The 121,896-nt window shown below is 33.8% G+C and overlaps 1 protein-coding gene across 1 annotated transcript; it reads right to left on the bottom strand.

Moving 5' to 3' along the window:
• Positions 1-343: 343 nt before the first annotated feature.
• Positions 344-86,653, bottom strand: LOC115887219 (protein spaetzle 3-like). Its single transcript, XM_030906585.1, has 5 exons — positions 86,401-86,653; positions 29,243-29,367; positions 12,225-12,503; positions 10,124-10,249; positions 344-718 (listed from the first exon to the last, which is right to left on the bottom strand). Exons 1-5 carry the CDS (start codon positions 86,446-86,448, stop codon positions 562-564), a joined length of 735 nt encoding a protein of 244 aa, XP_030762445.1. The 5' UTR covers positions 86,449-86,653; the 3' UTR covers positions 344-561.
• Positions 86,654-121,896: the final 35,243 nt, after the last annotated feature.

The following is a 121,896-nucleotide window of genomic DNA, read 5'->3' as shown; positions in this document are numbered from 1 at the left end:
ATGTCAAATATGCTCTTAGTCAGTCTAATATATCTTCCTAATATAAGTATTTTTGTTCATAAGGTGTCTAATATTAATTAATACTAATTATTCATTAGTAACACATCTAGACATTTAATTTTCAATTCTTGGTAACAATAGGTAACTTTTTTTATTCTACTTCTAGATAGTAAGTGCACAACTTCTAAATGATGTTCATGCTATACCTAACATAACAATTTTTGTTCTACTTGATAGAATTGACATGAATATTTTCATAATTTGATATTTTAATTTATCCTTTTCAACACAAAATATAAAATTATTAAAACAGTTTCAATAATTCAATTAATTCAAATTCAATTTTAAGTTAAATTTAAATTTAATATTTACACTTTATATTATTATGTATAGATACATATATTTAAATTCGTATACTGAACAGAAACTATAGGAATTGTTAACTCAAAAATATTATCATATACATAACAATTCATGAATTAAAATGTAGATGTTTGACATATACACGTCTAGAATATTATTTACATTTTTACAGATTGATTTAATTTCATGCCTAGAAAATCAAGGGTTACATCTACAAACGCAACATGAAGGAAACAGGAACCAGTCCATGAAAATGCCCCTACAATCATTATCTGGATCGTAAGCCAACAAGCGGTGCCACTTGTATTTTTGCTCGCAGCCGCAATCACCTGAACATCTTTTGGTTGAAGATTTCCTGAAAAAAAAGTAAAATCCAGTGCAGTTAACATATTAATGTAGAATGTAAAGGCGGGTACACACAAAAGGAAACATTGACAAACAGTAAACGTTAAACAACAGCAGTTTGCAAAAGCTTTGGGTTTAAATTCGAAATAGATGTTCGAGGTAAAAAATCTCTAAAAATACCTCTAAAAATACAGGGTGGTGCACCTCATTCGCCAAGGTTGATTATACGAAAACGGAAATATAGAAACAAATTTTTTTTTGGCTATTGGGGGGGAGGCGACAATATTACATTAAATTGTGCACACAATTTAAAATTATTTTTAAATATACAGGGTGTTTCAGAACTAAGATCGATACTAAAATTATATTTATTCTTATGGAACACCCAGCATTTTATTTAATTTTTGGATACTTGGGCCTAAAAAAGGTATTTATTATAAGAGTTAAATATGTTTATAAGCTTTGGTTTTTGAGATACCTAAGGCTATTTAAATATGCATGCTACAATAGAATAGACTATGAACATCGTGTACGTTACATTTTAGAATTAATTCTTCTTCTGAATTTAAAGGTAGATAAATGAACTTTACTGAAAAATTTTATTGCTTCCTTAAATTTATAGAGGGGTATCAAAAATTGCTGATCTATTTTAAATATTTATTTTACATAAAACTTCGTTTTTTCAAATGCTACACCTCTATTTTTTTTAAATAAATCGGAGCAGATTCAAATGCTCTTTCAAACTATATTAGGATTTCCTACACCTATCTAGCTCAGATTTTGAATAAAAAGCGATTTTTCAATAAAATGGCAATCAAGCTGGCTGATGTCGCCATGGCAAGTTTCTAGTGACAGTTAGTAACTATTTTCAAAATCGACATTAGTTTATGGCATGTTTATGGACTTTATTATTTAGATTTATAGCAGCTAACTTAAATTTACCCACAACAGTTTAATAAAATAAATATTCATTATTTTATCAAGAAAAATGAAGCAGTATCTGCTGACAGAACATATGGATGTGTTTCTAGTGATTTTATTTTATGAGGAAAATTGCCTCTTAGCCTCAAGGGTTTATGCTCACAGATATCCAAATAGAAATCTTCCTACAAGCGTTCATTGGAGAAACTAATATCCTATTTCGCACAGCAGATAGTGTGGATTATAAGAAACCTATTAGGCAGAAACCTGTCATTGGAAATGAAGAAATTGCCGTAATTGGCTCTTTTATAGAAAATTAATATATCTACAAGTCATCGTAAAATAAATTGTAGCGTTTTTATAAACATTACCACTGCGAACGGCAGCTTCATCGGAGAGAAGTCGTGGATAAGGTATTTCACTGGAAAGAAAACTAATTAATAACAATAAACAAAAAAATGGATATTGGGCGCCAGGCATGTACAGAGAAAGAAAACACAGTTGTATATTACTTAAAACTAATGGCTATATTTATTCATGATGAATTCTGATGGTAAATAGCATTGTACAATTTTAATAATTATTATAGTGGTTATATGTCAAAAAAATGGTGTTAAGAGTTGTACTAAATATCTATGAAAGTAATACCATTACAAGACGTAATGTAATGAAACCTAAGATCTAAATCATATTTTAAATATTAAATCGACATGAATGTTCTTAACAATCTAACCACTAAACATAGTCTGTACGATATTACTTAAGATGTACGTTATTGTTTAAGACTGAAAATGTTTTAGATGTTAAATGTAAAACTAGAACTTAAATCTACACTTAGCTGTTCTTTATGTAACCTTGCTTCAAACAGTAGCAGCGTGAGGTGGGCTCATATCTCTGTACTGTCTGTCGGCGATCCTGTTGGCCAAAACAACAAAAGGATGAGGACACCATAAATCAATACAGTCGTAGCTACTGACTAGGCTTAGAAATGGGAGCGAAGCAGCATGGGGCTTACGCTGTATCCATACTGTGGCAATATGGGGACACTACCCGTACCTTGGAACACTACTAGGACCTTGGATAATGTCCGTAACTTGGACCATAACCTTGGACTATAACCTTGGACACAGTCCGTCCATAAGATAACGGTACAGGGGAACACTACCCGTACCTTGGATACTACTAGGACCTTGGATAATGCCCGTACCTTGTAAATAGTCGCAACCCTAAAAATATGAAACTCTTGTTTAAAACCAAACAAGGTCTAATAAACAAAATAAACCTACCTCGAATTACTTCCGAGGGCTCAATAATAAACAAAGAAACTGTCCTTTCTTCCATGTAACATTCTGGAGGACAAAAGCAAAAGAACACCAATGTGCCAGCAAAATACAAATACGAGTTAAGGTGGGTCAATCCAAAACTCTACCCTAAAAATATTCAATAATAATATCGAATCTATAAAAGATAATATCTCATCTTTACCTGTTGGTTTGAAATAGCAGCTGATTTAAATTATACAGCAAGATTTAAATAATCACCATTTCTAAAAGCCGGGATACAACAGAGCGGCAAAACAAAGTGATGTTAAGCACGGAGATAGTTGACAGAAGCGATGTTGACAGCGCCTCCTCAGAGCGATAACAGTGTTGTGTCAAACGATAACAGGGTTGGCGACTAGGAAACGTAAAAATTACGCCAAGCGTGCCAAATAAATTATCAGGCCTGAACGATACGGAATCCGATGACGATACGCCAGACATCATATATATCATATATAAAAAAGACATGTAACGAACTAAAAACGTTACAAAATCAAAGAACTACTTCTTCGTTTTTCTTGATAAAATAATAAATTTATATTTAATAAATATTATTTATTAAACTATTGCAGGCAAATTAAATAAAAGTAAACTGCTATAAATTTATATAAAGTCCATAAACTAATTTCGATTTTGAAAATAGCTTGGTTGACATTCTATTGAAAAATTGTGTGTTCCATAAGAAAAAATATAACTTTGGTGTGGATCTTAGTTCTAACATATTCTGCACGTTTCAAAATAATTTTAAATTATGCACATTGCCTTCCCACACATACCCATGAAATATTTTGTTTCTACATCTTTCCGTTTTCGTATAATCAACCGAGGTGAATGAGGTGCGCCACCCTGTATAACACCTTTTAAAATAACTACGAAAACAATATGGCGACACTAAACACGAAAAAGGTTAAAACATTAACGATTATCTTACGTATTTCATATGTTTTAATCCGATAGCTATAAACCAATAAATTCATAAACAATATTTGAATGCACGAAAACATTAAATAAAGCGGTTTTAAAATCTATTATGTCATTTTTTTGTTTAACTTTTTTTAATTTTTGAATATCCGTTTGTTGGACGTAGATATTATATAAAAAATTTGAATTCTCTGGAACCGAAAAAACTTTTGAACTATTCAGTTTTCTAATTTGTAAAAAAGAAATAGTAAATATTTTAGACAGGAAACTAAATCCATCACACATTTCACAATATTATTTATCTTTAGAAAAATATCTTTTATATAATTTTAGTTATGTGTAAATATTTACTGAAATCTGATTACAACAAAGTAAATACAAATTAACTAGGAAATCACATTAAATATTGTATATTATGATTTTGAGTAAATCACTGCAATTACTTAAATTAGATACATACTTAATCGCAATAAAATCCACAGATATAGTAATAACTATTTATATAATTTTATTTTATCTGAAAATATGACTAGGCTCTATTATGGGATAAATAGTGTAATCCGAAATTATAAAAAATCATTTAAAATTAGAACTATACTCATTAATAGATATTTATAGAATATGGTAATCATAATATCTTAGATTATGCAGATATAGGGGGTGAGTCTAAAATAAGTGCAAATATTTTGAGGGCTGGTAGATCTCGATAAAAGAAACACATTTTTTTTACTGTTTGTCAAATAAGTCCAAAATAACCGAGTTATTTTACTTTGAAAATTAAAAAAAAATCATTTTTGCTTAAATTTTGAGAACCACGAGGTCCTTTCTGGGTTTTAATTCCTGTAAATTGAATCTACTACCCATGTTGTCATATTATCAAGATATTTAATATTATTAGTTTTTTAACTAAAGATTTAAAAAAAAGTTCCATTTTTTTTCTTCAAAATATTCTAAATTTTACATTTTTTTTCGCGTAAAAAAAACCCATAAAATTCTTTCAGAACCTCGTAATTAGTGGATTAAATTAGTGGTTTCAATTACCACTTTATACTTTTTAGTTTTATGATCATTCACAATATTTAAAAAATACAATTTAAAATCAATAGAGTATTATAACAAAAGCTTTTGCTTAGTCAGTTGTATCCCTACAGAAAGCCTGATTTCTAACCACAATTTTTCTTGACGGAAGATAGTCAAACGCCATTTCTCGCAAATTTTGAAGTATAATTAGAGGACAAGTGAAAAGTTTGATAACTTTTTCTACTAATTGAAAGTGTCTACCACTAATTTTGACGTTGAAATTAAAGAAACAAACTTGAACGCTAGTTGAAACTGTAACGTTTTTAGTTCGTTACATGTATTTTTTATATATGATTTATATGATGTCTGGCGTATCATCACCCGATTCCGTATCGTTCAGGCCTGATAATTTATTTGGCACGCTTGGCGTAATTTTTACGTTCCCTAGTCGTCAACCCTGCTATCGTTTCACTGTTCTGTGGAGGCGCGCGCTGTCAAGATCCTTGTTATATGTCAAGGCGCCTCTCTGCGTTTTTGGCCAGTTTGCGGCACGGTTGCAAATCCTGCTTTTAGAAATGGCAATTTAAATCTTGCTGCAAAATCTGAATCAGCTGCCATTTCGAAGCTACAGGTAAAGATGAGTTATTATCTTTTATAGATTCGATATTATTATTGAATATTTTTAGGGTAGAGTTTTGGATTGACCCACCTTAACTCGTATTTGTATTTTGCTGACACGTTGGTGTACTTTTGCTGTTGTCCTCCAGAATGTTAAATGGAAGAAAGGACAGTTCTTTTGTTTATTATTGAGCCCTCGGAAGTGTTTCGAGGTAGGTTTATTTTGTTTATTAGACCTTGTTTGGCTTTTTAAACAAGAGTTTCGTATTTTTAGCGTCTTATGACGGACTATTTACAAGGTACGGGCAATATCCAAGGTCCTAGTAGTATTCAAGGTACGGGTAGTGTTCCCCTGTACCGTTATCTTATGGACGGACTGTGTCCAAGGTTATGGTCCAAGCTTATGGCCCAGGTTACGGACATTATCCAAGGTCCTAGTAGTGTTCCAAGGTACGGGTAGTGTCCCCATATTGCCACAGTATGGATACAGCGTAAGCCCCATGCTGCTTCGCTCCCATTTCTAAGCCTAATCAGTAGCTACGGCTGTATCAATTCACGGTGTCCTCATTCTGGCCCCCTTTTGTTGTATTGGATGGCCGAGTACAGAGATGCAAGCCCACCTCACGCTGTTACTGTTTGAAGCAAGATTACATAAAGAACAGCTAAGTGTAGATTTAAGTTCTAGTTTTACATTTAACATTTAAAACATTTTCGGTCTTAAACTATAACGTACATCTTAAGTAATATCGTACAGACTATGTTTAGTGGTTAGATTGTTAAGAACATTCATGTCGATTTAATATTTAAAATATGATTTAGATCTTAGGTTTCATTACATTACGTCTTGTAATGGTTTTTATAGATATTTAGTACAACTCTTAACACCACTTTCTTTGACATATAACCACTATATATTCACTAGAACTCTACAATGTCATGTATCAGCAAAGAACATCATGAATAAATATAGTCATTAGTTTTAAGTAATATACAACTGTGTTTTCTTTCTCTGTACATGCCTGGCGCCCAATATCTATATTTTTTGTTTATTGTTATTGATTAGTTTTCTCTCTAGTGAAATACCTTGTCCACGACTGCTCTCCGATGAAAAGCTGCCGCTCGCAGTGGTAATGTTTTATAAAAAACGCTACATATTATTTGGCGCCCAACGTGGGGCGCCAAATAATGTGTAGCGTTTTTTATAAACATATTCACGACTGCTCTACCAACGAAAAGCTGCCGTTCGCAGTGGTAATATTTATAAAAAACGCTACAAAACTACTAATTTAGTCCACTAATTGTGAGGTTCTGAATGAAGCTACAAACTTGTTTCAAGGGTCGAAATATACTACTCCTAAAATATTTGTACTTTTTTAAAATTCATCCTGTATATTAAGATCTGGAAAAAGTACGAAATATGTCTCGTAACGAGAATATAAAGCAATTACAACCAATTAAATAGTATATTTGTCAGTATCCGTGGATAAATTTTAATGACTATAATTTGATAGATTGTTACGGTAAAAATGTGACTCCATGATAATACGGAGAGATATAGAATGATTAAAATTATAGGCAATATATTGTTAGAGAATCTTAGGATTAGTGATTGGTGCCGATGCTACAAATTATCGATCAACATTTTTAGCAAATGATGTCAATTCATTGACGTTATTGGGTGTTGTGTGACGAGTATGTGTTTCAATAGTTACTTTATTTACTTTTTGGTCACTTCTAGCTACTATAAAGACAGAAATCGGTAATCTAATTGAACAAAATAGAAATTTTCCAAAAATTGTATGAGAAGTGATTTTAGGGTTAAAATTTTTTAATAGTATCTACAATATTTTCTCCCTTTTTTCATTCAAATATGTAGTATTATTATGCCGAATTAAGGTTGTTTCTCACTATACCTTCCGTTTCCATTCCATATCCATTCTGTATTTTTTATTATATTTATGTTATACGTAAGCTTCCGTTCCGTATCAGTTCCACACTTTTTATTGTACAATTTATATCATTGCGAAAGTTTTATTTTAAAAATCTTTTGAAAAGGGTAATAAATGTAATTAAGAGGTGAAAGAATATATAAATATCAGCAAAATGTTAACAGAGCTGGTACAAATGTAAGAACTTGACAACGCTGTGTCCGATACGCTTCAGTCCGTCCGCCAAAAAAATGTATGGAAGGAAAGGATATGGAACGGAAGGGAAACGGAACGGATAGTGTGCATTGTCCTATTTATTTACATGATATAATATTTTATGTAAACGGAAGGGAAACGGTAGGTAGCTGATACGGAAGGTATAGTGAAAATCAACCTTAATACTATATGCCTTATTTTTACGATCTCGTCTAGATAAATTATCTGAAGATGAAGATTACCATCTTTAAAGAAGCAAAACACATGCACACGATTTTTGAAGATTAACTTCTTTTACAAAAACATCGGGTGTTGCATCGTCGAGTGGGACATAGGAAATCCCATGTAAATCTAAATGGGGTCAATTATTGACTTCCCTAATTATTTTAGAGAATAATTCTATTTACGTTTATTGAAGAGCACTAAAACCCACATTCAAAAGAATAACTTTAGATATTTTTGATTAGCCTGTTTACGAGTTATCGCCCGATTTCTCTTTAAATATTTCTCCTTTCTTATGGCTCTGTATTTACTTATGAGCACCAGTTAAGGTAAAAGATAACTGTCAAATGAAGTTGTCATTTCAGAAATTTACCTATTTAGTGGTTTATTATTATTGAAAACTCATACCTACATCGAAAACATTAGCCATGAATTACACTACCGAAGAAAAAGTATTGATGATTAAATGGTATTATCAAGGAAATAGTTATCAAAAGGTGTCATGTTGTGGACATGTTTGCTGCTCTGTATCCGAATAGACCGATACCTGGAAAATCTACAATCGCAAGGAATATCCAGAGGTTTGAGACCAAAGGTACCCTAATAAATAACTGCAGATGTGAAGCAAGGCAGGAACAAAGAGAAGATGCAAGAAATGATACCGACTTGGAAGTTTTATTGTGCGTGGAAGAGAACGATGGAAAGATCAGCACAAGGAAACTTGAGGATGAAATAGGAATAGATCACACTACAGCTTTTCGAATTTTGAAACGACATAAATACTTTCCTTCAAATATGGAAAGCACCAAGAGCTACGAGATGGGGACGAAATACGGCGGGAGGCGTTTTGTTTTGATATGATGGAAAGAGCAAACATGGATAGGGAATTTTTAAAAAACATATGTTTCTCTGACGAATGCACGTTTACCTTAAATAATGAACCCAATGTTCAAAATTATCGATATTGGACAAAGAAAACCAACACAGGTTTGTCGAAACAAGGACGCAATATCCACAGAAAGTAAATGTTAGAGCAGGGATATTCGGACACAATATTATCGGGCCATTATTTCTTACGCGAAATTTAAATGCGGAATATTATTTGGAACTACTCGAAAATCATATTTTACCTGCTTTACATGATGCCGCTAGGGAAAATCAGGAAGTTTGATACCAAATGGATGGCTGCTCGGCACATAGTACCCTGGCTGTTCGGGAATATTTAGACAATAGTTTTAACGGAAACGTGATTGGCCAGCAAGGTCTCCTGATATTTCGCCAAATGATTTCTTTCTCTGGGGCCATTTAAAAAACAGGATATACAAGGATAAAAAATACCCAAATCTAGACGAGTTAAAAAAATCTGTTTCTGCCGAATGCAATAGAATTTCAGTTTATCAAGTAGCGAATGTAAGAAGAGAATTTTATGATCGCCTGGGTTATTGTCTAGCAGTCGATGGAGGAATATTTGAACATCTTCTTAAATCCTAAAGTTCTGACAATGTAATAGTACCTAAATTAATAAGTTATTGAATATTGTAATAATACTATAATTAACCTTGTAATTGATTACTTTATTTTACTTTAATTCATATTAATTTGTATTTATAAATACATCTTTAAGAATTCCGATGTAGGAATGAGTTTTCAATAATAATAAAGCACTAAATAGGTAAATTTCTGAAATGACAACTTCATTTGACAGTTATACCGTGACTGGTGCCAGCTGGTGCTCATAAGTAAATACAGGGCCATAAGAAAGGAGAAATATTTAAAAAGAAATCGGCGATAACTCGTAAACGAGCTAATCAAAAATATCTAAAGTTATTCTTTTGAATGTGGGTTTTGGTGCTCTTCAATAAACCTAAATATAATTATTCTCTAAAATAATTAGGGAAGCCAATAATTGACCCCATTAAAATTTACATGGGATTTCCTATGTCCCGTCCGACGATGCAACACCTGTTATATTCGGCATAATGCTAAGCCTATTACATGTAATAGTATTAATAATTTTACTTTCAAGAAGGCCTACCAATATTCTAAATGGAAGTTTTTTTGTATCATACGCCTTTTCAATGATGACGGCATTAGAATTATACGTCAGAGCTGTTTGGCGTTTATCAAGTTGGTGTTTTAATAGACCTGAAGACTGAAGTTATATTTAGTATTACTGTCTTCCTCGATTACTGATTTAATTTTTATTATAATTTTTTTTATTTATAATTTTGTTTTCCAAATACTTACGCGCAAACTTCTTGATGAATGGCCTGCTCGAAATGCTGCGTGTTGACGATTGCACGTATTTTTCCTGCCGAATTTGAGGCCCAATACGGAGTCACAATTTCAAGTTTGCTTTCGCATGCATCTACCCTGAAACATTGAATTCATAAAGTACTAGATTATACAAAAGATAAAAGTCATTAAGTACTTTTACAAACGTGTAAAGCCTTTAAGTACATTTATATTATAATAACGTTATATAAAATCAATTCACGTAAATCTAATATAATTTTTTTTATCATACAAATAGAAGTAATTCCCTTATTTTAGATTACCAGATCTGAATTTTAAATGTGTTAAAGTTAAATTACTTAAGTAAAAAAGTCTATAAACTCGTTGGGGAGCCTCAAAAGTTGCTCACCCCCATAACTTTTTTATTTTTTCAGATAAAGAAACAAAATTTGGTATATTAGTATATGATATAAATTGGGATTGATTGAAGTATTAAATTTTTTGTTTTTTTTTGTTTTTGTGTTGTTATTCAATGTTTTTTGTCACTTGTTTGACCGGAAATGATTACAGCTTTTGATTTTTAAATGGCACCCTCTGTATATTTTTACTTTATTCTGAATAGAATGACATATCATATGTCAACTTTTGACATTTTCGCATATGGTTTATTTGAAATTGTAACATGCGGTACATAACGACAATATGACTCGAAATACCAAGTGTGTAGTACCAAAACAGGGTTGGAAAAAATTATGATTTAAAAAAAAAATAAAAAAAATCAGAGTTTTTTTTAATTTATATCAGATTTTTTTATTTTAATTCAAAACAATATTTAAATCGGATTTCTAAATGATTATGACTTATTTCTAATTAAAGTCCTATCTGAAATTTCTAAATCTTTATAACTCTGAGTGATACCGATAACATTAACAATTTTACGGCGCGTGTCATTTTTCCACATCGGTCACCAATATATTCCGCATAAAAAGTCGCTCGCTTCAGATCAAAACGATTTTTTTTCAAACGTCTCAAGAGTATTAATTTTTATAATTTTAACGCCTATGCATAAAAGTAAAGCACTGTTACGTCTAAGCACAAAAGTACAAAAATATATTATTAAACAAAAAAAACATTAAGTGTTAAATTCAACGAGTGTACAAATTGTTGCTCGATTACCGTTTATATTATTAGCAATGTTTCAAATTGATTAAAAAATGATTTGTAATGTTTTAAGAAAAGAGTATGTCTTGTTCGGAGTAAAAATGTACTTTTTGTGCCTCCCTGTAACGTCGGAATAGCTTTACGATGGTCCTTTAATTCGTCAAAAAAAGTATAATTTTTACTCCTAATAAAACAATACACTATTGTTCGGAAATAGTCTTAATTCGAGAATGAAATTAATATTATCTAATGTCAAAGTGTAAGGAACTTACAGCTGATCAAAATGTCGCATGTCGGTAGGAATTTGGAAACATAAAAAAAAATACACCGTTTGAAAAAAAATATATAAAACAACATATTTTCTGACAACGATTATAATTTCTCGGGAATGAAGATATAGTCTCTATATCAGAAGAACCGAGTTCTGCACTACACTGCGAGTGATATGTATTCGAACAGCGACTTTTTGTCACGTATACATAAATTTTAAAATTTTAGCTTAGCGATCTAATGGATTCATACGAAATTACTTCAAAAAACATTTAAATTGATGAACAGATATTTTTATATAGTTTTATAACATTTACAATTATTTTTCGATTTATTATCTGTTATATCTGTTATAGCAATCTTTTTTTTATAGTTTTCTAAGACACATTTTTATAACTTTTACAGTTATTTTTTTATTTATTATAAAGTTTCAATAACATTATTTTTTTTATTTAAATTACGATTTAAATCATCAAATCAAATCAAACCAACTCTGTACCAAAATATTCGTAAAAAAATGCCTTTTCTAAATATGCTAATAACCTTTGTTTCGTTTGAAAAAATTGAGTTTTGATTAAAAATACGATTTGGGCATCTTTATGATTGTATAATTTGTATACCAATAATAAACTTTTTAATTATTTCCATTAACTCTAAAAAAACTTTATAATTTAAATATTACCTTCCACTATCGTTGCTTTTATTATTATTGAAATTCATATTTTTGAAATTCTGTCTAATGGTCCTTTTTTTAGACGATTGCTCAGCATCAATATGGATATCGGGACCTGGATCTAGATGAATATCTGGCACACCCGGCTTGACGGATCTTTTTCTCTTGTTTCCAGGGGCATACCGTCCCCCTCCACCTGACTCTGGCTCGTACTCTGGCATATCAAATTCGCCATACATTCGTTTCATTAAGGCTTTATTTTCGTCTATGAACAGCTCTATCCTGTCCCTGAAATTTAAAATAATGGTTTAGTAAATTTGCTACAATAAATGCAAAAAGCTATTATAATATTAAGAAATTGCTTTATAAGGTATAATTAAAATACCATATTAATACTATATGCAGTGACCAAGAATCTCTGAATTCTGAAATAAATAATATTAAAACCGATTTGTTTTAGAATGGTTACTCTGCAAAATAATTAGATAAAATTATATCCAATTGCAGGTCCGACTCATTGGTACGCCAGCCTGAGGAAGATGCTCTCTCTCTCTCTTGACAATTTCATATGTGAAAGGAACATCGGAGAAGATCAGGCGAATGGCTAAGCAATATAAAATTAAAACTATTTTTAAGTCTGGGAGTACTCTACAAAGTGTCCTAACAAAAACAAAACCTGAATCATCAAACTAAGAGAAAGAGTGCATCTACCTGGTACCTTGCGAGTGCGGTGAGCCGTATATTGGAAAGACAAAACGTCCTCTAGATGCACGACTTGACGAAAATAAAAAACACGCAAAGAGGTAAAACAATGAAGTCGGGCATTGCAGATCATGTGTGGTCCAAGCGCACCACAACATAAAATGGTCGGAAGCCCGGGTTGTCCACAAAGAACCCCATTGGAAAAAGCACAAATTAAAGAATTATTCATTTCTAACAATAATAAAACCTTTAGCAATCCAAGTATGAAAATTTCAGCAATATGACAACCACTCATAAAACGCTTTAATGCAGGTGTTCTTAATGGAAAACCTCATGCGTGACTCGTCTCGTCTAAGTCCGTACGTCGCGTACGAACGTGCCGGTATCTGTTCCGAGTCAAAGGATTTTTTTTCATAAATCTCAGTGAAATAAGTAAACCTAGACGTTTCTAAAATAGCTGTTGTTACGATGATATTTCGTTAATTACATCTCGTTTTATGTTATATCGATATACATTTATTCCACAGAATTAATATTTGAATACACGTTTTTTATATTTATAGTAGATATTTACGAACAAAACTTTTCACTTAAACTGCAGGAATATCATTACAATATTTTTATGATTTAATTTCATTATAATGAATTACATAAAATTGTATATGATATGTTTGTTTACGGCCTTAATTGATTAACATAACAATAGTATTGCTTGATGAGTAATACTGGTAACTAGTGATGTGTCGGTATTTGAGTAACGCGATTTTGGAGCGGTATTTTTTTGTAACGTCGTGTTGCGCTCCACAACGAATCAGGAACCTGTTACTGAAGAACGATGATCATAATGACGACAAAATTATAAATTATTTATAATCGCACTTGAAGTTAGCTCGAACCGTAGTAACCGCATAGCGACGTGTTTAGCTCCAGCCGTCGCGATTTCGTCTATCGCCAACAGTAGTATCTGGAACTGGTATGTTCGTAGCGCCGCGCGATCTCGATCGAGACGTGTTCGCTCCAGCCGTCGCGCTCCTAGAGTTTTAGTTCCCTGTCGCGAACAGAAGTAACTGCTGTAACTGCTTATCGACGCTCGACCTCGGCGGCTACGTACTTCGTTCCAGCAGTCGCTGGAGCGCTTCTAGGGTTTCGGTCGCGATTTGGTCGGTTACTATTGGCGTTGGTGCTCCCATCGCTACGTTACTTTCGAAATAGAGATTTTTGGTATGTACCAGGCATGGTATAAAATAGTGCTGTTTGAAAGATGAAACGCAAAAGCAAATAAAATATAATAAAAATATTTTATTTGCTTTTATACATTTATATGAATAAGTTTTATTGTTTATATCTACTTTTAAGGTTAGGTTAGACCAATAAACATTTTTTTTTGACAGTGGTTTGGACATTGTTCTCGATTTTAACACTAAATATATTATATTGTAATACACATAAATATGAGCCGTTCATTTTATTTGAACGAAAATTGATAAAGAAAAAAAAAATAACAAGGAATGTCATCGTTTTTCTAAAAATGAGATAGATTGGCTATACACAATTATAAACTCGATATTTGGAAAATGAGTGGCGGATAAAAGTTATGTACCTTAATCTACAAATATAGATAAGTTAGATATATTTTTAGCGAGGACCGCAACACTTTGGAAGTCGGAACCTCGGTTACAAAATCGCGGTATTTTGTCGCGGTATTTTTCTGGAACGGTCGCTATTGTAACGCGACTCATGTGTAACCGGTATTCCTATCACTACTGGTAACATTATCAATATATCCGCTTGGGAAAATTATGAATTGACCCGATGTCAACAAAAGTATGGTCCACGGACATTATTTAAAAACAATGTTCTTTTATTGTTCTTAAGAGAAATCTGTAAACGATACTTTTATTAGCACCCAGCATGGTTTGTTATATATCCATTCAACTAGTATTTATTATGCAGGGATTTAGACAATTAAAACTGGAAAAACGAAACCAAATTCGTAAACTAAACTTTGCTACAGACTACAGTATAAAAGTTACTTTACCATAACCAGACATAATAAATAATTAGACGATGTTTTTAAATAATTTTGTGTATATTTTGTTCATGAGGCGCAATACCGTGGATTATAAGCCGATAAATGGTAGACCGCTAGTTAGTCACTGTTTTAAAGTTTTGTTACTATATTGTAATTAATAATATTAGACAATGATTAAAACTAAATATATTCTTGTGAAAACGGTTTTATTAAAAGGGCCTTTGCTAAAAACATTAAAATGGTAAGTAACATTCTCGAACTCGTTAGATTTAGACATTTTAAATATATTTTTTTCTTGATTGTTTTTTATTTCTGACTATGGGGATATACTGACTATAATACCCCCTGAAACCTCAAGCAATTTTGTTAATTATGCAAATTTTTTAACTAAAAATAGTACAAAGTAGCAATTTTATTTATTAGATTTCTGTCCAGTTTATTATAATCTACAATATTTTATAATATTAGATACGGATAGAATTAAAACCTAAATGTTTAAACGCTTGTAATCCACCTGGTGTTTATATTTTCAAATTTTGTGAAATACTACAACCGATACCACAATTCCGTTGATTTCCAAATGATTAGATAAATAAATCTTTTTAAAGTAACTCAACAGGTTTGTTACTGGAATTACTACGTTACAATTTTTTTACAATAATAAAATATTTATTTCTTTTATATTTTTCCACTGCAAACTTGTAAACATAACTGCAGTTCGATTTTCTAATTCTTGTTATCTTTGAATAGGATAGAAACTAAAATTTTGTATAGCGGGGTTTGTACAGAGTGTCCTATTTTGGTTGGGAAAGACCTTGTAGTGTAGTCAAGTGTAATACCGTTGATTGATGAAATAAGAAGATGCGCAACCTTATGGGCGATTTCGTGATACAAAACCTGTCCGAGATGTAGCTGGCGTTATTCTCAGCCTATCCCAGAATTCCGAGATTTAGTTTAGCTCCGCGCCGCTGTGCACTGATGTCGTTTACAGAGTAGCGGATAAAGAATACTGTACCGTAGTTCTGCTTTCAGTCGACAGAGTGAGTGGTTGCCGGAGACATTGTTGCCAGAACTACTGATTACTCCGTAGTAGTTTTACGCATTTTGGATACAGTACGTTAATAACACAAATTTTCCTTAACATTTTATCTAAACTTTCCGAAGTCAATTCCGCGCTTAATTTCAACGTTAACACCTTAAAAATTATTTAGAATCATAAAAAACGACCCCTAAAAAGACTCACGGGTTTTAATAACTCGAATGGACTATAGGTATAAAGAAGTCACCCCAATAAAGTCTGTTCAAGGAGTGAGAAAAGATTTCGTGAGATGACATATCAAAATGACGAAAATAAGATTTTCCTGTCAATTAAAATAACGGACACAACTTTAATAGTCATGTACCTATTAGTGATGGGCATTACGAATCACACGACTCAATTTCTCATATTGGAAACTTCTCACCTAAATGAACACAATTGCACATGCACATGTTACGTTTCATAAAAACAAGAATCGTAACTGGCACTACCGGCGATAATTTCATCGGAATATTACTTAAGGGGTCAGAAAAAGAAATATACAGTTCTTTAATTTGTTTTTCAAAACATTGCAAATATAATAGATAATGCATGTAACACAATGATGTTGCTTGTGATTTAATTGGGCTTCGAGTTTACAAATTTATTTAATAATATGATCAATCAGTAATATGATAATCACGATTCTTTGAACGACCGAGTCACATTATGATCCGATTCAATTCTCACGATTCTTTTTTAAGGCTCATCGTTCAAATCTTATGGATCCATGCTGCCGTACTGGCCACGATTCATTGGAACGAACCGTATTGTATGTAATGAATTAACTCTCACGATTCTTAAACGACCTAGTCGCATTATGATCGAATTCAGTTTTACTAAACTTTTTAACGGCTCATCGTTCAAAGTTTATGGATCAGTGCTGGCACGATTCAATTGAACGAACCGTATTGTATGTAATGAATTAACTCTCACGATTCTCTTTGAACGACCGAGTCGCATTATGATCCAATTCAATTTTACGAATCTTTTAACGGCTCATTGTTCACAGTTTATGGATCCGTGCTGTCATGATTGAACTAAACGAATCGTATCGTATTGGCAATGAATTAATTCTCACGACTCTTTGTGATCCGATTCAATAATTCTTATAGCTCTTTTTTACAACTCGTTCGTTCAAATGCAACAAAACAGTAATACAACACCGTCCTGGCCACGATTCAATTGAACGAACCGTATTCTATATACTGAATCGAATCTTACGATTCATTTTTAATACTTGTTCAAATGAACGACTCGTTCAATCTTTGCCGACCTCTAGTACCTATTCTCAATTCTTTTATTCTTAATTCTAAAAGATCTAAGTAAAATTCAACTAATCGTTTAACTATATTTTAAGCTTATATCATAATCCTTTCAAATTTTACACGATCGCCTATCTCGTTCTGTTGCACCCTGTACAGGGTGGTCGAAATTGGTCTGTTTTAACAGAGAAAACCTATTTCCTGACTAGATAGAGCAAAACCGACATAGATGTCATGAGCTCGATTTCTGAGACATGTTTAATGTCGTAAATCGTCTGTTGATATTTTCAATTCCAACTGAGATACGGGGTCTTTTTGAATTTTTTACCATTTTGAAAATTGCCCATAACTTTTTTATTTCGCGGTATATTAAAATTCTGTAAGAACGTTCTTAAAGCACTTTTTTAAGCCCAATACAGTGGCGTAGTCAGTTTTTTTCTATGCTTACTCTTTTTGTCAAAAATAATAAAAAATATAATTTTTTAAATGGAAATCATAGTTGGCTATAAACTTAAAAAAATGCTGGCGTTTAACCCTTTCGAACGATATAATGTTATGTGTATTTATTTGTAAGAATAAGAGAAATATTAAGTTTTTTATCTTTGTATCGAAGCGGGCCTTGATTCGGGGTTGACCTAGTTGCCTAATTATTTTTTTTACAATTTAATATTCTATATTATTATTTATCTGCAAAATTAAAGACTTTTGAAAAGATATATATAAGTTAAGAACCATTGGGACGAGAGAAGAATTGCAGATGGCTACTAGGCAAACTTTTGGACTTATTACACTAGTTCACCTAATAAATCGTTATAACTCAAAAGACGTTTATTATGTGTTCAACAACGAGGTGGTCAGTTTGAACATATTTGATGATTTTTTTTAGTAAACAATATTCGTCACTCAAAAAATACTTTTTTTTTAGTTTTTTTCTTTTTTTATTTTATCGATTTCAATTATAATTACTAATACTAATATAGAATGTTAATTTACCTCTTCAAAAGTCTTTAATTACGCAAGTAAATAATAATATAGAATATTAAATTGTGATAAAAAATAATTAGGCAAATAGGTCAACACAAAATCAAGGCCCTCTTCGATATAAAGATCAAAAACCTAATATTTCTCTCATTCTTAGAAATAGATGCCCATAACTTTAGATCGTTGGAAAAGGTAAAACGCTAACATTTTTTTAAGTTCATAGCCAACTATGATTTCCATTTAAAAAATTATACTTTTTATTATTTCTGACAAAAAGAGCAAGCATAGAAAAAAACTGACTCCGCCACTGCATTGTGCTTAAAAAAATGCCTTAAGAACGTTCTTACAGAATTTTTATATACCACGAAATAAAAAAGTTATGGGCAATTTTCAAAATGGTAAAAAAATCAAAAATACCCCGTATCTCAGTTGGCAGTGAAAATATCAACAGGCGATTTACGACATTAAACATGTCTCAGAAATCGAGCTCATGACATCTATGTCGGTTTTGCTCTATCTAGTCAGGAAATAGATTTTCTCTGTCAAAATAGACCAATTTAGACCACCCTGTACAATTAAAACTGGTAAAATATCACTGACGAATATGTCTCCGAGGTGCCGAAGTTCTGTCTAGTGACATACTTGTATATATTTTTTTTAAAAATTAATATAGTAAATTTTAAGTGTTTGTGTTATTAGCGTAATTCCCAGAAGAATAACTAGGATATCATTTCTTATTATTAACCACAAGTACTTTGGATTTATTACAAAACTTATTAAATTGTGATAAATCATGCCTAGAAAAATGTAGAATGAGTGAGAGGGGGGTTAATCACTGCGACCTTAAAGATCTATGGTGCCCCCCTTCCTTGAGTCATCACACTGTCTATATCCCATCATACCTCTGTTGTAGAGGGGACAGGGTATTTCCCATCCTCCTCTGACAACAGATGTTCTTCCTCCGAGGGTACACACCCTTCCACGGTTGGAGTTTGCTCCTCCGTGGCTTTCACAGTCGAGGAGCTTGCCTCCGGCTGTGGTACCCGTGAGGTGTAGGCTGGAGGATCTGTCTCCATTTTCTCCACCCCTTTAACTTGGTCTATTCTTAGACCTGATACTGGTGTTGTCCCGTATTTATAATAGAGGATATGTCCCTTTTTCTCTATTGCCTCCTTGGATTTGAGATCAATTCTTATTGTGAGGACCGACCATGACCCTCCTTCCTCAAGTTGATGACTCGGCAACTCGCTGTCCTTACATTGAACTTTTGACCCTGGATAAGGCTCAGCAGGTAGGTGATGTCTTTTTCCTTGTTCCTCGGCAAAAAGACCGTGATAGCCGCCTCTTTAGGGATGTTTTCTCCCTTCACTGCAACCAGTTCCGGCCCTTACCAATTTTTAAGCTTAGGTGCGAATTCCACCAACCAATTCGCCGATTTTTGAGATACACAACCTATGAGGATCATGCCCACCTGAAAGTGTATCCCCGCAAAACGTAGCTGACCCACATTTTGTAGATCGTTGTGTTGCGATCCGATCGCCACTACTTCGTCCAGTATAGCCTCTTCTAGAGAGGGATTCTGGTCGGTGGTCAGGGCAACCTCTGGGAAATCCTTTGGCAGCACCGCCATTTTCACTTTTCCAGCAATAGCGGTAAAGCTGGTGATAAATGACATCAAGTCTCTACTTGCCTCCCGGTGTTGGACGGCTTTCCATCCTGGCTTTTTTCTCTCCCTGCCGGAGAAGAGGTGAGAGGTTCTCGCTCCCTCTCTTGCTATTTGATGGAGATAAGTTAGGTTGTTTCTTGTTTACTTTACTCTCCCCTTTTCGGAGGAGTGTTTTCGCTTTTGTTTCCTCTGTAGCAGTCGGAGGTATCTCGGTGCTTCTGCTCCGCTAAGACCTACTCTCAGAGGATCGTCTAGCCCGCCTGGTTGACTCAGGCCAGGCTAGGCTCGTTCTGTTACACCCTGTACATATTAAACTAGTAAAATACCACTGACAAATATGTCTCCGAGGTGCCGAAGTTCTGTCTAGTGACGCACTTTTATATATTTTAGAAAATAAATCTAGTCATTTTTTAAGTGTTTATGATATTAGCGTAATTCCCAGAAGGATAACTACGATATCATTTCTTATTATTAACCATAAGTACTTTGAATTTATTACAAAACTTATTAAACCATGATTAATCATGCTTAACTAATATGAAAAGAAATAAATTATCAAGTGTTGGTAAGAAATGTTTTAAATATCTTGGAATAACCGTGATATCCCCAGATATATGTATATACATAGTGTGAGTCTTAAATAAGTGCAAATATTTTCAGGGCTGGTAGATCTCGTTAAAAAAACATATTGTCTCTTTACCGTTTTTTAAATAAGTCTAAAATAGCCGAGACTTTCAAAATATCCAAAAAAAATGATTTTTTGCTCAAATTTTGAGAACTACTAGATCTTTTCTAGATTTTCTTTCTTCTAAATTTAATATACTATTTGTGTTGCCATATTATGAATATATTATGTTTTTTAGTTAAAAATTTAAAAAAAAATCAAAAATTTTTATCAAATAAGTCGAAATTTTCAAATTTTCTTTTTTGCGAAAAATAATTCATAGGCGTGTTTCGGAAGTCGAAATATACTACCCCTAAAAATATTTGCCCTTATTTAAGGTTCATATATAGGGTATACATAATATATACTTCAGATTCTGTGATTAAAATTGAAACTTTTACCTATAAATAAGTTTATAGACCCACCGGACATCTCCAACTCAATGGACTGCAACAATACGCCACAAGTAACACCACTTTACAGAGAATATTTATATTATTTCATATTATTGAAATTATATAATTTCTAAACAATGTAAATTTCAAAGTTTAGTTTATTTTATATGTGAATGTAGCATCAATTTTTTTAATATTTTCACTAATCAATTACGTTTTTTGATATATTATTTACATTCTTACTGCTCTTATAATCATATAGTATGCAAAAACTCACCGTTTACACAAATGTCAAATTAAATGTTTAGATTTTTTTTTGCATCACCTTTGGCATCACAAAAAAGTTTTTGAGATATATTTTTAATGCAAATTGATTTAGATATCGATATGAAAAAAAAATCAATTTTAGATGCTCCCTCAAATCGCACCTGAACCATAAACAATAATCACATTCTAATTAATTACTTTTTTTATGTATAATAAGTGTGAAGAAGGAATCATATTTTTATTTAAATCTACCTCTGAAGGTTAAATAACAGTAATGGACATCAAGTTTAGTAACGAATTTTTTCTCGGACAGGAATGGCTTGATAAGCCTCAATTACTTACCAAAGAATCTTGGAGAATAAAACTAACATTTCCACTTGTTTCCAAAGCCCCAAGAATTATTTTTTTAGCGTGTTGACCGTTGCCATTTCAACGTTAGACAAGGAGGTACAACTAATAATTTAAGAAAAAAGTCATCTAAAAATTTGGCATGCAATCTCAATTCCCAATTATTTGTAACCATTAAAAGAACAATCGAAAAGAGCAACCTAACTAATTCGTGTTAGCTACAACTTTTTCCCTATAAGCGCCAAAATTAAACTGGCATATACAATATATGTTACAATGTTTCTGTATGTTGCACTCACTTTATCCAAGGAAGTGCTCTCCCGAGTAGGGAATGCAATCCCGCAAATGCTGGTTCCCGCAAATGCGGGATCCCTCCGAGATTCTGCGGGATCAAAGTTGCGGGATTTACCGTGCGGGATCTGCGGGATCGACACCAGGGGATTCTCCTTACGACTTGGCCATTAAAAATAAGTGAAACAAACAGGTTAGATGTTAGATTTCTTTCTGGTGTATGTTCGTAAGTGAAGAAAGGCGTTTAACTAGTACTTGTGGACAATTTTGTCAAATAAACTGCCGGACATAATTATCGGGACAAGCAAAATTTTAGAGTAAATGTAAAGTTGAAAAAGATTTTGGGATGCGGTTTGGACCAGGCATATGCCAAAAAATTATTCATATAGATTGTATCTAAAAGCCGATAACTAACACAAGTTAAAAAAACTTCAACATCAGAATAATATTTTCATTTATAAAATAAGTAGATAAATTATAATAAAATTTAAGTTTACTTAATATTAAATATATTTTTTGAACACCCTGTATACATCGGTCCAAATTTCTGTACAGCTAGTTTAAGATACACGCTATATCAATACGTACATATATTGTGGGCCTATGCAAAATGTACAATGCCCTTTGTAACATTTAGGACCAAATGTATGACTATAAATGCATATTTTTCAAAAAAAAACTGGTATTTTCCTTAAAACAAAAATTTAAAAAAAAATCCACCAAATTGTTTTTTCTATTTTCAATACAGATTAGTCGTACCTACATAGTTAAAATAAATTTTTCAAAAATTGTAAATTTTCGGTAATAAAGATTCTTGACCAAATTTGTACAGTATTATAAAACACCCTGTATATGAGAATTCGCTAACTATATTTTCGAAAACCACATAGCATCTTAATCACAATAGATGCGTCTAAAACCTGGTCCAAACCGCATCCCAAAATCGGAGAGAGAAAAGAGGAGCATTTATTATTTACAGTCCAGCAATTTTGCGGATCCGCGGGATTGATTGCTTTAATCCCGCGGGTTTGCGGGATTGCGATTTTGGTGCGGGATTGCATTCCCTACTCCCGAGTATAACTTACATACCTCCGAATCGCAGCAGACCCGACTAATTCCGAATGGACAATCTGTGTGCAACATACAAATATGCATCCCGTACAACGTATGCACCCCAAAACAATTATAAGTTTTGGCGGCAAACCGAGCATTCCAATCTAAACTTATTTTCCTTATCTATGATATTTATCAAAATTATACCCTGGTATAATTTTGTGTCAAATTAATGTGTAAATTGGTAAAAGTTTGTGCAATTTGGTAAAAGTTTGTGTAATTTGGTATAAGTTTGACAACTCTCAGAAATCTTAAGTCGAGGAAAGTATAAAAAATTTAAAAATTAAGTAGCTCTACACAATCGGTATATTTAATCTCATCCTCTCAAGCATTTACTGTCATAATATAATAATGTATTTATTCTAATAGGTCAGTGATATTAAGAAATGACTATTAAAAATACTTAAATTTTTGGTGTATCCCGATATACTGATATAAAAATCAATAAAAGTTAAGTAAATTAAGAGTATAAAAAATAAAAAAAAAATTATTTTCTTTAAACAATATATATTTTAAACTTTACAATTGAAAAATACTTCACTACATTTATTATCTATAAATCTATCCAGTAACAATACGACCACCTATATTTTTGGAAAAATCAATTCCAAAGATTGAACGAAATTTCACAAGATTTAGTCAAAATCCCTAAAACGTCTCATAAAACAGATTTTTATCAAAAATGATTAATTACTAAAAAACTTATCAATTGTATCTTGTTGAGACAAGCAATCAATTTTAATTGATAGTGTTATCCACAAATTTTGACTTCTAGAGTGTCACTTATAAATGCATAAAAAATATTTTTTGTAGGTTTAGTTATCCTTTTATAAACAATAGTTTCATCAAAATTCGTTGATGAACTTCTGAAAGCTACTTGAAATAACAAAAACATTGCCATCTTTGGACCACAAATCATGTCTTGGAGTTTAGAACAAAATGAGCTTATTTTGTTCTAAAAGCATTCTAAAAGAATTCTACACGACTATTTACAAACATTTAACTAGCCGTTAGTTTCCGATGTTGGACGCATTATCTGGAGGCACAATTTGGTTAACGTACCACGTACCAGCCAGAAACATTTAGCAAATAACATAGCAAATCAAAAAGTGGATCTTTGATAAAGATAGACTTTATCAAAGCTCCACAAAAAATAAATGAACTTTACTTATTTTTACATGTCTGATTTTTACATAATATGTTATTAAGACAGCTATTATAAAGTTATATTTAATCAGTCAGACAGATTGTAATTTTTTTTTATTATGATTTATTAGCAATCAGAATATTTGCAAGGAAATTCTATGGGCTAATTTAATGACTTGAGAGCAATGACGCCCCAGTTAACGTGATGAGGTCTTCTCCAGTGAAAAATCCTCCTTAATATTCTTTCAAATCGGATGGCCATTGTCTTTTAAGTCTTCTTGTAGGTACTGGTTCAAGTAGAGGCTGAAGTAAGGTATTGGTGTGATCATGTAGTCTAATGAAATGTTTTTTACTCCGAGTTTGGATGACTTCTTTGACGTACGGAATTTTTAGGTCTTCCTGTAGAGTATGATTGGAGACATACCATGGTGCGTCTGTTATCATCCGTAGAATTTTAGATTAGCTCCTTTGTATTATGGCTATATTTGATTTACTAGCGCATCCCCAGAGTTCTGCTCCATATATCCAAATAGGTATTATTATGGTTTTGTATAAAAGAAGTTTATTCTCTAGCGATAGTTTAGATCTTCTTCCCATTAGCCAATATAAGTCTTTTATTTTTAAATCTATTTGCTTACGTTTCTTTACTATGTGTTCTTTCCAGGTAAGCTTAGTATCCAAGTGCATGCCTAAGTACTTGGTAGAGGAAGACTGCAGAATTAGTGTCTTGTTTAAATATACTGGAGGGCACAGGTCTCTATTTAAAGTAAAAGTTAATTGGGCCGATTTTGATGGATTAATTTTAATTTTCCAATCACGTAACCATGCTTCTATTACATTTAGATGTCTTTGTAATATCAAGGAAGCTGTTTCCGCAAAAGTAGCCGTTGTTGTTTCATTGTGTGTGTGGGAAAGTCTGCGGTAAAAAGGACATAGAGTAGTGGTCCTAGGACACTACCTTGTGGGACACCTGCATTTATGCTATAATTATCAGATATATCCCAATCTATTCTGACTCTAAACAATCTACCATTTAGGTAGGATTTAAATATCGGAAAGTAGGACATGGGAAGATAATTTTTAATTTTGTAAAGTAGTCCTGTATGCCATACTTTGTGAAAAGCCTGACTAACATCAAGAAACACTGACGTGCAATACTTTTTGTCTTCAAGAGTTTGAGTTATATTGCTGGTAATCCGATGTATCTGCTGAATAGTGGAATGTCTTTCTCGAAACCCAAACTGGTGATGTGGTATCCAGTTTTCGGTTTTTGGATCTGAATTGATTCTACGAAGTATCAGTCTTTCAAGAATTTTGGAGACTAATGGTAGTAAGCTAATAGGGCGATATGAGGAGACTCTGTTTAAATCTTTACCGTGTTTTTGTGATAAGTACTAAGCCCTTCCTTGGTAGTTCTTTTAACATTTTTGACGTTATCTTATCCACTCCTGGTGCCTTACAAGGGTTTAGGTTGTTAACTTCGTGCTGAATTTCTTTAACTGTTAAAAACTTGATTGCTGATATGTTTAATGGGACAACTGACACACTTCTCTCTATTTCATGATTTAAGTCATTGTTATGCGGTGAGAATACTTTCGCGAGGTGTTCTGCAAAAATATGTGCTTTTTCTTTATCAATTCTGGCCCACGGCAGATTCATGTCTAGACAGATTGTGTGAGCCGCGCTCACATGCAATCAAATAATAGTCGGCCGATCTGCTCCAGTATGTATTGTGTTCACTTTTACAACTAAATAATCGGTCGACTAAAAATTGCATGTTACCCCCAGACATATTTTCGAACATTTCCCTTTACAGTATCCAAACTATTTAAAAACGCAAGTCAGAGAATTCAAGGTGTCTTGTTTTTCAAATTAATATTTTTTTAGAAAATATGCGATAATTGTTTTGAGTAGTTTTTATGCAATAAATTAATTTACTTTAATAATTATTAATTATTACTTTAATAAAAAAAAGCTCATCTTATTAAAATAGAGATGCAAAAATAATCGAAAGCAAGTATAAAGTAAGTATTTTTAAAATATTTAAGTACTTTACTCGGAAACGCATGCCCATAGTTCTCCCACGCTCATAGTCACGGCTGAATAATTTTTGTATTTAGAGGATGTTTGGTCATTACAATCTGCCTGACTGATTAAATATAATTTTATCATAGCTGTCTTAATAACATATGTAAAAATCAGAAAAATGATGTCGGGCAGTTTTTTGGCATTAGAAATTTGATTTTGAAGTCAATATGACTCTTACTTTTAGAGGGCGCCACCAGGGGTGGATGGGGAAGTGGAAACCGGCCCGGTAATAACAGGCAACCGGCCCGAATCCACAAAAACAAAATGACCATAACGAAAAAACATATTTTATCTATTAATATACAGGGTGTCCCAGAAATAAGTGCAAGTATTTTAACTGGAAGTATATTTCGGCCTCAGAAACACGCTTATGAGTTTTTTTTGCAGAAATTTGGAATTTTTGGAAAAAATGTTTGGAATTTTTTTTATTTTTAAGTTAAAAAACATAATTTCTCGATAATATGGCAACATAGGTAGTAGATTAAATTTACATGAAAGAAAATCCAGAAAACATCCAGAGGTTCTCAAAATTTAAGCAAAAAAGCATTTTTTGTTTAAATTTTCAAAGTAAAATAACTTGGTTATTTTGGTCTTACTTGAAAAACGGTAAAGAGAAAAGTAAAGTTCATTTATTTTTTGTGGATTTTTGATAAAGTCTATCTTTATCAAAGATCCATTGTTTGATTTGCTATCGTCTGATAAAAGTTCAGGTCCATGGAAAGTGTCTGACACTTTTGATACTACTTCAGAGTAATATTCTACAATATTTATACAAAAATCAGCCATACAAATTTAAGTTAAGTAACTCTTATTTTTAGTTATCTTTCTCACCCGGTCTCTCATCTGCCAAGGTGTCACAGGGCGAACTCCCCAAACACGCCGGTATTCAAAGCACATGAGAGCACTACTGAGAGCCTAAGGTTTCATCCTTGTGAAAATAAGTTATGTCAGACCGCTCTGGGATCTTGGATTATTATGTACGAATAGAGAAAATACTATATTATTAAACAATATTACCAGGTGTTGCATCGTCGAGCGGGACATAGGAAATCCCATGTAAATTTTAATGGGGTCAATTATTGGCTTCCCTAATTATTTTAGAGAATAATTCTGTTTACGTTTATTGAAGAGCACTAAAACCCACATTCAAAAGAATAACTTTAGATATTTTTGATTAGCCCGTTTACGAGTTATCGCCGATTTCTTTTTAAATATTTCACCTTTCTTATGGCCCTGTATTTATTTATGAGCACCAGTCAAGGTAAAAGATAACTGTCAAATGAAATTGTCATTTCAGAAATTTATCTATTTAGTGCTTTATTATTATTATTAAAAACTCATACCTACATAGAAAATATTAGCCATGAATTACACTACCGAAGAAAAAGTATTGATGATTAAATGGTATTATCAAGGAAATAGTTATCAAAAAGTGTCGGACATGTTTGCTGCTCTGTATCCGAATAGACCGATACCTGGAAAATCTACAATCGCAAGGAATATCCAGAGATTTGAGACCAAAGGTACCCTAATAAATAACTGCAGATGTGAAGCAAGGCAGGAACAAAGAGAAGATGCAAGAAATGATACCGACTTGGAAGTTTTATTGTGCGTGGAAGAGAACGATGGAAAGATCAGCACAAGGAAACTTGAGGATGAAATAGGAATAGATCACACTACAGCGTTTCGAATTTTGAAACGACATAAATACTATTCCTTCAAATATGAAAAGCACCAAGAGCTACGAGATGGGGACGAAATACGGCGGCAGGCGTTTTGTTTTGATATGATGGAAAGAGCAAACACGGATAGGGAATTTTTAAAAAACATATGTTTCACTGACGAATGCACGTTTACCTTAAATAATGAACCCAATGTTCAAAATTATCGATATTGGAACAAAGAAAACCAACACAGGTTTGTCGAAACAAGGACGCAATATCCACAGAAAGTAAATGTTTGGGCAGGGATATTCGGACACAATATTATCGGGCCATTATTTTTTACGCGAAATTTAAATGCGGAATATTATTTGGAACTACTCGAAAATCATATTTTACCTGCTTTACATGATGCCGCTAGGGAAAATCAGGAAGTTTGGTACCAAATGGATGGCTGCCCGGCACATAGTACCCTGGCTGTTCGGGAATATTTAGACAATAGTTTTAACGGAAACGTTATTGGCCTAAATCATACAGTAAATTGGCCAACAAGGTCTCCTGATATTTCGCCAAATGATTTCTTTCTCTGGGGACATTTAAAAAACAGGATATACAAGGATAAAAAATACCCAAATCTAGACGAGTTAAAAAATGATATTTCTGCCGAATGCAATAGAATTTCAGTTTACCAACTAGCGAATGTAAAAAGAGAATTTTATGATCGCCTGGGTTATTGTCTAGCAGTCGATGGAGGAATATCTTCTTAAATCCTAAACCTAATTAACATCTTCTTAAATCCTAAACCTAAATTAATAAGTTATTGAACATTGTAATAATACTAGTAATACCTTGTAATTGATTACTTTATTTTACTTTAATTCATATTAATTTGTATTTATAAATACATCTTTAAGATTTCCGATGTAGGAATGAGTTTTCAATAATAATAAAGCACTAAATAGGTGAATTTCTGAAATGACAACTTCATTTGACAGTTATCTTTTACCTTGACTGGTGCTCATAAATAAATACAGGGTCATAAGAAAGGAGAAATATTTAAAAAGAAATCGGCGATAACTCGTAAACGAGCTAATCAAAAATATCTAAAGTTGTTCTTTTGAATGTGGGTTTTAGTGCTCTTCAATAAACCTAAATAGAATTATTCTCTAAAATAATTAGGGAAGCCAATAATTGACCCCTTTAATATTAACATGGGATTTCCTATGTCCCGTCCGACGAGGCAACACCCGGTATATCTTGTAATGAATGACCGTAGAAAGTAAAAGGTTGTAAAAAGAACATTGAATAATTAAATATAAGATATACTTACAGTGGGTAAGAATTTCCAGCTGTCGGACAATACAACTGTTGATGTCTTTTTATACAAGGAACTCCACGGATATATTCACCTCTTAATTCTAAACCTAAAGCTACAGATAAGGCTGTCCATAATATCTGAAACAAAAGAAAAATATTGTATTAACAAAACATCGAATTTCTTGTTCTACTTTGACTTAACAAAATTTGTAGGAAAACATCATGGGAAAGAGAAAATTAGTCATGTTTAAACTAAATTAATCAACATTTAAACATCTAAGATGAGATGGGGTAAGAAGGAACGTTTTTTTTTTTGGAAACAGATTTGGAAACAGAAATTTGTTCAATAATTTTAAATTTCAAATTTGGGTTTTGTATTGATTTAGAGACATAATCCACAGCCCCATACCTTGAGTTGACTAACTTTTTTTGCAAAAATAAACATTTTTTTTTAATGGAATATGTTCCCAGTTTTCCGGGTAACCGGAGTGAGTGAGAATGATAAAACCGGTAAGGTGAGAATGATAGCATAGCATACCTATCTAAACGTGTATCAATCTTTCTGGGGAAAGTGAGAATAATTAAAGAATAAAACAAATCGACATCAATTTTGAAGAATTTTTTAACGTCTCAACTGAGGTAAAAGAACATATGCAAAACATTTTCAATGTTATCGTTTTCTCTTTCTAATACGTTTGGAAAATAATATTGGCGTCTGAGAGTTTTTTAACATGAGAAATTTGATTTCGATGTCAATATCCTACTTGTAGGGGGCGCTATACATGTGTTAACTGTTTTGAAGAATAATAACTTTTCTTCCGTACCTGTATAAAACTACTGAGAGAAAAAATATACATTTCCTTGACTTTCTTCGTAAAAAATGTCTCTTGGTAAAAATCGCTACGAGCAACCACTCTCAAGTTATTTAGAATGGAAGTACTCAATACATGTCATTAGTGACAAAAAATATACACGTTAAGTAGATAGTTATTTGACTGAAATAATAAATTTGGGAAAGTTTTATTTTTTTTAAATTAATCATAAATTTTTCTGCGAAAAAATGATGATACAACAGTTTCTGTTGAACTTTCCCAAATTTATTATAAACTCATCGGCAAAAGTCTTGCACCCCCTTACTATTTAAAAAAAATACATTCCAAATTAATTTTTCGTGGAAATCAATAGATGCTAAGGTTATGTTAAAAAAATAACAAAGGAAAAACTTTCACCAAGTTTAATAATATATTTTGCCAAAATACAAAAAAAAAAATGCAAATTCCATAAAGAAAAATGTTTGACAAAAAAAAGAAAATAAATAAATAAATAATAAATTCTGACAAAATTAAGGTTACTAATATAAAGTATTGCCTCCTCGATTTGTTATTAGTGCATCAAGTCGTCGGGGCATCCCCATTATAAGGTTGTTTATGGTTTCTTGAGGTAAGTTCTGCCATTCCTCTTGAGCGGCAATGATCAACTCCTGGCGATTCTTAGTGGGTTATTTCTGCGAAATACAGCTCTGGTGATGAATTCCCAGACATGCTCAATAGGATTCATGTCCGGGGAGAGTGGAGGCCAGTCCAGACGAGTTATTTCCCCTTCATTTAATGCTTCCTGCACCATCCTAGCTCTGTGAGGACGAGCGTTATCATCCATGAGAATAAAATTATTGCCGATTTCTTCTCGCAGTGGATAAATTATTGGTCTGATTACAGTTTCCATATACAAATGGGCGTTCATCACCTCAGGAATATGAATGAGCTCTGTTCGCCTATTGTATATAATTCTACCCCTGAACATCTCAGTTCCTCCTTGATAAGGAACAACAGTAAGGGCTGTATTCAAGCGATGCTGCCTCCCTGCCTCCCTCCACACTCGCTGACGATAGTCATCACTGATCAAACCTATCCTGGTTTCATCAATGAAAATTACGTTTCTCCACTGAAGTAATAACCAGTTCTGGTGTTCTCTAACCCACCGTAGCCTCCTTTGCCTATGGTGTAACGTTAATAGAGGGACTCGCAGTGGACGTCTACGCCGCAATCCAGAAAGTCGCCTGGAAATGGTTCGGCTTGATATCACTCGGTGGTAAGTTCGTTGAAACTGAGATCGTAGCTCTCGAATTGGAACTGACCGATTTCTTCTGGCAAATTGAGCCAAGTAGCGATCCTGTCGTTTAGTCGTTACCCTTGTACGGCCCAACCTAGGACGAGATCTTATATTTCCGGTGTCCACATACTGTTGTATAATTTGGCTTACAGTACTTCGCACTAAATTTAAACGATCAGCAATTTGATGCCTGCTGAAACCTTCTTCATGCAAAGCGATAATTCAGGCCCTAACGAAGGCAGAAATTTCGTGCCCTAGCATTTTTGTCGCCTTTCACAACACTTAAGCTGGATTTATAAACTCGGGAGTTGGCATTCAGTTGAGGTTCAGTTTCAGTTGGATGTTCGCGGCAGTTGAGGTTCAATATTTTTGCATTTATAAACTGTCAGTTTCGGTTGTAGGTTAGGTTTGGAATTGTGAAAATTTCGAACGTTTTTCTTTCGATTTAAAAATACTTTTCATATTTGTAAAAGTTCAAACACAGTAATCGAAGATTACGCAAAATTTAAACATTACATTAACAGAAATAATGAAACAACAATAAAGCCGGCGACGGACGATGAGCGATAATATAATATATATTATAGCTCACATATTTTAAAAATATCGCTTTGCATTAAAAAGTGCAGGTCGCAGCGCATTGATGCTATAATATATATCTATATCCCGGCGATATTGGGCGATATATTTCATAAATGAACGAATATGCTTTCCGAGCGATTTTTAGGATATATATTTCCCCTCTTTGCGTTGCGGTGCCCGCGAAGAAAGCAAATAGGTGCGTGGCGTGCGTTTTACGTGATTTGAAAAATAGATTTTGTAGGTTAGGTTTTAGTAGGTTGTAAAATTAGTTGCTATTTTTGTGAAGAATATGGAACATTTCATAGAAAGTGTGAGAAAATATCCATGTCTATGGAAAGTGGATACCAATGCCTACAAAAACAATGAACTTAAGGAAGCAGCTTGGAGAAATATCATAGCTGAATGCGATATACCAGACGGTATGTTTTGCTCCCATTTAGTTTTATTTAAATATGTCACGTATATTCTTCTAAATACCCCTACTTTTTAAATAAAGGCCTATATATATATATATATATATATATATATATATATATATATATATATATATATATATATATATATATATATATATATATATATATATATATATACTATAGCCAAAGTTTAGGCTGTTATTACTTACTTAATTTTATGACAAAAAGTTCTTATAAACATGTCCTAAATGGCTTTCTTTCTATTATACAGAGTGTTGAAATATTTTGAAAGACAATTTTTATTCTCCTAACATGCATAATATCTAATTATAATGGAAATAGTCTATTTTGTATACGCATCATTTGCCAAGGAACGGTTCCAATATGGTTAAAGTATCTACAGAATTCTTCCCTTACTAAAAAACTTTCGTCGGAGTATCTACATCCAGAATGAGCCAAGGGCGTCAGTTGACTGTCATCTAGATCTTCAATTTCGTCTTCATTCATTGAATACAAATTACATTTGATTAAATAGTTGTGTAAAACGCATGCGGCTTTAACCATTTTATCAACTAGTTCAAGGCGGCACTCAAAGGGTCTTCTAAATATTCTAAATCGAGCCGCCAATATACCGAAGGCATTTTCTACTACTCTGCGTGCTCTGCATAGCCGATAATTAAACACTCTTCTGGACTCCGATAACCTCGATTGCGGATATGCACGCAGTAAATTGTTCATCAACGGAAACGCTTCATCCCCTACAAAAACGTATGGCATTTCTACTCCGCCTGGATATAGAGGCTTATCATGTGGCAAGTTCAAGCTTCCATTTTTGAGTTTTTTTCCAAATACACTATCGTTTAAAATACCACTGTCACTAAATCTTCCCATAGATCCTACATCAACATAAACAAATTTTCGGCTTGAATCAGCAACTGCCAACAAAACAATAGAAAATGTTTTTTTGTAATTAAAAAAATTAGATCCAGACTTAGGAGGTGCTTTTATAGTAACATGTTTGCCGTCAATTGCACCGAGGCAATGATCAAACTGGCAGTTGTCCTTAAAATCTTTTGCAATTTTTTTCCAATCACTAGTGGTGGGCTCTGCAAGAACCCGGGGTCTAAGGTGAGTCCACAATGCATCACAGACCTCTTCTACGATTTCTGAAACTGTTCTCTCCCCCATCCTATAACTATAAGCCATTGATCTGAATGTGTCCCCCGTAGCTAGACACCTGCAAAAAAAATACATAATTGTTTATTTTATTTCAGTTAAAGAAGCCAAATGTATGTGGAAGAAACTGCGAGATGGTCATAGACAAGCTTTGAATAAAAAAAAAACTACAACAGGGCAAGCAGCAAGTAGTGACAGTAGAGTCTGGAAATATGAAAAACAAATGGAATTTATACTACCACACTTAACAAATCGAAGAAGGGACACCAACGCTTCATCCGCTACTCAAGATATAGAAACAGATACTAATGAAACTGTTGACACTCTTGGAAATACACAGACAGAAGAAAATTTTGAAGTGGCAACAAATAATGAATCGCAGGAAGCAACCCATTATAATACACCGCGACCTAAAAGAAAAATTGATAAAATCACTGAATATTTTGAACAAGAACAAAAAAGGAGAATTCAAAGATCGAATGAGAGAAACTTGTTTAGAAAAGAATTACTTAGTCAAGAAAAAAATGTGAAGCCAAAGGAAGACACAGCATTAAAGAAGTTTTTTGATAGTATGTACGCCTATACTAACGATTTGTCAGAATATTTGCAAATAAAAGTCCAACGAAAGATCTTTGACATTGTTATGGAGGTCCGAGAAGAGGCATCGAAAGAGATACATGGAACACCAGCACAAAATTATTTTCCAATGCAGTCCCAACATAACACATATTTAGTTTCCCTTCCACGTTCATCAAATTCAAGTGGTTCCGCTGTTCCACAGTCTGATGTACATACTTTTCTCCCGCCGACTTCACAGATACAGTTCGAGGACTCAACGACTTCGACTACAGTAAATACACAGTACGAAGACTCATGTCATGACTCAAACTTAATACAATGCAGTAATCCTGTCTCTCCTGGAACGAATGCCAGTCACCATGAAAGCATAAGAAGCTTCATAATTAACCAAAGACACTACACAGATATGTAAATTTTATTTTTGAATAAACACCTTTTTCTAAACTCTTTTGTTTTTCAGTAATTTTTACTTTCCTATAACTAAGTATAATCTATCTACATACCTTAAAGTAACTGCCAGTCGCTCTAACGAACTAATGCTTTCTCGCATATTTGTGTTTTGCTTTTCTATATCATTTTTTATTAGATCATGAAGTTCATAAAATTTAGTTCTGTCCATTCGAAAATAATTTGTAAATTTTTCGTCACTTAATTCGTTAAAAAGTGAAAATTCTCCTCGTTCTTTTCGGTATTTGATATGATTAGATAACCAGAATCTTGGTGCTTGTTTTTGGTTACTAACCATAATTGCTAATAAATTGTCGCTTTCAGCATCTGATTCATCTTCTGATGAGCTATCAATGGTATCAATTAATAAAAAGTCTTTCGCCCTCGCCATTTTCTACACCATATAGTTCACTAAATCAGCCTACTATATTGAAAAATAAAAATATATATATTTGAGTGCACTGCAGTAATAATATAATATAATATTATAGCTTACTGCCGAGCTATAATATATATTATATTATCGCTCATCGTCCGTCGCCGGCTTAAGGGTCATTTTCCAATGCATCGGCGTACTGTGCTTCACGTGATCGACAGGCGCTTATTCATTGGCTGTCGCCGAACGTCGCCAGCGGTCGCCAACTGCCGACAAAAACATTGACCATCTTTGAACTCCGCTGAACGTAAAACGAAACTGCCAACTTTTCGACCAACTGACTTTATAAATGCGCGCGTTCATTTCATAGCGTTGAACATTTTGAACGGCAACTGAACCTCAACTCTCCAGTTTATAAATCCAGCTTTACTACAAGATTGAACTCGAACTGAGAAACAAAATTTGACCGCAAATAGCAAAACCATACACATTCCATCGATAAGGTTTTCTTTCATTACTTTTATGACCTGTTTTTTTGTAGACACATCATATTAAGGTATTTGTACGCATAGCTACAACAATATGCTATGCAAAGAAATAAATATGTCTTGGGGGTGCAAGACTTTTGCCGATGAGTGTATTCGAAAACACGTACTACTCGTAGCGATATCTACAAAGAGACCTTTCTTACATAACAAACGTCGCGTCGAAAATGTATATTTTTTTACTCAGTAGTTTTATACAGGTACGGACGAAAAGATATTACTTTTCAAACCAGTTAAAAAATTTGTAGGTGGCGCTCTGTACAAGTAGAAGTCATATTGACATCAAAATCACATTTCTCATGTCAAAAAACTTCCAGACACCAATTTTTATCTAAATATTGACGCTGTTTCATAATTTATTTGGAAAAAATCGAAATAAAAATGAAACTTCTACACTCTGTATCTCCGAAACTAAGCATTTTAGGACACTTATTTTTATCTGCAGAATATACTGCCGAAGTTTCCGGAATACAGTTCGAACCACCCTGTATAATGTAATGTTAATTGTTTCAACTATAAATTATTTCATAGGAATACTCGAATGCCTTCTCTTAACTAATAAGAATTTCAATATACTTTTTATTATTGTTACATGACTCGTGTTTTTCTGGTAAAATAGAAAGTTTTGAAAGTAATTACTACTGGGATATAAAATAAAAACTGCCAGTCAGGTGCTCCTAAAAACTTGATTTGCATTCCAGTTTTTTATCGTGCAAGAAAAAGAATTTGTAATTCAAATTTTAGCAATAAATAAGAATAAGATACAATATAATATTAATGTTTAACTTTAATGTTGCGTTTAAAGAAGTACACTTTTCTTTTTCCTTTCCGCCAAGTTACAAAAGTAATAATTACAAAAATGTCCACAAAACAATTACTGGCGACCAATCCAAAATTTTGCAAAAAAATTCGGAGTACCCAACAAATTTCTTACAGTGTGTAAAAGCCTCAATAAGAACAACAAGTCTAGAGTGTCACATCATGGATCATTGGGCGATCCCTTCCTAACAAATACAGGAGATAGACAGGGATGTGTTAGCGCCTCTCCTATTCAACATATTCATGGCAGAGCTCTCTATTATAGTGGATAGCAAACTGCAGGAAAGAGAAATGGACATTAGATACAGATACGACCGTAGTCTGTTCAACATAAAAAGACGCAGGGCAAAAACACGTATAAAATAATTCATCACAGAATTTCAATACGCCGATGACTGCGCTCTAGTTGCAAAAACGTCACAGCAGTTACAAGAAATGCTGAACACATATTATGGGCACACGAGGCTTTGGGCCTTAAGCTGAACATCGATAAAACTAAAATCACATGCACTCCCCCAGAAAATCATAACAATGCTGTAAAAATCGAAGAAGAACTATTGGAATATGTAGCGGAATTCCATTGCCTCGGCAGTTTTTTTTCGGAAAAGGCCAATATCGACTCATACGATATAATTCAGCACAGAATTAACAGCACATCAAAAGTTTTTTCATTCTGGAAAATAAAAGACGAGTTAAAATAAGAGAAGAGTTTGCTACAATCATGACTTGAGTACAAAAATGAAACTTGCAGTGTACCAAGCTATAATAATCCCGACCATGTTATATGGAAGAGAAATTTGGGTGCCGTACCGTCGGCACATGAACGTATTAAACAATTTGCAACAGCGACACCTTAGACAACTATTAATAATCAAATGGTACCACCATATCACAAACGTATCGGTTCTTGAAAAAGCTAGCTGCAAAAGCGCTGAAGTCATGATTACTAAATCCCGCTTAAGATGGGCTGGTTACGTATGCAGGATGCGAGGGGTTAACATCTTCTGACAATACTGTTACAAATTGTCGGCAATTGCTGGCAATCAACGGCAATCTCTATACGCAATCTCACAATCACCTTCGCAATCTCACAATCACCTTCGCAATCCCACAATCGCTGAAGCAATCTGACAATCATATCGACAAAAAATCGACAACTTCGCACGAGTTGCACATACTATTTTTGATTACGTATGCGTGGATAATTAGAGTAGTAATTTTAGTAAAAAAAAATGAAAAAGTTAAAAGATATTAAATAAATATATTTTTAACAATGAAACACAACAAATTAATAAAAATTGTGAACGATTAAACACAAGGTAATCAATTTAAGTCGTGTTGCTGCCATTTAAATAAATTGTTAAGTTTAAACAACTTGAGAAAGTGATATTAAAATTTTTAGAGCTTGTTGGGGCCGTATCTGAAATTTCAAAATTTAAATGCTGTTGTTCTTTACCCCAATATCAATCGGTACTTTTCCTGCTGACTCATTAGCAAGATCAATTTGTGGCTCCTGATCTTTTGAAGTAGACGGTCTAGAAGTAATAGTACTGGCGATTTGTTGACCAATTCTTTTTTTGTTTCCCACTGAATTTTCAATGTAGCCTTCAGCAACGGCACTCGATTTCCATCCTGTGAGGCCTATTGTGTTTGTCCCTTTTCTATATCTGCACCCATTCTCCTATGCCTGTGCCCGGCACTAACTTATAGTCCTTGATAGGATGGGAGCATAGTTCTTCCGGTTCTGGCCTAGCTTTCCCAAATAAAAAAGTGTCACTTGCGATCCAGAGCCTCGCAGTAACATATTATGTGCTCCGCTGTTTCAGGATCTTTATCGCAGAGTCTGCAGCAAAGACTTCCTTGATACAGGTCGAGCTTGTTCAGGTAACACTTGACAGCCATGTGTCGTGTCAAGAGGCCTGTTGTAATCCGCAATTTATTCCTGCTAAGCATTAGCAGTTCTTTTGCGGTTTTAGAGCTAGGTCTTTGGATAAAAGCCTTGCTGTGCCTGTGCCCCTGTCTGTTTCTCCAGTGGACATTCTGCTTTTCCCTGATCCAGTGTTTTAATGCACTACGGGCCATACATTGGGTATTCCCAGTACTGGCTCTGGACCAAGTTAGGATGCCGATGATCCTTGCCTAGCTAGCTTATCGGCCTTTTCGTTGCCTTGGATGCCGCTGTGGTCCGGCACCCAGAATAATTTAATTCTGTTCCTTCGAGCCAGAGCTCCCAGTTCACCTAGGCATTCTCAGACGAGTCTCGACGATACCTTTGGGCTCATAAGCGCCCCAAGTGCCGCCTGACTGTCTGAGCATATATTGATGAGCTTATCTGAATAAGCTCTTCTATTGTTTTCTCTCGCACATTGTAGAATGGCGAAGATTTCTGTCTGGAATACGGTTGAGTGTTTACCCAAGGAAAAGGGTAAACTTACCCTTGGTTTTTCCCCAAATACTCCAGCTCCTGTTCCTTCAGCGGTCTTTAACCCGTCTGTATACCAGGTTAGTCCATCCTGAAGGAATGTTATATCTGTTCACATTCCTCGATCCATTTTGTTCACCTCGAATGGTTTGTGGTAGTGATAAAGAGGGGTCATTTGGCCCGATCTCATTTGGAGTAGAGGTCCCCCGATAGAATTTCCCACCTTTGAGTGTCCTGTTTCTGTCCTATTTCCCAGAGACAAGACACTTTGTTGTCGATAGAATCCCATTCTTGCCTCCGCCTGGATCACTATGTGAAGAGGCGGAAGGTCCAGAAGCGCCTCCATTGATGCAGTGGGCGTTGATTTCATCGCCCCTGTTGTGCTCAGACAAGCCAGTCTTTGCACCTTGCTGAGGCTGAGCATTGTTGTTTGTTGCATTACCTTAAGCCACCATACCAAGGATGCATATATTACTGACGGCCTCACCACTCCAGTGTCCAGCCAGTGCACCATCTGTGGTCTGAGGCCCCAGATTTTTCCATGAAGTCGTCTGACTACCGCTAGTGTAGTCACCGCCCTCCTTGTGACATTTTCCAAATATCGGTTCCAGGTCAGTTTAGTATCAAGCGTGATTCCTAGATACTTGACGTCCCCCGAGAGAGGAATCTCATCACCGCAGATTCTTTGACGGCCTAGTCCCTAAAGTATTCTGCGCTTGGTGAAGGGGATTATTACGGTCTTTGTAGGACTAATATTTAGTCCCTCCCTTGTCACCCATGATTCCACAATCTTCAAGGCCCTTTGCATTCGCTCCCTTACTGTTGTGTTAAACTTACCTCTGACTAACACGACCAAATCGTCTGCATATCCCAGAGTGTTGAAACCAATCCTGTTGAGACTATTAAGCAGTCCGTCCATAACGAGATTCCATAGCAGAGGGGAGAGAACTCCCCCCCGCGGGCAACCTCCCGCCACCCGGACTGCAACAGTCTTATTTAGTATATGCCACGATATGGTGGTATATACGCATGGAGAAAATCGTAGAATCGAAACTTATTCCTCAGCAAGCGGGCTTTAGGCCGGGAAAATCATGCACTGGGCAGGTCTTGGCTCTTACAGAGCATATCGAGAGGGGATACGAGGAGAAGCTGATCACTGGAGTCGCTCTTGTCGATTTAACCGCCGCATATGATACCATCATTCATAAACACCTCCTAACTAAAATATATGCTACAATTAAGGATTATAACCTGGTAAAAGTGATCGAGACATGATGCAGAACCGACGCTTTTATGTCACTCTGAACAATAGTAAGAGCAGATGGAGAACTCAAAGGAATGGGCTGCCCCAAGGAAGCGTCTTGGCGCCAATGCTATTTAATATATATACCAACGATCAACCTCTCCCTGCCTACTCAAAACATTTTCTTTATGCTGACGACCTGGCAATAGCTGTACAAGATACCAGCTTTCCCAGCGTCGAACAAAAACTGGAAGGTGGACTTAACACAATGGCTAGTTACTACGACCGGAACTCACTTAAACCCAACCCTTCCAAGACGCAGGTTTCCGCTTTCCAACTACGCAATAGAGACGCTGCAACAAAACTTAATATCTGGTGGAGAGATAGTTTACTGGAGCATACAGAAAAGCCGAAGTATCTCGGAGTGATACTACACAGGACCTTAACATATAGGTACCACTGTCAGAAAACTCGCAAGAAAGTCAGCGCTAGAAATAACATTTTGAGACGGCTAACTGGAAGCAAGTGGGGCGCAAATCCATCTGTCTTAAAAACAACTGCACGGGCTTTATGTTTTTCAACAGGAGAATATGCCTGTCCTGTATGGAATAGATCGAGCCATGCCAAACAAGTTGATGTTGCTTTAAATGAAACGTGCCGAATAACAACAGGGTGTATGAAAGCAACAAGCTTATTTCAACTTTACAGAGCCTCCGGATTTGCAGCTCCCTCACAGCGGCGCAAAGCGGCTGAACACACTGAAAAGTTTAAACAGATGTTCGACGAGCGCCATCCGCTTTTTGGCGAGTTCCAAGGATCAAGCAGACTCCGATCTCGGAAAAACTTTTTAAAAACTGTTCAAGAAGACCCACCGCTTGATTATCCTCTTAGAGAAGAAGATTCTGCAGGCCAACATCTTGATTGGGTCACGTGGAAGTCCCTAAACCGCATCAGAACAGGAGTAGCGCCTGTTAAAACCAACAAAGCGAAATGGGGACTTATCACGGATGAAGACACAAAATGTGAATGCGGCGAAATCCAAAATATGGAGCATCTGCTGTCATGCATAAGATGCCCTCATACATGTACCCTTGAAAATTTATGGAACGCCGATGAAAATGCTTTAGACGTCGCCCGGTACTGGGCTAAAGAATTTTAAATTATAATTGTACATTATGTACCTATATGGTCCGGATACGAAAAAGTAAAGTAAAGTAAAGTAAGGTGGTATATGCCACTCGACTTTTGAGCATCCAGTCTATCCACCTGCAGCAGGTCTCCTCTAATCCAATGTTCCTTGTAGCTCTTGTCAGTGACTGAAATGAGGTGTTATCAAACGCCCCTTCTATGTCGAGGAATGCCCCTAAAAGCACTTCTCTTGTTTCGAACGTCGACTCCACTTTGCTTACTAGCTGATGGAGTGCCGATTCGGTTGATCGTCCTGCTGTATAGGCATGCTGGTCTTGGTAAAATGGTCTTTTTCCCATTATTTCATCCCTAAAATACCTGTCCATTAGTTCCTCAAGAGCCTTTAGTACGAACGACATAAGACTGATGGGCCTAAAAGCATTTGCCGTAGAATAGTCCAGACGCCCATTCTTGGGTATAAAAGCTACCCTGGTCAGCCTCCAAATTCTCGGTATATATCCTAAGGCCAGACTAGCTCTAAGTAGTGTACAAAGTTTGGTCTGGTTAGGTTAGGTTGGTTATTTCCATCCTTACTTTCTTTTACTTTCATCAGTTTCCGGAATCCAGTCGTGATTATTACTCATGTTTTCTTTCTTTTAATTTTTATTTTAGCTTAGTAGCTTAGTAAACGCGAGTACAAAATAATTTATTTAAATGTCAACCTCACTTCTTTATATTGACACTTCGAGACTGTCTTTTTTGCTTGTCAATTTGCGTGTGCCAGTGAAAAGATACTACTTTCCCCGCATTAGTAATAAAAATGAGATTTTTGAATGCCCGGAGTGTGGAAGGGAGATAACATTACGTTTCAGCCAAAGAAAATAGAGAGATAATATTACTTTTCAGTCAAAGAAAAGCTCATGAATGGAAACGCCTTGCGTGACCATTTTCTGAGGCGTGTCAAATACTCGTCAGCGAGTAATGGCAGTAGTAGTATAAAGGGGATGTACGGGGATGTAATTAATGAAGGAAAGTAATTAATGTTGTACGGGGATATATTTAAGATGTATGAGGATATATTGAGGAAATATGTAGAAATATAGTATTAAGAGGGCAGAAGGAAAATGGACAAAATGGAAATATCAGGAACAAATGATGATTTTTTTGCACAAATAGGAAGTAGAGGTACAAAATTTAAGCGAAACGGTTTCTCCCTTTTTATAGGCGCTGTAGATCCCAGTTTTAAAATATTGATAACTATATTCTATTATCATAATTGAACTAAAAACTAGGGTAAAAGTATGTGAGTAATACAATAAATTATTCTTTTTTTTTCATGAAATCGATCTTGACTTATTATTCTCATTGATAATGCATATTTATTAGGACTTAGCAATGCTATCTAGTTTAACACGTTTAGTTTTTATACACAACGCTAAAGTGGTACTAGTACTATAATATGTAGAGCAATTTATCAAAAGGTCTAACAAATAGGTGTAGTTCGCGTAGGTGTCGCATGCTATTCGAGGAATGTCATTTTGTAATATTTGTGTTGACGTGAAACATGTGAGAATGACGACAAAAGATCTGCGATGGAATCTCCACTAGTTGCGTTGTAAGTCCTATTGTTTGGGTTGCATAAATTATGATGAAATGAAGATTAAACACGGAGATCGCGCTTTGCATATATTGTTTAGTATGTTATTTGCACTAAGAAATTTATGATCAGCACGTCTGTTACATTAGAATATACGCATTCAAGACGTATTATCCATCTTATGTTAAGTGCCTACAACAATAATAGAGAGTATCTTCAGATAATATACGGGGTGTTTCAGAAGAAAAGAAACTTAGGACGTTAAAAGGAGTATTCAATTACAAATTTTCAAGAATTGTAAGCAAAATTATAATTCATGAAAATTTTCCAATCGATGGCAATTATACTGCTAAAAATACACTTAAAGCTTCATTCAGAACCTCGCAATTAGTGGAATAAATTAGTGGTTTCAATTACACTTTAACTTTTTAGTTTGCGATCATTCACAATGTTTGAAAAACACAATTAAAATTAAGAGAACATCCTAGCAACAGCTTGCGTGAGTTAGTTGTATCCATAGACAAAGCCTAATATTTAGCTTGTAAAACAATCAGCTTTTGATTTCTAACCACAATTTCTCTTGACGGAAGATAATCAAAGGCCAAAATGACATTCATCAAAAATTTTAAAGTATAATTAGTGGAAAAGTTAAAAGTTGATAATTTCTGTTCTAATTGAAAATATCTACCACTAATTTTGACGTTCGGAATGCATACATTGAACTTAAAAGAACAAACTTCTACGCTAATTAATCATTAAAGCTTAAATCATCTGAATGAAGTTTAAAGCTTCATTGAGAACCTCGCAATTAGTGGAATAAATTAGTGGTTTCAATTAGCGTTGAGGTTTGTTCCTTTAATTTCAATGTAAGCATTCAGAACGTCAAAATTAGTGGTAGACATTTTCAATTGTAAAAAAAGTTATCAAACTTTTAACTTTTCCACTAATTATACTTAAAAATTTGCGAGAAATGTTATTTTGGCTTTTGATTATATTCCCTCAAAAGAAATTGTCGTTAGAAATCAAAAGTTCATTGATTTATACGCTAAATATTAGGCTTTCTCTATGGATACAACTCATTAACGCAAGCTGTTGCTAGGATGTTCTATTAATTTTAATTGTGTTTTTTAAACATTGTGAATGATCGTATACTAAAATTAATTAATTAAAAAATTAAAAAAAAATAATTGAAACCACTAATTTATTCCACTAATTGCGAGGTTCTGAATGTAGCTTAACAATTAAATTATAGACGAAAAAAGTCTAGTTTAAAACTTCTTCTTTAACTAATTTTAAATTGTGTTCTTTATCAACAATATGTCCAGCAAGGCAAGATTTATCCGGTCCACCATATCTTATCTGAGCTATATGTTCTTTAAATCAAGTTAATATTGATCTTCTAGTTTGCCCAACATATTTCTGATTACAATCTCTACATGAAATTTCATAAATACCCGACCTTTCCAGTGGCGGTGTTTTATCTTTAGGATTACCTCATAATTGTTGTAATTTATTATTAGCACTATACACACAAGTTTATAATTGACATTCTCAAAAATTAGAGTATGGTAATATAGTATGGTATAATTTTATTTCTAAATTAAATAATCCTTTTCCTAACCATTTCTAGATGTATTAGTTATTAGAAATACTACTAATTGTCTGGAGTTCGATAACTATCTAGAAAAATACCACTACATGCAGATATATTCCTAATAAGTCCAGTCATAGTGTTGAACATAAAATGGCTAGTTTAAATTTCTTAGTTTATAGATTACTTAGTTTTCCATTTACCAACGAAAGATATGAAATAGAAAGAGATTACATGAGAAATGTAACTGAGTGTAATGGATATGCTTCTTCATTAGTTGATAAGAAAATTAGAAAACGTAGGTATAAGTTTGCGATTGCTGAAAATGCGACTTTTCGAGTGGAGAAAGATACGTCAAATTATTATCCAATGGCCCAAATTTTATGGGGAATATTTTATTATAATGCAGGATATTGCACGCCTGCATGTAGCGAGAACCATTTTATAGCCAGAATCATTTCGACCGCTAGAAAGTAGTGCCAACTTGTATGATGACATCTGTCGGGGAACAAACCAAGTAGAAGAAAAGAGAATTTTGTAATTTCCAGCAGAATTTACTGTTAGGGGGAGAATGCTGCAGAAAATTACAGAAAGTTCTAGAAGCAGCCGTTACAGTATATAAGGCGCTTCCAGCGCTCGCCCAGGCAGTCAATTTTCGAATAGTGCTCTGTAAAAGCGAATAGTGGACTAATTGTCGAAGGTGCTAGAAAATAGTTGTTAATAGTCAGTGGTATTGTTAATTGCATAGTTGTGTGTAAATTGTTTATACAGTGAGAGTAATAAATTCGTTAAGTTCATTTTATCGTGAGTTTAAATAGGTGGGTCCACGGAGTCCGGACAGAACCGGGAATTCATTGCGTAACCCTGCTCTGTAAAGACCAAAAAGATCCGGGAATTTCCGGTACTTTCAAAACGGGGATTTCCTCGTCATGATCCCTAATTGGCTAGGTTACTAATTAATTAGGGTTTCCGTAACCGGAGCTGTTTTTCGGAACCGGGAATTTCGGTACCATGCCTCTAAGGAACCGGGATATCCCGGTTTTGTCGATACTTTCGGTACTAACAAATTTTTGTTCAATGATTGTGCAGTTTGTCAATCTGCAAGATGGTTTTCAAAAGTAAAACCGATAAAAAATTAAGGTTTAAATGAATATAATATAAAAGTACTAAGTAATTAGTCGTGGAAAAATTAACATGAACATAAATTAACATATGCGAAGAAAAAAAAAATTGGCGCCGGGAGGCACGTATAGCCCATACTAAAATATGTTAATAAAAAGTTGGCAGGCAGTTCTTTTAGTTTCAAAGTAAAGGAATTTTTCCATTTTTTTTATCTTAAAAACTGCGACTTTGACTGATTTTGATGTTATTACAAATTTTGTTGCAAATATTATTCCTAATGTTAAATTGAAAACCGCGTTTCGCTAGCTACTGTAATTTACGACTTTTTTAAAATTTTTAATCCCCTCCTATACCCCCTTACCAACCCCCACACCCACCAAAAACTAATGGCCAGATCCTCGGGTGCCACAGTATTTTTGTGCCAAATTTGGTTAAAATCGGTTTAGCCGTTTTTGAGTTATCGTGTTACAGACACACGGACAGACAGACAGACATCATGAAAATAATATTTTGTATTTAGGTCATTTATGCCCCAAATAACTCATTTTGAGTGAAATTAAAAAACTTTTTTTGCCGATCTTAATAGCCTACCATACCTGTTGGTATGGTCGGCTAAAAAACGAAAAAATAAACATGGTAACTTAAAATTTACATCAACCAACATAAACCAACTTAATGAAACTATGTTTTACTATATTTGAAAAAAAATTACATTCTCTATTAAAAATGCAAATGCCCATAAAACATTACATAAAATAATATAACTAATACATTTAGCAACATGTTACTAAAAAATAAAATAACATTATATTTAAACTTCAATAATTGCTAATTAACGTTATAGGAACTTCAAAAGAACTTCAGAAGTAAAAACACTAAGAGAGAGCATCACTAGTTGTTTAGAAGAGTTTGATTTCGACAGCTAGAAAGTATCAATGGACTTTCGCATATAACAAAAATATATTGTTAATTATTATTGTTATCAAGTACCGAAAGAACCGAGAATTAATAATTTCGAGTCCCGGTTGTTTTGACACATCAATGATTCAAATTTCAAACATTCTTTTGAAACATCAAAATTCCGGTACCGAAAGTACTGAACCCTAGTGTTATGAATCGTGCAGTAATGTACCAAATCAAAGCGGTACTGTCAAATTGTTTAAGAGAGGCGTAAGAAAACCATTTTCGACAGAAATTGTTCTGAATCTCAAATATTATTATTAATATAAGATTAAAAGGTATCTTTTAAATAGAAAATAAATCTTAACATATCCTTCAATAATAATAATAATAATAACCTTGCGTGTCATGTCTGAACTTCTTTCTCATTATAATTTTTTGATACATTACATTTCAATGTTTAAAATGAAACAAATCGATATATTTATTCCTACAAGATATTATTTATGCTGTCAACACATAAATAAACACTATACAAAGTACAATTTATTTTTCCGTTAATTTCCTTTGACATTGATATTATGTATTTAGGTGGAAATGAGTGATTTATCTCGTATGTTTCAAGTGAAATATCCAGTTTGTGTGAGAAAAATGAATGGAAGGTGTTATCGATTTTTGTATTGTATGTTTGAACAACTGGTTTTATTTTTAGATATTAAATGTTACAATATCTAGAAGAGAGATAAAAACGAATGATGCCTTAAGATTAAAATAAAGAAAATAATAGATTAGAGATTAATTATCGAGACCTACTTATTGGATTACTTATCAAAATGGGAACCCCCATATACAGGGTGTCTTAAAACACATGTGTCATCTCTCGTGGGGAGATTCCTCATGTAAAAATAGGATTTATTTTTCATATCAACATAGGTCCGATTCTGCTTTGTTTCGTAGTTACAGAGTGTTAAAGTCTTAATATTTTTTCGATTTATTATAATTTTCTTCTCTTCTAAGTACTTTTAGAACCTTTTGAGGGTAAAGATTACTATAAATGCGACATATTTTAAAGCTAAAAATGTGTCAACATATTCACCAGGGACGTGCAAATGGGTTATCATTAGAATATTTTTTTAAAAAAAGCATGTACGCCTCTGACTTTTTTCTCTTGTTAGCGAAATAGTGTAAGCAGTTTAATGCTGATTTAAAATTTTCTCTTGATATTTTGTCGATTTCGGACTCCTTTATGAGATAAACGCAATTTTATTAATTTGCCTTGAGTGAAGTCTAATAGCAACTTTAAAAAAAAAATTAATTTCATAACTTGCGAAAGTTTTAAATAAATACTAATTTTTCCTCATCAAAAATATGAAAAAAGTTCCTATAAAAATGGGTATGGAAATGCATAGTTTTAGAGTTACAGGATGTTAAAACTTTTTAAAATTAAAAAGATTTTTGTAATTATCTTAAATATCATAATTTTTTTATTTGAAAGTGCTGTAAGTTGCGACTAATAGTAATAAAAACTAATAGTAATAATATTTAATAATAAATTAGTTGAACTATATGATTGATTAATTTCATTTTTATTTTAATTTTATTAATAATTGTGATTAATAGAATTGCGTTTATCTCATCAAAGAGGCCGAATTCGACAGAATATCAAGAGATAACTTTTAATTCACATTAAACGGCTTATGCAATTTTGATATCAAAAGAAAGAATGTCAGTGGCGCACATGTTTTTATTGAAAAATATTCCAGTAATAACCCATACGTCCCTGATGAATTTATTGACACTTTTATAGCGTTAAAATATGTAGCACTTACAGTAACTTTTACCCTCAAAATTTTCACGCTGTAGGTACGAAACAAAGCAGAATCGGACCTACGTTGATATAAAAGATAAATCTTATTTTTACGTGATAAATCTCCCCACGAGAGATGGCACATGTTTTTTGCAACACCCTTTATAATAGAATGTGTGTGAAATTAAGAGGTTTTCACTTACTTTAGCATAAATATACTTTTACTGGTATTTTGTCTTCCATAAATGTCTATTAATATTAATTATTAAAAATAATATTTATTTAAAGGCCTTTTTTAGTAACATTTTCCGTAAATAAATAATAATATCTTGATAATGTAGCAACATAGGTAGTGGCAAGAGAAAACACTAATTCACCACAATACACCAAAGGCAGGGCCGCGCCAACCCCTCGCAGGGCCTGTGTGCGAAACCTATGAAGCGCCCTTTTTGTCGTCGTTATTCGACATGAATATTTTTTTTTATTTTTCAAATTTGGACTGAAATATGTTCTCCAGTTTTATATAATATTTCAATATAGTATTTTACGAGGTATTTTCCTGAATAGGTAAAAACCTTTGAATAAGAAGACTAAGGAAGGAGCATAATGCTATCCACTATGTATTCATGCGTGGTGGGCGGAAAAAGCATCATAAAAGCACTCTAGGGTGGGGATCCTTGACAGTTCTGTTTGACGATTCATTTGACACATTTCAATTTGATTTGAAATTTTGTGGATTTGTCAGTCTTTACGGAGCTTATTTTATGTTATTTATTATTTATTCTACTACTGATAGTTGTATAAAGGTAGTAAATCTAGATGGAAATTATTGCAGAACTTAAAACAGTGACACTATCGCGATTTATCGAAAAAAATTCTAAAATAGTTGGTTGTGTAGCGTGCGGTAGATCTCGGCAAAAATTGAGTGAAATAATGGAACAACTTTTCGCTAGTAAGTGACTATATAATATACATACGTGTAGTAAACCGATCATTTATGAAATTCACTTAAATTAACTAAATTATATATTTTTCTTGCATTTTAGCTTTTATTTATTACTTGTCAAAGATTAGATGTCAAAGAATTTAGATTCGTTAATTTGACTTACCTGCTTCAGTAGCGTATCGGATGTTTGTGTTAATAAATACTTATTATAACTTATCTATGCCCAATATATGGTTATGAATATCATATTTTTTAAATTTAATTGATTATTTCTAAATCTGTTTGGGTAATATTCAATTCCATTTTCAAAATTTCAAAAAATAAAGGTTGCTATCTCCAGAAACATAATTTTATTTCTTATTTCTGCAAGACGAATCCCCCTATCAAGTCTGAAAAAAATTAAGTAACACGAAATATTGAGTTTTATTGTTCCCCAGCAAATAAAATTCTTATTTCTTTATCATATTAACACATTAAAATACCGTATGATAGAAAAAAAATGGCGTCCAGTTGGCGGGGTAATGACGATCGATGACATTTCCCATATAAATTTACATATAAAATGACAGCGATCTTTATTTCATAGCCATCGCTGACGTCGTTTTTTCTCGATCATACAGTACTTCCTACATGCGTACATATTTTTTGTACCGTTTTCTCTCCTGTAAAATTAGGAATAATGGAGTTAGCAGTTTATCACATTTCACCGACGATATGCTGGGAATAACCAAGAAAGACCGTAAAAGAATCGAGTATATACGACAAAATGACCCAGGTAATAGATATCATCCACCCCCATCAAATCCCTCAAATGGCAATGGGCAGGACACCTGGCAAGAAGTACGGATAACAGACGGACCACAAACATTACAGCATGGTACCTACGAGGAATTAAGAGACCTAGAAGAAGACCAAACCTGAGATGGGACCATGATATTAGGAAATTAGCAAGGATAACTTGGGTATATAGCTATTAGCTATTAGCGCATAGCTAACAATGACCAACTAATAACAAATAGAGTATCTAAATATGTGAGAGAGGCTACACCATAATAGGAAATGGTTGAATATGCTGAAAATGATGATATAATTTTAGTCAGAGATGCTCTAAATTATCTAAATATCATTTTATATAATTTGCAATATAGATCTGTATTGCTTATAAAGATATTCGTATATATTTGCAATTATAAGCACGTACATATTAACAATCTAAACTAAAAAAAAACAAAACAAATTGCATAAGGAGAGAAAGAAAGTTACAATGATTAAGCTATTGAACCGATTAATCTCGTTGAATATGCAATTAGTATCGAAGAAAAAAAAACTCCAATTACACTTAATTAATTAGTATATTATACGATCCCATGAGAACCATACCGATCACTCCGGTACGACAAAGCGGTAGCGATGGCAAAATAGAACAAACAAAACAACGCGGAGCAAAAAAAAATAACGCGCCGAACAATTGAAAGAGCGAGAAAAAACCGTGAATGCTTGGACGAATGAAAGTCAATGTTCCAGTCGCCTTGACACACCCGGCGCGCCGCTGCCCGCCAGCCGCGGTACTCGCGATTGCTTTTTTCACTTTCCGGTACCGAATTCTCGAAAGGTATGTGGTTACGAGGAACATCCGAAAGGTAAATCTTGCAATGATGACCGTATTCTGTTCATTAGCTGAATACACACGTAACAACTTATTAGGAGCAATAAATTGTAACAAATATTTGTTAGATAAATCGTTAAGACAAATCTATCAGGTAAATCTGGTGATGACACTATTTTATAGCTTTATTGAAGAAAATTATCGTTCAAAGTTTATCTCACTCTTTATTCGTTCATAAAGATTTATCCTTAAATTTGTTCTGATTTATCTGTGATAGTTGATTTTCAAAAAATCTGAGCTATTTACTTGTTACTTGTAGTATGTATTTGTATTTTTATTTTTGTATTTTCCTTTCAGTCAGTACCCTACGATAATAAAATGACAGGGAATAAAAAGCGGACAAAGTAGGTTAAGATCTAGGGTTAAAACATGTCTATTGGGAAAAGAATTATACCATATATGTGGCTAATAAAGCGGGTGCAAGAGAATGATCCTGGTGATTTTAAAAACTACCAGCGCATAGATGAAGATACTTAAACATTTCTTATCGTTATGAGGTTGTTTCCCATTCCTTAACTTTCTACAAAATACGCTCCGATAATTCGTGACAGATTTGTCTGTCATTTTAGTCGCTGTGTTAGTGTACTAGGCCACTAGGCGAAATTATCGTCCCAAATTATTTGTCAGCAATTTATCTGCCAAAATTCAAATTTTCTTGATGACATAAACTAGCAGATGTTTCCTTACATTTCTGCAATTCAACGATAAATCGGTCAAATCGGCTTATAAAACTGTTCGTATGTATTAAGCTATTAGGTGGGGACACACGGCAGGTATTTTTAAATGATCTGTCCCGCTGCTCGATCTTCCTATATTCCAGTCTCGCCAATCTGGTCTGTGAGGGGATAGATCTTTCATTGTCCACTAAAGTAAATATCAAATCTCTGATTTTCTGAAAATAATTGATTTGTTAAGGGACAAATCGGTTAGTTAGTTATTGTCGGCGATGGATTGAACTGCGGGTTAGATATTTTATACTCGTATAAAATTTCGGCAGTTTTTCGGTAAAAAATTCAGGATGGAGAAGGAAAAAAGTGGCATTATTGAGTTTGTGGATGCTGGAAATTGTGAAAAAAATGATTAAAAATAAGTTCATCTAAATGGGTCCAAGCAAGACAAAAATATGAGCACAAGTCCTTATTTCGTGAACTTAGAAAAATTGAGAAACTTAAAAAATTAATGAATGAGGGCCGAAAAAAATATTTAGGGTCGCACCACTGAAAATGAAATGTCTTTGTATCGGTTTTTTAATTGCGGTGCGATCCCTTTAGACAGACATTATAATATGTATTAATCTGTAAATCTAATTGGGTCTAATAATAAAAATTGAATTTAAATTTGAAATACTTGTTAAAAATTTTATATCATATATGGGCATTTTCCCGTTGGATGGGGGGGGGGGACAGGGTATTGTCCATCCTCCGTTGACGACATATGATTTCTTTTACCGGGGGTATATTCCATGGTTGGGGTATGGCCCTCCGTGCTCTTCACTGTCGAGGAGCTTATCTCCGGCTGCGAGGTACTCGTGAGGTGGAGGCTGGATGATTCGTTCCGAATCTATAATAGAGGATATAGGTACCTCTTTCTCTATTGCCTCCTTGGGTTTGAGGTCAATTCCAATTGTAAGAACCTAACCATGACCTTCCTCCCTTGTGTTGATGACTCATCAACTTGATGCTTTCCCCTTGCTCTTTCGCAGAAAGACCATGATGGTCGCCCCTTTTGGGATGTCTTCCTTCACTGCAACCAGCCCCGGCCCCTGCCAATTCATAAGCTTAGGCGCCGTTTTCACCAACCAAATCGCCGATTCTTGAGATACACAACCTATGAGTAGCATACCCACCCGAAAGTGGGTACAATCCCCGCAAAATACAGCTGATCCACATTTTGTGGATAGTTGCGTTGTAATCCGCTCGCTACTACTTCGTCCAGTATCCCTGAGAGAGCTTCTAGAGCCGTGTGCTGGTCGGTGGTCAGTGCAACCTCTGGGTAATCCTTTGACAGTTTCGCGATTTTCACTTGTCTAGCAATAGCGGCAAAGCTGATGATAAGTCCCTACTTACTTCTCGGTGATGGACGACTTTCCATCTTGGTTTTTTTCTCTTCTTGTCGAAGCTGAGAGAGCTTAGATTGAGGGTGAGAGGTTCTCGTTTCCTCTCTTGTCCTTTGGTGGAGATGCGCCAGGCTGTTTCTTAGTTCCTTTACCCTCCCCTTTTTTGAGGAGTGTTTTTGCTTTTGCTTTCGCTGGAGCAAGTTCTCAGTCGGAGGTGTGTCTGTACTTCTGATTCGTGACTACTCTCAGTGGATCGTCTAGACCGCTTGGTTGACCCAGGCCGGGTAGAGGAAACGGTAGTTTGTGTCGCTTGCTGGGTCTAGAGGTAGGCTCCCCATCCTTACTAGAGGAGGTGGTATGCCAAAAGAAAAGCTTTTGTGCCACTTGTGGAGGGTGGTCTCGCGCAAGTGTCAGCCGCCTCTCCTGCAGTTCCCTGTGGGGTGTGTTCCATGGAACTTTCATGGATAATGCTCCCAGTATTGCTATGGGGTTTTCCCACAGCTTCACCGGTGGTGTTTTTTATACTTGATCTCATAATGTCCCCAGACGTCGCTTAGGGTTAGTTGGTCCACTTTTACAGAGCCCCGCATGTAGATGCAGGGTGTTAATAAAACGGGGTGCCCTCTGGTGCCCCAAGGTTGGAACCAGTAAAGGCTAGACTTCGATCTAGTCACGCATTCCTTTGACCTGGTCTCGCCATCGTAGGATTTAGGTTTTTGGTGAAGTTGTTTACTCTTGGTCCGCGCGGTTAACCCAAGACTCTCTCACTTCCTCTACCCGTGAGACATAATCACAGACAATAGAGGGTGCCTGGTATGACGGACAGGATAATCCCATCCGGCATTGTTATAGCCACGACACTACAGCTAGGGACAAGACAGTGAAATTTCCCACCAACGACAAGATCTCGCATCTTCTAGAGGAAGAGGGCAGCTTAAGAAAATCTACAAATACAATTTCCTACAAAAGAACTCTTTATCTGCCTTGCAGAAAACAAAATAAGCTTGAAAATATTTGTTTTGATGATGTACCTACTTACTATTTACTTTATTGTGTTAATTAAACTGTCACAATTGAAGTAAACATTAACTTTTATTACAATTTTTCCAAACTATTTTTAAGTTTAAGTACATTTATAATATCGAAAACTACTATTTACAAAATATAAATAGCTGTACTGCAATTGGGAATTTTCCTTTTATAATAAACAATTAATTTTAATTATTAGTTATTGGACCGCTCATACGTTTCGTTATAATCATGCTAATAAATTGTATTACTGATTGTAATAATATGAATTTGTATCGCTTTTGTTTTTATTGTTTCTGAACTTGTTTTGAAAAAAGTTATAGTTTAATCTGAAATACTATATTAAAATAAGATATTTTTGCGCTATAGATTTTTTACAACACTAAAAATCTTATATTTAAAATATAGTAGAAAAGCTAAGCATATAACATTGTTAACGAAAAAGTGAAGCTTAAAGTATACCAAAAATAGTTTTAGATCTAAATGTAGAAAGAAACATATACCGCCACAGATTTTTGCTGATAAAAGTATACATTAACATTCCTATAAATTATTGTATATAATATATTTTTTCGTAAAACTGGAAACAAATTAGATAATGTGACTCAGAAACTGTGCTCCATTGGTGACTCACCCCGCACAAGCAAATATGGTGGACAGAAATATCATGAAAATGCCAAACTTTACATGATTTTTAGTATATTTATACACGTTTCATATTAACTGCCTTTTAAAACTTATTAAATTAACATTATTTAGTTAATGATAAGCTAATGCTTAACTAAGACCAGTCTTGGTCTTGCAGTTAATATATTAAAAGGAGTCTTGGTCTTGCAGGACCCAGTCTCGATATTGGTTTTGCTGTAGGACTTTCGTCCAGCATTTTTTTAATAGAAATTTTTACTTTTCAATATATCGTATTGAATCAGCATTTCTTTCTTTAAAATATTATGCAACATTCGAGAAAACACTATTTGTAATGCAGGGCCGTATCTAGACCAACATTTCGGGGGGGGTTTGACTTGGAGGAGGGGGGGGGGGTTCAAAAGCTGCTAGGAAAAAAGCATAATAAAAAAATCGCTTAGGGCTACACTCAAATCTTTGAAATTATTGAATTAATTGAAAATAAAATTTTAAAAAAGTAACAGGTAAAAATTATTAATCTTAAAGGATAAACTGGTCTTTTCCCTGGAAAAACGATTGACTACCTCTTCGATATCGATATTTATTTCTTTATGTACGCTTAATAGAGCAAGTCCTGTCAATCGCTCCTGACCTGTAGAGTTACGTAGGAAGTCCTTCAATCGTCTTATGCCGCAACCGCACATGCGGCATTTAGCGAACTCCGAGCGCTCGTCAACTACCGAACGCTCGTGATCGGACTTCGCCTTTCCATCCACACATGCGGGCTCTGATAGCAACAAGATAGAGATGAGCGCTCGTTCTCGTCGCCGATCGAGTCGCCGAACTCCGACTTCTTCATCCACACACATAGGAAATCGGCGAAGCCCCGATCGGAGATCGCCGAATACCGCATGTGCGGTTGCGGCATTAGGGTTGAAAAAGACCTTTCTGGTGTAGCTGTTGACACTGGTAGAGTTGCTAGGATCATTAATAAAATGTATATATTTGGAAATATACACTGGTTACACTCCGATTATCGTTTCGATTGCGTTTTTAGGTCGGTCGACTGCAGGTAGCTGCTTCCATTTTTGCCGCCACAAGTCTAGTTCTGCCGCTAAAGTGTCATAGTCCCAGAACTCTTTGTCTAATAGCAGAACAATAACAAACGTTAATCACGTTAATGACCAGCAAAACACACAACATTCAAAATCTTGTCCTTGTCAAACTTTTGCTGTTTTAAACACTTGAATGTTGAAAGTCGAAAATCGAAAATGACATTTGCTTTCAAGTGGAAAAGTGAGATTAGGATGTATAATGTATATTCATCAATGATTAAAGAATACAAGGACAAATAGCACCCGAAACCAAACTGTGACCATTCTTCCAAACAGTGTCGTGGCACATATTTTACTTAACATTGCCGCTTGAAGGGATATTTATATTTTTGATATTATATGTTTTCACTACGCCTATGGTGTATCGGGTGGTATCATACTAATTAATTACGAAAAAAACGTATTAAAATGTTAACAAAAGGTACATAACTAGTATCGACGTATAGTACATATGAAGTGCATATAATATCAGAAAAATAATTATCGAATTCAATAAAAAAAAACGCTAAAAAGGTGTAGGGGACTGTTTATTTCCCTATAAAACGTAACTTCTGGCTCTTTCTTATCATTGCGCCTTTTACACTTGACAGCTGAACAAATTACCATTGTAATAAAGTTTATACAAAGTTCACTACACACAACCAACTATTAAAAATCGCTAAAATTGTCGCTGATGACCAGCTGATGATTCATTCGTTATGTCTAAAAAGTTAGCGTCTAAGGTCACAAATTCTGCTGCAGCCCGTATATGGGCGTTACATGTCCTTGTATTCTTTAGTCGTAGATATTCATCCATCTTGTTCTTTTTTTGTTTCGTTCTTACTTACTCAATGATCATTACTTTTTAAAAATTTTCGGCCATAATTTCGGGGGGGGTTTGAACCCCCAAAACACCCCCCCAGATACGGCCCTGTTGTAATGGGAATGGGAATCCTCCAACATCTCCAATGGTCCTCCAAGACACTCGAAGAAGTTCGTCAGAAATTATGACCGAGGAAAACCAAAGATTTTCCTTGATTTAAGTAAGATAATCTTCGGATTGTCACGGGGTTTCCAACAGGACACTGTCACCTCAGCGAACACCTCGGTAGATTCAAGCTGAGAAAGAGATTCTGTGGGGAAAATCGGGAAACACCAGAACACCTTATCGCTGAGTGCGCCGAGACGACAACCGTTCGTGCCATAAACTAGTCTCTGTAGAGCCTTCTCAGATACTGGCTTTTGCCAAAGCCCTGAGACTGTATGGTGAGTTATAACCTGTGATAACTCACGAAAGGGGAACACACAATATATCTGTAAGGTCGCAGTGATTAACCTCCCGCCTAAACATTCTGCATTCTAGTATTTGTAATATTAATCAATAATTTTGAACAAATAAGTAAATTCTTTTTTTTTCATGTATATGTCTGCGTGCTTCATAGACTTCGAAAAGGCCTTTGATAGAGTCCAGCATGACAAATTCATCTCGATTTTATAGGACTCAGGAATAGGTGACAGTGACGTGTCCAGCCCTTGAGAAATAGGGAAGCTGTTTGGTGGAGGACGAGGGGGGGGGGGAAGACAAGTCTTATATCAAGTTCCAATTTTTTTTAATATTTTTTTTACCTAACAGATTAATAATGAAAATAATATTGTTCTGTATAAATTTATAATATTTAAACACAAAAAAAACTTTAAAAAATATCAAAATTTATGATTTACTACTGAGACTAACCTTATTTGAAACGCAACTCCAATCTTCGGTTTTGCTTTGCAAATTCATCTATAACGTTGTTGTAAAAATTTGGTTCCTCAGAAAGTTCCTGAAGTAGTTCTTGCTCAATGAAAAGCATTGCTAAAGCAGACAGTCTTTCTTGTCCTGTAGAGTTTCTAATAAAAGTTTTAATCCTCTTGAGTGTAGAAAAACTACGTTCTGCTGATGTACTTGTCGCAGGTATGGTAAGTGACAGTTCAGAAAGCTTAACGGTTTCCGGACACGCACGATGTAGTCCAGATTCTTTAATAGATTTTAATAACTCACTAATACTATGTTTATTTAAACCCTCTGAAGTATTGTATAAAACAAACAGTTCGGAACGCAACGCGGGAAAGTCAAAAAAGTTCGGATAATTTTGTTGTAAAGAATTAAAGGCTTCTTCTGAAAGTGCATTATTTTCTTCGAAATTGACGAGTTCTAGAAATTTTAGGCTCTTAAAATTGTTAAATCTGTCGTCTATATGAGCCAAAATATTGTCAATGATTTCGTAGAACAGTTTACGAGCTTGGGTTTTTGGATCCATTTTCTTATCGTTCACAGTATCTTCCGTCCGTGTTCTTTTTCTTTCCGGCTCTGTAGATAAAATGTCCAAATATTCGAATTTTTGCCAAAATTCATCAAATTGATCCCTTTTTGATGAAACTATTCTCCTAAATTCCTGAATTTTTCTTATACAAAAATTTATATCACTCATTTTACTTTGTAGAACGCTAAAGAGATTATCGCAGAATGGAAATATTTGAGAAAAAACAAGTAACAGAAAATTAAAATCACTTTCTCTTTGTAACATATTTAAATAACCGGTAGAGCACACCACTGTTTCATTATCCCAATCTTGCCTGTTGTCCATTATTTTTTGAAAAAAGTCAATAAGGGGTAGTCGATATTCAAAAACGGTCTCTACCAGTCTGCCGTTGTAACTCCAACGAGTAGGAGCTACTCTTGGTAACCTTTTATGAACTTCTTGGTCCAATGCCGTCGATCGTTTCGAAGATTTGGAAAAAAATGCTGCGAGGCCGCTTAAGGGTTGAAAAAATATTTTGCATTGTCTTATTTTATTAAGAGATTGTTGCATCACCAAATTTAATCTATGTGCCATACAATGTACAAAAAGGGCTGATGGGTAAGTTTCCTTAACTTTGGCCTGTAGACCCCCTAATTGGCCTGCCATAACTGCTGCTCCATCGTAGCTTTACCCTACTAATTTTAAACCGCAATCAAGATCTTCAATAGTTGATAAAACAAACTCATTTAGAGCCAAAGTTGTTCTTTGCATTGAGACATCAACAAAACCAAGAAATCTTTCTTTTATTTGACCTTGTTTTGTCACATAGCGGACGATTTTCGATAGTTGACTAGTATTAGATATGCCAGTAGTCTCATCCAAAATAAAAGCCACAAATGATGCTTCACTTATTTCTTTTTTAATTGTCTTTAGCATAACTTCTCCCACACTTAAAATAAGGTCATTCTGAATTAAGTTTGATGTTCCTTTAAACCTTGTCGAATTTTCAAAATGAAGTTTCAAAACTGGGTCGTATTTTGATAAAAAACTAATCATATCCACATAATTTCCTCTATTTGTTGAGCTCCCAGATTCACAATGACTCCGAAAAGATAGCTTATGTTTACCAAGAAAACAAACTACATCTATCATTCTTTTAAGCAGCTCCCGATTTTTTTTTACTTCTTCGTTATGTGTCTGTACCGCTAATTTTTGTTGATTGTCTAACATATGCTCAATTCTTGTTTTTCCAAAAGTTTTTTCTCTTACGATAGCCTGTATATGCGATTTGCTACTGTGATGCCTTTTAATTAACTTGTGTAAATTGTTTAAATCAGAAAAACCATTCTTATTCCACAAGTTCTTTTCTCTTGAAAATAAAATACACGGCCAGCAGAATAACACAGATTTTTTGTTGCAACCAGTCAGCCACTCACACTTATTATAATTTTCCTTTTGAAAATGTCTTAAATAGAGTTTAGTTTGTTTTGTTAAGTTTTTCAAAACTGGAGTCGGCCTACCTTTTAAAATAATCTGACGTTTTTCTTCAAAACTGATCGAAAACTAATCGACACTAGGGAAGCTGTGCTTCCCTAGCTTCCATGGTGAACACGCCACTGATAGGCGATAAAGATACAGAGATAATAGCAAAACTTTATCGTCAACAAAAGGCCGTGGTTCGAATCGAGAAATTATGAATTAAATAGATGTTCCGAGTACTTATTTTTGTTATAGATGTTCCGAGTAAATTATTTCTTCCAAATTTTAGAAAGGCACTGGATGGCACAGAGGATGGGCTGGTAATAAACGGAGAAATAATAAACAATTTGAGATATGCAGATGATACCGTTCTGTTGGCCGATACCGCTGAAGGTCTCTAAAGGCTTATAGATGGTGTGGCGAATACATGCAGCAGATACGGAATGAAGATGAATCGCAAGAAGACTGAAACGTTGGTCATTAGCAAGAACTACATCAACAACTTTCAGTTCACTGCTAACAACATCGTTCTACCAGCGGCCGAGACAGTTGCATACCTGGGCTGCACCCTGACTAAAGACTGGGACCAATCTCGCGATATAAAACACCGAATCGAAATCGCGATGCTGTGCGAATGCAACCTGTCCCTCAACGTCCGCACTAGAATTAGAATCCTGAGATGCTACGTGCTCTCAACCCTTCTGTATGGAGCAGGGGCGTGGATCCTTACCGACGCAGCATGCAAGCGTGTGGAGGCATTTGAAATGTGGTGCTATCGGCGCATGCTTAGGATTCGTGAGTGCATCGTGTGTCAAATGAGACTCTACTACACCGCATCAACAAGGAGTTGGAGTTTCTGGTGAATGTCAAACGCAGAAACCTGGAATACTTGGACCCATCATGCGGGACGAGAAATACCGACTACTCCAACTCATACTGCAGGGGAAAATAGAAGGCAGAAGATCAGCGGGACGCAGACGAATATCGTAGCCACGAAATCTACGAACATGGACCGGAATGCTTGTTCAGAACAGCAGTGAACAAAGTAATATCGACCAATGTGATAGCCAATATCCAAAGAGGATAGGCACTTCAAGAAGAAGAAGTAATTTCATATATCGTATTAACCTGAAAAAAATGCAAAAATGCATGCTAGACTCTTGCGGTCTTTCATGCTTGGACTCGGTTTCGGTCTTGCGAAAATCGGTCGGTCTTGGTCTTGCAGATCAAACGCTAGTTTTGGCCTTGGTCTTGCGTTTTAGGTAAGACTAAAACCAAGATCAGTCTCGCTCATCACTATATTTATTTAATTAGAATATTATTTAATTTAATTCAACATTAATTCATTATCCATTATTATTATTATTGATGAAATTATCAAAAGTAATATTTACAATACTTAAAATAACAAATGAAGTGTTACATTTTCATTTCCTAGATGTATTCTGGGAAAAACTATTTTCTGAATATTAATATTTCATTCCTATTAGTCAGCGTATTCTAATAAATCGTAACAAATTAGAATCAGCCTGTCATACCGGACATATCTCGATATCCGCCATATGGGATTTTGAAATAAACAGAAAAAAATAAGGACCATCACAGATAAATTTTAGACAAATTATCGAAAGTGTGAGGTTTTTTTATTAATCCCATTCAAGAATCAATTAATTTATAGCGTAGAGTAAAATTAAAATTAATTTAAATAACAACGTGTTTCTTGTCTTTAAGTACCTACATTTACATGTGACAACACGAACTGTTTTCCATATGCTACTCCATTTCCTGTGTCAGATGACTTTCAAATTAAATTTAAATCAAACAAAAAGTAACAAATGAATTTGAACTGAATGATATAATTGAATTATATCAAGATTGTTGAGCACATTTTCAATTTAAAATTCGAAATATTGTTTTTATAATTTCTATGCAATAATATTATAAAACATGATGCCTCTGTATCACCATTGTACGAAAAAACTACAAAATAAAGTAGTTATTTTTTGTAAACACTGCTGGCGTTAATCCAACAGAGATTAATTGTTAGCAGTGGTTTACTAATAAACAAATTTGCCTAACGGACAAAAATTGCTTAACGTTTCGGGAAGGACATCTCTTTCCTTCGTCGCGTCGGAAGCAAAAAAAAAATAAAGAAGAAAGAAAAAACTATTTAAAATATCTAAATGTAACTATTCCAGAACACATTTTTCAAACAGATGCGTCTAAAAAACTCGTCGACTTTCTGTTAAGATGACATATCAAGTTAAACTTTAACAATTAATATCTGATAACAATTACTTAATAAGGTAAAACCAAAAAGCTTAAATTTTTCTGTATGATAAATTTTTAATTTATTTTTAATTTCTTTGTATACTATTAGCACAGAATATCCAGCTTTGCGTACATTATATATACATTACTAACCTCTGCAGATGCACGTCACATTTAGTATGCAATACATTTATTTTTATTAGATTTTATTAAAAAAGCCTCTTTTATTTTTCTTTTAGAGACTATCGCTTCTTTCGTTATGATTTTTGCGTTGCTAAAATCGACTCTGTGCCCTGTATCCCATGTATGCTGTTAAACCCTATGCCGCGCCCAGACCAACGCGACAAAAAGTAAACACGATTTTGAGACAAAATTGCGACAAAAAATGGGGAATTCTGACAAGACAAACTTGAGACAAATTGTCCACACCGCAAGGTCAAAAGTACAACAAAGTCAAAAGTTTAGTTGTTGCGAATGAGTTTTATTAACCATGTGTAACCACTCGTCTCCTACTAGGCCAGTCAATCTGGAGGTTGAGGTGGAAAAAATAATTAACCAAGCGATCTCAACGGGAATGTGTAGATAATGATCTCCTATTTAACCCCTCAAAAGTCCCATTCGGTCCCTGTGGGGGAAGATTGAAAAAATACGCCGCCATCTTGGATTTTTTCGTTTTTTTCAAATCTCTCCGTTTGCATAACTTTTTTTGAAAAATGTAAAGATATGTTTTTTGTAGAGAATTCAATTCAAAATATTTTACCTTCAATATTTTTTTTTTAAATAAATACTAATAGAAATAGAGCAATTTTTACTATACGTTTTATAAATTTTCCAGTTTTTTAAGATGATCAGCTATAATTTTTGCGTTAACAGTATCGTGTTAATATAGACAAACCAAGTATAAATTTAAGCATTAAAACAATTAAAAAAAATTGCCGCCGGGAGGCCCCTATAGCCGCCCATACTTGATATTTTTTTTATCTCAAAAACTGCGACTTTGACTGATTTTGATGTTATTACAAATTTTGTTGCAAATATTATTCCTAATCTTAAATTGAAAACCGCGTTTCGCTACCTACTGTAATTTTGGAGTTACGATTTTTTAAAATTTTTAACCACCTCCCATACCCCCTTACCAACCCCCACCCCCACCAAAAACTAATGGCCAAATTCTCGAGAGCCACAGTATTTTTGTGCCAAATTTGGTTAAAATCAGTTTAGCGGTTTTTGAGTTATCGTGTTACAGACGGACAGACAGACACAATGAAAATATTTTGTATTTAGGTCATTTATGACCCAAATAACTCATTTTGAGAGAAATTAAAAAAACTTTTTTTTGCCGATCTTAATAGCCTACCATACCTATCGGTATGGTCGGCTAATAACGTTTAATTATTATTTATTAAATAAAATTATTGTTAAAAAACTTATTATTAAATTAAAGTTACTAAATAAAATCTGCTATGACGTCATCCTGAGTGTCATTTTTGTCCTCAACTAAAATACAAAAGTTTGTGCAACTGATTCTCTAGCACTAACCACACTTTGAAGAACATTTAAGACCCAGTTTTCTACAAGAGCAATTTTTAGAGCACTGACTCTTTGCAATTGCAAAAAATTAATTTTAGGTCAGGAGGCGTCACATCTTCTGTTGATTGAATAGGTGTCAGATTGTCTTTTTGATCTTTCTTCCATCCATATTGTAAAGGATCTAACTTGTTACCAATCCATTCTTGAATCTAAAAAATACAACTTATAACGTTTCCTATAATAGATGTTATCTTTACAGTTACCTGAAAATATGTCCTGAGAAAATGTAGTTTTGCAGAGTTCTCAGTTGGAGGCAAATTAGCTAAATTAAAGGTAGTCTTAAGGGCTTGTCTTGATGTAATCCTATTGTATAGAGTGTATCTCAGAGGGTTAATATGTTTAATATAGCTTGGGCAGTGATATAGCTTTAAAAGATAATTTAATCCTGACTGAAACAAGTCATCTTTGTTAGCATTTTTTTCTAAAAATACGTCGAGGTATTGACAAAGATCGTCATCTTTTTTCAGTATCAACAGGCACATTTTTTACTTGTTTTAGTCAGGATTAAATTATCTTTTAAAGCTATATTACTGCCCAAGCTATATTAAACCTATTAACCCTTTGAGATACACTCTATACAATAGGATTACATGAAAACAAGCCCTTAAGACTACCTTTAATTTAGCTAATTTGCCACCAACTGAAAACTCTGCAAAACTACATTTTCTCAGGATATATTTTCAGGTAACTGTAAAGATACATCTATTATAGGAAATGTTATAAGTTGTATTTTTTAGATTCAAGAATGGATTGGTAACAAGTTAGATGCTTTACAATATGGATGGAAGAAAGATCAAAAAGACAATCTGACACCTATTCCATCAACAGATATGCGCCTCCTGCCTTCTAAAATGAATTTTTTGCAATTGCAAAGAGTCAGTGCTCTAAAAATTGGTCTTGTAGAAAACTGGGTCTTAAATGTTCTTCAAAGTATGATTAGTGCTAGGGAATCAGTTGCACAAACTTTTCTATTTTAGTTGAGGACGAAAATGACGCTCAGGATGGCATTATAGCAGATTTTATTTAATAACTTTAATTTAATAATAATTTTTTTAGCAATAATTTTATTTAATAAATAATATTTAAACGGTATTTTCAATTGTTTTAATGCTTAAATTTATACTTGGTTTATTAGATTAACACTATTCTGTTAACGCAAAAATTATAGCTGATTGATTTAAAAAAACTGGAAAATTTATAAAACGTATAGTAAAAAATTGCTCTATCTCTATTACTATTTATTTTAGAAAAAAAATGATTGAAGGTAAAATATTCTAAATTTAATTCTCTACAAAAAAAAAATATATCTTTAGTTTTTTTCGAAAAAAGTTAAGCAAACGGAGATATTTGAAAAAAAAACGAAAAAATTCAAGATGGCGGCGGTTTTTTCAGACTTCCCCAACTGGGACCGAATGGGACTTTTAAGGGGTTAAATAGGAGATCATTACCTATATACCGGGTGCGTCTCAAAAGTGATTCACCCCTATAATTTTTATTATTTTCTCAGATAAAAAATCGAATATAATAAAATAAATATCGAAATAATATATGACATAAATTAGGATTGATTGACATATTCATTTGTTTTCTGTCACTTCCTGTTTCACCGGAAATTACTACAACTTTTGATTTTTAAATGGCACTCCCAGTATATTTCTGCTTTATTCGATAGAAAATGACACTCTGAATAGAACGAGGAATAGAATGACATATCATGTGTCAACTTTTGACATTTTCGAATATGGTTTATTTGAAATTGCAACATGCGATTCATAACGACAATTTGACTCGAAATACCAAGTGTGTGGTACCAAATTATTCGCAAAAAAATGCTTTTTCCAAATATACTCATAAGCCATCCTCGTTCCATTTGAAAAAAGTGAGATATGATTAAAAGTACGATTTGGGCATCATTTAACCGACCTGGACAAGATACGAATAACATTAGACGATCAAATCTATTTTTCCGAGACTCCTTAACTAAAAATTAGTGTTTTTAACACAGCCATGGCACTCTAGATTGAAATTTAAAATTAAATTTTGTTTTAAGCAAAAATGACAAAAGTTGACATATGATATGTCATTATATTTAGAATGTCATTTTCTATCTAATAAAGTAAAAAAATACCAATGGTGCCATTTAAAAATCAAAAGTTGTGGTCATTTCCGGTGAAACAGGAAGTGACAGAAAACAATTGAATACGTCAATCAATCCTAATTTATTTCATATACTAACATACCAAATCTCGTTTTTTTATCTGAAAAAATAAAAAAAGTTATAGGGGTGAGCCACTTTTGAGACGCACCCGGTATTCCCGTTGAGATTGGTTGGTTACTATTTTTTTCCACCTTTACATATAATAGTCAGCTACGTTTACTGGCCTATACTGTTGGTTGTGAGCACACGCCATCCACACTGGGCCGACAACTTGTAAAATATACGAACAAAACATAGATACTTTGATCTTTACCGACTCGAGACGGGACATTGAAAAGTCTCCGAATTTTGAAACAAAACAAAAATGTCGCAGAAATGTATTGGATTTGTCGCAATTTTGTCGTAAAACATGAATGTTTCTGTCTTGTCGTTGTCTTGTCTGCTTGGTCTGGTCCCGGCATTAGATTTCTGAAAATCAAAAGACAACATAACACCCTCTATTGCCTGAGGTGTGCAGAAATGTATGATACCAGACTTCTAAAACTATGGATATGTCAAAACCGAAGAAAGACCCAATAAGACTTGTAAGGAGAATATAACAAAAGCAATGACTGCCCGAAATCTAAGTAAGGGGCAATGGAATGACCGAATGAAACAACGTCGCAAACCGTTCTAAACCGATATATTACCATATAGTTTATGAATTTTCACCAAAAAGAGCGTAAATAGAGGTAATATTAACAAGCATTAATACACTTGGTTGCTAATGGGAACTGCACTTTAAATAGATGAACCAAAACGAATTGCCGTAGCTTTTACCAAAGAGATTGCAAAGTCACGTCACATTTAGTATGCAAAGTGACCTTTAAAACGAAGCGTTGGCATTGAAGTTCATGCTCTGATTTTATTGTTAATTTTGATCGATATATATGTACGAAGTGAGTAAGCTTTAGCGGTTCTAGAGTAGTAACGATTTGCAACCGTTTAATCAAGAGCGTAAAACAATAAACAAGCGGCGGTACATTAAGAGTTAATTTTCGATAGCCTTGATATTAGGCGTCGAAGAAAAAGCCTCCTGGTAAATCGAAATTATGGATTTATTAAATCAAACTTTGAAGTGTTAATGGCAAAAGCGTGTTTGCTGTCGATGTTACGAGAAGAGGTAAATTGAATAATGAATTAAGTAACATAAAAGAACTGGAAGGTTTTGTTTATCGACAGATACATATTTTCACTTAATTATCATATATCTACAACTAAAGATTATATTGGTTCTCGGTGAGACCCCCTCTGGGGCCGCAATAGCCTATTATTGTTCAGTTCCACAAACTCCAAAATTCCAATATTTTGTCAAAGCTCTGAGATTCATAACTCAAAAAAAGGGGACACAATAGCTCTGTAAGGTCGCGGTGATTAACCCGCCTCCCATACATTCTACATCTACATTAAATGAGAAGTCCTTAAAATTACCTTTCCAAAAATATAACACACTTGATATTTTGTTATAGTCTCCTTCGAAATACAGAATTTCTAAAAGTTCGCCACTTTTAACTAGTAGGCTTTGGACTCCTTATTGATGATAATGCCCCTAAAACAGAACTCAAAAACATATTTTTCCAGCAAGACAAGGCACCGCCTAAGATAGCTGAAGTTATCAGCAAATTTTTGCAGCCAATTTAGAGAATGGGTGCCCGGTGGCTTAGAGGTACAGGCTCTCGTCTACCATCTCAAGGTAGTGGGTTCGAATCCTACATCCGGCATTTCATCAGCCGACTATTTTTATTAAAATAAAAATAGTTTGGGTACCTAGATCGACTCAGCCTTAAATAAGTACTTGGGATTCACAATCCTGAGGTAATAATAGGCGGTTGAAGCGTATAGTGCTAGCCACATTACCTTCCTTGTATACCGAACGGCTCTAGCATGGCAAGCTGTACCTTGCTACTCCCAAGGCGTCAAACGCTATATACGGGAGCTATTATTATTATTATATTTAGAGAATAATTGAATAGCTAACCAAGATCACAGCCGTTGGCCATCGAGGCCGCCGGACTTAGTGCCTATGGATTTTTATCTTTGCGGAAGAATAAAGGTTCTTATTTTTAAGTTGCCCTTATAATCTAGACACGAATTAGAAGTACTTAGCGGTTATGCGAGGTTATCTTTTACTCCCACTGAGTTAATTAATTCCGCGAGAAATGTTCAAAAACGGTCCCGTCTATCCATAACAGAGAAGACTGTCGACATGTCGAACATATGTAGCAAAATGTGTTAATGTTGTTAAATATAGTTTAAGTTGTTATAACATTCTGCATCTCTCATTACAAATATTATTTTCGTTTTAATTGCTCACAGCTAGAATTTTTTTGCATTACAGCCGGCGCCGCGCCGCGCCGTTTAAAGCCTATATACTTATTCAAATTGGGCGAATTGTTAAAAAATCTATATGTCGAAGAGCAATCAAGCAAAATATCAAGTATGCTATATTTTTAGAAAGGTAATTTTAAATTCTTTTCAATGAATTAAAAATATACACGATATCCCATATAAAAAATCAAATTTTCTGTTGATAATTCTTAAATTATTAATTAAAAAAATATACTTAAACCATTAAATTCTACGTAAAAAGGTGCTTTGGAAATTTTTTCATAAAAATAGGAAATTTTCCATAGAAAAAAAGTTACAGCGATTTGTTAAAAATGCACATTTTTGAAAAACATCCCGTAACTCCGAAACGGTAATAGATATCGATGTGCGGTTTTCACCATCATGTTTTTGATAAAAATTAAGCTCCAGACACCAATATTCATTTTCATCTATCCTCTATAATAGAAAAGGGTGTTTCCCTTTAAAAGCGTCCAATTTGACTCACCCTGTACAAGAAGAATAGCGTGTGGTCGAAAAAACATTGAATCGTATTGTATAAACAGGTATATATTCCTACAATGTATTGTTGTGTATATTGCTCAGCAAAATTAGCCATAACACTGGATCTTTTCTGAATTTTTCTTCTTGTAAATTTACTCCTATGTTGCCATATTATCAAGAAAGCATGTTTTTACTCAAAATCTAAAAAAAACATCCAAAAATTTTTTCAAAAATTTTCAAAATTTTTTTCGCGATAAAAACCTCATATTCGTCGGGGTCGAAATATACTATCGCTAAAAATAATTGCACTTATTTAAGACTCACCCTGTATATCTGTTTATATCTGCGTTGGTGTATTATATCTGGACACACATTTTGCGGTCTAATCGAAAATTACTTTACAACTTATATTTTTAAAAAGCAAAACAATGTTTTGATCAAATTTGATTTGCAACATGTAATTTTGACAATTAAAATCCAAAATTTTAATGAAGTATGAATATTTATCTTAATAATATCGTTATATCGAGATCAAAAATTTAAAATTTTGAGATATAAATTATAAATTAATATGTAAATTTCAGTCTACTGACGCCGGAAGTCATAAATCATGTAGTTTTAAAATTATTTATTCAACAAAGATTATATGGAAACTTGTTTTCGTATCAAAAACTTATTTTAATTATTCACTTAAACTCGGGACGGGAAAATATTCATTATATTAATTTAAAAGTCGTTTTTATCTGTTGAATTAAAGACTTGATTTCTCAAGACAGACATATTTGTGTCAAATTATTCATATAGAAAATTAGTAAAATTAGTTTTATAGTTAATATACAAATAATACGATATCACTAAGCAATCAAAACTAAAAATAATAATAAAATAATTAATATTACACCATATATCGTTTTATTGTCTGCATTATAAAATAAACTTGTAATCTACATTAATCATTTTATTTGTTTTAAGGCGGATTCTGACGACTCGTGTACTTCGCAAGTACGCCAATATTTGGGTACTTGCCAAGTACGCAATGTGTTAGACAGAGACAAACACGCGAGGCGGTATCGATTGTTTTTGATAAATAGTAAAATTGTCACGTGATGGTCATCTTTCGTGATATCTAGTTTTTTTAGTTTGTTGTTTAATAAAAATTTCATTTTTCATAGATATTTGTTTAATGTGAGGGGTAAACACCTGTGGATTTCTGGTGTACACCTACATGGATTTCCGTGGATTTCCATGGATGTGTGCGGATTTCTGTGGATTTCCATGGATGTCTTGTGGATTTCCGTAGATTTCTGTGGTTTTCAATGGATTTCCGTGGTTTTCTGTGGATGTCTATTAGATATCTGTAGATTTCTCTAGATGTTAGTAGATTTCCTGACCAAAACGTGTACATCAGAAATCCACTTTTGATAAATAAATCCAAGGAAATCCACAGAAATCCAAAGAAATTTAAAGAAATCTACAGAAATCCACAGAAATCCACAGAAATACAGAGAAATCCAAAGAAATCCAAAGAAATCCAAAGAAATCTAAAGGAATCCACAGAAATCCAAGGAAATCCACAGAAATACAGAGAAATCCAAAGAAATTTAAAGAAATCCAAAGAAATCCACCGAAATCCAAAAAATATTAGATTGCATTTTAAATAGTAATATAATAATATAAAGTCGATATAGTATATTTCATGAGATTTCTATATGACATATGACCAAAGTAATAAAAAAAATTGAGATTGAGTTTTATATGTGAATAAACGTCTATTTCACTTACTATTAATATTACGCGGTGATTAGTATTAGTTTAAACATCAAAATGAAATAAAATTAATATACTTAGGACCATTTAAGGGCTGCAGTTTGACAGAATTTGTTATATAGTAAGTCCTTATTATAATAAAGTTTAAAGTAATCCTAATCAGAGCATAATATTAATAGTAAGTGAAATAGACGTTTATTCACATAAAAAACATTGTCAATTTTTTTATTATTTTAGTCATATGTCATATAGAAATCTCCTGAAATATACTATATTGGCTTTATACAGGGTGTCCCAGAAATAAGTGCAAATATTTTAACTGGTAGTATAGTTCAACCCCAGAAACACGCCTATTAGGTTTTTTTGCGAACAAAATGTTTTGAAAATTCGGAATTTTTTGAAAATTTTTTTGGAAATTTATTTAGTTTTTAGTTAAAAAACATATTTTCTTGATAATATGGCAACATAGGTAGTAGATTAAATTTGCAAGAAAGAAAATCCAGAAAAGATCCAGTGGTTCTCAAAATTTTTGCAAAAAAATTATTTTTTTGGAAATTTTCAAAGTAAAATAACTCCGTTATTTTGGACTTATGTGAAAAACGATAGAGAGAAAATATGTTTCTTTTATCGAGATCTACCACCCCCTAAAATATTTGCACTTATTTCTGGGACACCCTGTATATAATATTTAAAATGCGATCTAATATTTTTTGGATTTCCTTGGATTTCTGTGGATTTCTTTAGATTTCTTTGGATTTCTCTATATTTCTGTGGCTTTCCTTGGATTTTTGTGGCTCTCTTTAGATTTCTTTGGATTTCTGTGTATTTCTGTGGATTTCCTTGGATTTCTGTGGATTTCTTTAGATTTCGTTGGATTTCTGTGGATTTATTTATCAAAAGTGCATTTCTGGTGTACACATTTTGGTCAGGCGTTTACCCCTCGGTTTAATGTTTTTTCCAGTTCACATCCCCAATGAGCCCATGGGTATACTTACGAAATTTACTGGCAGTCTCGTTGTGAACGGAATCATTAGAAGCATTTTATATTCGATCATTTTGATCTTTTACAGGTTACATGATTGGAAAACTCCAATTCCCGATTTCCAGTAATCAAAACGAAATTTGCTATATTTCAAAAACGGCAAGATCGGCTGGTATAGGGTTTGAAGCAGGATGAGGCAGGATTATAGCAGCCAAAGCAGGAACTTGTTTCAGCCATCCTGCTTGTATTGTGTTGCTATGCGGGACGTCACCAATCAGACTTAAACTTGCTGTATCTTAAAAACAGCAAGTGTTGCTGGGATGAAATTTAGAGCAGGATGCAACAGGGGTATAGCAGCGCAAGCAGGAACCAGTTTTGGCGATCCTGCCAACTGTGTTGCCAACTGGGAAGTCAGCAACCAAAATAAAAGTAACTATAGCTCAAAATTGGTAGGTGTGGCTGGGTTGGGATTTGAAGCAGGATAAAGCAGGATTGAAGCAGCCCAAGCAGGATCGTATTTTATAATTCCTGCTTTCAATGTGTTGCTAACTTCCCCGATCTGGCCTAATGGGGTCCCGGCTTAAACCGCTCACACGACATGGCAAGTATAAGCCAATAACAAATGTATTTGTACAAGTACATGAGTCTTGAGAGTCCGCCTATAGAGAGATGTTATATTTTGTATCATAAAGAAATGCATATTATTTGATAATCCCTCATATTTTTAAATTATTTCTTACTATACGCTTTCGCTTTCTTCTTAAACTAAGCTTTATGAATTATGAATATCATACTTTTACTTTCTTATTTTACATAAGCATTTCATCACTTCAATCATAAAATCTATTTACAATACATTACTTATTTATTACTTTTAGAGCTCCTAGAATAAAAAACTTAGAAATTTTGTTGTGTTTAAGTGCAGACCTAAAGTATGTATTAGGAGGTATTACAAGAAAATATTTTAACTTCTATAGGATGGCTCAAAAGGTGTAAGTACAACAAGTAAGTTGTGTTATTCAAAATAATCAACATTATTTTTTTTGCAATTTTTTCTTGAATCTACTATTCCAAATACCCTCGTTTCCTCTATGTTTTTCTTAAATATATTCCTATCTATCTACTTACCAAAAGGAATTTTTTGATTTGAATAGTACGTCACTCACCTAAAAAGAAGAAACAAATACATATTTATTAGGAATAAAGAAGGTAATTTAAATTATAAATAAAATGCATAAAAGAAAATAAACATTGAAATTCATTCAAATACATATTCGTATACAAAATTTATAGAACTCCTTTCTTTCTATCACCTTCATTATATCTTTCTGGCAGATCTATTTTAAGGCACATTTAATAAGTTGTTTATTAGCCAAATTGGACCGAGATCAACAGATTCAGAAACTACAATAGGTATATAGGCATATATAAAATTTATTGTGGTTTCGTTTTTTTTAATGCACAACTTGCAAAGTATCCAATGATCAGATTTAAAGTAAAAGTGACTAGTTATCATATCTATATTATCTCAAATTTCAGTCTATTAAGGGTTGAACTTCAAAAATATCTTCTTTGTGCTCACATTGGACTTTGGACGCTTATGGCAAATTTCGTGCTTCTAGGATTAAGCTAAAAGCGATTTTGGCTGTGCGTTCATATCCTAAAACAATCAGCATTAAGTTTTATATATAGGTATGTAAGAATATCTTTTTTTTACTCTCATTCCTATCAACTAAATACCTGATTCTGAAACGGGGGAAAGAGCGCACCATTGCTAAAACATCTGGTTGTTCAATCGGTGATGCCTGCTTTCGAAAAATACATTTCTTTTTACTTTTCCAGAGTGCGTTGCTGAATACGGGTGTTTTGTCTTTCGTTCAGAATTCGATACTTAACGGTAAATCGTCTTACAGTTATTGTGAGTGTGCTTCCTGTTTTATAAATTAGGTGAGTCTGTGCTCACGGGCAAATTAATTTACCTTTATTTACATTTCATTTAATTATCATTTATTGGTATATACTTCGTTTATTCTTTACTGAGCAATTAATTACTTATTACAATATGGGTTTTATACCTAGGCATTTTATCTGTCGTTCAGATAATAAACACAGTCGTTCGTGTCTAAAAGACGCTGTCGTTCAGTGTCGAAAATTATTCCTGTTGTTCGGAATAATTGGCATTGTTGTTCATGTCAACATACTGTCGTTCAGTATGATATTATTATTCCTGTAGTTCGGAATAATTGACATTGTCGTTCATGCCAAAACACTGTCGTTTAGTGTGATTAGTATTATTCCTGTCGTTCGGAATAATTGGCATTGTCGTTCATGTCAACATACTGTCGTTCAGTATGATATTATTATTCCTTTCGTTCGGAAGAATATGCATTGTTGTTCATGCCAACATACTGTCGTATAGTATGGTATTATTATTATTCCTGTCGTTCGGAATAATGGGCATTGTTGATAATGCCAACACCCGACTGTCCATCAGTATATTATGACCACTAATAGTTGTAATAATTAAGGTAGTAATGCTCAATGGTTAATGATTGATAATTAACAATTAAGATATTGATGCTCATTGGTTGATGATTGGTTAATGATTGATGATTCATAACTAAGGTACTGATGCTCATTGGTTCATTGGTTAAATGATTAATTAATTAATACGTAGTAAAATAAATAAAATAAAACTAATAAGTTAGATTTATTAATTTGGGTGAATTCGTTTGCTCAGATACTTTTTCTTTAATTACAGGTAAAGATCTAAATGCCTCCACAAAGACGGTCAACTTGGTTATTCGTTAAGACAATTCCGTTAGTTGTAGTAAATATGTTGTGTAATAGGTGTGTTAAAATAAAAAATAGGTGTGTTAAAAAATACTGTTTTAAATGTAATTAAATATTAAAAAAAAAAATAAAATAAAGGATCACAAAATTAAGTGGTTCTTACAGGTAACGGTTTCGTTCAGCTCAAACAAGACTTTTTTTTAAGAATATCGGAAGTAGTAGAGGGAGAAGGGGGTTTCTGCACCACAAGAGCAGAGGATTTAAGCGTCGGGCAGTGACGTCGAGCAGCCTATGAAGTAGAGAAAACCAATAAATTTATATCTGCATTTCCTCCAACATACAGTTAACATTTCAAATTGTGATAAAAAGCTAAAATTAAATAATAATTGCATTGCCAAGTGCACACCAATAAATTATCAATTAAATTGGCGCCTGTCATTAATTCATACCTGCATTTAATTTAATAATGCAAAAATGTAATTTTATGTTTTTAATAGTCTACTACGATTCGATTACATACTAGAATATTACTCAATATAGTGGGCGCCTAATGGGTAGGCTTATTTAAAAAAATATTTAACTTTCAATTGAGATATATAGCGCCTACTTGAAGGCGCTTTCTAATTAGAACAGATTATCAAAGCTTATTATGTATACAATAAATTGCAATATTTTTATAGTTGTGATTTGAAGATCGAATGAACGGTATCTGGACACAACAGTTAGAGAAGCGATTCATTTTGGCAGAGATTCCGTCATGGTACGGGGAGGTATAACTTTAAATGGGCGTACGGACTTGCATGTATTTCTAGACGGCATAATTAATGATGAACGATACAGAAATCAGATTCTTGAACTATATTTTATTCCATTTGCTGCTCGGCATAGTCCAGAATTCATCTTATAATAATCCCAAGTAGCACAATAAATTATTATGAAGTTATAGTGAAGTGTTTTATATACGATTTATTACAGCGATCTCATACACTGAATTGTTATATAATAAACGCAAAGAACACAAATTTATCATAGAGACAAATGTGTTTTATTATTTTGTTATATAGATGTTTTGGCGATTAATTTATAAAACATTTTTATAAATATATTCTTTAATATGCTCAGGAACGTTTATATAACAAATCTTATACAACTATTTATGCTTGAGCTAGATATATTTTATAATTGATTTATAATATAATTTAAAACATTTATAAAGTATTTACAAAACAGCTATAAAAATATGCATTTTAGTTTATTAAAACATTATTGACATGTTTTATAGCTGTATGGTTATGTGTTTAAATAAATATATTTGCTTTGTTTAAACGAAATTTATTAAAGTTATTTCTAATTCGTTTTAACAACTTGTTTATAAAATGTTGAATATTTAAATGACTTATAGTATCATTAATTATAGTGTCAAACAAATACCAATTTACAATTAAAATATATCAAAAAGATAGTTTAGCGCCCACCCTAATTACTAGATTTTTTGATCATGCTAATGGAATATCATTTTATAGCGACACGGTCTTTTTTTATAACTAATAATAGAAACACAACATCGCCTTGTTAAATGTCGCTTACAAATGCCCACCAACTCCTAGTTATGAATGAAGTAAAATTACTGTTTTGGTAAGAAGCAGGCTACTACAGATAGAACATCTACAGTTGTTGATCCCGCCCACTAAACATAATTAAGATAAAATCAGTCGCATAATTGAATATAACATTGTTCAATTAGTGGGTATGTTTAGAATATCATAATTTACATATTTACCAAACAACTTCTTCTTTGGTTAAATTGAAACGATATTCATTGGGTATGCTGCTAGCTGTTGTATTATCTTAATAGATTAACTTTTTTAAATAGTTTTTCAAAATTCGGCCAATAATCATATCTTTTGCCCCAACAGGTTAATTTTGAATGTGGAAATTTTAATTTAATCTATTTCAAAGATCCAAAACTATTGCCAAATTCCATATTATTTGATCTTAATTAATTATCCTTCAGATAGTCGGGCTTGTTTCTCGTGAAATACTCGCATTTTAATACCCCAATTAATTTTTGGTGAGAAATATGAGAAAAAATAACAATTCTGATGTCATGTGAGTAATTATGTAAATCATACCCATTTCTTTAAATTTTAGCATATTGTAGACATTGAAAAAATTGTACCGGGTGTCCCACTAAGAATAGATCTCGGCTGTATCTCGGAAACTATTATTAGTCGTAGAGCTTGCGGAAAAAATATTTATAACTAAATATTAATAAAAATATTTATAACTAAAGGGGCTATGAGAAGCTGCTGGAAATTATTTTTAAGTTTGTAAAACGGCCGCTAGGTGGCGCAACTGCTATGGAAAATAAGAAAATAATTTTTTTACAGAATTTTGCCTAGATAATGGGTACTATAAATAATAGCTTCATAATCTTCAGTAAATTTAGGATTTTTTTGTTAGAACCATTTTCCCTTATCTGCTAAAATAAAGTGGTGGGGGAAGGTTAGATCTATCTTTATTTAAATGTTAATAACTCCGGACTGGATGATCAGAATCCAACAAGCGAGGGGTCGTTTAAAAGAGCGTTTCTTACTATATATTATGCCATAAAAAAAATAATAATAAGGTTTTGAACGTAGACGCTAGGGGGCGCTTTCTTACAATTTAACAAACATAGCGCGTTTTTTCAAAAAAACTAAATACGATAGTATGTGTTATTTTAGCTGATAGTAAAGAGTAGTAAAACCTTAAAAAGTCAGCGAAAACCGCATCTTGATATCTTCTTTCAAACCGAAGATATTAGCAAAGTTATAATAAATACCAAAAAATAAGCCCTTAATTACCTTATTTTTACAATACACTATCAGTAGCCTTTTTGATTAGGCCCATTCTAACAAAAAAATAAGATAGAAACAGTTAATTTATTTTAAAATCGACGAAATACCAGAATACCATAATACCAGATGTATTAATATCTAATAATTGAGATATTAATAATAGTGAACAAGAAACGATGATTCAGTAAAGTCATGGTAGGTTTTGGAAAAAAGTTGCTTTTCGCATAATAGTATAAACGTCAAATTGTTATTAGATCAACATTTTGATAGTCTTAGCAGCGTTTTTTTTTATCTTTTAAATGCTTTTTTAAAATGCCTTTATTATTTGAAGTAGTTGAAGTTGTTTGGGTATTTTGAACAAGCAATCAAAAGATAAAAGACGCTGCTAAGACTATCAAAATGTTGATCTAATAACAATTTGACGTTAATACTATTACGTCAAAAGCAACTTTTTTCCAAAGCCTACCAAGACTTCACTGAATCATCGTTTCTTGTTCACTATTATTAATATCTTAATTATTAGATATTAATACATCTGATTCTGATAGTATGATATTCTGGTATATCGTCGATTTTAAAATAAACTATTTCTATCTTATTTTCAAGAGGGATACTGATGCCGTGTTGTAAAATAAGGTAATTAAGCGCTTATTTTTTGGTATTTATTATAATTTTGCTAATATCTTCGGTTTGAAAGAAGATATCAAGATGCGGTTTTCGCTGACTTTTTAAGCTTTTACTACTCTTTACTATCAGCTAAAATTACATATACTATTGCATTTAATTTTAAAAAATAACGCGCAATGTTTGTTAAATTGTAAGACAACGCCCCCTAACGTCTACGTTCGAAAGCTTATTATTATTGTTTATATGGTATAATATAGACTAGGAAACGCTCTTTTAAACGAGCCCTCGCTTGTTGGATTCCGATCATCCAGTCCAGAGTTATTAATATTCAAATAAAAACAGACCTAACCTTCCCCCACCACTTTATTTTGGTCGATAGAGGAAAATGGCTCTAACAAAAAATATTCAAAATTTACTGAAGATTATGAAGCTGTTACCTATAGTACACCTTATCTAGGCAAAATTGTGTAGAAACTCTATTTTCTTATTTTTTGTTGCAGTTGCGCCCCCTAGCGGTCGTTCTACAAACTTGAAAATAATTTCCAGTAATTTCCCATAGCCTCTTTAGTTATAAATATTTTTTTCCGCAGCCGCTACGGCTAATACTTTCCGAGATACAGCCGAGAGCTATTCTTAGTGGGACACCCTGTACATTGAAACTAGATATTAATTTCCGAAGTTTTCGGATTCAGAAACTGCTTTGGCTTTATTTGCTAATCCATTGCTGATAGATTTTGCCTATTTATGATTCATGATTTCTGGGACAAATATAACACATTTCTTTGCCAGTTTTGGACCTTTTTTGCACATGTAATGTTTCAAGATAATGTACTTTAGTTGATTGCATGTTGGTTTCTCGTCATCCCATTCCCTCATCAAGATATCTAAGTAAAATCTCCGTGCGGGGTATTAAAATACCCCGCGCGAGAACTGGAAATTTGATATAAGAATCCTACATTATGACATCCTTATATGTAGTAACGAAAGTAGAAGGGAAGATTATTGGCAAACGACCAAGAGGAAGATCTCCAACGCGCTGGGTGGACCAAACCAAAGAAATTATTGGTCACGGCCTGCAGAATGAACGGTATCTGGACACAACAGTTAGAGAAGCGATTCATTTTGGCAGAGATTCCGTCATGGTACGGGGAGGTATAACTTTAAATGGGCGTACGGACTTGCATGTATTTCTAGACGGCATAATTAATGATGAACGATACAGAAATCAGATTCTTGAACTATATGTTATTCCAGTTGCTGCTCGGCATAGTCCAGAATTCATCTTATAATAATCCCAAGTAGCACCATAAATTATTATGAGAGTGAAGTGTTTTATATACGATTTATTACAGCGATCTCATACACTGAATTGTTATATAATAAACGCAAAGAACACAAATTTATCATAGAGACAAATGTGTTTTATTATTTTGTTATATAGATGTTTTGGCGATTAATTTATAAAACATTTTTATAAATATATTCTTCAATATGCTCAGGAACGTTTATATAACAAATCTTATACAACTATTTATGCTTGAGCTAGATATATTTTATAATTGATTTATAATATAATTTAAAACATTTATAAAATATTTACAAAACAGCTATAAAAATATGCATTTTAGTTTATTAAAACATTATTGACATGTTTTATAGCTGTTTTTACGACTGAGTTATAAAGCAATTTAATTCGTAAGGAACATATATTGCTAAGGTTATGTGTTTAAATAAATTTATTTGCTTTGTTTAAACGATATTTATTAAAGTTATTTCTAATTCGTTTTAACAACTAGTTTATAAAATTTTGAATATTTAAATGACTTATAGTATCATTAATTATAGTGTCAAACAAATACCAATTTACAATTAAAATATATCAAAAAGATAGTTTGCAGGAGGCTTCTATAGCCGCTCAAGATAGAGATGGATGGAGAAAACGATCCGAGCAATTGAGACATGATGTCACCATACTCTTTCGAGAGTTAACGGACGAGAAGAAGATATGTAGTAACGTTTTCTGAAAGTCATTATATTGGTACTCTAACAAATAATACTTTTTCGTCATACTATATTGTTATATTATTATAACATAAGCAAAATCAGAATGGAAAAGATGCATATAACGTCCGCCGGACGTTATCATAACGGCCGGCGGCCGTTAAGTTTCTAAGGTAATCGTAACGTCTGTCACCTGCAACAATGACTATTTATTGTCAGTTGGACTTTTCAAAAATTGGGAAAATAGACCATAGCGAGATGTCGCGAGAAATTCCGTTGGAAATACAGGAGGAAGCGGCTGCGGCTACTCAAAATTTACTTCCGACTATAACCAGAGAGAGATATCAGCAGGAATATGACAATTTTTTGAAGTGGCGGCAGGATAGAAGTATAAACAGCGTAAATGAAGCGGTATTGCTGGCTTATGCTAAAAGAATGTCTGAAATGTATTCTCCTACATCACTGTGGACAAAGATATCCATGCTGAAGCTTGCGTTGAGAGTATATGAAAACATCGACATATCAAGGTAAAAGCCATTATATTCTTCGATATTTAATCATACTCATCTAAATTATATTTGTTCATAGATTTGGTAAACTGTTCATGTTTCTGAGGCGCAAAAACGAAGGTTATTCACCAAAAAAAAAGCCAAAGTTCTGTCGGAGAATGACATAAATAATTTTCTACTGGATGCCGATGATTACACCTGGTTACTCGAAAAAATTGTATTGGTGCTTGGTATTCTTGGAGCTTGTAGGCGCAGCGAGCTTTGGTCACTCACAGTTGATGATTTCGAAGATTCGGAGAAAAATATTCTTGTCTCATTAAGAAATACTAAAAATAAGAAAGATAGGAAATTTCTTATTCCAAAAACGGGCCTTCCGTTTGATGCCTATAGGTTTATACAAAAATACATCAACCTGCGTCCTCGTAACTTTGACAATCCAAAATTTTTCATTGGTTACAAGAAAGGCAAGTGTGTTAAGCAAATCGTCGGTATACATACCATCGGGAGCGTACCGCAGAAAATTGCAAAATTTTTGAACTTGGAGAATCCAGAACGTTATACAGGGCATTCATTTCGTAGATCATCAGCAACCATGCTCGCCGAAAATGGTGGTGATTTACTATCGCTAAAGGAGCTAGGAGGATGGGAGTCTTCAACAGTGGCAGAAACTTACATAGAAAAATCAGTTTCCAAAGAATGAAAATAACAAATCAACTTTTTCATGATAGCTCCAAAAATAATGTGTCTTTAGTGGATACAAATATTTGCCATTCTTCAGTAGCATCATCTTCTTCTATAAAATCTGTAAATCCCTGGGAAGGATTACAGATTTCTAAGAACAACAAGTGCACTTTTAATTTCCATGTTCATTATCATGAAAATGAATTTTAGTATAAGACATTATGTATTTTTTATCCTTACTTGTGTTATTGTTCAATAAAATTTGTTATTAAATAGTAGTGTTTATTGCTCTAAAAATCTGCAGTATGACGAAAATCTAGAACGCAACACGGCCGCTCAAGATAGAGATGGATGGAGAAAACGATCCGAGCAATTGAGACATGATGTCACCATACTCTTTCGAGAGTTAACGGACGAGAAGAAGATATGTAGTAACGTTTTCTGAAAGTCATTATATTGGTACTCTAACAAATAATACTTTAACGAAAAATAAGGAATTTCTAAAACAATAGAAAATTATATTCTACAGTTCATACCAAATAAACTTTTAGTCACGTGATTAAGCTTGACCGGCACAGCGTTGCCCACTTTTATATATTTTCTTTTAATTAAAATATTTTAGGAAACAAAAATAAATGAATTACTTATAAATATATAAACCGTTATTATTTACGTCAACAAAATCCACCTGCTTAACAGCACTTAAGGGACATAAAGGACCATTACGACCGCTTTCCGGTTCAAAATATTCTAATAAAGTTTCGATGATATTTTTACGCCTATTAAGCTATCTTGTACACTTCGCACTAAAAGAGGTTCTAAAAAGAACAATGTTCGACTGCAAGGTCTGCTAGTAAACATTTTCAAGCTTAAATTATTAAGCAAGAATTTATCGCAACAGTATTTATTTAGAAAAAATCGTAATACAAAACTAAAGTGTCAAAACGAATGACAATATGTCAGAAAATAAATAAATGCACCAGTTTCACATTTTTTATAGCAGAACTACCACCTATAAAAATTTTAAGATGTCTATTTTTTGTGCTGGTCAGTGCAGCTTAAGAAAATACATAACAGGTTGTAAATTATTAATAAATAAAAATAATGGAGGAATACAAGCGGAGAGTTATGAATACGGAAAACAGACAATGCTCCTATTTATCGACTTTCAGCAAGCATATGACAAAGTTAAAAGGACGGAGGTGTTTAGAGCATTAACAGAATTAGGGGTTAGCAAGAAACTGACTAAGATGATAAAATTGACACTCCAAGAGACAGTAAATGAAGTCAAAGTAAACAAGAAAACAACGGAAAAATTTATAATCAGGGACGGATTAAGACAGGGGGATCCGCTATCTCCAGTACTGTTTAGTGTAGTGTTAGAAAAAAATATAAAAGACGCGGGAATCAACAGAGAGGGCCTTCTGTATACAAAAAGACACCAATGCTTAGCCTTTGCTGATGATTTGGTCATCTTAGAAAGAGATCGGAAAGACCTGATATCGGTGACCAAAAGACTAGAAAATCAAGCGCAAAAAGTAGGCTTAATGCTTAATGAGAAGAAAATTTTCTTCTTTCTTTTTTTTTTTTTGAGAAGGGAAGATGTCTACAATTGAAGTCTGAGAGAGGTAAACGATACAAGTTTGAGGAAGTAGATACATTCACATATCTGGGAGCAGTATTTCTAAGGAATCCAAATGTAACTCAAGAAATTATGGCAAGAATAATGACAGGAAATAGATGTGTCAGCGCATTACAGAAAATTATTAAGAGTAAGAACATTTCTAGAAGTTTAAAAATCAGAATGTACCAAACAATGATAAGACCAATAGTGCTGTATGCATGTGAAACGTGGACGTTCAATGCAACAGAAAGTTCGAGGCTAGAGATTTGGGAAAGAAAAATACTGAGGAAGATTTTTGGAGGAAAGAAGATAGACAACATATGGACCAGAAGAACAAATGAAGAAGTAAAGCAACTATATCGGGCACCGAGTATAACGGGAGTAGCAAGAGCACAAAGACTGAGATGGCTGGGACACATTGAAAGAATGGCCGAAGCAAGAATTCCTAGTATGATAATAAAACGTGAAATAGGTGGAAAGAGAAGGAGGGGTAGACCGAGAATCAGATGGAAAAAGGACGTAGAAGAGGACTTGAGAAGGATAAGAGTGGATGGGTGGAGAATAAAGGCGAAAGACAAAAACAAATGGAGAAAGATAACCAATCAAACCATGAGCCTTTTAGGCTTTTAGAGCTATTTTATATATGTATATATAAAAATAATGGAGTAACGAAATTACTGGGCAAGGACTATAGTACAGTAAAAAGGATATTTTAAGTTTAAGAGGAAAAACAGACGATGTTAAAAACTGAATTTTACAGAAAAAAACTGATTTAATATTTATAAAAATAATAAAAATAATATCATGCTAAAGGCACAAAAAGCTATTGCGTTATTATTTAGACATTGTTTGTTATATACCTTTAGCAACCTTTAGTAAATGTTACTTTCACTAGTGAATATTAGAAATTACTAGGAAAATGAAATAACTAGTGAATATTAGAAATTACTCGACAAATCTTTTTAAAATACCACATTCACTGGTCCAATGCGTAATTGCTAGCATTTTCTAGTGAATGTTAACAATCACTGAATTTCCGACTTTCACTGTAACATATACAATTACAGTGTTTAGCATGTTTTGGGACTTGATATTCTCAAAAGATCAAGTTGATGACTAATAAATTTCTATAAAATGGACATCGTTGGGTTTTCCCCTTACCTTCCATTTGTTAATCTGCATATTTCTCACCAGATAAAATACAGAAACTATTACAAAAAATCTTACTATTTATACGAAAAAAGAAAAAGTTCCTCGGAACTTACGACCAAGAAAAATCAAAGATTGTTGTAAGAACAATCTTTGGATTGCCCCGGGGTTTCTAACAGGACACTGTCTCCCCAACGAATACCTCAGTAGATTGAAGCAGAGTAACAACGGCGAATGCAGATTCTGTGGGGAAAATGGGGAAAAAACAGAACACCTTATGACTGAGACGACAACTGTTCGTGCCATAAATTTTGGTACGGCTGTTGTCGAAGATGGAGAGCTGGCTTCTGTGGAGTTGTCTCAGATACTGGCTTTTGTTAAAGCCCTGAGACTGTATGATGAGTTATAACTTGTTATAACTCAAGAAAGGGGAACACACAATAGATCTGTAAGGTCGCGGTGATTAACTCCCCTTCTAAACATTCTACATTCTACCCGGTATAGATAGAATAAATTCATCCATCACAAATCTACGTCAAAACATGGTCATCACTTGATTTGAGTTAATAAATACATATATGTTACAATTATGAAAAATGGAGTAACGTTACATGACCTAAAACCAGTGGTGGACTAAGCTTGTCGGGGGCCCGGGGCGGCGAAGCTAAATGTGGCCCCGGTCTGTTTAGATAATGATATACTTCTAATGCACGTTTTGTAAAAATTGAATGAATATGGCGGCACTTTCGGAAGTACCGGAAGTTGACAGCAACTTTCTTTACTTTAAATGGGTGCCCTCATTTTTTATTGCATACTTAAATATTCTGTCAAATTTTATGAATTTTGATATTAAACACTCTATACCTAACGTTAACCGTTTTTGAGGAAAAAAAATTATAATTTTAGAGGAAAAAACTGCCTGTCAAAAATATGTATATAGCCTAAACGTCAAATTTAATGATTGCCACAGCCACTGTACCATAAAGAGAAGACATATGTTATGTAAGGACAAAATTAAATTGTCCGAATGTCATATAATAATGGCCGCAACTGTCATGGAATTGAGCGATTGAAAAATTATCATAAATCATTTTTTTTCAGATGGAAATCCCTTTTTTATTTCACTCGTGAAAAGGCTTTCGTTACTTTCGTTTTAAAATTTGTTACTTTTTACTATACATGTTCCTGTACCTAAAATAAATCGTTTTTAAGTTATTTAATATTTTTTCTTGATTTTAACCAGCAGCCTATGACAGTATTATCGATCATCATTTCCTAACTTTGCGCTGTTTTTTTTTATCGTACGGTATATTATTAAAATATCAACTATTAGACATCACTAAAGAACGAAAATACGAGATATATTTATATAAATACACTTTTTAAACTTTTAAGCAGCAGTAGTTATAGTATAGGAATATGTCTAGTTAAAACGTAACGAATTGGAAAACCTTTTCACTAGTGAAAAAAAAAAGTGGGTTTCCATTTGAAAAAAATATTTATGATAATTTTTAATCGCTCAATTCCATGACAGCTATCGCCATTATTATATGACATTTGAACAATTTAATTCATTTGATTTTTGAAATAGATAGCCACATGTCTTTTCTTTTATGTCACGGGGCTGTGATAATCACTAAATTTGACTCTTAGGCCGTACAAATTTTCTTGACAGGTATTTTTTCGTCCAAAAATTTTAAATTTGTCCTCCCTTTTAATAAGTCCTCCAAGATCCGAGGGGCCCCTTCGCTGTCCCAGGCCCGTGGCCCCCGTTATACTAAAGACTTCACTGCTCATCATCAGTTATGAAGCTAGAATACAAGTTATGCTGTGCATTGGTTGTAATTTAAAATGTTTATTCAGAAAAAATAAATAATGAAACCATTGAAAGATAACTTAGAAGCTAAAATAAATAAATTCAGTCTCAAAATATATAATTTTTCGATATTTTAAACAAAGAAAATTACCCCTTGATTTAATTTCCTAAATAGAAAATGCCATTGACAATTACTGGGGCCCTTTGAATAAGAAGACTAAGGAAGGAGCATATCAAAAATCTTAGGTACACCGCGATGGGCCTCAAATATGGCCGACTTAAAATCCGGTTTATCAGTGTCGTTCTAATTTTATTTAAAAAATGTAAAACTATGATGTAGGGTAGACGTGGGGTAGACTCAATAATTTGTTGTATTATTTTACGTTGTGAATAAATGTTGGTAGTTATTAAAATTGTTATAAAAATACATAATTCTAATAAAAATAGATGTTATAATAAGTATTTATTAACACAAACATCCGATACGCTACTGAAGCAAGTCAAATTAACGTATCTAAATTCTTTGACATCTAATCTTTGACAAGTAATAAATAAAAGCTAAAATGCAAGAAAAAAATATAATTTAGTTAATTTAAGTGAATTTCATAAATGATCGGTTTACTACACGTATGTATATTATATAGTCACTTACTAGCGAAAAGTTCTTCCATTATTTCACTCAATTTTTGCCGAGATCTACCGCACGCTACACAACCAACTATTTTGGCGTCTTTTTCGATAAATCGCGATAGTGTCACTGTTAATTTAAGTTCTGCCACAATTTCCATCTAGATTTACTACCTTTATACAACTATCAGTAGTAGAATAAATAATAAATAACATAAAATAAGCTCCGTAAAGATTGACAAATCCACAAAATTTCAAATCAAATTCAAATGTGTCAAATGCATCGTCAAACAGAACTGTCAAGGATCCCCACCCTAGAGTGCTTTTATGGCGCTTTTTCCGCCCACCATGCATGAATACATGGATAGCCATTATGCTCCTTCCTTAGTCTTCTTATTCAAAGCTGGGGCCTGATAATTGATAATTAAGTAAATATCTGCTTCCATTTATACTGTTTATAGTTGGCGTATACGTATGGTTTGCATACTCCACCTACAAACTGCTTTATAACTACTGCTTTATAACTACTGCTTTATAACTACTTTATAACACATATTGGCCTTGTTTGCCAGTTGAATAAAAAATTACTTATTAAGATTCGGAGGCCCCCTAGAAGACGGGGACAGGGGCGGGCCGCCCCTTCCGCCCCCCCCCCCTAGTCCGCAACTACCTAAAACAGTTATTCTGTAAAATTGTGTATTTGTGTATACGTATTACTCTGGTGCTATTTATTCAAATTTCAATTAAGACAAGCAAATTACTAACTAACTTTATATAAAAGTCATAAAATCATATTAAAAACGCTACAATATACATCAAGAAAGGCGACCTACCGTAAAATCGAGAAACACAATAGTTAATCTGCATATTCCTCCACGCATTTTAAATTCACTACGCACAATTGCAACAAAACCGATCACAAATATCGTCTCTGCATCTACAATTATTATACTGCAACACTAACCGTAACACCTCTAGCCGACTAGGAGTTATTGCACAAGACGGTTTTCTACAACCGCTCATATATGTACACTAAATTAAAAATAGGAAATTGAAAATTGGCTAGGTATGTGTGGTCGTCTGAAGGTCGCGATCGTTTGCCATCTTCCTCTATCGAATAAAAATACAAAACCAGAAATCCACCGGTTAAGAAAGAATAGCCGGCGTCGCCGCTGCGAAAGTATTATGTAATGCTTGTATTACATAGGTCTAATTATAAAGCAGTGATTCACATTTTCTGTTAAGCATAGTTCTTCGTTTTTTTTTCATGTTTGATTCGTGGAGAGTGAAGAATCGGTGCTATTTTTCATGTAAAAAGAGAAAAAATGTTGTTTTTTTGGTGGTGTGGGAAATGGATCGGAGATGAAGGTCGTCAACAGTGGGTTTGGCCAGGATTAAATTCATTTTTCGGTAATTAACACCTGAAATTAATTATAAAGGTGACTGCTTCTGGACTAGTTCTTTATACAGGGAGGATTTCGCAATTGGGAGTATCTCTTGTATGAAAAATGTTATATGGAAAATCTGAAATACCCTCATTTCAATACTAAATGATTTGTGCCTGAAGAAGCGATAATAAAATCGCGAAACACTGCATAAAACATAATTGTTACCTTTGAGCCTTCCTAAATGGCTTTTTTCTACGGAATACAAACAACCAAACTTATATGGAATCATTCTTTATTTCTGACTAAATTTCTTGCAATGATAAAAATTTGTATACGACTTTAAGATAAGGCTTTTTGTTGTAAATAAAATGGTAATAAAGAATAAAAGACTGGCTGGCGATTTATTTTCTTTTGGATTTTGTGTTCAGTAGTAAAATCACGATTGTTCGGTATTTTCATTCCATCCAAAAGAAATGCCTTATGTTGGATTAACAGATGTACAGAGGGGAAGAATTAAGCTCTCACCGAACAAGGATTGCTCCAAGGAGACGTAGCAGAGATAGTAGGCGTTACCCAGGGTGTTATCGAAAACATATGCAAGGTACTTGGAATTAGGAACACACAAGGATAGGCCCAGACAAAGTCGTCAAAGAGTCACAACTGAACGACCAGACCGCCTTGTGGGCCAAATTGCTAGAATAAATCCCAATGTTTCGCATCTAGAACTACAAAGACAATTTCTGGCAGCTACAGGTGTGAACTTTTTTGTTGAAACCATAACAAAAAAGCTTCGTGCTCGAGGATTTTACAGTAGGAGAAAGCAAAATAAAATTGACCGGCAAAATTTATGCCTTCAACATCAAAACGGAACAACTGAGAATTGGCAAAATATTCTTTTTTCGGATGAGACCAGAATTGGCCTAAGATCAGATAACCATCGAATATGGGTTCTCAGAACTCCAGAAAGACAAGCGCGACTTCATGCTTTTCTGTACTAAGATATGAAGGAGGAGCTATAATGTTCTGGGGAGGTATTATACTGGGAGCAAAAACTCCATTGTTACCACTTCAACAAACTTTAATGGGTCGGAGATATTAGAGTCATATTATGTTGACTTGGTGCTAGACCCAATCGTTAGTCTTTGGAGAGCTGCAATTGGTTATAATTTTAACTTCTTGAAACGGAAGGTGTCATAGTTTTGGACTGGCCCTGCATGTTCACCAGATCTAAACCCTATCGAACACTTGTGGGACTAGCTCAAACGAAGGGTTAGAGCTCGTCGAAACAATCCAGGAAATCTTGCACAGCTTATTGATGCAGCATTAGCAGAATGGAAAAACATACCCCAACACAACGTTGATAATTTAATAAGATGGCAACAACGAATATTTAAATTATCAATTTTCTTTTTGTTTTTGTTTTTTGGCCATTAAAAATAAATAAATTTTGTTTATTTTGGGAACTGATTAATTTTTTTTTATTGCTATATGGATTATTTTTCATTAAAAGTCATTGGTAAGGACTGAGTTTTATTCATAAACACAAAATTTTCATACGTCTCAAAAATCATGAAAAATAATAGATGATTCCATATAAGTTTGGTTGTGTGTAATTACTGTGAACAACCAATAATCATAATCTCAAATACATATGGTAAAATTGAAGATTGGAGTGGGAAGATTTATTTTCCCGATGTATATTTGAGACCGTTATTTCCTATTTTTGTGTAAAGATTATGTTAAAATGATATTCACTATGGAATATGCTATCAGGCAAGCTTTTAGATATTTTCAAACATATCCCGCTATAAAAAAACAGAAGAAAAATATATTCAGTGGTAACAGTTTAAAAGTAAAATATTTCATTCCCAAATAAAGTTTTAATATGTGTATGTCTGTAGTAGTAAAAACCATTTTGATTGTTTTGTTATCTATCACGGCCTACTAATAAGAAAATTATGTCTTTTAAATATTGCAGTAAATAGTGAAAATAAATACAAAGTAATATATATTTTTGAGAAGTTTATAGTAAGACAAATCATCTGATTTAAAAATATACAGGGTGTTCCATTTGGAAAAACATAACTTTAATTCATATTTTCAAAAATATTTATTTCGGAGGAAAACAGACTAAGCCACTGTATTCTACGTAAAAAGTTTTACAAGAATCAGATTTCACCTTCTCGATACTTTTCACTATAACAGAGATACGGGGCCTGTCCCAAATTGCAACATTTTCGAAAAGACCCTGTAGCTCAGAAACGAAGAGGGCTATGAAAATTTTGTTTACAGTTTCTTCAGTTTGACAAAAAAGTGGGTCAGGTTCGTGCAAACCGCATCTTTCTATCTTTACTAATAAGGGAGATACCGTATGATTTCAACTAAAATGGGACACCCTGTAACGGGCGGCCAACTAAGAATGGACGCCGCGCCGGCTGTATCTCAGAAACTATTTATCGTATAACTTTTGGGGAAAAATATTTTCAAGTTCGAAAAATGTCTGCTAGGGGGCGCTTCTCTGATAGCGAATCAGAAAACAGGGGTTTTCTCAAAAATATGGAGGTGAACATGTATTTTTTTAGATATTACTATTGTAATCATCGAGAAATTTGTAATTTTTTTGATATGAGTATTTTGCTCTATCTCATAAAATAAACTGGTGGGGGAAGGTTAAACTTGCTTTTATTAAAATAAGGATAACTCTGGTTTAGGTTAGCCGATTTAAACAAACTAGGGCTCGTTTAAAAGAGATGCTGGCTAGAGGGCGCTGTTTGACATCATAACAGATATTGGGCTTTTGCATAAAAAAATTAAATAGGAGGCTATATTTCTCTTTGCACAGTTAAATAGAGCACAAAGTTTCCAAAATAAAGCAGCAGCTGCTTTAGTTGAAATCTGGGAAAATCTGCATCAAGATGAGATGGATAATGTATATTCATAATGCTAACCTAGCTGAATTTGTTTTAAAAAACAATAATGCGCAAAGTTTCTGAAACAGATCATTAGGTAGTTTGAAAAGTTCTACATCTTTTTTGTTCTTGGATCATTTCTGATGGACACTAAAGATATCTACTTCTTCAACATCAAGAATCCGTTTTCGAGAGCAATTAACAGCAGTAATAAAAACTTATTATAATAATAGGTCCCGTATATAGCGGTTAACGCCTTGGGAGTAGCAAGGTACAGCTTGCCATGCTAGAGCCGTTCGGTATACAAGGAAGGTAAAGTGGCTAGGACTATGCTTCAACTGCCCTTTACCTCAGGATTATAAATCCCAAGTACTCGTTTAAGGCTGAGTCGACCTAGGTACCCAAACTATTTTCCTTTTATTAAAAATAGTTGGCTGATGAACTGCCGGCTGTAGGATTCGAACACACAACCTTTAGATTGGTAGACGAGAGCTGTACTAGGCCTGTTCCAAACACCGGAACACCGTTTTAACACCGGTGTTGGGCTGACACCGGTGGCCAAATATAGGCTATCCGGTGTTCCGGTGTCGACACCGACACCGGTGTTGGTACCGACACCGGTGTTGACACCGACACCGGTATTGATACCGACACCGGTGTTGACACCGACACCGCTGTTCGTTTCGATACCGATGTTCATCTACAACACCGGCGTTCATCTCGACACCGTTGTATGAACACCGGTGTTCACCTCGATACCGGTTTTGACTACGACAGCGGATTTGATATCGACACCGGTGTTTGGTAAACGGGTTAAAGAAGAAATAATGTTAATTAATAAGTTCAAAATAAACCTGATAATAATAATGTCGTAGCGGTGCTTATTTTTATCGTTTATTATAAAGCGCACCCGCTTTAACTTAGAGCTTTCAAATTTAAATATAATTTTTTTGCCAGGCTAATTACTAAAATAAAGTGGAAGCGTCGGATAAACAACTATAAAGTAAAAAAATGTTTAATCAAAAACAAATACAAAACAAAACAAAAGAAAACATAAAAAAAAAAACAAAAATTCGTAGCTGTAAAATAAACTAAAAAATATTACATTAAAAAAAATTAAAAAAACGACACCATCGACATCGACACCGACACCGGTGTTGATCTCGACATATTGGTGTTCATCGTGATACCGGTGTTGAGATAAACATCAGTGTTGAGATAAACACCAGTGTCGAGATAAACACCGGTGTCGAGATAAACACCGGTGTCGAGATAAACACCGGTGTCAAGATAAACACCGGTATTGTAGATGAACACCGGTGTCGAGATAAACACCGGTGCTGAAATGAACACCGGTGTTGAGATAAACACCGGTGTCGGTGTTAACACCGGTACACCGACTGAAACACCGGTGGTCATCAACACCTAACACCGGTGTTCAAATCTCAACACCGAACAGGTCTAAGCTGTACAGTACCTCTACGCCACCGGGCACCTATAAAAAAATTAAAAACCCCTATATATTTGACAATTTTCAAAAAACAACCGAGAATATCATAATTCTGTGATAATGCCTTGATATCGTCTCTTTTTCGATTTGAAAAAAATAACAATAATTATTCTATTTTATAAAGATAAATTCAATTTATAACCAAATTGTTTAATATATTGAAACATTTTAAAACCGTACCGTAGTGCAACATTTAACACTGAACACGCCTATGCCAATTATTGACTAGGAGTATTATTCAGGCCACATCTGTTATCAAACAAGACATCAAATGCTCATATTTTGTCAAACCATAAAAGAAAATATTAAAATATATGTTGTAAATCATGTTTCGAAATCTAAAACCGTGCACATCACATACACACAGGTGCTTAGGGATCGCCACTGATTACGATTATAAATAGTAGTCATATATATTAAAATGATAAATAGACACGAGGACAGGATTTATTTATGATCCTATTAAGAGCGTTTCTTTTATTATTTATCGAAGTGTTGTTGTCAATTCGGATTAATTTTGCATTGTAGTATATCCGTATTGCCAATGTGGAACGTTTGTTTCAGCTGTAAAGAATTTTCCTCGGTAATTAATAAGTTCCTAGACCAGTACTAATTTCTAAGCCGGGTTTACTATTCTATATAACTATTTTACATAATTACTTAGTCATATATCAACATCAATAAATACTGCCCGGAATTAGAGGTTTTTTTGATGACCAAAATCGCTAGAGCTGATATTTTTCTATCCTGCTTTAAGGCTTTTTCAGGATTCTATATAAGGGCTTAATGAACCACAAATGTACGCAGTTGCGAGGTGGTAAATCTGCGGCAACCTACTTGAAATATGACAAAAAAACAATAAAGGCTATAATCCATTGTAAAACTAGATTAAACAGATTGGTAAACTGTGGTAAGTACGTCTTTGTGAAAAACATCGATTAAATTAGAAATCTGCAGAGCTACATCAAGTCAGTTTTGTTTTAAGTCAGAAGTCACTTCCAAAATCAAAATGGTTTAAGTCTTAAGTCAAATTTAATATAAAATTCGAATGATTTAAGTCTTTTTATTTCAAGTCAAGTAATTTTTGTAAAGACTTAAATCAATATAAAGTTATTTAAGTCCTTTTATGACTTAATAAAGGAGAAATATTTAAAAAGAAATCGGCGATAACTCGTAAACGAGCTAATCAAAAATATCTAAAGTTATTCTTTTGAAAGTGGGTTTTAGTGCTCTTCAATAAACTTAAATAGAATTATTCTCTGAAATAATTAGGGAAGCCAATAATTGACCCCATTAAAATCTACATGGGATTTCCTATGTTCCGTCCGACGATGCAACACCCGGTATATTTAATACCAATTAAACTTTTAGTTACGTTAGTTTACGTAGTTTTAGTTACAAAACCTGAATTTTTGATTAAACTAGGTAGGTAATAGCAGATACATTTATATCAGTTGATAATATATATTTACTGCGCTACACTTTTTGTGCGCGCTTCGGTAAATCCCAAAATCCCCGATTGGACTCCCCAACTATAAGATGTGGATTAAATATAAATACAGTCCACATTAATTTTCTCATATTTATATATTGACTTATGATTTACCTATAAATTTTCCGACTGTTTCCGTTTGTACAAATGTATTTTCCAAGTTCAACTTTTAACCTTTGTTAGTATTTATTACATAGTACTTGTATGCATACAAATGTACAGGATACTTGTTGGAAAAAACAATTTTATCAGCATATATTTTAAGACTAAGAGTACACTACAAAAATTAAAACAATTAATTAGTGTTATATCATCGTTTCATCATCATTTTTAGCTTATTCAGCCATTTCCAATTATGGTGTAGCCTCCCTCACATATTTAAATATTCTCTTTATAGTTGGGCCCATTGTTGTCTATTGTTGGCTATGCGAGCCCAAGTTCTCCCTGCTAATTTTCTGATATCAAGGTCCCATCTCAGGTTCGGTCTTCTTTTAGGTCAATTAATTCTTCGTGGGTACCATGCTGTAATTTTTGTGGTCCATCTGTTGTCCGTTCTTCTTGTCGGGTGTCCGTCCATTGCCATTTGAGGGATTTGACTCTGTGTCATCCACATCTATTATCTGGGTCTTTTGTCGTATCCACTCTATTCTTTTACGGTCTCTCTTGGTACAGTATGCTAGTAGTGTACTAGTAGTGTTATATATTGTGAATCATGTAACTGTGTGTCTGTCTTTTATTAAATTTATTTATTATATATAATATCATAGGATGATGTTATATAATTCTTGATGTACTTGATGACCGTGCAAAGTAACCGAAAATTATACACAAGTATATGGGGACTTTAAGGAAATAAGTGACTACTCGTTGGCGGCACAGCGGTTATAGGTGAAAATAGTTGCTTTAGAGTCATGTAAAGGCTGTACGGTAATCACAGAACAATTTCCGATACACATAATCAACTTTGAGTGACAAGCGACGGCGTCAGCGGGCGGAGGAAATTTCGACACTAAGCAGGTAGCGACTAAAATTTAATGGCAATTTTCGACACCAGCCCCAAGTTCCGTTTTTATCTGACAGGTATATTCGACACCAAATAAATATAGCTGCGAAATAAATAAAATATCATAATTAATTTATATATTTATTTTAATAAAAATAATGTACATTTTATATTTTAAAATTAATAATATCTGAATACAATACTTATTAATAATATCTGAATACAATACAATTTATTTGGTATTATAGGAATGGTAAGACATAGCTTTTATAAAATCTAACCTACATATTTGTTGGGATCGTAGTTTATCCACCATTTTCTCCATAAATACCAATTTAGCCTTAACGGTATTATCTTTGACTTTTGCTGGTATTTTTAAACTATTTATTTTGACATAAGTCTCTACTTGAAATTCTTTTAACTTTTCAATAAAAATAAAAATAGAAGGATGCGTTGAATAAAAAGAAGTATTAAATCTTGAATGAAAGGATTCACAGGCATTCGTAGTCCTCGCAATAGACGGATTCTGATTAGACCATATGTGCGGTGGAAATAGAGCGCTATCGATTATGTAATTTTCCAGTAAATAGTCTGCATATAAATCAAGTGACGCGTTTTTAGGTTTATATGACATAAGATCATAAACAAAGCAATCTTCAACATCTACTGGATTTAAATAAGTTAAACCAAACGTATGTCTTAACCATTTTCCAATTTCTGAATTTGTATCCTTATATTCTTGTACCAAACCCAAAGATTGAATTTTTTTAAACCAGTTCTGATGTAAGTGAAAACGGCATCCACTAATTTTTACATTTGGCCACATAGACAATAAAGCACAGTGAATTGCTTTTTCAAAGTCCACAAATATTTCAGTTGGCTCTAATGATAACTCAAATGTTTCAAAAATCTTTGACTTTAATAAAGAAAATAAATGTTTGTATGTCATTGACAATTTGTCCTTTAACAAACAGTATGCTAAAGGTACATAATGTCCATTTTCAAAGCCATGTATTGTAAATAATTGGAGAAAAAATTTGGTACTGTATGAAAATGTACCATCCATATACAAAGTTTGTAGTTTACACAACAAACGAATATTTGTCTCGCATGAAAATACAATTACATTAAATTCAGGATGATTTAAAAACAAAAAACTTTCATTGCGACAGGTTTTAGGAGAATAATTACTAACCGCGTTATGAACTTCTGATATGCTTCTAGGTAACGGACCTGGTAACAGTTTACGACGACAGTTGTAAATGTTTTTTCTTATGCAAGCTATGTCAGGAACCGTTAGCAAATTGGCATCACACTCAGTAACAGCAGTTCTTGTAATTTTTGCAGGCTTTTCTGATATATCCTCTTCGGCTTTTCTTTTACATGCATTGGTAACCATCTTTACTTGAAGCTTTTTCGGATCGGCTTCATGATTATGTACCAAATCACGTCTTGTGATGGTGAGGTCATTACAGCCTATTGTAAACACTTTTGCGGAACACTTAGTGTTTCTTTGAATGCAGCGCCAAAATATCTCGCCGCTTTTTAACACTTTCTGTTTTGAGAACGAATGATTCTCCACCACTAATAAATCTCGACCACGGGAACTTTTTATCAAACTCATGTTTAAAATATCTATAAGTGCACTAGTCAACGTCAAACAATAAACTGCAACTGAATAATTTTCCATTAACTTTAGTCACAAAATAAGTGACAATACTTGTTGGCGGCTTTAACCCAATTAATTAGGTGAAAATAGTTGCTTTAGAGTCGCGGTGTAAAAATTTGTACATAATCACAAAAAGAATTTCCGATGCACATAATCAACTTTGAGTGACAAGCGACCGCGCGACAGCGCTGAAAAGATTGTTATGGATTTATGGAATGAATCTTAATGTAAAATTGGAAAATATAATATATTTATTATATCATGGTTTTAAAGATTTTTACGTTTTATTTTTAATTTAATAATTCATAATTTAGGAATTCATTTATTTCTTTTTTGTAGCTTATTTTACCTATTAAATATTGGCAGAAACTAGTCTAGTATTATCTATTTATTGATGTACAACTTACAATACCACAAGTCGTAATAACAAGTAAGAGGGCGCCATTAATGCACAAACTAACAATTTACTAAAAACTAACGTGGAAATAACTTTGACAGTAGTATAATGATTATTTGTTACCAATCAAACTTACACCTCTGACTGCAATCAAGGGTAATATAGTACCTTTATTGTCAGGTTCTTGTTCAAAATAGTCTATCAGGGAAGTTACAAGCTCTTTGCTTCGACTGTTCAAATCAAAGATATTTAAACTCAAGAGATACAATTGTTTACCTTTTTCCTTCATCGGCCATTATTCTATCCTTATTTTCGCATCTCTCTTACACCGAAAATATTTGCCAGATTTACCTGTATATTGGTATTAGTATTCGATTAAATTCCACAACCAATTATTAAGTAATAAATAATTTCGTTATATTTCTATAATATCAAGTACATTAATTCGCTAACGTCAATTTTTTTCATTTAATGCTTATCTGCTTAACTATTTTAAATTTTATAATGGAATAAAACTATCATGATCGTGTTTCTTTTAATAATAAAGGCAACGTCAGTTTTAGAAATATGTCGGCGTAGTACAACGGATTTCGAGGATGAATGAAAATTCCTAGATTCTCCTGTTGTGATGTTGCTATGCCGCCGATCAAGCTCCATATTCTTTATTTGCAGTATTATAGTATTTTAGCGTTATTTTGTGGACTTCTGTGGACATTAATTTGAAAATATGGTGCATTCATGTATTATATTGTGTACAGAGAGTGTATCATTTAAATCCAAATTTAACTTTTCACCGGTAAATAAAAATAAGTAGGGTTAGGTATATTATTATATCCTCTTCTCTGTAGATCATAGGCGGACCTAGACATAAAATATAGCAGATTTCTAAAATTATATTTATTTTTAGGTTTATTTTTAAATTGTATATTTATTATGTTTTTTTTAAATTATATATTTATTAATTAAATTATTTGTACGTACTAATTACTAATAATTTAATAACAATTTCTGTTTCCCCTTTAAGAAAGGGTATTGAATAAATATAATCTAGGTACCTACTTGGGTTTGACAAATCATTACCTACCTTTTTGTGACAATTTTATTGGGGTGTACCAAAAATGGAATTTTGCGGCCTTACTTTTTTGTTGCCGTTACAATTTAATACGGCTTTTGTTTTAAATTTTTGGTTGCTATAACGTAAATGGACATCTTTTGACATACATATAATTAATGTACTTATTACATGAATTTTATGACTACTACATTTGTTGTATTTTTACATGTTATTGTATTGAAATTCTTTGCACATGCACTTTTATTATTTATAAACAATATGAATTTTCCTTTGCAAACAAGAGAAAAAAAAACTAAATATTTTTTAAGACTAAGGGAAGAACCGTTTACTAAACAATCACCATTTTTTTATGTTATGATTTTCTATTTTATGTTAGTTTATTCTATCCTCCCTCAACTTATTTCTTTCCTATTACTATCCTCCCTCAACTTTTTACAATGCGACAAATATGAAAGTGTTATTATTATTTTTTAAATTTATTAAACAATTATTTTAATTTCCTTAAAATACTGTCGGTCGATCGGCACGCCACTGGAAATTGACCTCAACCGTCTAATCTTTGTAAACAACTACATTGTTGCCGTTGCGCCGATACCCTATTCCCTTCTTTGTCCATTCTCTCTCGCACTCGTTGATTTTCGCAAACCAATGTGTGATGAAGGTTTAGAGCGTTTTATGAATGGATCGTTGTATCTCCCGAGTTTAAATATCTTTGGTTCAAATGCTTCAGCATATTTTCAACACACAATTTCAAAAATGCAATACAACTTGAAAATTTAGTTCTTAAAAGAACTGTTTACGCTTAAAAGTACACGTTTTAAAAAAGACTATGAAAATAGACAAAAACGAGAATTACTCACAAGATAGACGAAAACTAATATCGGTGTCTGGAGCTCAATTTTCATCAAAAACATGATGGTGAAAACCCCACATCAATATCTGTTACCGTTTTTTTCGGAGTTACGGGGTGTTTTCAAAAATGTGCATTTTTAACAAATCGCTGTAACTTTTTGCTATCGAAAATTTTGTATTTCTATAAAAACATTTCTAAAGCACCTTTTACGTAGAATTTAATGGTTTAAGAATAATTTTTTAAAATTAATAATTTAAGAGTTATCAACAGAAAAATTGATTTTTATTTGGGACACCCTCTCTATTTTTAATTAACTGAAAATTGAAACAAAACACTTGATATTTTGTTATAATCCCCTTCGAAATACAGAATTTTTAAAAAGTTCGCCACTTTTAACTGGCTTTGGACCCTTTATTGATGATATGCCCTTAATGGAACTCGAAAACATATTTTTTCCAGCAAGACGACGCACCGCCTCTGATCGCTGAAGTTATCAGCAAATGTTTGCATCAATTTCAAGAATAATTGAATAGCCACCCAAGATTGCAGCCCTTGGCCGTCGAGGCCGCCTGACTTAGTGCCCATGGATCTAATCCTATCGATATATTTGCGGAAAAATAAAGGTTCCTTATTCTTCCGTATAATCTAGACAAGAATTAGAAATACTAAGCAGTTATGAGAGGGTATCTTTCACTCCCACTTAGTTAATGAATTCCGCGAGAAATGTTCAAAAACTGCCCCGTCTGTCCATAACAGAAGACGGTCGATATGTCGAACACCTATAGCAAAATCTCATATCTTGGTTTGCTATTTATTTTTCTTGTTATTAGATATAGTTTAAGTGTGTTGATGTTGATTAAATATATTTTAAATAGTTATAAAATTCTGCATCTCTCATAGCAAATATTATTTTCGTTTTAATTGATGCTCACAGCTAGATTTTTTTTGCATTTTGTTGTTCAAAGTCTACTCATTTAAAGCGGGCGAATTTTTATATACTCTATATCTGGAAGAGGAATCGAGCAAAATATCAAGTGTGTTATATTTTTGGATAGGTAATTTTTAATTATTTTCAATAAATTAAAAATATACAGGGTGTCCCATATAAAAAATCAAATTTTCTGTTGATAATTCTTAAATTATTAATTTTAAAAAAATTATACTTAAACCATTAAATTCTACGTAAAAAGGTGCTTTGGAAATGTTTTCATAAAAATACAAAATTTTCCATAACAAAAAAATTACAGCGATTTGTTAAAAGTGCATATTTTTGAAAAACACCCCGTAACTCCGAAACAGACATCGATATGCGGTTATCACCATCATGCTTTGACAAAAATTGAGCTCCAGACACCAATATTAGTTTTCGTCTATCTCCTATAGAAAAGGGTGTTTCCATTTAAAAGCGTCGTATTTGACCCACCCTGTACACGTTTTAAAAAAAGACTATGAAAATAGACAAAAAACGAGAATTGCTCACAAAGATTCAACAATAACACGATATTACAAAATAATGACTGAAATTATAATAATTGTCAAATAATAAACGACAATGTTGCTGAACAAGGCGCAATATAACCAACATAGCGATAATTACATTCGGTTTAAACTAATTTCTGCACTCGGTATCTTAAATTATACAACAAATTTAAACATTTTTGCCAAAATTTCATTTAGTCAGGTTTATAGGCTTTAGTGTCAATTTCCATATGATTGATGACGTGCATCGGAAAATGTTTTGCGATTACGGTATCACAGTATAATACTAGAAACTTCATATACATTTATACTGGAAATACTCTTACGAAACACTTTTATATCAAATATCAATTAACAACATATAACTACCTATATCTAATTTCTAATAATTCAAAATCATTGTACCATAACGTTAGAAACTTTACTAAATATATTTATAACTATTGCAAGACGTTTGCTATATGAATGTATACAATAACGATTTTTTTACGTCTCGTCTGTCTCATACAAAACAGTAATGTTTAAATGACTTTAATACCCACTTAGTAATCAGCTAAATTAATTCATTATTCATTGAGGTTTACTAATTGACCGACAGATGCTATAAAGTTTGCAATTACTTCATTCATGTGCATTGAGTGTGTTTTTTTTTGTCTGAAGGTAGTGTAATATCTTTACTATTCAGTTTACACAAAGAAAATATTTCTTAATAATTTTTTATATAAATAAAAAAAAAAACGTTTCATTTCACTTTCGCTTAAGAGCATTATATTAAATATTTTAAGTCTAGAGATTGAGTCTGGGAGAGGTAGTGGGGGAATATTTAATTAAAGCACTAAATTGAAATTAAATTTTCGCTGAAAAGTATTGTGACTGTTAAAAAAATCCCTCGATTGGTTTGGATTGCCTATTTTGATTGGTATTATTAATTTCTTTTGGAATCTTCTTCTTAATATTTAGAAAAGCTATCAAATGATAAAAATCGCTGCTTAGACATGTATAAAAATTTGGTCATGTATCCATGATGGTATGTATTAAAATGTTGATCTAATAATAATTTGACGTTTGGTTAGGTTGTGACTGGTTAGGTATCATGACTTCACTGAGGCGTCGTTTCTTGTTTACTGTCATTGGTCATTGGCATTTTAATTATTAGATATTAATACATCTAGTATTACGGTATTCTAGTGGATTATCGATATTAATATAAATAATTTCTATATCGATGGGGGGTGCTGATACCGTGTTATAAAAATAAGCTAGTTAGAAGCTTATTTTTTCGTTTTTATTATATTTTTGCTAATATCTTTGGCGTGGAAAAACACATTAAGATGCAGCTTTCCCTGTTTTTCTTTAAGCTTTTATTTCTATTCTCTCTGAGCTAAAACTACGCTTAATAATTAATATAGTCCATAATAATAGCGCCACCACTAGGTAGTAGACAATAGTCTACTGTCAAATCGAGTGTCAAATGCTCATTATTAACATTTGTATGGTATAATATACCGGGTATGCGTCTCAAAAGTGGCTCACCCTTATAACTTTTTTTATTTTTTCAGATAAAAAAACGAGATTTGGTATATTAGTATATGACATAAATTTAGATTGATTGACGTATTCAATTACTTTTCGCCACTTCCTGTTTAACCGGAAATGACTACAACTTTTGATTTTTAAATGGCACCCTCGGTATATTTCTATTTTATTCGATGGAAAATGGCACTCTAAATAGAATGACATATCATATGATGACTGAAGGTGTAACCACAATTTACTAATAAGAAAGATTTATTTCTAAAATATACAGTAACCTTCTCACTGTGTATTTCTTGTTCGACTTCTCAGTCATCGCTTGTTATAACAAATTAATTAAGTGTAATTTTGATTGATTGAGCGGATGCAGTAAAGTGTACAATTATTTCATTGATAAATTCAATAACACTGTTTTTTTATTGAATACTACAATGTAGTTGATATATAGCTAATCGTTGTACCATAAAACAATCATTAGCAATACACTTTTATGGGTTCTTTCAATGTTGGTGTTATATGTATATGTAGTATTTATTATGACAATTTTTTTTCAAAGGAAGCCAAAAATGTAATAATATACAGGGTGTTCCATTAAAAAACATCCCGATCCACTCACACTTTTTTGAACAGTTTAGAATATTTTAGAAAAAATCTTTAAATAGAAGTTAAAATACCCAGGAGTTCCCAACTGATAAAGGAGTACGACAGGGAAACGCAATATCCCCACAGCTGTTTACAGCGACACTAGAAGAAATCTTCTGTCAACTGGACTGGGCCAACAAAGGATTAAAAATAGATGGTGAATATGTTACTCATCGAAGATTCGCTGATGACATAGTCCTAATAGCCAATAGTCCTGAAGAACTACAAACACGAATTAACGAACTAAATACAACCAGCAGTAAAGTAGGTCTCAAAATGAATTTAACAAAAACTAAAGAAATGTACAATGAACTAGTAGACGGAAAAGACATTCTAATAAATAATACAAAACTGGAAATTGTAGAAGAATGCATATATTTGCGATAACTAATACATAGCTCGGGATCTCTACTATTAGAAATCAACCATTTGAAGAAAGTCAATCATCTAGAATGCCACTTTATCTAAATAAGGAAACATTCGACCAATGTGCACTACCGGTCATGGCCTCTGCCAATGCATGCGAAACCTGGACACTTAAAACGCATATTATATGGAAACTGCAGGTCGCACAAACAAGAATACATCAAACGCCTTAATGCATTTGAAATGTGGATGTATCGTTGGATGGTGAGGATAAGTTGCACCTCCAGAACAACAAACTATGAAGTTTTAAACAATGAAAACTCGTGCACACCTAACAGGCACAATTAAAATCAAAAAAACTTCCTACCTTGGACATATAATGCGGCAGTTAGAATATGAAGAAATACAGCTCATAAAAGAGGGAAAAATCGATGGGAAACGTAACATAGGGAGGAAAAAAGAAATCATGGCTACGTAACATAAGAGATTGGACCCAAACCGACGGAAACGCCCTTATTTACCAAGCTCTGGACAAAGAGTCATATGCCATATTAATCGCCAACCTTAACAGAGAAGGCATCTAGGAGGAGGAGGAGGAGGTCGCACAACGCTCAATGGAACGAAATATGCTGGCAATAACCAAGAAAGACCGTAAAAGTATAGAGTGGATACGACAAAATACCAAAGTAATAGGAAGTCTCCACTAGGAAGTCTCCAGCATCAAATTCCAGTCAAGTGGCAATGGGCAGAATACTTGGCAAGGACGGACAACAGATGGATCACAAAAATTATTACATGGTACCCACGAGGATTTAAAAAACCTAGAGGAACACCAATCCAAAGATGGGACCATGATATTAGGAAATTAGCGGGGATAACTAGGGCCCGCATAGTCAACAATATACAACAAAATAGGCCTAACTACAAAGGAGAGTATCTAAACATGTGAGGGAGGCTACACCATGATTGGAAATAGTTGAATAAGCTGAGAATGATGATGATGAAGTTATCAAATAAAGTATTAATCCTTTAATTATATTATCTTTAAGGATCTCTTAATTATTAAGTACAAACTAGGCATAGGTATTATCACAGACAACATATTGTAACGTTTTTAGTTCGTTACATGTCTTTCATATATAATATATGATGTCTGGCGTATCATCACCGGATTCCCTATCGTTCAGGCCGGATAATTTACTTAACGCGCCTGGCGTAATTTTTACGTTCTCTGGTCAGCAACCCTGTTATCGTTTCACTGCTCTGTGGAGGCGCTGTCAACATCGCTTCAAGGCGCCTCTCCGTGCTTAACTTCACTTTGAGTTTGGCCGTCGGCCATCTCAATAGTCCTGACTTAGAGAAATTGCAATTACTTAAATCTTGCTGTATAATTTGAATCGGCTGCTATTTCGAAGCTACAGGTAAAGATGAGATATTATCTTTATTAGATTCGTTATTATTATTGAATATTTTTAGGGTAGAGTTTTGGATGTCCCAACTTAACTTGTATTTGTATTTTGCTGGCACGTTGGCGTCCCTTTTCTTTTGTCCTCCAGAATATTACATGGAAGAAAGGACAGTTCTTTTGTTTATTATTGAGCCCTCGAAAGTGTTTCGAGGTAGGTTTATTTTGTTTATTAGACCTTGTTTGGTTTTAAACAAGAGTTTCATATTTTTAGGGTCCAAGGTACGGATAGTGTTCCCTTGTACCGTTATCTTATGGACGGATGTCCAAGTTACGACATTGTCTTATGGTTGGATGCCCTATGTACGGATGTCCTGTGGACGAGTGTCCCAAGTAGGAATGATTTATCTTATATATAAAGTGCCCCAGCGTGTATGTATTGTAGCTTGAGCCCCATGCTGCTTCGTTCGCATCTATAAGCTAGTCAGTAGTTACGGCTGTATTAATTCATGGTGTCCTCATTCTGGCCCCTTTTGTTGTATTGGATAGCCGAGTACAGAGATGCGAGCCCACCTCACGCTGCTACTCTTTGAAACAGGATTGCTTTAAGAACAAACAGCTAAGTTTAGGTTTAAGTTTTAGTTTACATTCAACATTTAACACATTTTCAGTCTTAAACAATAACATACATCTTGAATAATATCGTACAGACTATGTTTAGTGGTTAGATCGTTAAGAACATTCATGTCAATTTAGTATTTAAAATATGATTTAGGTCTTAGGTTTCATTACATTACTTCTTGTAATAGTATTACTTTCATAGATATTATTATTGCACTATTTTAACAGATGAATAACCAAACATAGATTCTAGAATCTACGGATTGCAACATCTTCGATTTAACACCATATAAGATATATCAAATTAATTAAAGTAATGCTACCTTTCATATATTTTCTATAACTTTACATGTTTTGTATTTTATCATAGTCGTTTTTATAGATATTTAATACAATTCTTAACACCACTTTCTTCGACTTACATCCACTATATTTACTAGAATTCTACAATGTCATTTACCAACAAAGAACATCATGAATAAATATAGTCATTAGTTTTAACTTTGGTTTTAAGTAATATAGAACTGTGTTTTCTTTCTCTGTACATGCCTGGCGCCCAATATCTATATTTTTTTGTTTATTGTTATTGATTAGTTTTCTTTCTAGTGAAATACCTTATCCACGACTGCTCTCCGATGAAAAGCTGCCGTTCGCAGTGGTAAAGTTTAAAAAAAAACGCTACAATATAATCATTATTGTAAAATTAAGCTTCATTGAGAACCTCGCAATTAGTGGAATAACTTAGTAGTTTCAATTACACTTTATACTTTTTAGTTTACGATCATTCACATTATTTCAAAAACACAGTTAAAATTAATAGAATATTCTAGCAAGAGCTGGCGTTAGTCACTTGTATCCATAGAGAAAGCCTAATATTTACCTTATAAAACAATCAACTTTTGATTTCTAACCACAATTTCTCTTGGCGGAAGATGGCGGAAGATAATCAAAGGCCAAAATAATATTTCTCGCAAATTTTGAAGTATAATTACTGGAATAGTTAAAAGTTTGATAACTTTTTCAACTAAATGAAAATGTCTACCACTAATTTTGACGTTTTGAATGCTTACATTGAAATTAAAGGAACAAACTTCTATGCTTATCAAAACCGCTAATTTATTCTACTAATTGCGAGGTTCTAAATGAAGCATTAGACTCGAAAATTAGGATAGTACACAAATTATTTTAAGTAAATGTTTAAAGTAATTTCGTATTTTTCGTGTATTATTAATAGTCGTTTTTCACGTTATTCCCATTACCAACGCTTTTAATGACACGTTTCGCAATAAAAAACATCAAATTTATGTAAGGCGTCGTGACGAGAAAATAAGATCTAATCCCGTCATCTTTTCGGCCCAACCTCTCGGTCTATATCTCAATTTGCCGACCGAACAAGTGAAAAAGCGCCATTTTCCTTGATCTTAAGTGAACAAAGTGAGCTATGAGGAACCCATTTTTCGGTTGTTAACTGTCGTAGTAGCCTCGACGCGCCCGAACCCACCTCTTTTCCTCGTCATTTTTTTAACATCTCTCCGAATCATCCTTCGTGATTTCACTTAATGGCCCGCCGAGACCTTCTCATGTTTTCACTGAACTTGATTCTATGTCACATGCGTATCATATGGTTTGCATAATTTGAATATTTATGTATTACTTGCTTTTGTCCGCGTCTTCGTTTCGGGGTACGATAAATTCGGGGTACGAGCATTGGTATCTCGGTAATCGTAATAGATGGGTTATAGTGAACCGTCATGGTTAAATTGGGGCAAAGTTGCGTCTTGGTATGTTTACCAAGATGCCATCTAGTTTAAAAATATTTTAAAAATTTCAAAGATTACTGAGTTTTTTGAGAAAAGCGGATTTTTTGAAAATCGATTTTATTTTTTCCTGACCTTACTTTTTAAAAAATCAAAAAACCGAGCAAAAATCTAATTGCACATTCTCTTGGCCACTTTCGCAGGGCTATCTGATAGTATTTTTGGATTTTCAAATTAGCTGATAATTTGTGAGATACATAGGCACCTTAATTTTTTTTATTACGGATCTTAGGGTTTGAAAGGGTTTGACATGATCTAGGGTTTAAAAGAATTCGGTTTCCTGAGTACAACGATATGCTACACTTAATGTATTTTTTGTTTCGGGCATTTAAACAGAATTTATTTAAACTAATTTCAGCCTCTGTTTTTTTTAAATATTTAATCTATTCATCATAAATATTTAATCTATTCATCATAAATATTTAATGTATTACAATATTGATAAGTTTTAAAATTTAACAAGTTATTTATTATTGTATTGTCTCAAATACAAAAAAAAATATAAAAAATAATATAATTATAGTGTAATATAAACAATCACATAATTTCCACGAAAGATGGATTGGAAATGTTGGAGCAGTATAATAGCCAACGAGGTTCCAGGACCTGTTGCCAAGTGGCTGGGTAGCATTACTTAACGTCATTTGTAAAAATAGACAGTTAAAGCGCGGCCAAAGACGTAGACGTAAACGTATCGTTTGACATGTACGCTTGCGCAGTGAGAAATTCACTTGCGTTTACGGATACGCGATACGTATCTTTACGTGCCTTTACGTACGTACAAAACGCAAACGTATCGAGCTGAAGGAGTTTCGATTTTCACCCGAATGATGTCGAACGTACAAATTCACAAACAACTCGTTTCCACAATTGGCTAGTAATTAAGTTATTTCATAAATTTTGGGGCCAGTGTCACAGAACTGGGCCTATTTTATTACAATAAATTAGTATGAAAATATTAAGCTTCATAATAAACTCATTTTGGAATCTATTTAATTAAATGCTAGTTCTTATAGCCAAAATCCATATGAGGATTCTAAAAGATGGAATCTAATAAATAATCATAAAGCTGTGTCTGTTTTCCAATATTTTTTTTATTACGAAGGGCATTTTAAGTTGTAAAGACTACTTTCTGTAATAAAATAATTTCCATTTATAATTTTCTTCATTTTTCGATATTACTTTTATAAATTTAATGTGGAATCAATGGAATAATAGATATCCATTTTCAATTTTAAAATGAAATAAATTGTTTCACAAAATAATTTAGAACTACAAATGTACCATTTGCGTTACGTACGTCAAAATACTTGCTTTAACTCTTGTTTACACGACAACGCAACGGCAGACGTAACGTAAGTTTCTGCGTTACGTGTCGAGAGATACGTATACGTATTGTGCCTTGCTTTAATTGTCTAATGAGTACTAAAAGAGTACAAAATGCATTCCGAAGCATAAGAAGAAGAATATGTTGAAAGGGTTATACATAAAATTGAACGAAAAATAAATATGTATCTACAATAGGGAAGGTGGTAACTGGTAACCCTTTCTAACACGTAGAGCATTAAACATTAGTTTCTAGAAGCTGATTTATTTGTAATAACTACGATTAATAAGTATTATGCATATTATTAGAACGTACATTGAGATTTCAAATTCACAATAAAAAAAGTTAAAAATAATATCTTTAAATTGCGGACCTGGATATTATTTACTTGAATCTTTCAATTGAATCAATTTTCCTTATTCAGTGTTAAACAAGTAGCGCTCATTAATACTGTTGTGAAGAATATAATCAGGTTAAATAATTTAAAAAACCAAAGTCGCACTTGAAATTATTTTAAATAATAATTAAATAGATTTGTTGTTGTTTAAAATAAAAAAAAATATATAAAAATGTAAAAAATATAAAAAACAAAAAAATATAAGTGTGGCATATCGTTGTACTCAGGAGAGTGAATTCTTTCAAAACCTTAAATATAAAATGCTGGTCTGTATTTAAAAAAAATTAAGTTGGCGTATGTATCTCACAAATTATCAGCTAATTTGAAAATCTAAAAATACTATCAGATAGCCCTGATAAAGTTGCTATGAGAATATGCAATTAGTTTTTTGATTTTCTAAAAAGTAACGACAGGAAAAAATAAAATCGATTTTCCAAAAAATCCGTTTTTCTCAAAAACTCAGTAATCCTTAAAATTTTTGAAACTTTTTTGATAACATGTTGGCGAACATCCCAAGACGCAGCTTTGCCCCAATTTAACCATCTTCGTATCTATTACGGTTTCCGAGATACCAATGGTCGTACCCGGAATTTGTAGCACCCTGAGGCGTTATGTATTTCGTGTCATCTGTTACTATGTTGTGAACTGAGATACGGGTAAAGAGTATACTTAACCTGGAAAATCAGAACTTATCAAGCTCTTACTCTCACGTTCTCTACTCATAGTCTCTCCATATAGGTGGCTTATTCAACCATGTTATACCGGGTGGTGCACCTTCATTGAAAAAAACATAGGAAATGCCCATGCAAATTTTGAACCATCCATATATTAGCTCCCCTGTTGATTTTATAGCCAAGTCGTACATACGTTTTTTAAAAGTCTGAACGTGCTGATTACACATGCCAAATTTAAACAATTTTGGACAAGTCACTTTTAAGAGACAAACTTTGAGAAAAACTTCACCTATTAATAAATTAAAACTTAACCCCATCATAAGTATATCTTTCTATATATTAAACTGCATTATAAATACCCATTCTTCGCAATTTGAATCATTTTAAGCAATAAATTATTAAGACCATATTTTAAAATGCATTATAAATACCCATTCTTCGCAATTTGAATCATTTTAAGCAATAAATTATTAAAACCATATTTTATAATTATAGTAATCAACAAATAAATGTGCTAATCTGTCTAGCTTCGAAATGTCAAAGTTTTAATAAAACATTAAGAATAAATTCTACTCCAGATATATTAAATACTTATTTTCACTTCATCTATAATTTAGTACTGTATTTAGAAAAGAATTTGAAACAGCTTTCAAAAAAGTATTATTATTGAAGCATCAGAATCATCTGATTAACACGTCGAGGTTATGAAATAAATATCTAATTAATAAGATCGCAATCGTCGTTAAATCGTTAGATATTTATAAATACATATATATATATTTTGGAGGTGTAAAATACCTTTACGTACGGAGTGTGGTACTCAATCTCTACTTAAGCTGACTGGATGTCACTACCCACTAAACATCACCCCCTCGCTCCTGCCACGTCTACCTGAACCTGCTGGACGCCTCTCCTCAAGTAGATGCCGGACTGTTCTTTTTATTTGATTACCCCTGCTCTTCGCTGTATTTTGCCTCTGGTATGATATTTTGGGCCAGTTTTGAGATGCTTTGAGTGCTTCAAAGTTTTCTCTTCTTTCTGTTACCGATTTTAAGAAGGTGTCTGCAGAGATGTTGCCACCAATCGTCATGCGTGCCTCACATTTTTCCTGTTCCCATCTTGCACAGGCAAACATTGTGTGTTCTGGAGTATCATTGAGACACACAGTGTCGGCATGCCGTGACTTCCCTCTTTCTAATTTTACACAGGTAACTCCCAAGATTCCCGTGACCACTCAATATTTGAGTAAGATAGTTTACCTCTCCATGCTTTCTTTTAATCCACATATTTATATTTGGGATGAGCTTCTATTTGAGAAGATGCAAGGGTACCAGACCTGATATCACCACGGCTGCTTCAGTTGAAGTTGTCCGATACGCAGAGCAGACTCTCAAAGCGATGACTCTCTGTGCACCCTCAATTCTTTTTTTTATTTACGTGCATATTGGTTGCTTCATTCCACACAGGTGCTCCATACATAATAATATTCTGGCCCGCATATGCTAACGCTCTTCTCTTTGCTGGTGTTGGGCCAGAACGTTTGGCAGTATTGCGGACAACGCTTTAGCAATTCGTTGTGATTTCAAACACACCTCCTTGATGTGCAGGCTCATCGTGAGTGCACGGTCTATATGGAATCCTATATCCAAATACATATATACCTAGGAGATATAAACGATACCAGTTAAACTTTTAGTTGTCCATCGATACATTAGATTCGATGTAGTCCTAAATACACAGGGAACTAAAACCAACACCTCTAAGCACGGTTGGCGAATAACCACCAACGGACTACTAAATATACAACATAACTGCTTGGAACACGGCCTCAAGATGAAGTGTCCCTCGCCGGAAGGACTAGATAAATGTTTCAGAAAATTAGGAAACACCTTTCTGCTAAATAAAAGGCAACCAGGCAGAAAACAGGTATACTAGTGGAACCAGGATATTATCACCATAAGGAACGACTGTATTAGACGTAGACGTACTCTGACAAGACTTAAAGCACACGACCCAGCTAAGGTGGAAAGTGCCAGAGAAGAGAATAGGCTAGCTAAGAAAGCTCTAAAATTAGAAATTCTTAGAAGCAAAAAGCAAAAATGACGAGAGCTATGTGATGAGCTAGACACCGACGTGTGGGGCAAAGCATACCAACTAATGATGAAAAGGTTCTGCAAAAACTATCAAGCACCTCTTGCTATAAGGATCATAGAAGAACTGATTGCGACGCTGTTCCCGAGTAAGCCGAATATTAAATGGCCAGTTAATCCACCAACAGACGTGCTTCCTTTGTTCTCCCAGGAAGAAGTACTTACAGCCGCCTGCAAGCTTAAAAATCGGAAAGCACCTGGTCCGGACACCATCCCGATAGAAATTATTAAAATCGCTACCATGCACGATACGCCCGCCGTAGCTGAAGTCATGAATAAATGCCTTATGCTTGGCCAATTCCCAAAACCTTGGAAAGTTGCAAAGCTGGTCCTTATCGAAAAACCGAAAAGGGAGAACGACCATACCAAAAAATATAGACCAATCTGTTTACTCAACTCCAGCGGAAAGTTACTAGAATGCCTATTAAGAGATAGACTGGAATCAGAACTAGAAGAAGACAACAAACTTCACCCTAATCAATTCGGCTTTAGGAAAGGGAAGTCCACCATTGACGCATTAAACATGGTGGTCAACGAAGTAGATCGAATTAAAACCAAGAGTTACCGACATAGAGGATTTTTGGCATTACTCACCCTTGATATAAGGAACGCTTTCAATTCGGCTCCATGGCTGGGCATTGCAACTAAATTAGAGCATAAGGGAATTAGCCCATACCTTGTACGCATGGTACAGTCGTTCCTGTCACATAGATATGTCATCACAGAGCACGGCGGGAAACACAGAATGACGTGTGGAGTCCCTCAAGGTTCGATCTTCGGACCCATCCTCTGGAATATATTTCACGATCAGATACTTAGAACCGATACAGGCCTGATCAACACGATAGCTTACGCGGACGATCTAGCCCTCTTAAAACTGCATCCACCTACACGATCCTCGAAGAAAAGATTCAGACGGCTGCGCTAGCGATTAAAAATAAGCATGGGCGTCAAACTGGCCCCCGAAAAAACTGAGCTGGTCATTCTCGTTGGACAACGCAAGGCAAAAGATCTAAGCATAAAGTTGGATAATTTAGTTATAAAACCTCAAAAGAAGGTTAAATACATGGGGGTTTGGTTCGACTCGGGCATGCGAATGACCTCACGCGTCACAGAAATCAGGGATAAAACGACTGGCATCATCCAGCATCTGACGAGAATAAAAAAGAAGACTTCTCGCTTCGGTAGTTCATTCGACCATACTCTACGCATCGCCGATCTGGGACAGATCCATGCGCTTCAAGCATTACGAAAACATGCTAGAAAGGATAAATAGGAAGTTAGTACTCAGGGTTGCATCGGCATACTGCACATGTCCAACAGTAGCGGTACTGTGTCTTGCTAAGATACCTCCAGTCAGTCTACTGATCCAGGAAAGAAATCAAATATATAAAAATGGAACTTCCTTCCGGAAAGAGGCCAGAAACATGGTACTAGAGCAATGGCAGACACGATGGGAAGCATATAGCGGATGGAAAAAGACTTTCATACCCAATATTAAAGATTGGATAAAATGCGACCAAGCAAACACGGATCCGCAAGGTTGACTTTCCTAAATGCTGGTATTGCGAGGTGTCAGACTCGGCTAACCACACACTATTTGAGTGTCACGCGCACGAAGATTTACGGGAAAACGCAGAAACAGTGTGTGATACGAAGATTACTAGAGCAAACGTCGGAAGCCTTCTAACATCATCGAATGAAAATATCGAAGCGATTTGCGGCATGTTAAGGAACATTACGAAGAAAAAGGCGAAGGACAAAAAAGACAAGATTTGGGTACAGACAAGACCAACATAGAAGTATAAGTCTCTAATCTTGATGAAATGCCTTCGGCGGTAACGAGCTTAGAGCACAGATGGGTTTTTAGTGAGTAGGCCCTCTCGCATGAGGGAGATTCCCACACTCCGGCCCTAAAGACGTTTCCCATCTATAAAAAAAGTTAAACTTTTAGTTACGTAACCGAGTGCGCGATTCATTGTTGCCAACCATGGATTGGCGCCGGGCTAACTGGAATTTACATTTTCCGCCGGGGATAGAGGTGGTAGCTCTGCTGTTATTTTTCATATCAACATAGGTCCGATTCAACTTTCTTTCGTAAAGTATCTAAGGGTAATGTAATAAAGGTTCTTAAAGTATCTTAAAAAATGTGTTTATTGTTTTAAAGTTTGATGCCCTCTAACGGACAAACGAATTACTTTTGTATAGATGTAAATTGTGTCCAATGAACTTATTATTTTCATTCCAAAAATACGCAGCAGTTTCATGTCCACGGAATATGTGTCATTTCTCGTGTGTCATTTCTCAAACCATGTGTCGTCCTCGTGTAAAAATTAGATTTATTTTTCATATCAACATAGGTCTGATTCTGCTTCGTTTTGTAGCTACAGGGCGTTATAGTGACATGTGGATGTCAAATGGGATTATACAGTATGTTACCGGATTGTCTTTACAAGGGAAATAATATTCTTCATAAAAATTTTTGCTTGTTCTAAAATGGTTAATCCCGTTTAGACATTTCCAAATTTCCATACCGTTTTAAATTTAAAAAAAGTGACAATAAAGCTGATTTTTTCCTAATAACTTAAAAGCGTTTCTATGGTTATATCACTTAGATTTCATTCTTTGATAGATATATTTACTGCTGTTAAAGTATCACATTTTCCGATAACAATCATCACCCTTTTCGTGGAAATGAACTAAATAAATTTTGTCGATAAAATGTAAAATGTCGATCATAAAAAAGTTTTTCCTATTGTAAAGACAATCTGGGGACATACTGTAGACAAAAAATGTAGTAAATACTAGGAGGACCATTTTACGAAAAAAAAATCTGTGGTCGGTGGAGTTGGCGTCGGTGGATTTATACTAAAATTTATGTAGGGGTAGGGGGTAGTTCCAAACCAAATCACCCTCCCCGTACTTTTTCTTATTTTTTGTAAAAATTAAAATAAAAGCGCTTAGCAAAATATAAGCACCTCAAATCTCATTCAAATCAAATATCGGTTCTTAAAGTATCTTAAAAAATGTGTTTATTTTTTCAGCTGACCATACCAATAGGTAGTTTAGGCTATTAAGATCGGCAAAAAAAAGTTTTTTAATTTCACTCAAAATGGGTTATTTGGATCATAAATGACCTAAATACAAAATATTTTCATGGTGTCTGTCTGTCTGTCTGTATGTCTGTCCGTCCGTCTGTCTGTCCGTCTGTCTGTCCGTCTGTAACACGATAACTCAAAAACCGCTAAACCGATTTTAACCAAATTTGGCGCAAAAATACTGTGGCACCCGAGAATCTGGCCATTAGTTTTTGGTGAAGTTGGGGGGTTGGTAAGGGGGTATGGGATGGGGTATTTTACCAGGAAGGGAAGACTGGAGTAAAGGTGTACCCATTCAAGCCGAGGCAACCTGGTATACAGACGGCTCAAAAACGTCAGAAGGCGTAGGAGCTGGGATAGTAGGGCCGAAACAAGGGAGATCCTTCCACGTAAGCCTATCCAAGGATGTCACAATTTTCCAGGCAGAAATAACGGCAATCCATTATTGTGTAGAAGATATAATAAGGCAACAAAGAACAAATCGTTCTGTGGAAATCTTCACAGACAGCCGAGCGGCGCTAAAGGCACTCGGCTCCGCGGAGGTCAATTCTAGACTAGTGTGGGACTGTGTCCGTGCTCTGAATACTTTGGGCGAACGTAGCACTGTTACGTTGGCCTGGGTGCCAGGGCACGAGGGTCACAAGGGTAACGAAAAGGCAAATGAAAGGGCCAAGCAAGGCTCATCGATGCCATTCATAGGCCCAGAACCCTTCTGCGGCGTTGCAAAGGCGGTCACGAGAATGGCCACGGAACGATGGGTGGCCAACAAATCTCTAGAATGGTGGAGAAACTCACCAGGGCAGAGACAGGCGAAAAGGTTCATTGTAGAACATTCGCCAAAATTCACGGTAGACTTGATAAGCAAGGACAGAAAGACAGTCAAAGCTGTAGTAGGTCTACTAACAGGGCATTGCAAGCTAAATAGGCATCTAAAGTTGATGGGATTGACAGACGAAGCTATGTGTAGGTTCTGCCAATCTGAAGAAGAAACGTCAGAACACATTTTATGTCGGTGTGACAGCCTGGCAAATGTGCGGTTCCCGGGTTCAGTCTCCAAGTTGCTAAACTTTGTGAAAAGGATAGGACTGGAGAATGTAATCTAAGGATCAGAAGAGGACCACAATAGATCTGAGAAGGTCGCAGTGGATCAGGCCGAAAGCCACCTCTAAGAATCTAATCTAGGGGGGTATGGGAGGGGGTTAAAAATTTTAAAAAATCCAGTAGCTAGCGAAACGCGGTTTTCAATTTAAGATTAGGAATAATATTTGCAACAAAATTTGTAATAACATCAAAATCAGTCAAAGTCGCAGTTTTTGAGATAAAAAAAACTGGAAAAATTCCTTTACTTTGAAACTAAAAGAACTGCCTACCAACTTTTTATTAACATATTTTAGTATGGGCGGCTATACGTGCCTCCCGGCGCCAATTTTTCAAGTTTGATGCCCTCTAACCGACAAACGAAACACTTTTTATAGATGTAAATTGTGTATAATGAACTCATTATGATTCCAAAAATATGCAGTAGTTAGTTATATGTCCACGAAATATTAAGACACTACGTATATGTAATCAGAAACAGGTAATTGGATAACAAAGTTGCTGAATAGGTGTCTCCATAGACACGAACTAAAATAGTTATTTTGCTTGACTTGAGTTAACATGAGATCATGACTCAGTTGGATTGGATTAAAATGAGATCTCATCACTTTTTGTTTACATCTGCATGGTTGGTATATCTTAGATACCTTCGTTTTATACAGTAAGGTTTATCTATTTATGTTATTTATCTGAGGATAATTACTTTTGTCCCGAGTCGCCTTTGTTAATAAACAGAAAAAAAAATCAATCCTTGGATTATCCAGTTAAAAGGAGATTTAGAAATTTTCTAGACAATACGTTTAATTAATTCTATAACAGTACAAGATTAAAAAAAAAGAGCCAACACTCAGAAACGATTACCTTATTCATGGATATTTAAAAAGAGGTCAGTGCAACTAGTTAAGTATATACAGATAAAATCTATACAAAAATATTAATTACTTATAAATGGCGTGTATTAATTTTTCTTGTAATTTCATTGTGCTGTGATATAGAACAAAAGTGAACGGTGATAATAATAATATCTACTTATTGGATTGTTGTGTTCTATGTTGGCTGGTTTATTGTTAAATTTGCATCTTAAAAGAAGTTCTAAATAGACTATTATGGAAACAATACGTATGAATTCACAACAACAATGAGAATGTTTTTATATGGTTATAATAAGATATAAGGACATCGATTTCTTTTGATATTAATCATCTATAATATTTAGAGGACGGTAAAAATTGTGTTATACACATGTACCCTTGCAAGAATAAATTTTCCATCACCTAGACTCGACCCATAAAGTATTGAAAATAGATGGATAATATCTTCAAACCATCTAAGATTCGCTGATGACATACAGTACGTCTGTCCGTTCTGTGGCTACGGGGTATCCATGAGAGGGGAAACGATATTATCTCGATGTTTTTCGTAAAAAATTAGACGACGCGTCCCATCAATAAAAATTCGACAAATTTATGTCAATAAAATGAGCGGGCGGAGCGATTTGCGGTGACGTACTCGTCAAGTCGACGTATAAAATATATTGCTGTTTATTTAAATGTTTTTTGTCCGCATTCCTTTCATAGACACAGATCCAGCAGACGAACTGTAGTGCTAATTGCCAATAGTCCCGAAGAACTACAAGCACAAATTAACGAACTAAATACAGCCAGCAATAAAATAGGTCTCAAAATTAATTTTGCAAAAAGTGAAGTACTGTACAACGAAGTAGTAGATAGAAAAGACATTCTAATAAGTAATACAACACTGGAAACAGTAGAAAAAATATATTTGGACAACTAATACACAGCTCAGGATCTTTATACTACCAGAAATCAACGACAGAATTAAGTTAGCTTGGAGTACATTCGGAAGAAACTTAATCATATTGAAATCTAGAATGTCACTATATCTAAAGAAGAAAACATTCGACCAATGTGTATTACCAGTCATGGCCAATGAATGCAAAACCTAGACACTTAAAACGAATATTTTAAGGATTACTGCAGGTTGCACAACACTTGATTGGAGAAATGGGGAATTGAATGCGGAATAATTAAGAAAGACCGTAAAAAATACAGTGAATACGACAAAAGGTCCAGGTAATAGATTTCATTCACAATCAAATCCCTCAAGTGCCAATGGACAGGACACCTCTAAGGAGGGACAGATAATAAACAGACAACAAAAATTGCAACATGGCACCTACGAGAAATTGAGAGAAGGAGATCTAGAAGAAGGCCAAATCTGAGATGGGACCTTGATATTACGAAATTTGCAGGTGTAACTTGGGTCCAGTTGACAACAACGGGCCCAGTTGCAAAGAGATTACCTAGATACATGAGGGAGGCTACCCATAATTGAAAATGGTGCGTTGAATCAGCTAAAAATGATGATGTACAGGGTGCACCCTTTTCTATCGGAGGTCGCCGAAAACTAATATCGGTGTCTGGAGCTCAATGTTTATCAAAAATATGATGGTAAAAACGGCACATCGATGTCTGTTACTCTTTCGGAGTTACGGGGTGTTTTTTTAAAAATTTGCATTTTTAGCAAATCGCTGTACTTTCTTGCTATGCAAAATTTTGTATTTTTATGAAAACACTTCCAAAGCACTTTTTTACTTAGAATTTAATGGTATATAAATATTTTAAAGTTAATAATTTAAGAGTTATCCACAGAAAAAAAAATATTTGGGACACCCTATATATTTTTAATTCATTGAAAAAAAAAAACATAAAATTATCTTTCCAAAAATATAGAAAACTTATGACTTTATAAACACAGAAAACGAAGTACCACCTCACAACGATAAAATTATCAGAAATTTTTTTCAACCAATAATTTTGAGAATAATTGAATAGCCGACGAGGCTGGCGGACTTAGGGCCTATGGATATTTATCTTTGAGGATAACTAAATGTTCTTATTTTTAAATTGCTTTTATATTCTAGAGAAGAATTAGAAGTACTTAGCGGTTATGCGAGGGTATCTGCCACTCTCACTGAGTTAATGAATTCCGCGAGAAATGATCAGAAACGGTCCCGTCTGTGAATAAGAGAAGACGGTCGACATTTCAAACACCTCCTGTAGCAAAATCTCATGCCTTGGGTTGTTAGTTATTATTATTTTTATTAAGTATAGTTTAAATGTAGTGGTGTTGTTAAATAGAATTTAATCCCATATAAAAAATCAAATTTTCTGTTGGTAACTCTAAAATCATTGATATTAAGAAAATATATACTTAAACCATTAAATTCTATTTAAAAGAAGCGTCCATTAATCCCAAAGAGACCTGGTTTATAAATACAAAAGCCAAAGCAATAAGACCCTAAGTCTCGGTCTCCCGGTCTCAACATTTATTATGACTACTGTAACAATTTAACTTATCTTATTGCTTTGGCTTTTGTATTAAATTCTATGTAAAAAGGTGCTTTGGAAATGTTTTTATTAAAATATAAAATTTTCCATAGCAAAAAAGTTACAGCAATTTGCTAAAAATGCACATTTTTGAAAAACACCCCGTAACTCCGAAACTGTAACAGATATCAATGTGCGGTTTTTATCATCATGTTTTTTTTTATAAAAATTGAGCTCCAGACACCGATATGGGTTTTCGTCTATCTTCTATAGAAAAGAGCGCTTTCCTTTAAAAGTGTCCAATTTGGACAGGGTGTCCCATTTTCGTGTGTTTTACGGGGTATCTAGCTCATGTATAGAGATACAAAGATGTCACATCACTGTGCTACTTTTTTGTGAAATTAAAGATGCTATACACAGATTTCTCCTAGCCCTCTTAGTTCCTGAAATACAGGGCGAAGTTGAAAATGATGAATTTTTCGACCCCCTTCATATCTCGGTTATCTTATAACTTATCGAGAAGATGAAGAGCTGTCATTCTCGAAATATAACCTAAACTTATGTTTTTTTTCAATGGGACACCCTGTATATTACTTTTTTTATTATTTGCCTTGTTATGAGCTTTCTAAAAATATAATATACCCTAGACTTATTTTCATAAATAAGGTAAAAATACATTTTTTAACTTTTTAACTTAATACCGGCTGCCTCTCCGGTATAGACAGTCATGATTTATTAGTTAGCTATTATCTTTTCCATGCTAGTTTCTGTGTTGTATTCACTCTAGGTACCTACTAAACATAGCAGAACAGCAAAATTTTGATTATTTTGAAAAATATGACATGAATAAATGTTTTATATTAGCCAACAAAGATTCTGATGCAGCTACAGAGCTCTATTTGGACAGGTAGGTTACCAGGTACAGGTATCCTTGTAATTAACGCTGAAACTATTCTTGGTGGAAGTTCACAAATTTACTCTCTAACCACCTGCTTTATAAATATTTTTTTTTGGAAAGGTCAGAAAAGTATTAATTTTTGTGAGTGAATATAAAAAAGCCATTTTAACGCCTAGGCATAAAAGTACGAAAATATATTATTAAACTGACATAAAGTGTCAAATTCAATGAGATCTCGATGAGATCAAATTCAAAGTTACTCGATATATAGTTACATACAAGGTATGAGTTTTAAATCTTTTTATATTATTTGGAACCTTTGAAATTGTTTAAAAACCTATTTGCAGTGTTTGAAAATTGGCATGTTCTATTCGGAGCAAAAATGACTTTTTGTGCCTTGGCTGTATGTCTTGCTAATGCTTGTCCGTCAAACTTACAGTCTCGCTACGAAAAATGTTATTTTTACTCCTAACAAAACAATATACTATAATTTCAAATATTTCAAGAATTATTCAAAAAAGTAACAATAGCAACGAATTCTATCGAGTCATCCTTCAATACCACTAATTGTTCTTTCTTCGAACAAACGGTATCCATTCTATTCCACATCCTAAAAATAGCTCGAGCAATGATATACATTTTATTACACCGTCACGGTTACAGAAACATTTTGACATTTCGAACGGAAGCACTCGGGATCACGATTTCGGTCGAAATCATCCATTGTCGATGGGTAAAAACCCCGGCAAAAATCACCTTTAACATCCGATTGTTTCGTTTTCTTGTCGCAAATAGTTTTATTACGCTTCAATTAGAATGAATAAAACGTAACGAGGAAATACCGAGCACAAGGATATACCGGGTGATGCACAGGCAAATTGACATCAGGCATCAAGTAATCATGACAAGTAGAATAAATCGATTTAATTGCATATATATCCTGGAAGTTAAGAATTAGAAATACTTATTGACGAAATATCATAAGGCAATAATAGAAGCCCTAGCAAAACAAGGTATTGACTGGCCTTATATAGAAACTCCCGCCAATATACATATGTCTCCTACTAATACGAAGACATACAAAGAAGCCAAAGCAAGAGTAATGATATATAAAAGAACCCCAGAGTTCCCAACTGGCAAAGGAGTACGACAGGGAGACGCGATATTTCCAAAGCTGTTTAAAGCAACATTAGAAGAAATCTTCCGTCAACTGGAGTGGACCAGCAAAGGGTTAAAAATAGATGGAGAATATCATAACCATTTAAGATTCGCTGATGATATAGTCCTAATTGCTAATAGTCCTGAAGAACTATAAGCACAAAATAATGAACTAAATACAGCCAGCAATAAAGAGGGTCTCAAAATGAATTTAGCAAAAACGTAAAGTAATGTACAACGAACTAGTGGAGAGAAAGGACATTCTAGTGAATAACACAACACTGGGAATAGTAGAAGAATATATATTTGGGACAACTAAGACAGCTCAGGATCTTTACTACCAGAAATCAACAGAAAAATTAAGCTATGTAGATGTATCATGGAGTATTTATGGAAGAAAGTCAATCATATTAAAATCTAGAATGCCACTCTAACTAAAGAAGAAAACATTCGATCAATGTGTACTACCAGTCATCAACTGTTTTATAACATGTTTATTTTTGTCAATAATGACATGTATTGTTTACGGTTGCTCGTAGCAATTTTTACCAAGAGACATTTTTTACATTTTTAGTAAAAAGTCACGGAAATATTTTTCACGGTATATTTTTTCACTCAGGTACGGACGAGAAGTTATTACTCTTTAAAACAGTTAAACACATGTAGGTGGCGCCTCCCACAAATAGAAGTTATATTGGCATCAAATTCAAATTTCTCATGTCAAAAAACTCCCAGATACCAATTTTCATTGAAATATTGACGTTACTTCAGAAATTATTTGGAAAAAATCGAAATAAAAATAAAACTTCTACACCCTGTATCTCCCAAACTAAGCATTTTAGAACATACATTTATACGAACTTTTTTACTTATTTTTATCTGCAGAATATGCTGCCAAAGTTTCCGGAATACAGTTCGGACTACCCTGTATATTGTGGGCGTACTTAGCAGGGTACAAGGTTTCTTCCCTTATTAGCAAATCCCAAAATGAATGGATCAATTTATGGTTGTCTCGGAGATGATTTATCGTTACATGAACAAAAACACAAACAACAAATATGACACAACAGAAGCTGAAACGGAGCAAGTCACTCTGTCATATCCAAGATATAAAATCAACTTGTTAGGAGATGACAGTATTAAATACCTCTATCAACGACGTATCAAGCATCATTTGCAGAAAGAACAACCCAAGCATACTATTGAAGAGGAACATACCCGAATTACACAAGCTGTACATCAAGCAATGCAGGAAGCTGTAGGACATAAGGAGCAAATCAAAAACCAACCTATATGGATGACGGATAAGCTTGAAGAGTGAAAAGATAAGTGAAAAGAAGTTGAATTATAATAACTGGTTAGGAAATCCAACAGATGAAAATTGGTTAGCATATAAGAAGTTACAAAAGGAAGTTCGACAAGTAACCAAGGAAAAGAATAGTATGTGGGAAAAAAAATGCAATGATATTGAGACTTACATTGGGGGATCTCGATCTACGGAAGCATGGAGAACTCTGAAAGGGATGAAAACAAATACGCGTGAACGATGGACGGGAACTATATCTTTAAGTGATTGGAGGAAACATTATGAAAACCTATTAATAGAACAACGACCACAGTTTTTACAAAACAATGAAGCCGTCACTATTACAGAAGCTAGAACAAATATATCGATCGAGGAAGTTAAACAAGCCTTGGTGTTTATGAAAAACAGTAGAGCTCCAGGACCGGGTGGTATTATGGCTGGAATGCTAAAATATGGCGGAGAATGTCTTACAACAGAAATAACAAACTTAATACAGATGTGTGTAGATCGGAATAAAATACCTAATGAATGGAAGTTAGCCTATATCACTTCTATATATAAAAAAGGGAACAGAAAAGTCCCGAATAACTACAGAGGTCTTAGTGTGAATTGCACCTTTAGCAGACTTTTTACAAAAATAATTAGAAATAAGTTAGAAATATCTACTTACAAAATCAGTGAAGAGCAGAGTGGCTTTACTGCAGGGCGTTCATG

The sequence above is a fragment of the Sitophilus oryzae genome, unplaced genomic scaffold (genome assembly GCF_002938485.1).
Source record: "Sitophilus oryzae breed Bouriz unplaced genomic scaffold, Soryzae_2.0 scaffold_556_pilon_pilon, whole genome shotgun sequence".
Lineage (NCBI taxonomy): Eukaryota > Metazoa > Arthropoda > Insecta > Coleoptera > Curculionidae > Sitophilus > Sitophilus oryzae.
Note: the sequence above shows the minus strand (reverse complement) of the source record. Positions and strands in the feature narration are given on the sequence as shown.

Coding starts and splice junctions, on each gene's coding strand:
- LOC115887219 (XM_030906585.1), bottom strand. CDS start 86,448: ATGCGTGGAGGAATATGCAGATTAACTATTGTGTTTCTCGATTTTACG. Junction 29,368..86,400: donor TTGTGTTTCTCGATTTTACG/GTAGGTCGCCTT, acceptor CTTTTGTTTCAG/ATATTATGGACAGCCTTATC. Junction 719..10,123: donor ATTCATCAAGAAGTTTGCGC/GTAAGTATTTGG, acceptor CTTTTTTTTCAG/GAAATCTTCAACCAAAAGAT.